General features: G+C 40.1%; 5 protein-coding genes and 1 long non-coding RNA gene across 8 annotated transcripts; 3 read left to right on the forward strand and 3 right to left on the reverse strand.

Moving 5' to 3' along the window:
• Positions 1–2,539: 2,539 nt before the first annotated feature.
• On the reverse strand, positions 2,540–13,293 carry SOCS2 (suppressor of cytokine signaling 2). 2 transcript variants are annotated; one of them, XM_071423287.1, is made up of 3 exons: positions 13,158–13,293; positions 11,359–11,635; positions 2,540–10,440 (listed from the first exon to the last, which is right to left on the reverse strand). In XM_071423287.1, the coding sequence occupies exons 2-3, from the start codon at positions 11,501–11,503 to the stop codon at positions 9,992–9,994; spliced, it is 594 nt and encodes a 197-aa protein (XP_071279388.1). In that variant the 5' UTR covers positions 11,504–11,635; positions 13,158–13,293; the 3' UTR covers positions 2,540–9,991. The 2 variants fall into 2 exon arrangements, with proteins under 2 accessions (XP_071279388.1, XP_071279389.1); XM_071423288.1 differs by lacking the exon at positions 13,158–13,293 and adding an exon at positions 12,116–12,234.
• LOC139587641 (collagen alpha-1(I) chain-like) lies at positions 12,331–25,473 on the forward strand. Its single transcript, XM_071422036.1, has 4 exons — positions 12,331–12,591; positions 12,713–13,636; positions 16,697–16,812; positions 20,984–25,473. Exons 1-3 carry the CDS (start codon positions 12,331–12,333, stop codon positions 16,766–16,768), a joined length of 1,257 nt encoding a protein of 418 aa, XP_071278137.1. The 3' UTR covers positions 16,769–16,812; positions 20,984–25,473.
• A 1,704-nt stretch (positions 25,474–27,177) lies between these two features.
• Positions 27,178–35,910, reverse strand: MRPL42 (mitochondrial ribosomal protein L42). The gene is made up of 6 exons (XM_071423289.1): positions 35,761–35,910; positions 34,563–34,714; positions 32,714–32,777; positions 31,721–31,805; positions 30,794–30,957; positions 27,178–29,556 (listed from the first exon to the last, which is right to left on the reverse strand). Exons 2-6 carry the CDS (start codon positions 34,642–34,644, stop codon positions 29,511–29,513), a joined length of 441 nt encoding a protein of 146 aa, XP_071279390.1. The 5' UTR covers positions 34,645–34,714; positions 35,761–35,910; the 3' UTR covers positions 27,178–29,510.
• A 7,970-nt stretch (positions 35,911–43,880) lies between these two features.
• On the forward strand, positions 43,881–63,316 carry UBE2N (ubiquitin conjugating enzyme E2 N). Its single transcript, XM_071423290.1, has 4 exons — positions 43,881–44,027; positions 61,383–61,629; positions 61,812–61,952; positions 62,632–63,316. Exons 1-4 carry the CDS (start codon positions 43,998–44,000, stop codon positions 62,670–62,672), a joined length of 459 nt encoding a protein of 152 aa, XP_071279391.1. The 5' UTR covers positions 43,881–43,997; the 3' UTR covers positions 62,673–63,316.
• Positions 63,317–68,392: 5,076 nt separating this feature from the next.
• NUDT4 (nudix hydrolase 4) lies at positions 68,393–95,498 on the reverse strand. Of its 2 annotated transcripts, none has more exons than XM_071423294.1 (5): positions 95,060–95,498; positions 81,377–81,487; positions 75,610–75,654; positions 73,074–73,161; positions 68,393–72,041 (listed from the first exon to the last, which is right to left on the reverse strand). In XM_071423294.1, exons 1-5 carry the CDS (start codon positions 95,156–95,158, stop codon positions 71,839–71,841), a joined length of 546 nt encoding a protein of 181 aa, XP_071279395.1. In that variant the 5' UTR covers positions 95,159–95,498; the 3' UTR covers positions 68,393–71,838. The 2 variants fall into 2 exon arrangements, with proteins under 2 accessions (XP_071279395.1, XP_071279396.1); XM_071423295.1 differs by having other exon boundaries at positions 73,074–73,158; positions 95,060–95,491.
• A 21-nt stretch (positions 95,499–95,519) lies between these two features.
• Positions 95,520–105,335, forward strand: LOC139588210 (uncharacterized). Its single transcript, XR_011678576.1, has 3 exons — positions 95,520–95,793; positions 98,118–98,766; positions 102,302–105,335. It is a non-coding gene; the product is annotated as an uncharacterized lncRNA (long non-coding RNA).
• The last annotated feature ends 38,414 nt before the right edge of the window (positions 105,336–143,749 follow it).

Consider the following 143,749-nt stretch of genomic DNA (forward strand, 5'->3'; position numbering starts at 1 on the left):
TTACAATACGTCTGATAAACCAAGGTAAATATTTTTTTTGTCTCAGGCACATGTTAGTCTTCTAGGAATGCAGACATAAAAATATCAAATGCTCCTCTGGGTTGTTTCAGAGCAGTGCTTTAACATATTTGACAACACTGGAAGCCACACAAGTAACTCATCATCGGTGACTCCAAGACAAGAAGTATGCTGCTGTTGTAGCCAAAGTGCAGATGAGGTGGTTTTAAATTTTCTAGCCATGACGTTTGTAATAGTAGTTGTGAGGAGATGCATTTGTGAACAGTCCAGAGCAGCTCTGGGGAGCAGAGACACCACAAATGTCTACACGATCATTCCTCAGCACAGCACTACACAGCTACTGAGAGCTTCTTGTCCCTTCTTGTACTTCTGATTGTCACTGCTGTTTTTTTTTTTTATTTCTTTCAGTCATGATCTAAGGAACTGTATTATATCTGGAACTGGAGTGACCAAACTTGGAGACTTCAGAGAATCTCATCATTGCAATCCTGACAGCTGCTTTTAATTGCAGATAATGTGGCTGCATTTTAAAATAGAAAATTAGAACAAGCAGTTACATCACTTCATTTAATGTATCTTTTTGCCAGATGAGGCAATTTGGTTTTTTAATTTTATACTATCCAAGAATGTCTTAGAAAGTTAGCAAAACATATGGATATGCACAGAGCAACTCCAGATTCCACCCAAGGAAATTACAGCAGTTACACAGTCAGCATTTAGTCATGTATTTGCTTGCAGCCTGAACAGAGATAGAAAGAAGGAAAGCAGTGAAAGGAAACAGATAAGCCTAGGAAGGAAGAGGACAGCACCAGAGGTCCAAATCTCATTAAGGGAAAATCTGACATTTCCTTTTCCTTCCACTAGTTAATAACTAGTGCTGCAAATTTATTTAGTGGAAACTAAATGTGCTACTGGTGTTTTGAGTTCATCTTTAGCAACAAAGCCAGGTTTTGATTATATAGTACAGGTACAGGATAAAGACCCACAGACCTAATACTTTAAACCCAAGGAGAGAAGTCCTTAAATTCTTTGTTTTGGTCCCATTTGGGTTCAGCCCTCACTAAAGGTCTTCCACTTCCGTTCTGATCCAAGTTCAGTAAAACTTCTGAGACATGGTTTGGTTCTATTTCAGTTTTAAGGACAAATACATACACGTATTTTATATCTATTTGAGCCAGTTTGGTGTCAACTCAGTGCCCCACTAACTGCTCAAATCTCAAAGTTTACCATGTAGATTAAAAAAACATTTCTGAGATTGCAGATCAATGGACCATAATAGTCAATCCTGCACATCAGTATCCTCAGACTTCTCATCTTAAAAGCTTGTTCTGTCTGGTTCTGCAGATTGAGGGGCCATCAGTGGTCATCAGGCCACACTCTTATGGACTGCTGAGTTCAAGGTCTCAAGTCCAAATCTCTGGGAACCAAGCTAAGCAGCATCTCTTCTGACAATGCTGTTCACTTTGTAGGTTATTCTGAGTCATAATCCCAGATTTTTACATTTATTATGCACTTTTAAAAGCTCACTTAAAAGTCACAAACCTTTTAGAAACTGTACCAGAATAATGAGTTTTTTAAAAAATGCTTTTGAGAGGATCCTTTATGCTAATTAGAGTCAAGCTGTATCCAAGCATGTCTGTAATTTGTTTTCTACAGACTAGTTTGTTTTCTGCTGATAACAAGAGGCCAAATGTGTTCTTAAAACTGGCACAAACAGATTTAATGTATTAGGATTGGGCTGTTTTCAATTGTCTGCAGGACAGCATTCCAGCTTTAGGGACAAAAGAAAAAATAGGAGCCTCTAGATTTGTTTATTAAAAGCACATCTAATTGGTTAAATCTCTCACAAAACCTCAGAAATTAAGAAGGGAAAAGAGAAACATATCTTGTCTGCTTGCCTGTCAATTCTAGAAAGAAGAGCGCAGAAAACATTTCTGTAAGTGATATGTCTCAAAAAGAGTGGTAAAATGTAAGTCAGGGTGAGCCACACTGGGTGGCCTGGAGGCCAGATGAGGGTTTTGCAAACCATTGCTGTCCACTGCTGTCCCAGGCAGTAACCCCTTCCCTTCCTGCCTCTTCTCCTCCTCCTCACCCTGGCCCCCAATGCCCTCCCCTTTGCAGCTTTGCCCTCTGTAATGCTAACATCCAAGTCTCCTGTGCCACTCACTGGAAACCTGGCTGGTGCCAAGGAAGGGAAGGGTTTGAGATAGAAAATTTCCCCAAACTGTAGACCAAATCTTAGCATGCTGTGCTGGATGCTGGCAGGGCTTGAGGGCACTAGGTGATCAGTTGGGAAAGAGTCTTGCTCTTCAGGTGGCTTTTGCTACTAGAAAAATTATTCCTTATCCCTCCTAAAAAAGATGACAGGCAGGACTGAAGCACATCACTGAAAGGGATCAGCCCTTGGGCTGCTGTGTAATTGTTCTGATACTTTGTGACTTCCATTCATTTAAATAATAAAGACTTTAAATTCAATGCAGATCAAAGAGAGGAATTAATATAAAATATAGGTGACACATCATGAACTTCTTCAAAAGTAGTATTTTATTAAAGGCACGTCCAGCACGTAGATAAAATATAACACACCAAGTTCTAAAGCATCTTAAAACATAGGGTTTGAAGCGACTCTGTAGTGTCTATACATTTACATTTGTTTCCATAATAAAAATAAGAGTTTATTAGCAGTACTGCAATGAATCTTAGTGCTTTTTACCATGATACAAATAATCTCTAGCAAAAAGTTGAATGAGAAATAGTTATAAAAAGGAAGCAGACATCCACTGCAAAACTTTAGTATACATTTCATTTTTAAAATCTAGTGAATTGTAAAAAAAAGTGTAATTAATATTTGCAAAGCATGACTCAGGATTTCTCAGAATTTGTAGTCCTTTAAATATGAGTTAATGTAGTTCTCTATTTTTTAAGTTTAATTTAAAGATTCTTTGAAGAGACAGATGAAATACTGCTAGCTTCTTGTTATTTATAATTTATTCCAGACTTATTAAATTCTTTTTTAAATGTAAAGCACCATTTTATTAATATGAGAACAAAGAAAAATCACAAATTAACCTGAAAATCAAACATTGGCAAATAACTAAAACTAAATAAAGATTGAAGTCCGAAATCTTTTCACAAAACCAACTTACTTTACTTGCAAATTACAGCATATGAAATGGTTTTCTAATGTTTTAGATAAAAGACTGGAAGGTTGCTTATGTTTAGGGGGAGAATAGCTATTGCTTTTTGCAATCTTCTATTGCTTTCCCTGGATTTGAACTGGACAAACTCATATACTATATTTTGAAAGGTTCTTACTGTAAGGTTAGACTTCAGGAGCTAGCAATGATTCATGGAATGTTTTTACAGATAGCCTCACAAGATATTTGCCACTGCTTACACCTTTCCCATGCATCCTGTTTTCAAACAAAAAAATACTCTTCTATTAAAAATTCACTTCATCTATTTTGTTCCATTTCAAAATGAAACCTGCCTGCCTGCAGGCTTGTGAAGCATCCTGCAGTAGGCACTGCATCCTCTGTCAGGGGAGTTAAAAGAAACAGATAAATTTCCAGAAAGCTTCTCACAAGCAGCTTCCCTCACAGAAAAACCACGTCTGAAGCATTCCAGCTCAGGAAGGAGCTGTGCCATATCCACTGCAATCTAGTTCGACGAGGATCTCGCTTTCCTAACTTACTTCTCTCTTTTTAGCAGTGCAGCCAGTCAAAGGTATTGCCCTCCTTGCAGCTTAAGTTCCTATCAATGTTATTTGTAGTGTAAGCCACTTTTCACCCCATGCTGAGAAATTACAGAATGTTGAGTCTACCGCTTTACAGATGGATAAATTGCAGCTCAGTCTTTAATAGTGCTCTTCCTACGGAAAATCAACCAGCTCAAAATCCCTTGAACAGTAAGAGTTGATCCACAACTTACTCTGCCCTCCAGATGTGCCAAACAGCGTAAGAAAAAAACAAATGTGTTTAAAAAGGTGTCCAGAGCAATCTCTCAAATTTGGAGATTCCCCCTGAGGCAGAGTGTGGGTACAGTGAGTCAGCCCGACAGATCCTATTTCAGGGCTGCAATCTAAAGACAGTTAAATTGTTACAAAGCATTTTGAAAGGGGATTTTTGCCCTTTCAGCTACCACATTTACAACTATTCTTCATAAAATCCGTTATCAAGCCTGACCCAAATAGAAGAAGAATTTGCACTGGGCTTTGAATCTTGCCCTGTGTCTAACATGCCTCTGCATTTACTATTTGTTAGCTAACAGTGCACCAAGTTGCAAACCTCAGCTATGAAACATCAGTTACAGAACAGTTTGACTGGAATCAAAAGGATTTACTTACATAAAGCCTGCCCTCCAGTGAAAGAGAAATCAAGACAGAAGCACTGAATTTGTTTGTTTGGGGGTTTTTTTAGTGTATTTTGTTCTTTGCACCACTCACCACTAAACTTTTTCTGGATATTACCTGTTTGAAGTTTTTCCTACTAAATGCCAGCTCATTCCTTATGCTAATATAAATGGCTTTTGCTCCAGCATTATATTCCTCCTTAATACCATAAAAAGGAGTGGTATTATTTTGGTATTTCAGTTCCTGGAAAAAGAATGGCTCCAATTCTGGAAGAAAACAAAATGAAACACAGGTGCAATCCCTTTTAAAAAATAGATTCTAAGTAGAATGAGATGCACAACTTATCAGGCAGCTTAATCAGCATAATTATGGTGATATATTTTTGTATTTCTATAGACTTTCTCAGAGGCACTGGCTAATTTAAAGCCCTGCAGATAACCTGATCAATCAACACAGTTAATCCCTCTCCTGCTTGGTAACCCTGGCACCAGGACATACTGAGTTTGCCATAAGCTAATTTTTTTTTTCTCAAAATTGAGCAATCTAGCCAGACTTTGTCTATGTGTGGATTCAAGCTGTACTGATACTAGTTATTCCCCAGGACCTTTAATCTCTACTAGTACACCTTTCAGCATTGTACTCATCCAGGTGGTTAGTTATTTGATACACCTTGTGAGAAGTACCACCTCTCACAGGAGCTGCTGGCTTTTCCATGTCCTTTCCCTTCAGTCCCTTCTCAGACATGAAAGCCAGACAAAGTAATCCTCAGAAAGCAGAATATTTTCTCATCTTGTTCCTGGCAGCTGTGTTTCACCTAGCTTGTGCTCTCTAAGACAGGAGATAAGGACCAGTGATGGTCAGCACCTGAACCAAGCGTGCCTCTCCCTTCCTTTGACTGATATTCAGCCTGTTGTAGAAATGACCCAATTTTAGCAATACTGTGGCAAATGGCCATGTTGTTGTAAACAGACCAGTTTTGTGTCAGTGGAATGTTCTTTCCAGGCATTTTCAGTCATGCTAATGGCTTAGCAAAATACTGAGACCTGCTGAATCTAATGCTAATAGAGAAGTGCTTTTCAGGAGCTAGGCTGAGATACCAAAGCAGCTTGTCATCCCCACTTCCTTTGTGTATACAGAACTAACCAGCTCAGACCTTTCAACTAACTTCTGTTATTCTATTTAGAAATCCTTTGGTTTAGATAGTAAAAGTTTCATTAATTTCTATATTTTTAAAATAAAATTTCTCCTTTCAACAAAGTTTTTTTACTGTTATTGAGAATTAGCAATACAGTTTTTAGAACCCCTCAAGCCATTGTTTCCTCTAACAGTAAATATGATACTTAAAATTATTTTAATGACTGCAAAGTTGGCAGAAATTTTATTTTACTTTATTTTAAATGACTCTTAGACATGATACCAATGTCTAAAGATATCTCTTCCTATTTCCATTATGTGTTTTGGCTTAAGGAGAGCAAAGCCCTGATATCATTTGACTTACTTTCCACTAGAGCCTAAGATTATAGCTGAAGGAAAAATCAATAGGATCGTTATCAGGAATACAAGAAAAAGCTATTGAAAAGAGCATATAAATAAATAAAGTTTTTTAAACAATCTTTAACGAGGTAATTTACCTGCAGGGACATTTTGCTAAAACATGAGAGTTGGCTAAGGTACAAAATCCACACAACTACAGAACTCTGTCCTCCCTGTCAGAAGTAGATTCTATTTTCTCAAGGTGATGAGAATTAGTCTCATTATAGGAGTAAATTCCTCATTGTGTAAGATATAAAAAAACCCCTTTGCCCTCCATATTCTGGTGAACAATTTTTCCTTCTTGCTAATAATTTTATACTGTTTATCTAGAATGTGGTTACATAAAATATAATTAGGACAAGAATGACAAGATCAGAATAAAATAAGATTACTTCTAATGCAATGAGCACAGCTGCTTGGTTACATTCCCATTCTACCCATTCATCTTGTACTCAAACCATTTTCTATCTCAAGTGATACTACCAGCAGGAAGATACCCACACAACTAAAATACTGCCCTAGTTTACACTTCTGCTAGGTTTAGTGCTAAACTAAATACTATCACCAATTCAATTTTCATCATTCATATTGCAATTTTGTTTATTTTGGTTGGTTTTTTTAAGCATCACCTTTTAGGATTGTAGGATTCTCAGATTTCCTTTAAGTAAAGTGAAGAGGTTTTCTAACATTCCAGGTATAAACTGGAAAATCTGAAACTCCAAGACTCAAAAAAAAAAAAAAAAAACCAAATCAATACATGGGGTGAAAAAAGGGTTAGGATTAAAGTCCTTATCATGATTTGACTCATGGGCATTGAACCTGTGAAACTGGCTTTGCTGCACACTCTGTACTAGCAATTCAAGATGATATATATCAGTTAAAAGTAATTTTTATAATCTGAAAGGCCCACAATTTAAAAGCTAGTGCTGCAAACAAGCTACAACATCCATAGGGTAATGAAAAAAAAAAGGCACTGAAAAATTTTTTAAATGTTTGAACATGTCTGAAAATTTTATGTCTGAAAACTCACAAAGTCTTCATGCAAGATCTTTGTACTGCTTAAATCTAATCATGTTCTATCATCAGATTTTTTGTACCAGAACAAGTAATTCCTCTGTGCTGCATTAGAAAGAAGCCAAGCTTTGTGCAAGCTAAACTGTGGTTTAGTTTTACTAGTGCAATGCATCAACCCTAGGACTGGCATCCTAATGAGGACAAGAACTGTGCTTTCATACAAAGAGGACTAGTTCCCCCTCCAGTCTGTTTAAAATATTGTTCACAGCTCTGAGCACACACTGTAGTTACAGAGCCTACTTTTCCTCACAGGAACTGATGCAAATGATACAGTCCAGGTCAGTATGCTCAATGTTTGGTGACTTGATTCCACATCACAGAACCTTGATTAGTCACAAGAATTGCCACCTTTCACTTTGCCAGCACTCCTTGTTCTCAGCCTGCCATTTGCCCTTGTGCTTTGGAGAACTGTTATTAAAAAACCCAGCAAGCTTCCCTGCACCTGCCCCTTCTTGTTCCTCAGAGCTTGGCTCTGCTGTGGGCTACACTTGGCCTGTGACTGCTCACACAGTCTGCCACCAGCAAACCACAAATCATTTCTTATATTTGCAACATAGCAGCCTCATTACATCCCAAAGCTCTTATCTTCTCAGTCTGCTTGCTCCAGCACTGGTATTCATGATGTGAAACCCCCAGGGATTTATTTTAAAGGTCCTCAGTAGAATGTGTTTACCATTGAGACCCCAAGTGTATCCCCCTGGCTGAAAAGGCAGAGTAGTAGAATCTTAACACAGCAGCAGATTAGAGGGTTTGTCACTGTGATGGAAGTTATTCCCTATAGCAGTTCTCTCACCACAGGGTAAAGCTAGGCAAGAACTGTAAGAAAAGATTCATCAGAATGAAAAGTGTTCCCAGGAACACAGTTTTTTGACAGGCTCTGCTCACAGGAAAAGCTCCTCAGCCTGAGGGTGGCAGATCTTAGCAAGACTGATGACAAGAACCATGTAGTTATGACACATACCCAGATACAAGAGCTCTTTGGGCATAGCAACCAAAAGGTGGCTACCATATAATGTGAAAAACTTCCAAATACATCTTGGCAAGACATGGGGAAAATTTTACGTAACAAAATATTTTGATTTGTTTTTCAGAAAAAAATTCCTCCCATTTCTATACTAAAGCTTGAGTTTAAAATGGGGACAGAAAATTTGAGCCATGGAGGAGGAGAAACCCACCTTTTCCACAGAAAGAACAAGAACATATCAAGTATATGTCATATCAAGGAACCATCCACTCTGCCTCATGTTCTTGGTGCCTTCTATTTCTCAATGGCTCTGCTACTCATTTCTGCCAGCATGTTACAGACAGACAGAACTGAGTGTGTAACACTGGGAGTTTAGATGCAACAAATAAGCTGGTCAGGGCCCCAGAGTTTATGAGAAGGGACAGAACATCTTGAAAGTGCAACAGAGCAGTTAAGTCACAAGGAAAACAAGATTATTTTATGTTGTTTCTATTTCAGCCTGGGCAAAGCTAGATTACAGCAAGTCTTGACAACCCTCCTTGTTCAAGCACAGGTCTTGGCTTTGATCAACAAATAAGCTTGGGAAAGAATTAAAACTTTTAATTTGTTGACTAAGGGTGAGGCTATATCCTTGTTTTTCTCTTACTGCTTTCCTATTTTTCTCATCCTGTGTGTTTCTTCTATTAAATACTTTACCTTTGGGCAGAAGAATGGGTACTGAGGGTCTTAGTCCCCTCTTCTTGTTTGGAAGACTACTGAAACAGAAAAAGCAATGTCCTGTGCTAATACCCAACTACAGGAATTCAGCAGGCAGCCTCTAAGCCACTAATCTGAATGTAATTCAGCTATACTTTTGAGCAGCACCACAAAGGCAAAGCAGGGTTATTCATCCTCACTGGTACATGTGCATCTATCTGAGTATTAGCTGGGAACTTATATAAGTTCCTATATAAGAGCACTCTTTCCTGAATGGTAGCAAATCCATACATAAAAAGATTGGGAGATTGTTGTGCACTTTGATTTACTTTATTGAGTAATCATCTGATAGCTACAATGGTGAATTGGAAGTTAAAAAATAAAATAAAATAAAATAAAATAAAATAAAATAAAGAAACAAAAAGAAAATTTTAAAAAAGAAGAAAAAGGAAAACCAACCTCTTTATAAAAAAAAAATCCACATCGTATTTCCCCATATTTTGGGAAACAGGCTGAAGAAAACATTCTACACTGTAGAAGACACATGTAACTGCTGATACCCATGTTTTGACATTGGAACTGCAAGTCTGAAGCATATAGTTCTAAAGCCTCAAGCAAAAGAGGCTTAATAATAATAGCATGGATACATCACCACTGTGAAGATGTTAACACATTAAGGATTCTGGGATACCAGTCTGGTATAATCAGCAATATACTGGGTTCCTGTGAAAGATGTGGCATTTCTTCTTAAGGTCAGCTTTCAGAGATCTTTGAAAAACAATGTTCTAGACTGATTACTTACAGTACTCCTTTGCTTGCAGAAAAGCAGGAGAGTAGTTCAATAAAAACTGAATACATGATCATTTTTCTGACTGGACTTGATTAGTTGCATAACTTAAGCAAGATTATCACAGTGTGTGATCTAGTTAAGCTTTTAGGATTATATGAACACCAGCACCAAATTAATCTTAGAATCAGACAACTGAGATACTTGTAAACTCTCATATGTCTCTGACCACTTATGAAGTCTCTCCCGGTCCCACTGCTTCAGTAAGCATTTGATAGTTAGTGCAGCATTTTATTGACAAAGCAACACAATCTGGACAGATTCCTCGCTTCTATCTCCTTGCAAGAATAGCATGCCACCTTGTTGAACCCCCAAGGATGCAAACTGGGATTATTTTACATAAAGTCTCCCTTTGTAGCATCTGAAATAAAAACCTTTCCCCCAGAACTGCCACTGTTTTGATAGTGAATTCCATGCTGAGTTGTACAACTGGTTACTCAGTTCTTTGGCCAATTTTAAGAATTGCGTTCAAAAGTTACTCTGTGTTAGAGGCATTTAGAAAATATATTTATACCTGGTATTGATACTCTTTCAAGTACTCTTTTAGCCTTGTTGGTAATGGCAGCTCCCAGATCTGATTTGTGCTCTTGTTTATAGCTATTCTGCAGCGGTGTTGCAGAGATGGAGCAGATGTATAGAGGGGTTTGCTCAAGTAAAGGTGAACTGTTCCATTTGAAGGTGTTTCAGTTCTATCCTTGCACATGAGAACATAGTACTCAATCAAATGCACAACGCTGTTGAACTGTTTAAGTCTAGATCTGACACAAGTGATAGAGTCCAGTCTAAACTTGCCATCTTGATATTCTATACGTAGATTGGTCGGTCCCGCTGACGTTTTTACTGATATAGTCAGTAGATACTCTGAGTGCGAACTATCCCTAACCAAAAAGGTCCCTTCAGGGGCATCCTGTAACCTTTCCTTGGCTTCAGCAACAGTCATGTTGCCCCAGTACCATCCTGTTAAAAGATGAGAAAAAGAAGGGATTTGTTTATTCCTGTTTGCTTTAAAAGCTGCTCTCTAGCTGATATACTTCTAGTCACCCATTTCTTTTGTTGTTTGAAAGCTAAAGTCCTGCAGGCACAGTAAATTTTTATTTGCTATTTAAATTCATTTGTTTTACAACGCATCCCGTTTTGACAGAGCTTTCCAGGTCACTTTTTATTTACCTATGTATGCATACACATGCACAAACTTTCCCGCAGCGTCCTGCGGGGCCGACACCGGAGCCGCCGACCCGGCGGGCCGCCCCTGAAGCAGCAGGGACGCGTCCCGCGGCTCCCCGCTGCTCTGCCGCCGGGGCCCGCGCCGCGCCCGCAAGGCACAGGCTGGCAGCCCGCAGAACGCCCGCTTTGGGGAACTCTGAGCGGGCTGCTGCTGAAATGAGCTTTCGCAAGCGATCGAAAGCTAAGGGATAAGAAAACAACTTCGGCGAGGTAGCAGCGGTCCTGGCGCGGCTGCGATGAAGACAAAAAGCTCTTCCCTCCTCCCGCAAGCGAGCCCCGCGTCCTGCGGGGCCGGGCGAGCCGCCGCCACGCCGGCGAGGGGAGCGCAGGTACGCGGGGCCGAGGGGATGCGGCCGCCCCGGCCGGCGGCAGCGCCCGGCCCTCGCCCGGCCGCAGATCCCGGGCTGCCGCCGGGGCGCGGCGCTGCCGGCGCTTTCGCTTCGGCCGCCGCAGTCCGCGTAAGGTCGGAGTCGTCGCCGCCCCTCTCCGCCGCGGGAACGCGACCTCGCAGCGCCGGGCGGCGATGGCCAGGCGTCGCACCGCCGCCCGGTTCCCCTCGCCCCGGGGGGGATCCCCGCCGCGCCGCTCTGCCTCCCCCTGGACAGCGCCACCGCCCCGGGCGCTTTCCCCTTCCCGGCCGCCCGGGCTTACCTGCCCGCCGCAGCTCCTCCATAGCCGCGGCCAGCTGCTCCGCCTCACGGCACTCCTCGGCAACGGGCGCCGCCGCCCCGGGGTACCCCCAGCGCTCCCCGGAGCTCTCCGCGCTCTCCAGGGACTCGGCGGAGCGCAGGGTCATGGGCGGCGGCGGCGGGCGCGGCCCCGCTCGCCCGCAGGTCGGGGGCTGCCGGCAGGAGAGAGCTCCGCTTCGCCGCCGCGGGGCTCAGCGCCGCGCTGGGTGCATGGTCCCGGCCCCCGGCCCGGGCGCCGCCTGCGAGCGGAGAGAGAGCGCGGTTAGCGGCGAGCCCCGCGAGAGGAGCTCCCGACGCAGAGCGTGTTTCTGGCGATCCCGCTTCGGAACTTCCCAGCATCCAGAGGAGGGACCCGAGGCGAGAGATCACCTCCCGGCGGAGCGGGGGAGGGACATCTCCTCCCCCCCGCCGCCCAGCCTGTCCTCGGCTCTTCTCCGCCGGGGACTCGGCGGAGGCGGTGTCCCGAGACGGTGGTCTCGCTTTGTCGCAAAGGCGAACCCGCTGATGCCCCGCTCCCTCGGCTGGGGCAGGCGAGCCCGGCCGGCAGCTCTGGGACTTTTGGGGAGGGAGGAGGTCGTGGGGGAGAGCCGGGCACGTAAAGGTATGGGAGAGGAGGGGTAACCAGTGGGGCAGTGGTCCCAGGGGTCCCCGGCGCTGCCCGGGTTCCACGCTGCGGTGCGTACGGACGCCTTCCAGTAAGGTCATCCGCGAAGTCGTACCTGTAGGAACGGGAACGGAAGCCCGGCGTGGGCCATGCTCCCGGGATGGGAGACCTGCTCTCGGGCAGCGGAGTACCCGAGAAGCTTCGGAGCGAGTGCGCCGGCAGCGCCGGCTCCGGGGGCTCGCCGGCCGCTTGGGAGCGGAAGGGGCAGCGCGGTGGAGGACGCGCTATAATTAGCGCGGGGCAGGAAATATGCTTTTCCCGCTCCATTAAATGCTGATATTAGGGAGGAAAAAAGAATCTTTCCTCTTGGCCGAAGCTAACGAGAGGGACAAAAAGAGCCTCTTCTCTCCTGGGTGCGGCGACCGCCACATCAGGAGCGACACAAAGCCGGGCAGTACCAGAGAGGGGGAGCCTATCTGGTTTGGCTGGAGTGGAGGGACGGGGCTCACGGGAAGACCGGGAGCCCCCCGCCGGTGCTTGCGAACCGGGCAGTCTCTGCCTGCGGGTGCGCAGCAGCCGCCAGGTGAGGGGGTTATGCTGAGGTGGTTCCTCCCCTAACAAGTTCCGCGGCGGAGCTCAGAAACTTTTCCAAATTAAACCGTAGTGCCAACTGGTAGGGTGTTCTGATGGGTTTCTACCCCAGCATATGTAGGCAGACGCGCGGGAACCCCTAGACAAAGCCCATCCCCTCCTTCCCCAGAGCAGAAGCTCCCGCCGCCGGCCGGGTGGCCGGGCGCAGGTGCGCCTGTCACCGGGAGAGGCTGCGGGCGCGGGGCTGACGGGTGCAGGTGGGAGCAGCCCTGCCAGCGGTGTCCGGGCGCGACCCCTTGTGAAAAGGAGGCTCCGGGAGCGCCTGGCCGCGAAGCGCCGCCGCCACGGGAGTCCGGTGGGGACGGAAGGCTGGCGAGGCGGTGGCGGCTGGCTGCAGCCGGGCGTCCCCCGGCAGAGGCGAGGAGAGCCGGAGCAGCCTGCCGCCGGCTGCGGGGAGCTTCCATCCCGGCGGTCGGCAGCGCCGTACCGGGAGCGGGGCGGCGGGCCGCCGGCTCTCGAAGCGACGCACGGCATCGGGCGGAGGGGGCGACGACAAGGGGACTCACCCGGGCTCGGCGGGACGGGGCTGGTGCCTCCGCTGCCGCCTGGAGGTGGGGCGGTCAGGTTGTTCTGGCTCCCGGCGGCGTCGGGGGGCCAAAGGGACACGGAGAGGCGTCGAGGCTGTGCCGGGGCGGACAGAGGCTGCCGGAGGAAGATGGTGCTCCTGGGGAAACAACACCCTCCTCTCCCCCGCCTCTCCCCGGCGCGGGCGGTCTGCTCGCCTTTGATTGCGAGGCGAGGGCATCCTGCCCCCGCCGCTCCCCCCTCCCGGGATGGTTACATACAAAGGCTGCTTTCCAGGAACTTTCCAGGAACCGCATCATGTGACAGGACCCGCTCCGGCGCCTCCGCCGCGATCGCGGCCAGCCGGGGCCGACGCACCGAGCCGCCGCCCCTGTCACGCCGGGGCAGCGGCCGCCGAACGCTGCCCCGCGGCCCCCCCGCCTCCTCCTCCTGCGCCCGCGGGGCCGCGGGCGACGCGCAGGTCAGTGCCCGGGGCTGCGGGGGGACCGGGCCTGCGGGGCCGTGCGGGCCGCCCCGCGGGGCGCGGCGGGACCCCGGGGGGAGCGGGGCGAGCGCGGCCGCCCGTCCCGGGGCCGCAGGGGCGAGGGGCGCCCGGCCTGCCCGGCGCCGGCAGCCGCGGGCACCTGAGCGCGGCGGCGGGGCCCGCCCGCGGGGCCGGGAGCGCGTCAGGGGCCGGTGCCAGGAGCTCCCTGCCAGGGACTTGCGGCGGCCGAAGCTCCTGGGACACCCCACCCTGGTCTCCACCCCCCTTCACCCTCCGGCGCTCAATACCTCGTTGCTACAAACAGCCATTGCCCGCCGATGCGCGCGCCGATTTCCTCCCCCTCCCCCCCTTTTTTTTTAATTATTATTCTTTTTTTTTAATAACCACGAAGCTGTTTTCCAGCGTAAAGATGGTTGATTGCGCCCTGGGTGCTGCTCGGTAACCAGCCACCTTCCGCCGCTGCCCCGGCGGCCCCGAGCCGACTTTAGAAAGAGACACACACAGGGGAAAAAAAAAAAAAAGGAAAGAAAAGAGGGAAAACAAAGCAAAAGTAGCCGTAATAGTCTCACCCCAGCCCTTGGCTGCAGGTTAGGGCTCCCTGCAAATTGTACGGGGGTATCTGGGAGGGAGAATTGATGGCAGAAGGATTAAGGGGTGTCTTTTTAAAGATTTCAGGAAAGAAGCCCAAACCTATAGCATAATAAAAGATAGTATCTTTAAAAATCGGGGCGGGAGGGGCGAGAGAGCCTTTGTTATCAGAGGGGTAAATGAATATGTATTAGGCTGCCCTGTCTGGCTGAGGGAGCGGAGCAGCTCCCCTGCGCAGAGAAACAGAGAAAGCTCCCAGGCTGAGACGCTGCCTTGGGACGCTGCCTTGGGTCGCACTCCCCAGGAACGTCTGAAATGCAACGTTTCTTAAAAAAAAAAAAAAAAAAAAAAAATAAGGACTGAGGAAGGATTACAAATCCTGAAGGATTTTGTAACAGTTATTGCTTATAATTCTTAAGCATCAGAGGATAAGAGAATTAATAGTTATCTTAAATTTAAGTTCTGTATTTAGTGATTAAGTAAATTCATCTGAGGAAAAAAAAAATCTACTTTGTTAAGTGAAATATTGGCCGGCATGATTTCATCTGTTTGTAATGCCTGGGTGCTTTTGAATTTAATTTATTCAGTTTATGAAAAAAAGGTGGTTTTAATCACTGGCAGCAGCACAGATTTAAAATGAGGTCTGAGAAACAAACACGGGCTTTCTTAAGCATTCTCAGAAATGGTTTAAAACAATTTAGGTCTTGAAGGTCATTCTTGTTCCTGTTTTTGTCTGTGAAGTTCAGATAGCCTCAGATCCAGGCTCCAGTGACAGTTGTGGAATTCCCACTAAGTTTTTTCGTTGGATTGATGTGAAGAGGGGAGAGAATGGGTTTGTGCCCCTAGAAATTTAGTTGACAGTTCAGCTACCTATGACATGAGATCTTGCAAAAAATCTCCATTACTTTTCAGAATGGCACTGACTTCACTATGTTCAGGAGAACAATAAAAAATTAATATAGATCTATTTTTATTACTAAAATAATTCTGTATATGTGGGCACACAGCTTTTGCTCAAAAACTATTTTGTTCTGATATCATAGTGTTCAAATTAAGGTTATTTCCTTGAAGTTCATTAATGCATCTTGGAGAAAAGGAATACATCTTGTCTAGATGCAAAGCTGCTTTTTTACAGCTTTGCTGTAGTTCTCTTTCCCTATGTTATTTTATTAATGGGATTTTTATGTGGATAGTATCTCAAGACTTCCTTTGCTTCTGCTGTTTATTTGTCGCTTGAAATCATAATAATTTGTTTCTAAAACCACAGCTGGCTGCTATAAAGGCAGAGGGAGGAAGACCACGATTTATGTGGTGAATGAGAAACAAGAACAGAAGAATGTAATAAATGTTTGTTACTTAAAACTTCAGATATTGTTATGAAAAAGGTAGCATAAATATTAAATAGGCAGTATATCAGCAGGATCTTTCCTAAACAGAGTTCTGTTAAATTTTTTTTTCATGAGAACCTAATGTCTCTTAAAAATAGCACTAAATATCTGATAAACTTACAAGAGTAATGAAATTCAAGCTTAAAAACTGCAAATGGATCTTTAAATGACAATCCTGGCACCTCATAGGAGTGCTCTGGTCTACAGTTACCTTTACTCTCTGGCTTGAGACATCTGAAAGTGCTATAGGCTCAGTGGGCTATGTTTGTATTTTACTGTTTCTTTCAACAATGTTACTTGTTCTTTTTCTCCTCTGTCTGCCTAAGTCTTCCATACAGTCACAAGAGAGAAAAGAAACAACTGTAAGGGTAAAAAAAGGTGACTAAATGAAATTACTTTTGGGACTATGGGCTGTACGTAGTGCATGAAACTACTTAAAGCTACTTTTTAGTTTTTTGGCACTGGGATATTTAATACAGGTTTGGTCTGCCTGAAGAGTTTTACTTTATAAAAGTCAGAATGGAGTAGGAGAAAGATGTGAAATGGAGAAAGAGAAAAGAAGGAGCAGACTCAGAAAACTTAGTTTTCCAAAGTAGGGTTTTTTAATCTGCCATGTAACAAGCAGGAATTCTTCTAAACAGTCACTACTACAAAAACTATATACAAGTGAGGATTTAAAAATTTTATGTGCAATTCAAACCAAATGCTTTATTTATTTTTAATCTGTTGTTTTGGGGTAGCAATTCTAGGAGAAATATTGCTGTACATATATAAATATGAATGCTTCTGAGCCAGTTTTAGAGGCATATCATCTAACTGGAGATGAAAGGCGTCAACTTAAGCAATCCCTATTTTTTTCCTGATACTACTATTCATGAATGTTGGTTCTGACTGTATATTATTAATATAGTAGATATTTTTAATCTAGTTTTGTATTAGTAGTGAAAAAATGAACATTAAGGGTTCTTGAAAATCACAAACAGAATATATTGTTTGAGCTCAAATGCATATGCTCAAGACAGGGAACGATGAGTAAATTTATTTTTTATTTTTCCTTTAGGCAAAAATCCCTTTCATGACCAAGGAAGGAGGCAACAACATTTTTACAGTCCTGAGAAGTGGCTGTTACTAGAAATGATTTTCACTTTGTTCCTGAAAAGCATGCCAAGTTTACTGGTGAGCTCGTATGCTGATTTATTTATACAACATGATGTGAGCGGGGTGGGGGGGGTGGGATTTTGACTCAGCTGATTTTGCTAAATTTGCTCTGATTCACTGAAAAGATTTACTGATTCATTAAGATAGATTTACCTACCTACCTGGAAGAATACAGGGGGCCTTTCCCTGTTCTCTTCATGCTTAACTTCCCAAAGATGCAGCACACAATATCTGCTATCCATGGCATTCCATTTGGTCAGTTAAAATCCCCTTCAGTTAAAAGGACAGCTATTGCTTATCACATAGCTCTACTTACTGAACGTATTTTGACAACTGTTTACCTGAACTAGTCTAAACAACAATGTACAGCTGCCATGGTTTCCCTGTCCTGGGACTGCAGTCTGGTTCTTGAGCAGAGAAATGTGCATATTGAGCCTTTGGCTCCAGCAAATTGGAATGTGTTAATTGTAACTCCACAGCACGAGAAAGGTCTGCAATGTGAACTCTTTGAGGATTTCTCACTTAGCAGTTAGGAGAAAGGTTTGCTTATTTCACAAAGAGTTCCTAAAACATAATAAATAAAACATAGAGAAAACAAATATTTCAGTGTGTCGGATCATCCTGCCCTTTCCAGCTGCCTGAGGAACAGAATGTTTTGATGAAATAGATTAAGATTTATACCAAACAGTTTTACTCTTTACCAGCTGCCACCTTATTTCCTGCTATTTTTATCAATTCACATGTGAATGCTTTGCTTTTCTTATTATACATTTGGTAAAGGAGAATAATGAAAGAATTCAGTGAATAATTTCTATAAATCAGGGGTGCTCTAAAAGGAAACCAGCACTTGTGATTTAAAAGCAAACATCAAAAGATGGCATCAAGAGAGTAATACTTTGAAATAACATCTGGATTCTTTTCTTTCAGAGACAGTTGATAAAAAGAAGGATCATTCCCTTTGGTTCAGTGGATAGGTAGACAGATAATCACCGTCAAGCACAAAACTGACCATAAAAAGGTGGCATTTAAGTCCATCTCTCATCTCATCCTGTGCTATCTACTGTCTAAAAGTAAAGGCCTAACCTGCATTGAGTAAAAGGTTACCTAGCCACTTGGGATCTTCAATGAAAAAAATTAAATGTAGTGCTTGCTTAGTTTCTCCAATTTACTATTTACAATTTAAGGTAAAACCAAATTAACATAAAAATACTTTCAATAGTATACTTTCCTTTCAATAAAGGAAAAGTAGAATGTGGTGACACAGGGTACTAAGTATAAAAAAACAAGGAGAATTTACACAGCAGTTTTTACTTTATGCTATGCTAGGCTTCCTTATAAATAGCAGAATTCTGGTCTATCACTGTGTTATTTTGTGAATTATCGAGTTTCACTCTGACTAAAAGTAGCCAAATATTGCTGAAAGTTATTGGAGAATAAGTTGTAAATATACATGCTTTGGTAGCATTTTCTTCCCATTCATGCTTCCTTCTCACGAACAAGGTAGAAAAAAGGACTGCTGGAAAGGACCAATTTTGGTACAGTCTTCAAACAACTACAAGGAGAATATTTTATATGGATTTTAATATTCAGATTATAGCATAAAATGCTGTGACTGTAATATTTATTTACCTTGTTTTTTTGGCTGAGAAAGAGCATGTAGGTATATATGTGCACTACACCTATGCACACACATGTTCAGAACCATGCTCCTTGAAGTTTTGGGTTTTTAGAGAAACATACACTCTTGGGTTTGGCTTTTTTTTTTTAGAAAAATCCTAGAGATAGCACAGCTGAAAGCACTGTGAAATCTTGCATTCTTGTCCTAGATGCTGCCAGAAAAAACAAGCCTTTTATGCTTGAGGAGGCTTGAGATGTTTTTCTGCCAGTTGCAAGTCCTACGCCTCAAAGTAAAAGAAAGCAAGTAATGTCTGTGAAAAAAGTTTTCCTGACAGACAGCATGAAAGCAGCTCTCCTATGCTTTGCCAATCCATAAGTAATAAAGTTCCTTTGTTGGCAGAAAGTCAATTTTGAAACTAATGAGGAAAACTAAAACAGGTGATGCAGTGCCTATCTCTAAAGGGGAGATTTTTGAGTGAAAAGTGAAGTAGAAACTGGGTTATGTGTCTCTGAATAAATGGCCTCCCATCAGAAAAAGATTAATTTTAAATCACTGCTCTAGTTCTTATATTAAGGATAGTTTAATTCACCCAGAGCTATTTGGCCTTGAGGATGAATTCCTACAATTAAGTGTTTATGATTGAAAGTGCTGCCATGGAGAGCAGACAGATGAATATCATTTTAGGAGTACTGTGAATCATTAAATGAGTTGTAGAACCTTTTTTTGGGCATGAGCCACTTTTAAATTTCAGGCTAAGGCTATAATAGACTTCAGCATAAGGCCTGACGTGTTGCTGTCCTTAGGAGTTTGAATAACAGGATAATCAACGTTTACTAATGTATTTATATAACCTTAAACTTCTTCCAGTTAATTGAAAATAGGTTGCCCGTTGTATGTGAATATGCTGCTGGGTTCAAATACATTTTTCAGATTAGTGCATGAAGTGTTAGTGTCAGGTAATGAACTTAACCTGCCTCTGACGTGTTGGCTTCTTTTGGCTCAAGATAGGTATGGCTGCTTTCCCTGCTTCAGTATAGAGGCTGCATGTGGAATGTCATACAAACCTGGACAGATGACAAGAAAACAGTGCTAGCTGCCAACTACCTTCTCTGTGTTTGTCAGGATTAGTGCTTGCTTTTTGTCAGGATGGCTCCACGCCTCGTCCTGTATCTGACTGGCGTACGGGGAGGACGCAGCCTGATGAAACACTGGCCAGACAGGCTGTCAGTTTTAAGGCTCAGGACAGGAAACAGACATAGGGCTACTCTTTCTGGTTCAGGAAAGAGCATTGGTCCACAGCTCGCCTTTTCTTGGCACAGCCTGTCCATTCCCAGAATTTCTTGCTCCTCCTGTAAGCAGTTTTTCCAGGTATGTGGAAATTAAAGCTCAAACAGTAGTAGATAAAATTGGACAGTCTCCTTGAAGCAGTATCTCCCACTGTACTGTACCCAAAACCATCCTGTGGCTCTGACAGAGCTCTGCCTGCAGCAGGGAAGAGAAATTAACTCGTGCATCTCCTCCTTAACAACTTCAGCTTTCAGACTGGTGTTTTAAGAACAGCTCCAGTTTCAGTGTGGCTTCAAAACTGCCATCCATCAGGAGCAGCCTTGTGAGCTGTTTGGTCTTGAGGTGGCAATTCTGTCCTGAGATGGGGTGAATGGCTTGGGGGGAGAGTAATAACTCCTTCAGCCATCTGATTTTAATCCCTTACCATATGTGACTTGAAGTCCTTAGATGCCCTCTACTGCCATATACCAGAATTAACAAATGGCTCTGTGTAACCAAATTCAGATTTGCTTAAGTTTGTTATTCTCTCTGTCCTTATAAATGAACAGAGAAGGGGAAATAATACCCATAATTATTACAAAATATGCAAAGCATTTTATAAAGTGTGAGTTTGGGCTAGACATATTTTCTGACTTTCGGTGCCATTGCCCTACATTTCAAAATTTAACACTAATTTTAGTAGTCTCTTCAGAGCTCATTTCTCTGATAAATTATCCCTCTGTGAATAAATGTGATCTGGAAAGATGCCTGAGGCACAGCAGAATTTTTCCCCAGCATTTCAAGCCACATGATGCCAGACAGGAGGAAGCTGCACAACCTGCTGCTGTAGATCAGCCTTTGTTCTGGGGAGGAAGGAAAGGATGCATTTGGCCATTGGACATGTCTTTTGCATAACACAGAACAGCAGGTAAGAGTGTACCTAAAATGGAACAAGAATGAAATTTCTGTCCTACCTTTGCCTGTGTTATGAGAGGTTTTGTGTGCTGGCAGGCACAAAGCAATCCTAAGTCAAACAGAACTAATCTTAGAGGAGATCACTCCCCAGGCTCTTAAGAATCAAGTGGCTCTGTTGTGCTTGGGCTTTAGCTGTGTTGGGTATGTCAACTCCTTTTCCTTCTACAAGGAAAAGCCAGCAAAACAATTCCACCTTTAATTCCCTGTCCCAGCTTCCTATCACTGATTTGAAATGAGTGGGTTTGGGCCAAATCAAGCAGCCATATTTTGTGCACATTTTTAAACAAGCCTTACCTTTCCTGAGGAGAGTTTTATTTCTTTCTACTCTAGGTATTTGCTGGTGATGTTACAAATAGAAGCAGGCCTGGCAGGAGGGAGCATGAGCTTTCCAGTGGAACCTGTGACAGCAGGGACTTGCTCCAGGTAAATGGAGGACATGCAGGAGAGCCTCTGCCAGGCCAGTAAAAAGCCTGATTTCATGAAGGGTGAAAATTTCACCCTGTGCTTTCTTTGCCCTCCAGCACAGTCCTCTACTTTCAGGCACACTGGTCTAGAATATGCTGCTCACATTTTTCAGGAGCTTTTATAATTTTTTCAGAACATAATCTCAAACTAACGTAAGTCCACAGCAAAATCTTATTGAGAATGGGGGCTTTGTTCTGGGAGACTATTTTTGAAAATGCCAGGTTATCAGCTAGCCATTGTGTAAAAGCCTGAAAAAGGAATTTGTTCATATGCCTTTGTTTCAACATATTCATTCCTTCAACCCCTCCCCCCAAGAAGGTATTCTCTTGTATTTCTTCTCCAAGAAAGAAATGGTGGCAAACCTGGAAAGCTTTACCAATTCATACCACCCGACAATGTGGTTCATTACATGTATTTTTATTAGATCCCCATTTTCCCAATTTCTTTAAGGGCATTTCAATCTTTCAGTGGCTTTTTTTCTTCCCCTATCCATCAGGGAGTGAAATCATGTGTCCACAGAATGTAAATAACAGCTGTTTCTGTTCAATTTGCATTTATATGCTTAGCACTTAAAAATAGCTTATTTCTAGAGGCTTTCATAATCTATTCAAAATTTCTTCTTAGTCAGAAGTACTAGCGAGATGTTAATGAAATCCCTTTGGACTGGCTGATCAAAAAGGCACAGCAACAACAATGAAATTCTTCAAATGACTGATCAGTTATGCTTCTGAGTTACACTTCAGCAATTGACTGAATCTTTTAATCTCCTTGGGCATTTTAAGATCACTTCCTTGGGCTGCTCTAACAGGGCAAAATATGCCAGGTAAGGAGATTAATGGTTAAAAAAATCTGTGCTGAAATGGTAGTGTATTTCTAGAAAAATTAATTTATCATACAAGTACAGCTAAACAGGGAAAAGAAACAAAAACAACACCTGGCAAGGTATTTAAAGGGACCAGCTCATTTGCTAGTGTCACAGATCTTTGGATAAACAAACCCCTTATGCCCTGAGAATAATTGAAAAACAGCTCTTTGATTTTTATACAATTTTCTTTTGTTGACATGCCTAAATTAAGATTCTAAGAATTATGTCCAATTACTGTGGGTTTTTTCCTCCAGAAAACTTCTGAGTTTTCACCTCATTATTTTGCCAAGTGTCTCAACTTGAACCATTTCTTCAGATTTCTTTGATCCTCTGAAGACTGAAAATTACAGAACAATGACATTTAGTGACCTTTGGTATGGTTCATTTACTCCAAGGTTGAATGTGTAAGAAGATGCTTACTCCTAAATGCAGATTTTGTTTGGTATTGCAGAAATGCACTTTCTTCTCTCCATAATTGTTTATTCAGAAGAAAAATCCTTTTATTTTTACAGGAGTCTCAACTGGGGCATCTCTGAATGGGAGACTCTGGACTGGTGACTGAAATTGTTTAGAAAATACTAATTACATGTGTGAATTGCTATATGTATAAGCCTGTGCCAGACTTATTCAGACTTGGTACTCTGAACAAAGGTAATCTCAGATCAGGTAGTCTCTAAAAATGCTGTGGGTTCACACTACCTGATTTCAGAGAGCAAGCTTGTCTTTCTAAATTTAAAAAAAATGTCCCTGATGTCAAGAAGGGCTTATACTGAGAGGTAAGAGGAATATAGATGGCTTATATTCACACTAGCTGTGCTAGTCCCCTCTAGAGCGGACTCCTGTATTCACATCCCACAGTGCTCCTTGGACTCCTTCTTGTGATTTTTCTGTGTTGCCTTTCAGTTTGAAGTTTGTGCAATGGTGTGAAACTGTCCCTCAGCCCGTGAGAAGGGTGCTCTCCTGGCAGCAGAGGGAGGGTACGTGCTGCACCTTCTGGGATGCAGTAAGCTTTGAGGGCACAGCCAGCCTGGGTGGCTTAGAAGAGCACATCCTGTGAAGTCAAACAGGATGAGACCTTGGGAGCAGTGCTTGGTGCTGTCCCTGCAGCAGTGGGAAGCCATTGCTTTCAGGAGGGCTTCTGGAGCTGTGGGAGCAGCAGCAGCAGCAGGGGCCTGAGCTTTGCTCCCCGACTGCCACATAACAACGTGCCCAGAGGGATCCTGAAGGTGTCCCTGCTGCTGGCACCACCTCGGTGTGGTAAAGCCCAGGGCCCTGGTTTCACCTGCCAGAATTACACAGGTACTTTCACTGCAGAATAAATGCAGCACTGCTAAAGAAACACACAGCTTTTCCTGCATCATTTCCACAAAGCCGTGAGTTAGAATCTTGGTCGTACTGAAACAGAACACTCACCCAGTTCTAACAATTCAAGCTTTTGTCCCTGGACTGGACAAGGCCTGGCTAGGCACTGTGAAGGTACTACCCACTGCTGCTCTCCTCTTCACAGCCCATGGTGTCACCTTTCAGCCTTACCAGTCTTACTTCAAATCTTTCTCAAACAAGTAAGGCCATATAAAGCCAGTGAGTTATAACCCCATGCAGCCAAAACTAGATCGTGTTTCCTTCAGTATTAAAATACAAATATATACTCTAGAAAGGCAATTTCTCTGTCATTTTTCTGACCTCTTCTTATGAGGAATTTTCCCTGAATTTTATTTCCTCTGTGCTTCTACTCTGGATAGCAAATCCTTTTTTTCTTAATCTAGTTCTAAATTTTGTGGAACTCGCCATCACTCTGTTACTCCATCACTAGTGCCAGGGTTTTAACTGTAGGAAAAATGGCATGGGGGAAAGGGAATTCTGTAAACACATATTCTTGGAAAATAACAAATGAACCTATACTGAAGCCAGTCAGTATTAAAAATTACAAAATAAATTTTTAAAAGGATATGAAGCCTTATGTTACTTATAACATCCAAACAAATGTTAACTAATTAAGGGTCAAGGAAATTTTTTTTTCCTAGCATTTTTTTTATTATTCAATAAAAGTCATCACTTTGTCTTAACTAAAGCAAATGTGAAGACCACTCCTGCAGCACAGCTCTGATGCAGTGTAACTCCTACAGACGCTGGCTTCAGAAAAGCAGTACTTAGCATATTATTTGTTTAAACAAATCAAACACATTTGAATGAGAAACTAGCAGTGTTTAAGACAAGAAACCTCAGCAGTGTTTAAAAAACCTGGTGCTAATGACTAGGATTGTTTAAGAAACACTAATCTTTGGATGAAACTATTAAGCTCTGTTTTGTTACCATTAGTGAGTAGGAAATACATGTTTATACAGGAGGGTCATGCTTCAATAGTTTAATCTTTTACTTAGGTTAATTTTTATTCAACATGGTAAGGCTTAGTGCAATTACTTTTCACTGTTCTTTGAATTTTTCTCTGTAACTCTCATGGCCAACATTTTATTAGTTTTAGCAGAAGAGATGCTAAAAAACAGTTCTTGCAGAATTTTTTTAATCATCTCACATTTTGCTGGTAGGGGGATCCTTTTGCTGAGTAATCAAACTTCGGTAGCAGTCAAAACTGGTCTTATTTAAAAGGTAAACTGCCTCTGACCTGACACTGTTTTTCATCTTGACAAGCAGTAAAGCTGAATATAAGCACAACCTTTTTCGGTATTTATGTTTGATAAAGACCAGTTGGCAAAGCTTCTTAGTTCTATTGGCTGTGCCAACATCTTGTGTTGTCTCCATGCAATGAAAAACTGTGTGATACGTACACCTAGATCATGACCTTTAATAAAGTGGCATGCCAGGCCATAAACTTCTACTCCTCCAGAAGCCCGGAGATGCAAAATTGCTGACCAAACATGCTGATTAGTTCATGCAGCTTCCACACACCTCCCACTGTCTGATCTGCAGTGTTCCAACAGCTGTAGCTATACACAGTGGAACTAACATTCTGTATCAATTGTATTTAAAGTTTCAGGTTAATTCCGTGCAAATTGCCCAGTAAATCATAATTTATCATGTTTGCTTTTGTAGAAGTACCAAAAGATAACAGTTGAAATAATAGGCTTATTTCATAAGAGGTACCAGAAAGATATATAAAAAAGCAACTATGTTATTTCTCCAAACAGCTTATTACTTTTAGCATTACAGGGTTGATTAAATACAAAGTGAGATTAAAATCTCATACACAGTGTACATTTAAAAATTAAATGTGTGTGAATTACTCTATATAGAAAACTGAGAGCTCCTATATACAGACTATATACTACTGAAGGCTAGCAGAAACATCAAAAATGGTTTTATCTGAATTTTAAGAGTATTTTGCATAGTTGTGCTCCTACATTAAAAAAAAAAAAAGACCCCAATATAGATAAAAAAATATCATCTTCATCTTCCCTTCACAGAAAAGGAAAATGCATCTTCAGAGGATAATTGTGTGACATATTCTAGACAATAAAATGTTAAAATAAGATCAACTGACTGTTGCATGTACTTTTTCTGTGCTGACTGACCATAAGGGGAGCCTTTGAAGATTAACTCAGGTTTAGATGTCTAATTAGTATCTGTGTCAATCTTGGAGATAATCCCAAATTTTATGTATCATAGGTACACAATTTGTTCCTTTATACTGGTGACTAGTGGGTTTGCTCTAGGTCAATTTTGTTATATTGTAGCATTAAAATAAAATATACATCATCTATTACAGATGAGGAATGCAGCCTACATCTATTTTATCTCTCCATTTTATAACTTCATATTGGCTTTGAGGACGGAATGAGCATGTGAGAAATTACATGCTGCTAAAATTCATAGACTGGAGAAACTGAGAAATGCAGCTCTGGCTTTGACAAGCAGTCGGTACTGTGACTTATAATGACCTGCCACAAGGATTTATTGTGGTACAGCAGAATTTGGACATGACAGATGAAGTTCAGACCTATTATAACAGCAGAAAGAGAGAAGTTTCCTAGAACTTAATAGCTGGATGGGGGGGAGGGATGGCAGGATGGGTGGGCAGATGGGCAGGAGGGTAACTGCTGCCTTCACTGCAATCTTGGGGAAGTGAAACAAAGTCATGACATTTGTCACATGGGTCACGTTACTGCTCCACTATCGACTCATTTTTTCCCCAGACTGGGATGGTGGAGCTTTTTTTTGTCTCTGAGACACCCTACAAAAGTTAAACAGGCAAAAAACCTTTAACCCTTCAACTGCAAGTCCTTTGGGCGGTGCTAGGGAGCCGCTTCTGATGCCGTACTCCCGAGTGTCACGAAGGGAGCAGCCCACGGCCGCCTCTCGGGGCTCTAGCTGCCCGCAGAGCCGGTCCTGATCCCGGCCCCGCTCCAGCCCTGGGCGGTGCTGCCTCCCGGTGGTGCCGCACGCAGCCTGCACAGCAGCTCCCGCGGCACACACCGAAGGGAAAAAGCCTCTTAAAAGCATCAGTTCTGTTTTAATCTGGGGATAATTAGAGGAGAGGAAAGAATTCTTTTTGCTAAGGCACCGAGATTAATTGAACTGTGATTTAAATGGTCCGAATTTCTGTTTGGGAGCACAGGAACAGGCTGCTCAAGGAGGTTGTGGAGTTTTCTCCTCTGCAGACATTCCAAATGCACCTGGATGTGTTCCTGTCACCCGCTGCAGGTGACCTTGCCTTAGCAGAAATGTTGGACTATATGATCTCCAGAAGTCCCTTCCAAACCTAACAATTCTGTGATTCTGTGAATTAAGGGCAAAATTCTTGATACATGACTGAAACAGAGTTTTCTAATGGCATACAGGCCAAGCAAGGCCTGAGGAGACTTTTAGTGAGACATTTGGAAACCAAAAATCCCTCAAGTAAGATGTACCCAGCTGTCTACTATCCACAGCAAGGAGCCTAAGATGCTGTGGAACTCAATAGCTACTAGATACAAAACAAATGGCTAAGTGCCCAAACCGGGATACAAAGTGCCAGAACAGACTTAACGTTGCGAATTTTACGCAACTTAAGTTTTCAATTACAAAGAACAAGGGCAACAGAAAACAGAAATCCCAAACTAACTTTCAAATTTTTTTTTTTTTTTTGCATAGAAGTGGAACAATAATCAAGTGGATGAATTCTGAATTCTAAGTTTTAAAGTGAAGAGAAACAAAGCCAGTTATTTGAGACCTAGAAAACCAAGAAGAGAGCTTCAGATTACTGTGAGAGTAGTATTTTAATTGTGTCATGCCTCGGGTAACCCAGGAAAAAGATTTAGTAGAAGAAAACAGTAAGACTGAAAGCAGCATCACAATGCAGGGAAAGATTTTAAACCACCAATGTTACGAATTAGTAACAAAAGGGCACGCGGTACATGTAGTGAACATGTGTTATAGACAGTTTCCAGCCACTGGCCAGAAGAGGAAGTACTTTAAAGATAGCAGCCAAGCACATCATAGATTTGTAGCTCTCAAAATGCCTGAAAAGCATCCAAAAGTGTTTGGGAAACAATGTAAAAGCCAGTATTTCTAGAGTGATTGTGGATGTTTGATCACAAACAGGGTTTGACAGGCAAGAACAGACAAATGTCATAGCAGAAGGTTATGACTGTAAAGGTTTCTCTGTAGAGCAAAGTTTCTTAGCAGCATTAGGCAGCAGTAAGCAAAAATATGGGAAAAAGAATGGGGGAAAATAATTTTAAGTTTAAATTAGTCCAAGGATATCTCTTCTTACACTGAAGTCAAACGGTGACAAATTAGGTCTCAGCTTTCCAAAAATAAAAGGAACTCAATTTTATGCACTGGAACATAAAACACTGCATGAGATGCAAGTAAGCTCACTTATACACCAGAGTCCTCACCAGGCACCACAAACTGATGAAAATACCAAAATGTGTTGCATTACAAATTGCTACAATCTATTCAAAAAGTTATATTCCAGGCAGAAAAAGCCACTATTTATGTTCATGCAATTGAACTTAAAGAGTTAAACAGCCATCCTTCACAGAGACCCCACAGACATTACTTCACAATAGCAGACTTATTATGTGAGCAACAAACCATTAATAAGAAGCCAAAATCACTTGGCTAATGTTGGCTTGAGCACAGACTCTGATACCTTATAAGCACAACAGAGTGAAGGAGCAAAAGGATTTCATGCTCTGCCATGATAAACCATTATCAGCTGCCCAGCTTTGGAGTTAAAAATGCACTGGCGCTAGTTTTCTGTATAAATTCCCACAGGTGTTTAAAGGCAGCCTTTTTACACACATCCTACATTGCTTTTTCCACACATAAAGGATGTTCAAGGGAAAAAAGGTTATTCAGTAGTATCTTTAGAAACTAACTAACAGTTGAGATGTAGTTTCTCTACATCTCAACTGAGAAGATGAGTGAGTGGTACTCGACTTCTAGCAAAATCTATAGAAAATGCATGCTGGCAAAATGACACTAGACTAACAGAAGAAACAAACCCCTTCCTTGGTTATCCAAATTGCTTTGGAAGGGAAATGCAATAAAAATATATGATGTACATGAGATAATTATTTTCTCATTATTTAGAAGGATCTACTAAGAAGGCTTTATGAAGTCACTGGGATCACTGCAGCAGCATAGATCTATTAGATCTATCTTTCTATTAGAGGGCTGATGCCTAAAACTGTAGACTGGAACAAAGGTTTTTTCCCTTTTCCTGAAGGAGAAAAATGCTACATGACATAGAATATTACAAGAGGAAGAACATTTAAGCACTACAAAATGATAAAGCAATGAAGTAGAATCAGACCAAACTCCTACTGTGATACAGCTATTTCAGCTTATGTATGAACACAGCATCCTCACTGAGTGGTAGCTGGGGTGGAATTAAACAGGCAAAAACCCCCCCATGAACCACAAATGCACATTGAAGTTCTTAGATATCTGAGAATACTGGATTATTTAGAAGAGCAAGTTACTGTGACTTGGATGCTAAAACTTAACCAAGTTGGCCAGTTTTCCATACACAACAACAGGCTTAACTACAATCACTTCGCTGATGTAGAATTGAACATGGAGCCAGGTATCTCACAAGTGTAACAGAAGAAGAAAAACTATTTGTTTTCACAAATACCTCATATAATATTTTTAATAGAAACTATATCATTAACACTTCAATAGTCAAGCTCACCTTACTGGATTCCTAAAAGAAAAAAAAAATACTTATCCCACTCAAAACCACCAAACCCTAACACATCCATTTCTAGACTTCCCATTTTGACAAAAGACTTGTATGGCTTCACTTGACCAATGACAAGCCTCTGACCTCTTGAATTTAATCAGAGCACTACATCCCTGTTACATCCTGATCTAAGACTAGTCTATTTGCTGACCAGGAATGCACAACTGCCTTCACTGACTCCCTGTTTTGTCAGTGCCATTTTGCTGCTTTCAGTAGAAAATAACAGTCAAATCAAGTTAAGCATGTTCTGTTACAGCCAAACATGTCACCTTCTGTAACTTTTATTTCCAATCAAAATTAACAGCAAAGTCCTGATGAACAAGAAGTTATCTCGGTTATCGGTCTTTGGGAGGATTAGGATTCTTGCGTCTTCTATGATACCTAAAAGAAAAAAAGCATTGCAGTGAGTGCAAGCTGTGGACAGCCTTTATTTTTGTGGTATTTCTGCCCCCAGTGAGTGATCTGAGGTTACACAAGGAAGTGAAATACAAGATACATGAGCACAATCCATCACCACTCATTAGATGTCATCTCTGTTGTTTGTGGAGTTACATAATGCCACTCATTTCTATTGCTACATCTGCTACAAGCACGCAATAATCCAATCAGTTCTACAGCTGAATAGGCACAAAGGCTGCTGTTTATTCTTAATCCTTTGTGTGAAGTTAATTTTATTACATGGTCAGCCTTGCCTTTGGCTAAAATGATTGCTATAGAACAAAGATGTTCAAAGGAGCTGTGCCAGACTGTATGTTAAATAGTGTAATATTTTGCAGAAAAACTAAAAAACAAATTATTCTGAACAAATAATGAGCCACACTTTCCTCATAATTATGCATGCTGAACAAGGCAGATCCTGTCTGATCTTCATCGAAGTGACAGCTACCCTTTGGTCATAAAAGTGCTATCTTTCCATTCATTATATCTACTCCCAAAGCACATTAATTAAAAAGTTTTCTGTGGATAGAAAAAAAAAATTGCCTGTATTATGTCTTCATAGCTACAAAATTAGCAGCTATTGAAAGATGGCGTACCATGGAGTGGAAGGGTGTAACACACACCAGAATGCTACTTGTTGACATTAGTAATGCCCAGAGTTCCTCTTTAAGCTGAGTCATGTATATGTATACCTCTCCTCCTCCTCCTCCATTTCTGAATACAAGGCACACCAAATAGCACTTTTCACCATTCCAAATGAAAAACCTCTACTACTCTTAAGTCTGAGAATCATCCAATTGAGGTTGATAACGAATAGGCAATGCATGTTTCCAATCTGTATTTGGTTATGTCCACTGAGGGTATTTTACAAACTAGATTCTGTTATGGAACTTAGTAAATGACTCAAAGCAGTAGCTAACAGGATGTATGAGAAATTTCTACACTGTCACATATTTTACAGAAAAAAGTGGCAAAGTCTATCAAAGGACCAGTATTTTAAAAAACCCTTATTAAATACAGTCTTCCATTTACCCAACACTGCATTGAAAATTTTATGTAGCAGCCCAAATGCTAGAGGTATCTTGTCTGACATTACTCATCCTAGGTTGAATCTGGTCATTAAATTATTCCTGTATTTCCCTTTACTTCCAAAAGGAACAGACAAACTGAAAATACTTACTGTCCCACAGGATACCAGCGATGTTTTGTTGTGTAAAACATTTTGCTGAGCTCTTCAATTGTAGGACCTCTACTGTTCTTTAGCTCTTTTTCATTCAATCTGGATTTTAAAACTTGATCAAGGTTTTCTTCTTTATTATTCACTGGATCTGGCCGTGGTATGGGCTAGCAAAACAGTAATGTATATGTATGTCCTGTTTCTCCTTGTTTTATTTAATTGAGAAAGTAGAAAAGCCAAGCTCCTAAGAGTAATCTGTAATGCTATCTAACAGCTGAAACCAAAAAAAACCAGAAAAATACCTGCAATTGCACTGGCTGTTTATTGTCCCCACCTTCCTACTGCCAGCTGCAGTATTGTACTAGCACATGAGAACTGGAAACTCAAAAAAAGGTGTACACTAGAAAAATTTATCTAGGTTTTAAATCACAACACTAGATTTATTCTCATCAATGTAAAGATCACATTGAAAGTACTCCTGATAGATAAAAATCAATATTTAAAGTTTTTTGTGGTTTTTATGAACTCAATGCTGAAGGGAACTTAAAGTTTGAGTTGAAAACAGTAGCAGCAGTATTTCTTTGTTTTTTCTTGTGCAGGAGGACAAGTGAGCCATAACCTGCATTCCAATCATCCTCTCTGAGTAGTACCCACATAGACAGACACTATTTTCTCTGTAATGCACAAGTGTTTTAGTGCCTTTAATTCAACTAGAGCTTATGTATGCTGTGATACCTGAGCTTTTCTCACTCTGCAACCTTCCCTGAATTCAACTAAGAGTAAACTCCTCCTTGTGGCAGCAGCTATATTCATCAGTCATTTACTTCACAGATGTGCTGAAGTAATTTCAAATTAAAAAAGATGCTCTAAAGACTCAAACCTATGAACCACTAAATGCCTTTAAAGAGTAAGAAATATACTTGGACATACTTTTGTATGCTCGTATGGAATCTCAAGCGAAGGGTGGTAGCAGACAATTGTCTTCGAATCGGATGTCACTGCAAGTTCCACTTTGCTATAAAAATAAAAAAAACTCATAACTTCCAGAAGTACTGAACAACTGAGCAGCCCATGTCCCAAAGAAAACTGGATTTCACCCTGCATTTATCAATCTTTCATAATTTCTATAAAATAAGGGTCATAAACATTTGATCCAAACCTCCAAGTTTTTGTTTCCTCAGTCGTCTTCCTTTTTCTTTTTTGATGGAGAGGAAAAAAAGGGCTAAAATAAATTATTATAATAGCTGGAAATATGAATTGGAAAAAAAAATCTTAAACACTTAAATAGTTGCATATAAAACTCTAAACAGATTGGGATAATGATCTCTAGGACAGCATGTCTTTATAAGATGTATGGCATCTGTAATGAAATAACAGGAAACAAACTCTGTTTGGGGTTCTAACTTTTCTATTATGTAAAAAATGTTGAACAAGAAGTCCTACTTAGACTGTCATTGTGAGAATATAACTTTTCTCACCTTCCTTCCCCTTCCCATGAGACATTTAGCTTCCTAAAACTGTGGTGACATGAACTCAGTGTTTCTCACTGTATTTGTACCATCTTTTCCCATTTCTACACAGATTCCCCATGCAGCAGCACAAAAATACCTGGACCTTGTCTTAACAACAAACATCAATGGAAATTACTACTCTAAGCTAATTTTGCTCTTCCACAAACAAAACTGCAGGGGTACTGGGAGTCATCAACATGTTTAGAATGAGTCCTGCATGACTTTTCATTACATCGAAACATTAACTTCACAATCATTACTATCAGAGACAGTACTTTAGCTGAAATTATTACATATATCCAATATTGGCAATAGATGTGTTTGATACTATTATATGATGACTTTAGGACAGAAAGTAGCCCTGGAATAAACATTACATGAAAAGGCCACAGAGCAAAGCACGTTTACATACCAATTATAGTCTTCAGGGAGAACTGAGTATGTAGATTTATGGCAAGCATGATACACAGCTCCATCTGCAATAAAAATAAAGAACTCTGATGCAGAAACAAGCAGAGCTGTACCCAATAAAGAAAGTTTATATTTTCAATTTTCATTATTTCAAGTCTTAATCAGGGATTATAATCATAATTCAGTTTTAGATTAACATAACCCAAACACTGTCTAAATAGAAGTTCATTTTAGTACACAGCTTTCTAGCAGTGCAATCAAAAAAAAAAAGCAGTATGCAGGCAGCTATGACCTATACTTACCTTCCTAGTTGTATTGTTTTCCTGAGTAAAATCACTATATGAACAAAATACCTATAGAATTCACCATTAGGAAATATCCTTTATATATGTAAAGAACCTTAGGACTTAGAGGGAAGGTCATAATTTCATTCATAACAATATTTATTACAAAAATCAGAAGGAGGGCCTCTGACTGGATATGTAGAGAAATGTTTTCTTCATGAGGACAGCAAGTCAAGGGGATGGGACTCAGGCAGGTTTGTGAGTTCTCTGTCCTTGGAGATTTCAAAGACCCAGCAAGCCCTGAGCAACCCAATATGACTGCAGAGCTGACCCTGCTTTGAGCAGGAGCTTGGATCACAGACCACTCAAAGTCCCTTCCCCATGGTTTGATTCTCATTTTTTAATAGAATCATAGAATAATTTAGGTTGGAAAAGACTTTAAAGATCACAGAGTCCAAACACAACTAACCTAAGGTGTTCAATAGCCCCTCACACAGGAATCATCCTGTAGGCATTGTCTTCTACAACAAAGCAGATATCCAGGCCTAAGGTGGGCCTGGGAAGTGCTTGGAGTTGAATTCCACTGAGAACCCCTTTCCTAATTGCCAGAACCTGAGACAAATCCACATGGAAGTTTCTGTGTCCTGTAAAGCTTTATTCAACAACTACGCTTTTAGAACACAATTATGATCACAAGAAACAAGTCTTCACATGTTCTGAGCTTTCTGTTAAGTCATAAAAAGGTTTCAACTTTATCTGACATTATTTTATTTAGACCATCTTTTAATACAAATAGGATTCTTCATGGCTGCTCCTAGCACACGGAGAGAGCATTCATTGTGTCAAGACTGCAAAGGCTGAAAAAGCCAAGAAGAAACTTTTGTGTAGCTACTGTCCTCTCAGAAGTATTTTAGATGCAAACTCCTAAATTCAGAATTACTGTTAGCACTTCCACTCTTCAGTTCTTCTAATTAAACTATTCTTAGCTATTAAGGAGTTGAGATCTGGTAAACTGCAACAAGTTTGTACGTCTTCCTAAAATTTCTTTCCCTTCCTTGCCCACTTCCCTCTAAAAGGTAACATGTCTATTCTATTTTCTCCATTACTGTCTTTTCTATCACCTTTACTGTCGTCCCTATTTCTTTCTCTTGACATCTAAAACATGGACAAAAATCTAAGAAACAGTACTGCCTGTTTCTACTTGTTCTCTGTTTAATGTTAAGTAGTGAGATTTTACTATAGCCTTTTCTCACCACTTTTCTAAGTCTGAAAAAATCAACTTAAATCTTCAATGATAATCAGTGGTAAGAGGGTAGTATTTACAAGTTAATCATTAATTTGGGGTGCATCCTACTTAGACCATGAAGGTTTTAAAAGCACAAAAAAAGAAAAAAACAAATGAAGATATCCTTTAGATTACTATTAGAATAGAGCACAGACTAACAGACTTGATTCTGTTCAAATAGAAAAATCACTTCCACGTTTTATTACTTTAAACCCTACAGGAAAGCGGTTCTCAAGGAACAAACTTTAATATAGGACTTCCACAATTTCATCACTACTTACTCTGCAGAGGGACCTGCTTACAGGCTGCTGCTGAACGCATCCAAAGGAGGCTGGGCCATGCAGTTCTAAGTGACATTGCCATGGTGACAGCAGAGAGGAAACCAGTCCTGGACGGATGGAACTCGAAGAACTTTTTCTCTGCAGAACACCCTCTGAAAGAAACCAGTTTTGTAACTATTTAGGATACAAAAGACTAAGAGTTAAATTTCTTGAATATCTTAAGGAAAAAAATTGTGCAACATAATTCTTCATCGTCAATTGTTTAGAAATCCTTATCACTCAGGATAATGGTACCTGTCTCCTTAACAGTCAAAAATAGCACAAGACTTTATTTACTGAGAGGGAGTCTTTGAAGGTTCAACTTTGAAAAAAAGCTTCCATGCCTGTGCCTTCTCACAGGCTTTTCTATTGGTACTCACTCACATCCTTCCTTCTGCACACTCCCTAAAATTACTCATGAAATATGCTTGTTAACAATGTAAATATCATCAGCCGGTACAAAAATAGAAATACTTATAAACTACACTTGCTGTAGTTAAAAAACTCTCTAAACGCAGTTAGTCAGTTTCATCCATCTCAGCAATACACCTGAAAACTCACAAACACCATTTAGAATACCTTAAATGTTACCCAAAATTTCACAGAAGCAGAAGGACACCTTATGTTTTCACTGTCTACTGAAAAAAAAATGCTTTAAATAGGAACTTATAATGAAATCTATAAAAATGTAACTGGAAACAGTTTAAACACATACACATTAAAAAAGAAACAGGAACCTTTTAAAAGTACTTCATATTTTGGGCTTCAGAACATCACTAGAAACGTGCATTTTCCAATTTTGACATATAATTATTCAGCACTCTTTTTATCTGTGCCAATGCTGCTGAAGTTAGGGGAGCAGCAACACCTACAGAGGTGCTCATAACTTGCCCTCAGAGGCTCATTAACAAAGAGGGTGCGAGGAATGCGGCGGATCTCGGACCAAGGACAGGGTCAGGCACCTGACAGGGGTCAGCCCGTTCCTGGCCCCACTGCGAGGACCGCTCCGGTTTGAATGGGAACAGTCCCATCCCCGAGACAGCGCACAGGAAACTCCAGCAACACGCGGGAGCACGAAACCCGCGGCTTAGAACTAAAGAAGATATTTAGCACTACAAACAAACCAAGTCACTAATCCGTAAAAGCAAGAAAAAAGTACCCGCTATGAAAGTCCTGAGCGTGCCGCACAGGGTTCAGCCCCTCCGAACGCAGGCAGAGCCTCTCCGGCCTTACCCGGCGCCCCCCCGCACCAGCCCCGCCGGCGGAAGCGGCGCCGCGCGCCCGTTCCGGCTCCGGCGGCGGCTCGGCCCGCAGCACGCCGGGACTCGTAGTGCGGGCGGCGAGGGGGCACCGGCACCGCCCGCCTCCCCTCTGCCCTCAGCGCTCGTCCAGCACCGGCGACGAGCCCTCAGCCACTTCATAATAATATGGATACGGGAAGGGCTAGGCTGGGCCGTGCCCGGCCGGGCCGGGGAGCAAGCAGACACACAAACACATATTCACGGAACCAGTTAGGTTGGAAAAGATCTCTGAGATGATCCAGTCCAATCTTTGACCCATCTTTGTACACCTTGACACCTAGGCCATGGCAATAAGTGCCATGTGCGGTTGTTTCTGGAACACCTCCGGCGATGGCCGCTCCACCATCTCTCTGGGGAACCTGTTCCAGTGTTTAACAGTCCTTCCTGTGGAGGAATTCCTCATGATGTCCAACCTGAACCTCCCCTGGCCTGAGGCCGCTTCCTCTTGTGCTGCTGTCCCCAAGAACCCAGATTCATTACCTGGTGTGCAATAAGCCAATAATTAACCGCTGTGGACAACACCGTCACGGGTTGTCCAACCCCCACCTTATTACAACCTCTTTTCAGGTAGTCGTAGAGAATGAAGAGGCCCCCCTGAGTCTGCCCCAGGCTAAACACCCCCAGCTCCCTCAGCCGCTCCTCATGGGACCCTTGGTCAAACACTGACTGCTCACTCTGGTGGTCCCTGTGCTGGCAGAGTCTCAAACCCACAGTGGAGGCACGGAGGCAACCTTGGCATTGGCAGCAGCTGTTTGGCTGAGGGAGGGGGCATAACGCCCCAGCAACAGGCAGCAGTGCACCTGCCGGTCCTGGCCATGTGCCAGCATGCCATAGTCTTATATTAGCTGCAAAATAACCCCCTCTAATCCCATAATTCGAAGGGACATCTCTAACATTATTGGTTATTTCACAAGCTGGCAAGCATAGCCTGCTTGCTTTTCAGGATAAATTACACAGTGGCTGCAGCAGCTTCCTCTGTTCAGCCAGCCAGATCTTCACGGTACCTGTAACAACCTTCCACAGTGAAGACCTGTGGATTTTATGTAGATGAAATTGCATGTTTTCAATATTCAAGGCATACAGAAAACTCACCTGAATGTCTCAGGCACACTGCTGTTCTGAGGCTACCTTCTGTACTTCTTTCATAGACTGAGTCACAAAGCATTTCAAAGACAAGGTTATATTTACACAACATTGATAAAAGACAAGAAGAAAAGACAAAAATCAATTGTCTGACCTGCTGCTCTAGTATCTGGAATGGCTCCAGCACTTTAGGCATTTACACATCCACAAAGCCTCTAAGTCACATCAGCAGACTGTGTCTCCATTCCTGTCACAGCATTACCCTTTTGGAGACTCTTGGTTATTGTCTCCTGAAAGGCAGCAACCTCTTCCAGAAAGCTTCCAAGGATTGTGTCTTTTCTGGTCATTGACCGTGGTACTGCAATTTCATGTTGTCATCAGTGAAAGCCTCACAATTTCAGCAATGTTTAACTTTGCTCTGTAGTTGCAGAGTTGTAGTTACACTGATAACTTCCAGCAGTATAGCAGAAGTATAGCCAGAAATCAGTAGCCAAGAGTTGATCACTCCCAGTAGTGCTGACAAAGGTTTCTTCTTGAGTATTTTTCTATATGAAGGAAGATGGAAGACATCCATTTTGGGTCTCCCTGCAATATTAGATTCATTACACCATAGAAAAAGGGAGCACAGATGGGCCAAAATGTTTTGCATACTACTTAGAGAGATGCAAACAAGGTGAGAAATCACAGCTCTCCTACAAAGCTCCTCCAGATTTGTGGAGATAAACTCATTTTGTAATTCCAGCAAGTTTCTGTGTGCAGATACAGAGGCATCTGATCTGGGCTCATGCACCAAACAGAAGCAACAGAGTTCTATCTATTTTCTGCTGTGTACTAGCTTATGATTCCCACAAGGAAATCCTTGTGCTGTATAGGATGAGTGCAGCATCCTATACAATGAAGCAAACATCCAATACAAGCAAGACAGTGGTTCTACTGATGGAAATAATAAATAAAACACTTTGAGGATTTTAAACTCAAGGCCAGTGCTGAAAAAATAAAATGGCAATAAACTGTATGAAACAAATGCACTCTGGAAATTAAAATAAAGGAATGAATTTTCATTCAAAGAGCGAGCTTCAGGAATATTTTGTCCATAGGCATAGTGGGGGTAAACAGAGTTATTTCAGTATTTTCAGGAGCAGTTTGTGACAATGTGGGAACTGCTCAGGATTCTCCACTTTCTTCTGGTCAGCCGCAGTGTGACACACCTGTATGCAAATGCAATGTGTGCTACTTGTGAGTGTTTGTGTGTGAACCTCTGACAAGTACATTAGGCCTTCATTTCCTTCCTAGGAAATACTAAGTAAAATTAAGGCTTCTCTGACTTTTCTTGAAGATGCTTATGATTTAATTGTCATAGGTTCTTTAAAAGATTGCTTAAACTCAGGGATGATGATGACTGTGGTTGACAACTCTGATTCTTAGCTGTTTTCTCAAAAGGACATTGTTCACCCATGCAGGGGACCAAAATTCTTTGCTGTGCATTGGAAAACTTGAAATTAACTCCCTTCACAACTGAAGACCACTGTAAATTTCACCTGTTTCTTTCTCCAGTGCAAGACACTTTTAAAAAATCTTTTCTATATGGAGCTGTAACTTCTTAAAAAATTTAAAAACCTCCCTAGCCCCTTAGAAATTGTTTCCCAATACAAAATACTAAAACTTGATATGCTTGAGTATACCAGTCATGATTACAATATAAGACTTCTGTGGTGCTCCTACATTACTGTTTCCTACATCAATTTATTTGCTTAAATAAAGACAATTTTTTACTCTTCAGTGCCATTTGTACTTCCTGAGGACTGCATACAGACACACACTTGCAGATACGTGTGCTTTCCTCAGACACACGTTTGAAAAAGTAGAGTTTCCAATGTTCCTGATGAATGTGACCAACAAGTCTCCTAATGGTGGGATATTATAGGCTGGTGGCATTGAGTTGTTAATGGCTAAGAAGCTAATTCCTTAACGAGATTGTAAAGATCAACAAAAGCTTTAATTTGAAGCTTCAGTCTGTACTGCTTGTTTTGAATGACATACTTTTTTCTGTAAGGTTTTTATTCTGGCTATGTGCGCTTTTAGAACATCCCTGTTGTGACAAATCTTGTAACTTAAATCCTAGTTCTGAAAAGTTGAAAGTGAAGGTACCACAGAACTTTTATTTTTATTTTTTAAAAGCTGAACCACATACCCTGTTAGGCTTCCAGGCTATTTTTAGGTAGTTTCTATAAAAAGACTTTTAGGAGATAGTAGATGAGGTCTACCCCCTCCCTGACGCATAATGTTCTGCAAGTGTATTCTTAGCAGCATGTTCTGACAGATTACAGCTTTCCAAAGGGAGATGGGAATTGCTTAAGGACAGCTCAGAAGCGTGACTGCACACTTCTCCAGCATGTCTGGAGATGGAGTTATTAATAACTGCCAAGGGCCTGCCTGCCTCAGCAGCTTGTAGACAGCAAAGGGGAGAGTCGCTCAGTCTGTATTTGCTCAGCAGGAAGATTGTTCTTTCTGTTTCCTCTGGAGATACTATGGAGGCACTACTGCTGAGTTCCAGACCTCTGGGACTTCCTGTCTCTGGAAACCTGGGAAGTATTGTTTCTAGGTTGCTCTCTCACTGAAGATAAACCATCAACCTGCTCTTACTCCAACAGTCAATTACAAACTTCTCCAGGAAACCTCCGACTGATCAGATGGCTGAGCTATAGTTAGGCCGCAGATGCTATGTAGTGATGAGGGCAGCACTATGTTGGTTGGCTCTGTTTTAGATGAACAAGTTATAAATCAGAGATATCATCTGCACGGGCGTGGGTTTTGTGTGAGCAGTTGCACACACACATACACACACACAGCCCTTCTGAGAAATGGAAAATTAGGACCTGGCTGTTCCAGCTCTTTTGCTGCAGTGACATATTTAGGAAATTGCTTCTTAGGAAAATCATTCAGGCAAACTGAATATAATACACATTTATTGCTTTCATAGAAACCACGATGTTTCAAAATATTCCTAGGAATAAGCATTTGGCTTCCTTTATTTCCTTTTAAACTGGCAAGGTACTACACAATCATACCTAGAAGTGGACCTGAATTTGTGAATGGATGGATGTGTTTCATTGCAAAGGTTGTGTCTTAACAATGGGGACGGAAGGGTCTCCACTCCTGAAATGCTGTCTCTTAATTTCTATGAGGATATCCTATAAATGTAGAAATCAAATTTCTAATGAGACACTGTAGTTTAGTTATGGTCTTAATTCTCAATTTTTCTCAAGTTATGTTGTAGACAGACAGATTTCTGTTTTAAGCCAGTCTGTAAACACACAGAGTAAACATCAAGGCTTATGTCAGTAGGCCCTCCTTATTCTTTAGCATATCTCACACCATCTTATCACTGCTCCATCCTGTTACTGATAAGGAGGAAGCTGCAACTGTAAATAACAGATGACAAAACTACAGTGCCTCAGCAGTCATATGCAGCCTAAATAATTTGTGTTGATTACCATAGTTCAAGGAAACAACACTGTCTCTACTCAAGCAGCCACTTAACGAAAATCAAAAATTATTTGCTACTATGAAGGCTCCTACTCATAGCATCCCATTTTGATGTTCTAAGTTGGCAAAACGTATAACTGGTGGGTTTTTTTCCTCTCTCTCAGTACAGTTTCACCCAGTCCTGCCAGTTCAGATAATTCTGAAATTGTCCAATGACACTTTAAATTACTGCTAAATGAAAAACACTGCACTTCTGTGCCTTAGTTTCCCCTTTGTACATAGGCATCATAGCACCTCTTGTGACATTACTCTGGGATTTACTGAGCATTTTTAATATAAAATTTGGATATTACTGTGAATATTCATTCTGCATGTGTACATACATCCATCTGATTTTTGCTGCAGAACAGATTTTCTACAATACTTGGTAAAAATATAGAAATACTTTTATGCAAAAATAAAGAATCTGGGGTTTGAAAGAGAGTTGTAATTACAGTAAAACTTCTCTAAGATTGCAAAGAGGACTAGGAGGAGGAAATAAGATTAGTCAGCCACAGGCTCAGCTGGCCTGGATGCACCCACTCAGTGAGTAATTCGCTGGTAATTCGATGACAGCAGAAGCTGTCACAGGAAGATGGTCAGCAGCTGTATTGAATTGTTCTGGGTGTATTAATTGCCTAATTGCAATTACTTCTTACCTTCCCTGCCTATAGTAGCATTATAGAACCGTGTTGGTGAATGAGGTGGTTGCCTAGCTTTGTTCTTGGAACCACTGTAATCCCAGCAATGGTGTGATAATCACAGATTTGTGGGATGAGTACTGTGCTCTCCATCCTGGCCTGTGCAGTGGGACAAGATCAGCCAACAGAACAGGTCACTGCTGCAGGAGGGGATAGTCCTACACCTGCACCATCTTACCCTGCTTCCTGCTGCTTCTCTTGTGCCAGCTCTGATGCCTCAGTGAGCTGGTCAGAAGGGTAACTTAGCCCAAAACAACCCCCAACAACAACCCCCTATGCCTCAGTAGATACATACCAATGACAAGAGTGGATCAGGAATACAGGGCAGGGAAAGGGAGCAGGACCTCACTGCTGCCTGCAGCTTCTCCAAAAGGCTGAGGGGCATCCAAAGCTGAGTTAATTACTCAGGGATACTACAGGTACAATTTCACTCCCACTACCTTTTGTTGTCTGGGGCTTGCCAGACCCCACTGTAAGACAAACCAATTCATCAGTCCAGCCTAGACTTAATGACTGTTTTTCTGCCAAGTTAGTGTACTGCATCAGCTCAGCAGAATGAACAGTGGGGAAAATGCCATGTGTAAGGAAGGAAGGTAGGAGTGAGATGGGAAGGGAAGAAAGAAACCCTCTTCTTAAGAGATTGACTCAGCTGTTTGGTTTAACATAACCTCAAGTATGTGGTTTCACACTACCCCTAATGCAGGGAACTACAGAGTGTCCCTTTCTCACACCCTCAGGCATGAGTTCTTGTCCTTTTTTATGCCTCACCTGTACAGCTGTGTGGCTGCCTGTGGTTCACACAGCTGAGGAACCATTTGTGCTTTTGATCAGCTCATCTTAGGTGAGATCATGGTGTGAGCTGAGGGAACAGCAGTGTGTGGCATAGGAGGAGGGCAGCAGTCCTTTTTAGCAGCAATGCAAATAAAAAGTGGTGTGCCCTTGACATGAAACTACACACTCAATAACCACTGTGGAGGCAGGCCTTGCTGCTATAGTTGGGCTATAGGAATGAATGCCCATTTGAATGGGGACTACAGGTGACAGTCTACAGTTGGTATTCTGGAGTAGCCAGTTTGGATGGCTTTTTCAGCCCAATATGGGTACTCAGGGATCTCTGCAGCAGTCCTTCTGGGAGCTAAAATGGCTTAGGGGAACAATCTAAATCTTTGTAGATATAACAAAAGAAATCAATGTTTTTGTTTACTGCCATCTCCTGATCAAGTGGACTTCAAAAGCCCTTTCATAAAAGAAGCCAGAAGGAAAGGTATAATGAAAACTCCCAGGATGTGACAGACCACTTGTTGTGCAACAAAAGATGTCAAAACATAATAAGCCAGATTGACTTGCTGCAGCTTCTGACTGATGCAAGGTTCCTGGTCTACAACTCTTGAAAGAGACCACTGAATTCAACACTGATGAGCATTTATTTGAGCCAACTGTGCTTCACTCTGTTGTTGCATCTCACAGACTTTCAAGAAACTTTTGGCCTGTGTTTTCTTCCGTGTATGCCAGTCCTTGAATGGACAATCTTCTGTGAGAAGTGTAAAAGAGAAAAAAAAATGGGGGTGAAGGCAGAAACAAAGAAAGAGAAGCAATTTAGCATGCACTGTAAGAAAATACAAAATTTTCCAATTACTTTTGTCTTGAGGGTATGGCCCAGTGAAGATACTTTGATATCTAAATAAGGATTGGAGTCATGGAGTCTTACTCCTAGATTTGCCATTGCCAGAGAACTTTACTTTCTACCAGAATACAAAGAAATTATGTCCTGTTTTAATCTGGAAGAAAACACTTGACAGGGAATCATATGCACATAGGGTTCTATTCCTGGCTGTGCTGCTGGCCTGCTTAGTAACCTATGGGAAATTAGTTCAATTTTCTGTGCTTTTATTTCCCCTAAATAATGATGCACATTCTTAGATGTTACTATTACTATGAAGCTGTAGTAATGTCCTAGTACGCTCATGCAGTAGTTATACTCCAATGTTTACGACATTCCTCTTTCTACTGAAAAAGAAGGAGGTTCACTAACCAGGTGTTATTGAGACAAAGATCACAGAATTGTTAGGGCTGGAAGATCCTATTTCCAACTCTCCTTGCCAAGGCAGGGACACCAGGAGCAGGTGACACAGGAACATGTCCAGGTGGATTTTCAATGTCTCCAGAGAGGAGACTCCACAACCTCCCCGGGCAGCCTGTTCCAGTGCTCTGCCACCCTCTACCTCAAGAAGTTGTTCCTCATGTTGAGATGGAACTTGTTGTGTTTTATTTTATGGCCATTGCTCTTTGTCCAGTTGCTGGGCACCACTGAAAAGTCTGGGCTCTATTCTCTTGAAATCCACCCTTGAAATATTTTTATGTATTGATGAGATCCCTTCTCAGCCTTTTCCTCGCTAGACTGAACAGGCCCAGCTCCCTCAGTCTTTCCTTCTTAGATGTGCCAGACCCCTCATCGCCTTTGTGGCCCTTTGCTAGACTTTATCAGGAGCTCCTTATCTTTTAGGTGCTGATGTTCTAAGCTATCTTTGAGGCAAGTTTAGGGACTCTCACGGAAGCTAACAGTCAGGGCCGGGCAGACTGTTTGGCGCTGACAGCGCACACACAGCGCCCTGACGCTAGCTCCATTGTGCCGTGCGGGGCGCTGACCCCGCGCGCCGATCCCTTTATCCTACATTTCCCGGCGTCACGCGCGCAGGGCGGTGCCGCAGGAAGCGCGGCGCGGGTCTTTCCGGCCGTGCGCGCGCCCCGAGCGGAGGCGCGCCCCGAGCCTGCACCGACGAGACAAGATGGCCGGGCTGCCCCGCAGGATCATCAAGGTACGGCCGCGCGCCCGGCCCGCCGCGTGCTGCTCCGCCATGCCCCGCTGGGAGCGCCGGGCGCGCCGGGCCGGGCTCCCGCGCCCGAGGCAGCGCTGCGCCGCGCCGGCCGCCGCTTCCGGTGCCCGGGAGCAGGGCCGCGCTAGGGCAGGGCCGCCTCCCCGGCCTCCTCCCGCCCCTGCCGGGCGAGGGGCGCCTCGCTGCCGTCCCGCCCGCGCCCCCGCCGCTTCCCGCTGCCGCCGCCGCGGGGGCCCCCGCCCGCTGTGTCGGCGTGCGCGGGCGGCGGGAGCGGCCGGGCCCTCCTGGCGGGCGCGGGCCCGCGCCCTTTGCGGGGATTGCCCGGGCGGCGGCGGCGCCCCTCGGCCCCCGGTGCTGCGAGCGCTGGTATCTGCGCACCCTCCGGGGTCCGGAGCTCGAAAGACACCGGGCATACTTCCCTCCATTCTGCCCGCCCTGCGGCTCCTCACCGGGAGCTTCCGCCAGGCCCCGGCTTCCCGGCGCAGCTCTCGGCGTGCTTGGGCCGGGGGAGGGCGGCGGTGGCGCCCTGCGCGGCTTCCTAGTGTGCGGTGAGGGACAAGCCACGGCCAGCAGTAAGCCTGGGCCACAGGGACATCGGCACCGGTGGTACACGCTGGGACAGCCTGGTTACTGCTCCGCTTGCTCGGAGCTGTCGGCCCTTACCCATTAACGTGCCGTGCTGGCCGGTCGGTATAATGTTTCGACTTTGATTTGCCCAGCTTTGCAAGGGTTCTTAACTTTGGGGTACTTTCTGCAGATCCTCCGAGTTCAGTTCCAGCCTAAGACATAAGTAAGTTGGGGTCACTTACTGGAGATAGAGGTAGCTGTCTTGCAAGCTATGAAAACATAGCTCGGTCCTGTAGCTCACGTGGGTGCTCCTGCTGTGCTGCTGTCTCCTACTCAATTTGTAATGGTGCAAAATGAAGCCCTCGAATGGGTGACCATTCTCTTTACAAAAGTTATTAAATGATTCCACTAAGGTTCGTTAGCCCTCACAGGAAATGACAGCATCCTCATAACTTGTTACAGTGAATGGATGTTAGTTTTTAACACTGAAGCTCTCTCGGTTGGTAACCACTGTAAATAAATGAATTTATAAAGTGTTAAATAGTGGACCAAAAAAAATACAATTATTTCGTCTAAGAAGTCAAGTTATCAAGTAGATGATAGAGATGACGAGGTAAAATAAGGCAGAAGTAGCATTTATCTTCTGTGAAACAGAGCTAAACTACAATTAGTGCTCAGAATTGTAAGTAGTAAAATTAAAGAAGGCCAGTCTTACAGATTTTGACACCTAGCCAGCTGCCTGAGTGCACAGCCTGCTAATCTGAATGTATTTCAGGTGTGATAGGGAGCAGTGATTCATAATACAGTGGAACTGGTGTTTATCACAGGGTTGCAGTAAGAGCTCAGTCATGAGGCTGGTGTCTGCATTAAATTTTCATTGCTCTTGACACCTTCCCAGAATACAATCAAGAAGTGCACCTACTTAGGCTGGTGCGTAAATTTTGTTCTTGGTACTTTTGTTTTCTTCATGCTTTCTAGAAAAAAACGCTGGCACAATTTACAGAACTCACTTCAAAGATGTGTGGTGGTGTGGGACTGTTTCTTTTCCTCTTGGAAAAGAAAGATGGAGAGCTAAAAAGAGCCCTAGAAACTCCAGATTTTCTATGAAGGATCCCCCTTAGACATATGATGGGTTGGGTATTTCCATGTGTGCATTGGAAGTTGTCTGCAGCCAGCCTAGAGTTATTAAATCTTGGCTTGGTTGTGTTAGATGATCAGCTCTTCAGCTTCTGTGCTGTGCATGCCTTAGGTTGCCACATGTGCCTATGATCTAGGGCTTGAGTCTGACTAGTTACTACAGCCTCAGAAATGTGCAAAGTCATATCTTGAAATATCACAGCTGCAGAGGTGCAGTCCCAGAAATATGCCTGCTCAAGACTTCAGGAGTCTTCAGTGAGAATTGTCATGCCAATTTTGACTTTAGTGTTAAATTTCCTATTCTGGATGCCTTAGAGGGAGGGGAGGGAGTGAACTCAGTTGCTAGTGAGAATTTGAAAGATCAGGAAAAGAAATGGAAGAGAGAGATGAGAAATAGCTGAGTAACGGTAAAATCACTTCAGTAAAGAAAATTAAATCTTCATGCTATGTGCAGTAGTAAATTTAATGATAATGAAATGGCGCAGATACTTTTAGGAAAAGATCTTTCTCCCTTTTTGCCACATGCCCCCTTTGTGTTGTCATCCAGGAGAGACCATGGATGGCTGCTTGGGGCTAGGAGAGTGTATTTGGACTGTAATGAAGTCCTGAGCCTGGTTGGCCGCTCCAAATGCAGTTGGCATTCCCTGTCTTGAGCGACTGCTGGCAGATGGCCGGGCTCAGGTTGACTTGCAGCCCTGTGCTCCTCAGCCTGTGCCTTTGCTATGCGCAGGCTGTCATCCAGCCCAGGAGCAGAGCAGGAGCTTTCCTTGCAGTGGCAAGAGCTCTGTTTATGTTTCCAATACTTTCTTCAAAGTCAATGAAAAGGTGACAGTAAGGGTGTTGTAAAGCAGTTGTTGCAGAAGATACAGAATTATTTCCAATTTGCTGTCCTCAGATTACTTAGAAATGGACTTTAACAAAGTGTCTGTGGGAATGGTCTGTAAGTTTAAAAGATGACTTGCTTTAGAATTATGACTGTTAGCATGTTACAAATGGTGAGTAGAGCACATTGATGTAGTTTTGAATCTTTAAAGATGTAATCAGAATTGGAAAACCTTGTGTCTTGTGAATAGAGAAGAGGTATTTTTGTTTTCTTCAGTAGTTCAACACCAAGGGTCCTATGAGAATCATCTTGACCAAAAAAAACCTATTAATGTAAGATAAAATTAAAATGTGTTATTGGCACGTGTCACAGATGCGTGGTTTTTGTGCTGTAAACTTCTTTCCATAAAGTGACTATTTTCCAGTATTAAAAGGTGAGCCTTTGCGACAGACAATAAATAAGCCCAGTGACTTTTACTTTCAAGCACTTATTACATTGATTCTTTCCCATGTTGCAAAGTCACGTACCTCCAGTCGAGTAAGGAATTGAATTGCATCTGAATTTTTTTCTTGGCTGACATTCAATCCACCTCATTGCTGTGTCAAGTGCAGTCAGAGTATGTGAATGGAATGGATAATATTGTCCCATATCATCTTTTAAAGGGCTTTTTTCTCTGCTGTTTTTATTGCTGCAGTGATCTCATCATTCATGATTTGATGCACAGGTCTCTAAGTTGACTGTAGCCAGTTGTTATTAGCGCTTCTGTTACAATCACTGCAGCTGCTCCTATCATGAAGTAACCCTCTGAAGCAGTAGCTGAGGCTACTTCAGATTTTTTTTTTTTTCTAATGAATTTATCAGTGTTGAATTACAGAGGCTTTGATTTCCTCCCCTGCACGATACTGTGGTATTGTCTGAGATATGCATTCCTTGCTATTTACTGTGTGAAGCTATTTCCATTATCTGCAGTGAACTCCTGCTTGCTGTATTTTTTGAAACTCTGAGAACATTTGGATTGCTAGCTACAAAATGCTGCTTCAAAATGTAAAATTTCTGGGAGCTTTTATGGAGATTCTCTTGGTGTGTGTGATGCTAGGCTCTTAGAGCATTCTATAGTAGAGGCCAGTATAATCAGCCTTATATATTTGAGGTTTTTCTCCTGTATAAATCAGGCATTTAGTCTGCAACTGGAACTTTCTAGAAGTTCTTTAAAAGTGTTACTGGCAGCCAACTTGAAGTTTCTTACTTTTTCTTGAAAGCTTTGGATTTTTGAGGCATGGACTTGTGTCTCCACATGAAAATTTAAGTCACTGCTACCTTTTGGTTTCTGTGACGTCTGACCACTTTTTTATTTCCTGAATTAAAAAAAAACAAAAAACAAAGACTTGAGGTAAACCTAATACCTTTTTGTGGTGTTTTGTATTTCTTTGGATGGTGGTTAGGTTCAGAAAACATTACTTCTGAAGAATGCTGTTCCTTGACATTTATCAGAGAATGTAATGTCTCTTTGCATCTTGTATGCCATTTGAATCTTGTGGATAACTTAAAATTTGATAGAAAGGTGAAAATTTTGGGAATTTTCAGAGGTGTTTTTGTACTCTTCTTAAAACCATGTTCTCCCTGCTCCTGTTTCCCCCTCCCCCCCAGGTGCAGAAAGATAGTACATGTGCTGTTTTGCAGCCCTCACTGAGTCTTCTTGCCAGGTGATATGGTCTGGGCTGGCTGGGATAGTGGTAGGAGCATACAGGCAGGTATTGGGAGCCTGAAGCTTGGCAGAACAAAAGCTTTCTGCAGGTAGGGCAGGGAAGCTGAGAAGAAGGCTCAGGCCCAGAGGATAAGAAAACCTTCCTGTTAGGTCTAGTCTAAGAAGAAAATGTGGTGTCTTAATAACAGATCTTTCAAAGGACACTGGTAACTTTTCACAACCTCTTCCTTAAAGAAGCTTTCAGTAGACCCTGTAGAAATAAAAACTGAGGAAAACCCCAACAAATAACCCAGATAGAGGCAATAATCCTGTTTGGACCATCTTGTATAATACTTGAGCAACTTTCAGACACAAACCTTTAGTAAACCAATGGATTTTTATTGCTTTGCATGCAGTTGTTTATACTGTATATGTCTGTTATGTTTAGATGGCTTTCAGAGTATCATCAAAATTTGCTTTGTGTAATAGTACAAAACAAAATCACATTTTTTTAGTTGCTTATGACTGGTGAATTAATAGTGAGAAGCAAGTTGCAAATTTTGCATAGATGGTGTGGTGGATTGACCCTGGCTGGACACCGCTCTATCCCTCCCCTCATCTGAGCAGGGGAGAGAAAGTACAACCAAAGGTTCCTGGGTCAGGAGAAGCACAGGGAGGGATCATTCACCCACTGCAGTCATGGGCAGAACAGACTTGAGTTGGGGAAATTAATATCATTTATTACCTATCAAAACCTATTAGGTTAATGAGAAATGAAACCTAAATCTTAAAACAGCTTCCCCTGCACCTCACCCTTCTTCCTGGGCTCAACTTCATTCCTGATTTTCCTCTCTCCTACCCCTCAGCAGTGCAGGGGAGTGGGAAGTGGGGGTTGTGTTGAGTGCATCACACGTTTTCACTGTTACTCCAGCCTCCTTAGGGGCAGAACTCTCTGTACTCTGCCTGCTCCAGCATGGAGTCCCTCCATGAACTTCTCCAACATGTGTCCTTCCCACAGGCTATAGTCTTTGTGAACTCCTCCACTGTGGGTCCTGTCCACAGGGTGCAGTCCTTCAGGAACAGAATGCTTCAGTGTGGGTCACAAGTTCACGTGGGTTCCACATTGTGCCAGCGAACCTACTCCAGCATGGGCTTCTCTCTCAGCATGCCAGATGCTTACTCTGCTGTAGGCTTCCCACGGGGTCACAGTCTCCTATGGGCACATCCACGTGCTCCAGCACAGGGTCATCCATGGGCTGCAGGGGAGTCTCTGCCCCCATACCTGGAGCACCTCCTCCCTCTCTGCACTGACCTTGGTGTCTGCAGAGTAGTTGTTCTCACATAATCTCTTTTCTTTGTCCTGCTGCCCAGGTTGTGGGTTTTTTTCCCTTTCTTAAATATATTACCTCAGAGGTGCTACCACCATTGCTGATGGGCTCAGCCTTGGCCAGGGGGAGGTCTGTCTTGAAGCTGGCTCTGTTGGGCATGGGGGAGGAAGCTTCTGGCAGCTTCTCACAGAAGCTCCTCAGTGGGCCTGCCCCACTACCAGGCCCTTGCCATGCGCACCCAGTATAGACAGCATTTGGGCAGAAGCTCAGTGTGAGTTACTGTGTGCATTAACCACACTTTGATTGTTGACTCTGCACCGTGTATGAGTGCAGGCCTCCAGTGCAAATGTGCTCCATCAGGATAACTGCAGGAGTGGTTTACACTCTTAGCTTAGTGAATTCAGTTATGCCTTACTTTACAATAGCTGGAGATGCACCATGAAAAGCTCTATCTGTGTTATCACATAGATAATCCTTTAGGAATTTGCATAGGATCTCAGATTCGCAGTTCCAAAATCCTGTAATCTGCTGTGGAAAACTCGAGAATGAGGTCATTCTCGGGGGAGGTGCTGCTGACCTTAAAATGCCCCTCTTCATGTTACTGCTTGGCTACAAGGTCTTCTTCCAAGAGTGGATACATTTTGGGTTTTTTTTCCTCTTTTTCTTCTGGGAAGGCACTGTTACTTGGAATACATTTGCGTTCATCTCATCGTAAGTGGTTTTGCAGTGGTTAAAATTGTGTGGTGATGGGATTTAGAGAGCCAGAAGTGTGTGAGAGGATTGTGAGCAATCCAGAGTTCATTCACAGTGCTTGCTTAGCAGAGCTGTAGTGTCAATTTTTTGGACAACTGTCTGTATGTCGAATACTAGATAATGTTTTCTGAATCTGCTGTACCACTGTTTTATTCTTTTTTTTTATAGCTGATGCCTTTGACATGTTGACACTTTGAACATGTTTCCTTGCCTTTTTTTTGGGAGGTGGTGTTGGATACAGTTGGAGCTAGTGATGGAGCCTGGGAATCTACAGGGTGGTAGAAGCATTAATGTACAAGAGACAGTAGTCAGTAATGAGCCCAGGAAGTGGGGGCATGTGGAATGCTGACTCTTGGGGATTATATGGCAGGGAAGAGAATTCATGTGGAGGCTGGCTTTTGTGAACCAAAGTGTAGCCTTCTATTTATGATGTTTGTCCCTTGCTTTACGGTTTAATGGGTTTTGCTGCTAATTCTTTTTTTCCTTGTCCTAAAAGGTAATGTTATTTTCAGAAGATTTTCTTCAATGAAATTGTTTTACAGTTATATAATTTTAATGTAAACATTCTTAAATCTCTCTGACAATATGACATCTGCTTAGGTAACCAATTTGTTTTCAGTAATGCTGGTTACAGCCAGTTCTTTGCATAGTTGTAGCTAATGAATTGATAGACCCTGGAAGAATTTGTGCCAAAATGTGATGTAATGCAATACTAAGTTTTGAATTAAATCTTTGTAGTTTTCTGAGGCAGCTTTACCCCTATATGTAAAAGACAGTTTTGACTGATAAGTTTCACTTTTTCTTATTGCCTCCCCCTCAAAAATCAAAGCAAAAATATGCATGCTTTTTTACCTTCTTGTGTGCAATTTATCACTCCTCAGTGAAGGAGATCAGTGTGATCTTCCCCTTTATCACAGTCAAACAGGAAGGAATTGTCATTTGGCAAGTAATTATAACTTGTCACTGTGCCAACATTAGTGCTTTAACTAAAGCCTTAAGTCTCTATTTCATACCCCAAAATGAATCTGGACTATTGGATGTAGTTGGAAGGTAATGACACTGGTAACTGGCAAGGGTTACCTGTGGTCAGAATGAAAGTATGAAAGAAATGTGTTCTCTTATAATAACTCTACTCTGAGTGTGTAGTCTCAGTTGAAATGCTGCAGTTGGTTATTGTACTTCTGTTTTTTGCAGAGAGCTGCCCAGAGTGAAGAAGTTACCACTTAGTGAAGTTGCTTAATCAGAAGTTTATGAAGTGATCAATCTGGCTCATTCTTGTAGCAGCCTCCCAGTACCCAAAGCAGGCCTACAAGAGAGCTGGAGAAGGACTTTCACAAGGGCATATAGGGATAGAACAAGGGGAGTGGATTCAAACTGAAAGAGGGCAGCTTTAGATTAGATGTAAGGAAGAAATTCTTTACTGTGAGGGTGGTGAGGCTCTGGAACAAGTTGGTCAGTGAAGCTGTGGATGTTCCATCCCTGGAAGTGTTTAAGGCCAGGTTGGATGGGGCTCTGGGCAACCTGACCTAGTGGGAGGTGTCCCTGCACCCACGGCAAGAGAATTGGACTAGGTGGTCTTTAAGGTCCTTTCCAACCCAGGCTCTTCTGTGATTCTGATTCAGGTTGAACAGCCTTACTGTATGAACAGATTCAGCTTGGATTGTGCTGGCACAAAAATTTTTGTGCCACTGAGGTGAACTTAGGCTGAGGAACTGATTTGGCTCAGAACTCTGCAGTAAAGGTTATTTCTTAAACCAAATCAGTTCTGTGGTCTCATCTGTTATTTGACTTTGCAAACATTTGGGCTGATGAGGGGAGTATGTGGAAGGATGACTGTTCAAATTAGCACTGCTGTTGAGAAGTTAAAGCTTCCCATTTGGGCAGACTTGCATTTTGTGAGGAAAGGAAATGGTGGAGGTAGTTACAGACGTGAGTGAAGTTAATCAAGAAGGACTGAGAACCATGCTGGAATGGTGGGTAGAAAAGCAATTTGACTTAATTGTAAACTCAACTGCCAGTGAAGAATGAAACAAAGGACTTCCACTCTCAATGACTAAAAATTAGTGGAACTTAGGTGTAATTAAAAAAAACAAACAACTCCTTTGATTTTTGCTATTGGTAGTGTCTTTTCATCTGTTTTAGAAATCTTCCTGGAGGATTTGGCAGCAAATGTCTGATCTCCCTTAGGAAGCAAATACTGAAATAACTGATGAGCAATCAGTTAAACTGAAAGATCTCTCTTTTTCCTCATCACATTTTCTCCCACATAAATTGTTATGTGTGATATCCTGCAAGTAATAAGTGTTATTATTTCAACTGTAGCAGGAAATGGAGCTAGTGGTTTTAATTTTAAGTCTGTCATCTCTTTCTCAAAAATTCTTAATTTTCGCTATCATCTGTGGAGTCTGAAACTGTCTACTTCATTCTCTCTAAAAGTGGTTCTGGATGCAACATCTCAAACACAGATTAAAAAGTACTGTGTGGTTTATGGTGAGGTGGGCTAACCTTGGCCAGGTGCTCACCCAGTACTCTCCCAGTACTTGGCCAGGTACTCTCTCCCCACCTCCACCAGGCAGGAGGAAAAAATAAGAAGGAAAAGCTCATGTGTCAAGACAAAAAGAGATCATTTACTGATAATCATCATGGCAAAACAGGTTCCACTTGGCAGACATTAATTAATTAATTTGCTTCCAGGTAAGATAGAATTGGATGGTGAGAAACAAAGACAAAATTAAAACAGCAGCTTTGCCACCCTTTTCCAGTACTCAACTTCAGTCCTTCACTTCTTGCTCCCCAACTTGCCTGTCCCTGATGGATGCAAGGGAGTGGAGAATGGGGGTTTATGGTTAGTCCACAGCAGCTCCTCTCTGCTGTTCCTTCCTCTCCACACTTTTCCTGTGCTCTGGAGTGGGGAGTGGTCCAGTCCATGGGATACAATGTGGGTGTGTGCTCCACTGTGATCCTTCATGGGCTACAGGGATCTTTGCATCTGTGCCTGGAGCTTGTCCTTACTGTCCTTCTCTGACCTTCTTGTTCACATTAGTTTTGTGCACAATTTTTTTTTTTTTTTTTACCCCTTGCTGTTCCCTCTGTGTGGTGCTGTTTTCTGTCCTTTCTTAAGTACGTTTTCCCAGGTGTGTACCAGCTTGGCTGATGGATTCACCCATGTCCTTTGGCATGTTTTTGGAGCTGGCTGTGTCTGGTGAGGTACAGCTCCTGGCCTCTCCTCACAGAGGTCACCCTTGGAGCCCCTCTCCTGCCAGCAACTTGACACATACAGCCTGTACAGGTCCTCAGTTGGTAATGCAGTTGAATTAGATCATACCAAATAAAAAAAAATGTTGTAAGCTGATGTGGATTTCTTTCAGTTGGGGTGCCTTTTTAATTTTACAAGTAATGCTTCTTTTTTGCCCTTTTGGGACTATTCCTACAGCGTTGCATTGCATCCTATTGTTCCTTTTGTAAATGGCCAGGGTTACCAAAAAGTTTGGTAACTGGCTGTTTGGAGACCTTCTCCTGTAGCACCTGTGGAAGAAACTTGTCAAGGGATGTGCAGATTTTTTTAATTTGGTACTGGTGGGAGATGCTTTTATCCACAGCCAGTGCCAGCTGTTCCATGGTTTCTATTGGAAGTTCCTGTCCTCTGCTGGATGGCAGCAGAGTGTTTATGTTGTCAATCAGCATTTTTCAGATTAAAGATCTACTTAAGAAGACCTAGCTCACTTTTCCTGAGTTGCATTGAGAATGCTGTCAGGCTGTGCTTTCTCAGTAGATTTGCAGAATGGTAATTTCTGGCAAGGTGGCAGCAATAAACACTCATACTTAAGCTGTAATTCCTGTTGTAGATTAAGTTCACATCCATCATCTGTATTCCCTGATCTGTTCAGAATAAAGGTAGATTTAGTTGAACCTACAAGTAAGGGTAGATTCTGCCTACACTTTCTTAGTGTCTGACATAGATTAGAGAGGACTTGTACCTTGCCTTGGCCTGACAAAGTTGTAGGAGTGTGATACGGAAGGAAAATTGCTTGACTACTGCTTAGAGAATTGAGCTAGTAAATGTGTTACTGAAAATATGGGGAAAGAATCATTCCCCTGAGATTTTTTATAATGGTGTGGTATTGTGCTGTTTCAGATATTTAATAGCTTTAAGACCTGCAGTGTTTTCTCTTTATATAAGAGACCTTTAGTAATGTTTTGTGTTTTGAAGTTTCAGAATAATTTTATCACAGATATGTCAGCCTCTGAATGATATTATTTCTTTTTAAGCTACTAGCATAAAGTTGCTAGCCATAAAGATGCTTTTCTGTAGTCTTAGTGTTATTAAAGGTTCTTAGATAACTGTTATAGATATGCAGAGTCTTTGGTGTTAAGACTTTTATAGATGGATGAAGACTTTTAATTTAGTAGTTTACCATCAGTTACTGAGATTAGCCTAGTTGGTAGTTAAGCTTCTTCCTTTGGAATGAGGAGGGAAGGCTCTGCATTTCCTTTTTAGGTTGTTACAGAATAGTAATCTGTTACACTGGTATCCTGCTGTGGTTACACTGCAGTCCCAGCTCTTTAAACCAGCCCTTTCAGCAAAAGGAATCTTCTCCCATCCTTCTGAGAGCATGTGTTTGCCCCCTGCTTTTTATTGGCACAGATGTTTGTGTGGAACATCTGGTGCACTGCATCAGGGACTCTTCTCTCTTGAATGACTTTTCCCCTTTTCTTTTCTTTCAGATTGGGCCCTTGCTATGTTAGACCATGAAGTCAAGAGATAGCTATACAGCCAAAAGTAAAAGTGCATAATAGGCTGAACTGGAAAAGCGTCACAAATTTGGTTTTTTCTTTCCTTTCTGCAGTGGCTGATCATTTATCACCTTAAAATATTCAGACCCTGTAAGGTGGTATGATTTCTCTAAGCTACCTTTGTTCTAATGGATTTTACAAAGCTCACTAGGTGATTTCACAGCTGGTATTAAAGGATAATGTGGACCAGAAGACCATTCTGTAAAATAGTGTGTTCCTTCAATTGTAACACTCACTGAGACCACAGTATTAGTGGACTGATAAGCAGCATGTTTTATTTATTAAAGTAATCTGCATAGCAGTAATATTGAGTGTGAAATAAGAAAACTGGAGTATCAGGGAAATGAAATGCAGGTAGCTGAATTACTAAGCAAAGCACATTTGTCTAGAGATATGGAGCTTGGATTTCTTCTCTGAGCTAATTTGTGCTGACTTCCCAGGCAAGCTTCTCTTAAATTCTAGTGGCATTCACACAGTAGCTTTAAAGGTCACATATTTTATGGGTGCTCAATATTGATTTGTTCCTAACTGTTTTAGCCACGTTGCTTGGCAGGCAATGTAAAATTTGTGGCGGTTAACTATTGCCATAGCACAGGGAACAGAATTGCACTATTTTTCCAAACAAAAAATAGTTCTCCTTTCTAAAAAGCAATGAAGAAGCTTGTAAAATTGTCTAATTCCATGCCAGAATCTCTTCCTTCAGTACTGTGGTGGTCTCTGTCAGACAGAGAAGCTTTGCAGTTCAGCTGCAGTGACTCTGGTAGGTAAGAAATAACCTTTGGGGTTTTTTTTGCAAGTACTTGCATAGGTGAGTCTTCTGATTCTGGTATATGCTGCTTTTGTATTTTGGCACTATCTATTTGTAGTTATTTGTTTGGTCCTGCCTTAGTCTGTTGATAGCAAGCAAGACTTCTGAAGTAGCTTTTTGTTTTTCAAAAGGGCAGCACACAGAAATCTTTTTAGTTGTTTTGACTAAGGCCTTGACAGCTTGAGGCTTTTGTAAACAATTCTGCAAGGCTGAAAGTGATTGAAATAATATAATTGTAATGGATTCCTCCTTTGTATGCTTGCTTATACCTCCATGTTCATTAGCAGTTGATTTTCCTGTATGTCTGTATGGAAGCATCTTCTAGGCTGTTGCCTTTACTTCCTTAAAGAAGTGCTCTGTTTTACTCTGTATGTATGAACAAGGAGAATCCTGGTGGTTATGTCTGCTTTTCAGTAACATTTTTCTCTGTTTGACTGAAAGCAGAATAACCAAGCAATAGCTCAAAGAATGAATGAAACCTACTCTCCTGCAGATCCATCTCTCCTCATTGTGTGGCTTCTCTTAGTCTTGGCAACCTCACCCCTGCCTCCTGCTCTGCTGGTCTCTTCTAAAGATCAAATGCTCTCTCTTCCTGAGGCTTCCTATCCTCACATGTTACTGTAAAAACAGGTTGAGGGTTTCTTCCCCCTCAGGTATAATTAGTTTTCAATTTAATGTCTTCATAGAAGAATGTCTGTGCAGAATGTCAGCTACACCATCTGTCCCATCAGTATCATCTGTCACTCTGCTTCAGGCCACCTGTGTTAATAAGGAAAGCTTTGCTTTTGCTTGTCAAAACACCTTCAACACTTCTGTGTTTTCTAACCACTTAATTAAAAATAAAAAAGGGAAGGCATAAAAAGGGGGGAGGTATAACCAGTTGTGGTTGTCAGATGTGTTTTTTTTTCAAGTATGGACTGACATGTATCTTTTCGGGTTTATTAATTTATTTTAGTCAATAGAAACTGTTTCATTGCTTGGAATTGGAAAAAGTGGAGTAAATACAGGAAATCTCAATCTAAAAACATTGCAGAGTATGACAGATAATTGCCTATGACAGCATGGGAAACTTCACTGAAGGCTCTAGAGCTTTCAAAATATGTGCTGAAATATCTTCTGTGAAACTTCAGTATGCCAGAGAAGAGCTAATAAAAACCACTACATAATACAATTCTGGAACTTGATGGGAGTTTGTATTCTTGTTGGAGACAAAATTAACTGTTCTGTTGTAAAAACAGTTATTGTGAGCAGCAGAACTGCAAAACCCAGTTTTCTCTGAATTTATTATTTGTCCTTTGTAGCATGTTTATACTTGTGTGTTTCAGCTCTTTTATCCTTATTGTCAGAGATTTTTGCTGGGCAAAGGTTATACTTGGTTGGAATAAATTAGCCAAACAGCAGTGGTAGTGCTGGAGCTGTTCATGTCTTCCTCTCCAGTAGCACTGAGCTTGGTTATCCTTAGCCATTGACAGCTTACAAAACATACAGAACAGTTGAACTTGGACGAAGGGTCTAAAGGCAGTTTTGGGGGAAAAAGAGGAAGTAACAGAGTGCATAAAACTCATTTCCTCAGTTAAAAAAGTGTAAGAAAAGTAAGTCTGCCTAAAAAACCACAGGAAGTCAAGTATTGCATGTGTTCAATCATCCTGATGAGTTAATAAAGGAGGTAAATTAAAAGTTTAATTAAAAGAAATGAAACATTTATTTATTTATTTAAATGTGTTTGGGAGACTTATTTTCATTGGGTAGCCATCCTCTGGGAATTAGAGAATAAGATCAATGTGTAGTTCAACATTTCCTTGTTTTGTCCACATCTCATCATTTTCTCGAGGGTGATGTACAGGGTGGTAGGTGGTTATTTTTTGCAGTGGCTTTTTTTGTGTTTCTTTTTGTTTTGTTTCTTTTTGTTTGTTTGTTTTGGGTTTTTAATTGGTAATGTACACTTAAAAGAATTAAAATCTATAAACAGGTCAGCTTCCTGACCTGTTTATATACTGTGACCAGGTGTATAACATTGCCTGTATACTCACAATTTTTTCTGAAATATGACTTATTTTTGCAAGTTTCATGGCAAATCAAATTTATTTTAGTATCAGCCTGTCTGCAACTGTCCATCTTATCCTAAAATGTGGAAATCAAGTCCCCATAACCACTTTAGAATTGGGCCTAGTTGTATATTTAAGCATTTTATGTGCTTAGACCTTACACTGTAACTTTTTGATTAATTTCCCCCTTTCTGTTCCTTCTCCATGGTGTCCCCCCAAATATATTTAAGATATTATTCTTAATGTCTCCATAATTGAAGGACAAATTATTTATTGTCAGAATTTAGGAGGTACTGATGTATTTAAGTACAAACATTGCACATTCTCTCAATAAACAGCATTTTTGCTGTGTTCATTGCAGTCTAACAAGCTTATCTGTGTTATACAGCTCTAAAAAGCTGTTTTCTGAAGCTTTTGCACAAAGGCAGTGATGTGTGTTCATGGGATCGTGGCCTTTCATTTTGAGTGTTTTGGAGAAGTTTAGCCTGGTGCTTGCTCTCTGCTGCAGTGGAGCCTGGCAGATATGAAAGATGAGTGTCAGCCAGTTCCCTCACAGGTGTTCATCCTCATTTCTGTTTGGAAACAGCTTCAATGGCACAGATAGTGATGGAGCTCTGTGTGCAGTGCAGGAAGCAAGGTGTGCCTCTTTGGAGTTTTCATCTAAGATTAATGTTCCCCAAGGGGCCCTGTGGGCTCAGAGTAGGCTCAGTACTCGAGTGGCTGTATGCAGCACAAACACTCTTTGGCAACCCCTTTTTCTGGGGTGTTTATAGCAAGGTGACCACAGTCACAGAATGTGGGGGCATGAAGGGCTTTCTGAGCAGGGTGACATGCTCACAGTGGTACAACCCCTTAGGTATTATGGGGTGCCTGCATTGAAAGAATTGTTTTTCTCATCTGTGGGCTCTCCTGTTGTTTACTGACAAATGGTTTTCAGCGGCAGAAGGTGCAGCTTGCAGCCAGGCACTGCTCCCTCAGATCTGCTGGCAGGTAGAAGTGCTGATGCTGCTGCCAGAGAGCTGCTGATTCTGGGCTATTTTAAGCCAGGATTGGCTCCCCAGTGTAGTTACAGTCAGCATCCTGGCATAACTAGGGATGGGGGATCTGGGGACTGGGGTGACTGAGGGGGAGCTAGGGACTGCTGAGATCAGCCCAGCTATTAAAATGTGTTATCCTTAATATTAAAAAATGGTCTTTGAGTGTGCCCATCAGAACCGAAGCCACGGTTTCCTTACAAGCACATCTCCGGCAGAGTCCAGCTGTGAAAAAGTTTAAAAATTGGTCTTTCCCATAAGTTCCTCATTTTTAAGTTTTCAGTTGGCTCACATTAGTTTATATTTAGCATAAGACACTTTCCTCTGCCAGAGCTGTCCAACAGTATATGGTCTTTCATAGGCAGAAACCCAAACTGTCCCATTTACCTGAGGCAGCACTCATACTGACAGCTTGCTGAAACAAACTGAGAATGGTTTATGCATTTCAGGGGTTATCTGTAGTTTCTTACTGACTTTTCATACCATTGAATGTAAACTATCAGAATTTGTTATGACTGCTTTTCTACACAATTAGTGTACAAGTAAATAGCCAGCAGAATACAAATGAGTAAGTTATAAAGTTATGTTTATAATATAAATATACTCACAGAAGTAAATGTAGACAGCTCTAAGAGGCTTGGATGGCCTTCCAGTGAGGTAAGTGGTGTCTAATGTCTATGCAGATAAGTAGACAATATGTAGTTGCAACAAGGAAGCACACCAGTTATATTTAGTTTTAGGTTTGCAAATATACATAGTAATAAATTTTATATTATAATTTGTAGGACCATGACAATTCAGAGATGAGTAATTGGATTTTGGAATTAATTACTATGACTTTACTTCTTTATGTATTGATCAGTTTTTGTAAAATGTTATTTACCTGCATCAGGACAGCTGTATCACTTAAATGCTATGTACACTTATTTCTGCAAGAGTAATGCAGCAGTGCAGCTAGGTTTGAAGAATTATTTAGCTAGGTAGAGGTAATCTGTGTGCTTTGTGCTTGTATAGAGACTTACTGTATTGGAGAGAGGCTGACTATGAGGGTGTGCATACTGACAGGACAAGAGAAATGACTCCAAACTGAGAGTGGGTTTAGATATGATGTTAAGAAGAAATTCTTTACTGTGGGGATGGTGAGGTAGTGGAACAGGTTGTGCAGAGAAATTGTGCATGCCCCATGCTTTGAAGTGCTGTTGTAGACATGTGGAATAAATATGCTATAAAATTGAAATAGTAAAATAATGTTACACCTACAAGTTGTCATCTTCTGTCAGTAGAAGCAGGATGATTTTTCTTTGTGAAAGCCAACACAGAAAGGTGGTGAAAAAATTAAGTGTACACAGTAAAAGCACTCTTAGAAGGAAAGAGGAAATGGGACTAAAATTGCGTGAGGAAATGAGGCTTTAGCAGGAGTTTTTTGTCCCTGCCTAGTGTCCTTTTGCTCATTTTGGCCTTGGTGTCTTTTTTTTATAAGAGCTAGAATGGTGCCCATAAGACTTGTGAAGACAGGCAGCAGAGGAAAGGAAGATGTACCTGCCTTGGTCTGTCTGCTCAGCGCATTAGCAGGGTGGGCAGCTCTTAGCTGTGGTCACAGCTTGGTGCCTGAGGTAGGATTGGCAGAAGAATGGAGCAACAAAGAAACCAGGTCCCTGTAGGAGACTGGCCTTCCCTTATTTTGCTGTTTACAGAACATCTTGACTGTCTTCTACTGTCTGTTAGGGTGACTTGAAACATGGTTATATGTAGGCTGAACGTGCTCACACCAAAGCTATTTGTGCATCTATATGTCTAAATATATAAAACATCCTTAAAATACACCTTTAGTGTTGCAGAAGTGTAGCACTTGAAATTCTTCAAAGTTGGATCTGATTCCGGTACAAATGTTCAGCTTAATAAACCAGTCCACTCTTGTTAAGAGTAAGCCTTGAACACTTTCTGTGGGTGATTAATCCCTTTGGCTTTTCACTTATGGGAGTTTTTATTTAAGGTAGAACGGGAAATGCTTTTGGTGTTTTAATTGTGGTATTCTTTAAAGTGCTTTTAAGTATATTGAGAAAAACACAGCAGCTTGGCAATAGTTCAATCAAAAGTTAAGAAAATGGAGGCAGCTGAGTTATCTATTACTGTGTGTTACAGAAACACACAGCAGGTGAGGATCTGAGAGGAGATGGGTACTAGTTTACCCCTGCCTCACCTCCTTTCTGCAGATGTTCTTTGACTTTGAGGAATGTAACACAGTTTCTGTGAATATAAGCTAAATGAGTGCTTGTTGCTTTTGAAATGGTTTGTACAGGTCTTATGGTTTCTATGTTTATTTTAAATGGGTTTTATTTGTTTCATTGTCTCCTTTTCTTGTAGGAAACCCAGCGCTTGCTGGCAGAGCCAGTCCCTGGGATAAAAGCAGAGCCAGATGAAAGCAACGCACGCTATTTTCATGTGGTCATTGCAGGTCCACAGGATTCCCCCTTTGAGGGTGGGACATTTAAACTTGAACTATTCCTTCCAGAAGAATATCCAATGGCAGCTCCTAAAGTACGTTTCATGACCAAAATTTACCATCCTAATGTAGACAAGCTGGGAAGAATATGTTTAGATATTTTGAAAGGTAAGTGGTACTATGTTTTCTTTCTTCTTACCATATTAAATACAGATGTTTGTAAGTTGACCCTAAAAAGAGTTTTCTTGTGTTTAAAGGATATCTTGCTTCTTGTTTAATCTGGAAAAACTTGCTATTTCTGTAGACTGTGGTGAATATGGTGTTTCATAGTGCTATAAATGTTTCTTCAGATAAATGGTCCCCAGCTTTGCAGATTCGTACAGTTCTGCTATCAATCCAGGCTTTGTTAAGTGCTCCCAATCCAGATGATCCACTAGCAAATGATGTAGCTGAGCAATGGAAGACCAATGAAGCCCAAGCCATAGAAACAGGTGACGTATCGTCTAACTTTTTTTTTTTCTCTAGGTTTAGGAATGGCTTACTCTCTAGATTTTTTTTCTCTAGGTTTAGGAATGGTGTGTAAAGCCTGACCTCTAGTTTTATGTCTGCAACTTACAGACATAAAGAAGAAACAAAACATTACTGCATACAGTCATAGTCCAGGTGCCCTGAATGTGCCTGCAGTGGTCTATTTTTAAGTCTGCGAGGCCTGATAGAAGAAGAAGCTCTCTTGATCTGTTTGATCTTGGATTTTGATGGTCCTAATGTGCTATTCTGTCTAATGGTCCTAATTTGGTAGTCTGTCTAATTTGGAGTTCTGGTAAAATGAAGGCGCATTCTACTGCTTGTCCTCTATGGCTTAAGGAATGGATTAACAGGTTCTGGAAAGTACATCTCTGATATTGCATCTCTGCAGGCTATAGTGGAATGCAAGAGTTGCTATGTTATGCCTCTTCACTTTTGAATCCGCTACTGTCAGACTGCTTCTATAATATATAAAAGTTGACAGCTGCTGGAATTCAAAATTGCACTTAAAAATCTCAGAACTGATACATTTTGTGTGCTTGCAGCAGTGTTGTAAAAGAGATCTTTAAGAATATGAATTTAAAATTACTTTAATCAAGCCTGAAAATTGGATCTTTTCTTAAATGTGTTTCTTTTTCTTTACAGCCAGAGCATGGACTAGGCTATATGCCATGAATAATATTTAAATGCGCTTTGAACATCAAGTGTGCATCACTTCTCCTGTTCTGCCAAGACCTCTTCCTTTTTTTGTTTGCATTTAATGGACACAGTCTTAGAAACATTACAGAATAAAAGCCCAGACATCTTCAGTCCTTTGGTGATTAAATGCACATTAGCAAATCTGTGTCTTGTCCTAATTCACTATTGTACCGCATGAGCAGAGGCTAGAAGTATCATCTGGATTGTTGTGAAATTGTTTGAAAGCAGCAGCACATCTCTGCTTTTAATCATTTTTCCCGTCATGGTTTAAGTATAAGCACTGTGAATGAAGGTAGGCAGGGTTAGCTGCAGGGCTTTTTGTTTTAATTTTGTGGGCTCCTCCTCCCTTTTTATGGTGATGCTAATTGCATTGGTAAAAGCAGCTAACCAGTTATATTTTAGAATATACCCTCTAGCCCAGTCTAACTTAGACGCTGTAGATGGACAAGCTTCATTGTTTGAACAAAAAACGGGAACATTAAACATCCATCACCTTCACTAATACTATAGTGATTCTGCTGTCAAGTGTAGAAAAATCCCTCCAAGAAAAAGCTTGTGACCATTTTGTATGGCTTGTCTGGAAAATCTCCTGTAAATCTTATGTTTTAGTAAAATATTTTTTGTTATTCTACTTTGCCTTTGTATAGTTTATTTTGCTGTGTTTTCATTTCTCTGTGACAATCGTATTTAAAAAATTGAGTCCAGAATTGACAATTTTTCTTCACCAATCTGACAGATTTAACAGTAAAGAAGGGAAATTCACAAGGGTTTTTTTGTGGGTTTTTATTTGTTTTTCTTCATCTATTTCCTGACTTTTTTATTAGTTTGTGTTATGTGGGTGACCTTACATGGCCAATTTAATATGAAATTGCATTTGGAGTGACTTTTAGAAACAAGTCTCTGATGGAACAGTTGTAACCTTAATTTTAGCAAGGCGTCGATATGTGTTTTCATGGATATAACCAGAATGAAGTAGGAGGTGGAGAGCAAACAGCAGCACTAATTACGAGTATCTGCATAGCAGCACGGTTTTCTAACTTCTTTAATTCCTGCCCTCTATTAACTTGAAATTCCAGTGTGTAGAACCACTGTTAGAGCCAGCTTATGCATTGACTGATGTCTGCTTAGCCCCTTACAGCTAGCAACTCATACCACTGGTTTTTCTCTACAAGCCTTATTAAGCTACTTGCTTGAGCAACTTGGTCAGCTTAAAGAGCAACAAAGCTTCTTTATTGGAGGGGAGGAAAGTGATGAAAAAATTCCTTCTCGTCCTTGTTTTTTGTGTATGCATCCTGTCTAGAAGTCCAGTATCTCTTCTGGGAACCCATCTAATTGCTTCCCTTCATTTCTTGTATCTCTGTTCTCTTCCTTTCCCCAAGCCCTCTCCCTCACAAAACCAACCAACCAAGCAACAAAAAAGCTTAAAAGCTCTTGGCAAGGCCAACCTGAAATGCATAAATGACAGCTTGTAGTGGTTGCAGTAAGGGAGTATTTTGTCATGCAATCCAGGGGCATGGTTGTGTAGTCTGTTGGTATTCTCCCTCTTTCACCTCTTCTTCCTCTAGTATCATCTGAAATTTCTATAGAATGTGGTGTATTTATTGTGCTCTTATGTAAGATGAAGAATATCTATTAAAACTATGTTTTCCAACAGACAGTGCTTTCAGTGGTTAGTAACTGCTATTGTCCCTCGAAGTTCTCTCCAACATAGTTGAAGAATGGTTCAGAATTCAACTTTTTCACCAAACTGAGTCATAAAAAACTGTTTTAAAAGTACTTTCTGTGTTGAATGTAAGCCAAAGTTGGTCCAGGGCTTGTAGCATGTTCTTCAGAGTGGGTAAGCACCATTAACCCTCTCTTCTTACAAATGTCTGTTTGGGGCTGGCTGGGCTATGTCCTGGATCTGCTACTAGCATAGGTAACTTCTGTAGCAGGCAGCTGAGAATAAGTGAGCTGTGCTGTAGAGTCTGGATTCACTTCACCTACCTCTTAATGCTTTATATTACACTACATACGCAGCTTTCCTCAGCTCTGTCTCTAGTCCAAGGGCTTGGTGGCACCCCCAGAGGACAGTCAGACCCACCTAAGCATCCTCTTTGACAGTGGCTTTCCCTCCCTTCAGTAGAGAAACAAGACCTGAGCTGGCACTTAAACAGTTTTATCTTCATAGGCAGAATGAATCCAGACCCAGATAATGTATATTAAATAATACTCATTTTACTTCTAAACCTCTTTTAAGAGCCCTGTATAAAGTCAAGCTGGGAATTTCATTCCAGCTTGTGCCAAGGAATGTGTGACAGGCTAAGTTCTTTGAAGCTAGTAAGATAAAAGCTTTTCCTCAGTGTATACAGGTGTATATTCCCAGTTGCTATGTGAAACTCAGTTATTTCTCTTCCACCTACCATTGCAGCTGATAAGCAAATGCAGCTGTCTTTTAGGGAATGTTAGTTTTATCTCCATTTTTAGTATGTGTCTATTGAATCAATTTACAGTAACTTTAAAATAAATGGGTTTCCTCTACCATTACTGGTGCTATGTGTCAAATGTCCTAAAATCCTGAGCAAGAGTGATGACATTGCATTTTATGTGTCAGTGTTTGGGTAGTAACTGTGCAGCTGTTGAGCCTGGGTTATCATGTGGGCTCTATAACCACACATGCAAAATACTTTTGCAGTAGTTTCCTGTAGATCAAGAGGAAGACTTTTGGTTTTGCATAAATATTCAGTGGTGGTCTCTTCACATGTAGCCATGTTCTGTCATGGGTATGAAGTGTATGATTACTGGGAACTGATGGAACAGGTGTTTTGTATCTTAGCTGACTTTAGTCTAAACCAAGTGAAACATTGCTTTGATAGCTTTCAAGTAATTGTATTTCTAACACATTGAGACTATTGTGGAACATCTTAATGGACTAGTGACATCAAAAATTGTGACATCTCTATTTATATACATTTCTTCTTGGGTTGGGTTTTTTGTTTTTTGTTTTTTTGGTTTTTTTTTGAGGGTTAAAGTAAAATGTCTGGTAGGTTTTGTCAATAACATGTCTTGACTGTAATGTGATATGACACTGAAATAAAAGGAAGAGTGATTATTCATTACTTAGGCACTGAGCTTCATTTAACTGCAGTGGGCTGCCATCAGTGTTCAACAAGTTTCCTAAGAGTTCTTAACATCTGGTAAAATAAGAAAGATAACCTTTAACTTCTCTTACAACTTTTCAATTGCTTGTGGCTTCCCCTCACATTGTAGAGAGAAGAGCAGCACTTCTGTCCTAGAAATCCTCAGAGGAGACTGCTCTGGTACACAGCCCAGAGGATGTGTTGAGTCCCTCCTCTGCTTCCCCCTCTTTTTTGTTTGTTTGATTTTGTTTTGTTTAGGAGTGTGTGGGGTCCTTTGTTGTTTTTTTGGGTTTTGCCTGCTTGTTCAAATCTGTCTGGTTTAGTACAAGGCTTTCCTACTTACTTGCAAGTTTGGACAGTTTCTAGTGCAATGAATTGATAAATGTATTGAGCTTTGCTGAACTGTGTTGCATTATGAGCATGGCTATGTTGCATTATTAACAAGGTTAATAATCACATGCCTGCTGGGGTGGAGTTTGTAGTTTGTTGCAGCCTTTTCTGTGGAAGTGTGCAGGATACTTTTAAAGCAAATATTTAATTATGTTGCACTGAAGTGCATTAGAAAAGAGGCATCAAGCAGCATGACTGCCTTATCTGTGGTGTTTGCTTTCATGAACTCCCCCCAGCTCTTAGATAAGGGGTTAGGTGAGCAAGTAGAGTATGTCTGGGGAAAGGCTGCTCCAGTGAAGCACTCAGGGGAACACTACCCACTGGCTGCCCTGGGTTAGGGAAGGGAATTGTGCTCTAAGAGGACACACCTGCGTAGCTCAGTTAGTTGCTACAGAGCTGTCACTCTTGGTCTGCTCATCACTGAGAGCGAGTGCTCTACCTGGAGGAGAACCACAGGTACTTCCACACTGCATGGTAAGAGATGGATGCAAGTGTGACATGTAACAGAAGCATTTTTATTAGTTCATTTTGTAGGAAGGTAAATACAAATTATTTCACATAAAATCATCTCTGACTGGAGTACTTGTGCAAGGTTGTTCCAGATACTTGTGTAAGCTGGGTCCTTGCCTTCAGAGCTAGAGTGAAGGAGTATTTTTGGTTCAGGCCTAATCTGAACCTTCCTACCTAAGCTGCCTACTAAGGTTTGCAAGGTCATTTATAAATCTGAAACATTTCATGTGTGATGTTCAGTTGTTGCTTGCTGTAGTGGGTGTGCTTGTCTCAGCCTGAATACCTGCTGTCATTTTCCCATCAGCTATTCATGAGTAATACAGTGTTCTGGTAAATTTGTGGAAGAATGTCTGTGGTCCCATGCTCAATTATCAAGGGTAGATTAATCTCACAAGACACAATAAGGTGATTCTAATGGTGTTTTTTCTTCCTTCAGTTGCTGTGGATGTTTGTCTACCTTATTCAAAGACAGGTTGCATTAGTGTCACAGCCAGAAAGCAGGAAAGGAAATATTTAGGAGAGTGAAGCAGTTGAATGACAGCAAAAAGGCCCTTAGGACAAGAACCTTGTTACAAAATTTGTCTGGATGTAATGGGCACTAGGCCACAGGTAAGCCAACAGCAGGGTAAGTGCACAAGCTGATAGTCTTTGGCCAGCATCATACATTGCTGTAATGCTTCCTCATCCATCAGAACTGGTGGCAAAATGAGGGAAAGCTGCTGGGAACCAGTGCTACCACTGAGCTGCTGAAAGCAGTGTGGGCTGTGAGGCAAGCAGCAGCTGATCACACAGCAGACACATTCAGTGGCCCCTTGCCTTCCTAAAATGGCTATTTGAACAGTATTTCCTGCTTATTTAAGGGAAGAAAATTGTCTGAGAGCATTGTTTGGGGTGTTGGTGCATAGCCCATAGCAATCAGATTGTCACAAGCAGAAAATGCCTGTGATTGCTGAGTCTGCAGGTTAAGAGGTGGTACCATTCCTTATGTGGAGCATTGTCCTAATGGGGATGTGGGGCTGTTCATCACTTGAGCCAAGGAGGCAGTGCCTTGCCTAATGCCACAGCAGTACTGAGACCCTAAGAGTATTGAAAGAGGCTAAGTTTAAAAAAACCCTTAACTTTTTTCAGTTCAAGATGGAAGATTCTTACAATGTCTCCAAGTCTTGGGAAAGTCAATCACTCTTGCCTTAGTTGCCATGTGTGTGCTTTGTCACACTTCTGCCTTGAGTCTTACATGTCACTGGATGCCTTGGAGATCCAGTGATAGGGGCCAGACAGGAAAACTCTCCTGTCTGAAGAGGGAGCTGTGGTAATTGCTTGTCACAAGTCATCCTGACAGGGGGAAACACAGGAGCTGCTCACCAGCCCACCAGCGTGGAAGATTGCAGGTTCAAAGAACAAGGTAAGGGGAGGGAGGGCTCCAGCAGCAGGCTGAGCACTGCCACCAGTTTTCAGTTTTCAAGTTGGGACAGGCACTGGATATGTGTGCTAAGGGGAGAGGGGAGTGTCATGTCAAGTTAAGGAGAAGAAATGATTCTTTGGAACAAGGAGCTTGGTAAAGCTTGAGTGCAGGGACAAGGCAAGAAGTAGGAAACATTAGATGAAACTTAAATGTAGTTTAGATGGGGCTGAAGCCTTTCACACAAACACTTCTAGTGCAGTATTTGCAATGGAATGACTACATCATCCACAGGACTAATTTAGATTTTATTCTGGTATTTCTCAAATATAAAAAGTCAAAATTCTTACATCAATCTTTAAAGAAAATCCATGCAAGCAGGTCAAAATGTGTACAACTTAATTCCCTTCCCCCCCTCCCCCCTTCCTTTCAGTTTTCACTTCACAAACCATGCTGGTAAGTAAACCAAGTGTCTGCCCCTCATGTTTCTTTTCACAGCACATTGTTAACAGAACAATGCTAGGCTAATAGCCAGGGGTGCAGTAAGCACCAAAATAAGATTTTTCACTTGAACAGCCTCTCTGCAATACCTCAGGATTTCTTGTGTTTAAAAGCACATCCATTTTGCTTAATTCTGTCTCCATGAGATTTTCAACTTTAAGGCTCTTTTTCTTTGATACCACCATAATGTAACGGATGAGAATCTCCAAACCCATCAGCCAGGAAAAGCAGCAGTACAAAGCAGACTCTAACAATTGCAGATGACAACCTGTCTCTTCCCTTTTTCCTTTGGAGAACCAAATTGGATACATTGCACAAATTTTTTTGGCATAGAGAAATCCCAAATTTGCTTTGTTTGAAATAGGTTTGGCCCATCAAACTAGTGATTCACGTAAAAACAAAATGCTTCTAACATTTAAATTGATTGGTAGTAGAAAAATTGTAGCCTTCCTCTTCCCATTTTTACAACTCTTTCTGTTGGAGTTTAGTGTCAGATTTCATTAGTACTGAAGCCATACTGCTGTCCCTTTACTGCAGTTGTTCCCTGTAGCAAAACTGAAATGTCTTCAGTTTACATCTGCAATTCACAAAACATTTCTCTTTGAAAGGGAGTAGAAGTCAAAGCAATAGAACTTCATTCTGAAGGTTGCATAGAGACTGAAGAGATTTGTACAACAAATGCTGTTTAAAAAAAATCTGTCTGGCACTACTGAACAGCTCAAATGTGTGTGACCAAAAATATTTATAGGCAATCAACTCTGAGTTTGTTAGCAACAGCAATACTGTACATTTTACATTATTATCAAATACATAATTCAAGAGTTACAAAATAAGATCATGCATTACCACTAAATCTCATACAAGCTTGGATTGATTTCATTCCAAGAATCTGAAATGGAGACAGAGCGTTTTTCTTAAATGAATAAAAACTCAAACTCTGGATTCTGTTTGAGCTTTCATGGATTTGATATAATCTTGTTACAAGAAAACCTATACAAGTTTGCTCAATTTAAAGTGTTAAAATAACTACTGAACAAAAAAAGTGAGCATTTAAGTGATCAAAAAAGGGAGCTAAATGATTCATTCTTTTAAAGGCAGCTTTGGAGCCAGAGGTACCCTTCCACACCATGAGTATGATTTTAATAAAGATTAGACATTCATTATGCTCAACCCCTCCTTCTCCTGTTTCACCTGGCAGAACAGTTTAAAGCAGTGAGCTGAGCAAATGGTGTGCCAGTCTGGAAGAGGTTCAGTGTAAAATAGGGATTCCCCTGTAGTGTGCACTACTGAAACAGCAATGCTCCTTCCCTGGCCTCCCACCTCATGGCTGAAAGGATGGACAAGCTGTTGGCAATGCTTCCACCTTCAGGTGCACCTGAACACTTGTGTGTTCTTTCCAGTTCTGGAAGTGACCTGGACTAGGAGCTAAGAGGGATAGAAAGCAGTGTCCTTATCCACTGTTTCAGAAGTCTTCAGCTTTGTGGCTCATGCCTCTTGTCAGTAGTATTTATGCCTCTTCAAAGAGAGCAGCATTAAGAGATCAGATCATCTATCTCCCTTGTTTCACTGCATTTATATATGGCACAAGATTGTTTTTCTAGGAGTAACTTGTGGCAACAACATTTTTTTTCCTAAAAAAGTGTAACAGCACAAAAAAATTCATAGCAGCATTTTACACAATTTGTGTTAAAAAAGTAGAAGTTAACCATTTGTGTATTGAGTAACAAAAGGTTTAAATTACATTTATTTTCCATTTTACACTCACTATTTACTAGTTGGACTATTTACAAAGGTTCAAATGTTGTAGAAGAGAATGAGCTTTACCCAGAATAAACTTCACGTGTGAGGTAGTGGTCTACCTCGACCTGTTTTGGCTGGATATAAAGGAGGTACAGTTGGGTTTAAATCCTAGAAAAAATTCAGAAGTAGGATGTTCATGTGAATTAGATTGTGTTCTTGTAGAAGAAACCATGCACACACACACATACAGAGAGAGTAATCCTATGGTAAAAACATTAAGACCAACAGTGGATTTAGTTTTCATCTTCTTGGATGGAAAGCAGGAGAAATAATTAGAACAGGGAGGTTGTCAGCCATACCTCATTTATTCCAACTATATTTTTACCAAGAGGCCAGCTTTTATTTGAGGAATCTAAAGAAATTGATGTTCAAACAGTAGACCTGTAGGATTTAAGAATTAACTTAAAACTGGGGATTTCAGCACTCCTCCTAATAGGATAAAGGAGTATTTTTTCTCTCCTGGTGTCGTATCTGTCAACACTCCTGTCCCAAGCACTGCAGGCAGCACTCCTGGCTCCTGCAGGGCAAGGCACCTCAACACATGCTTGCTAAGAGACACCTCTGCAACCTCAGGGTGCCCCTGGTTAAGTCTTACTTTCCTCCAAACATGTTTAAATTGCAACAGACTGCAGGAACACTACACGAGATGTTTCTAATTGAAGAAAGAAGTTTTTGGAACCTGCAGTGTAATCACACCATGAACCAAACACGGATCAAGGTTAAAAGGAAAAAAAATGGGGAAGAAAGACCTACAATGCTTTTCACACAAATCTTCTGACAGTTCACCAGCTGACCAAGTGATGAAACTACAGTCTAGTGGATAGTTTTGGTAGCTGCAAGACAAAGTTCTTGTTCTTGCCCTAGTTTTATGTTACATGAAGATTGCATAGGACAAGGCAACCTTTTGGATAATTGAAGCAAGCAGTGCTTAGTGTTGGTATCCTTTGCTCTTGACAGGCTGAATGTGGTTTAGTGCTTTATTGCAGTCACCCTTGTGCACCTCTGCCTTCAACACATTCATTTACCCAAATACTGCCAGCTCAAGGTCTTAGCACTTCATGTGTGGATACAAAATAAGAGTTTAGTATTAGACTATCTGCTCAAGCTTTAACTACTGACTAAAACTCACAAATTTTAAATAAGCTGAACACCACTGAGATGCATATTTTATTTTAGCAGATACGCAAATTTATAAATTTATATAGTCAAGTTTTTTTTTTTTAATGGCCTATTAAGGCATCTTAAAAAATCCCTATATGGCTTTGGTTTGCTGAAATACTACTTTACACTGTTAAAAGAAAAACATGTTCAAATAAATTTGACATTATGACACATTCACATATTTCACTTAGAACTGACAGTTATACAGATGCCTACATGTGATCACAGATGTCTCCTGTTGTGATGACACGAATAAAAAGGTAATCCGAATGTTTATCTCACAGTAGAGGGCAACCCAGAAGTCTGTGCAGAAGTGACATATAAGGAGTTATTATCTGGAAGAGGGGGAACCACAGAGTTTCCATTAGTGGGTGAACAGCTCAGTTTCAGTTTTTCCAAGTATTCTGCATGAACAGGCTTGTGACACTGAAGGACCTTGATTGCATCTTCTACTTTAAACCATTCTCTTTTCCTTCCTGAATCCACAAGAAAGAACAGAGTTATAAAAAGTTAACAGCACTATTGGTTATTATCTAGTTATTCACTTTTTCTCAGTTTTTTGCAAGTTGAAGTTGTCAGGCAAAAGAGTGAACAAAAAGACCTTGAAAGAACTGATTAACGCAAGAGATTCACTCAGGCTTACTGAAATGCAATTCATAATAAGGACTTTCAGGTAACTCTCTTGAAGCAGACAGTGGACAGAGACTCGTATGACTCTTTATATGCTCCAAAAGCCCCAGCTGGTCATTAGAGGAAAGTGTGATGTTGTTTAAATTACTAGATACTGCCATCCTACACTGTTATGCCTAGCAGAAAACCAATCTTGAGACTGAACATGCATGCATGAGAATGGCTTGGTCTGATTTCAAAAGCCATGGTCCATACTCAAAGTCTCCATATGCATCCATCTATGGAGTTACTCAGGTTAGGTGTGAGTTTTAAAAAATAATATACCTTGTATCAGACATGTTTATGTAAGTTTCAAGACTTTACTAAGATCACTTAAGACCATCTTACTTTTACAAGCTGGTCCTTTAAAATTCAAAGTCTCTGAAAATACATATAGCAAGGTCAATGATGGTCTTGTTAAAATGGAAGGAATTCTATTTTTTATTTGGTTTTACAGCATTGTATGTACTGTGCTTGAATATACATAAGCCACTTATTTAAGATCAAGGACACTTTCAAAAACACCCTAGAGTATCAGACAATAAAACATTCTACTTTTTATGGAAAAAACAATTTGGCAGTATAGTATTTGGCCTTTAAAAAATTACAATGTTTATTTTGTCATAATGTTATAACAATTAGAGTATTCTAAGAATAAGAGTAACACTATGTTGGAAGCAACCCTAGTTATGTATTAAAATGTACAAGAACCGCATGCCTTGAATTTTTCAAGAACAGAATTAGTATTCCCCCTGAATTACACAAACTGCTTAAGAAAAATGAAGAGTTTGCTTACAACATTTTTAAGTGTAGCACATAAGGACAGAGAATTAGTTTACCTATATTAACTGAATCCTCCCAGTCTTCCAGTATTTCTGTCACAGTAAGAACATAAACGTACGTCCTATGTTTCCGATCCTGGTTCTGCTTGAATATGAGAAGTACAAGTTTAAATTCTCATCTAAGTAACTTACAGACTTACCACAACTACAAGATAGAAATTACTTACCTCTAAAGGATAGTTGCCAGCAAGCCTGACTTTCATTTTCACTAAATAAACATCTGTACTGATGAGACCCAAAATAATGGGAAACCAAAGTTTTATTTGAAACAGCTATTTTCTTTTAGACTAAAAAAAATGAACCAAACCAAAGACAATACAAACAATTTTGAAGATTATGAAGTTCTGACCAAAGTGTCATCCAGCTAAATATTAGCATTATCCACTAGTACTGCCCTGGATAATTACTAGTACTTATCTTTTACATATGTTGTAAATTACCACAGTACTCCACATTTGCAAAAACTGTTTTCACAATGCATTTCATGGATGAAAGAAAACCCAAGCACTTTTTTCAAGATGGAACCACTGCATCAGGTGGCTATGTCATCTACACAATGCTGGCTGTAAAGTTTCACTCTGAGTGAGGCAAATTAAATAGCCTGTGCTTGCAGTCATGCCAAATGCAAAAATCATTGCCATCTGCTCATTCAGCAGGTTTGCCACGATGGCAGCACTCACGTGTTTCAAAGGCAAGTGTTTTGCACAAGGCAGGTTAAACACAGTCTGACAGAGCTGTCTGCTCAGGGCAAGGCCCCTATTGCTGCAGCCAGCCCATGGGAGCATTACTCTCTGCTACTCCAAAGCAGGCCAGTGGCAGTGTTTGAGGTGCTACCCAACCAGTTAGACCATCCTTCCCCTTGGAGAAGAGTTGTGCTCCTAATAAAACCAGGGTCCTCTACAATTACAACTGTATTAAGAACCAAGAGATGCTATGGCCTAGCTGCCCTAACAGAAGGGCAGTATTCTTGTGCAAATAACCAAAATAACTTAACTTTATTTTTCACTACAAGCTTAAAATAGTTTTGAACTGTTGTGCTTTACTAGGAAATAAAAATTCTCCAGGAGTTCTTTGTCAGTATCACCACTAAATGAGATACATATATTTATAACACATATCCTTTCTGACTGTAGTTCTAGAATAAGAGGACTCAGCAGCAGCATTTCTTTCCATTTCATCTTAGTTCCATCCCCAGGTCACAAGGTGTGGCCCCCTCAATGGTACTAACAACAGTTTGTGGGAGCCTGTTGAGAAATTAAAGTAGGGCCTTGATTTAAGTTAGAAGTAACCTAGTAAAGTGACACAATCAATTTTAAATGGCTTCAGAAGAACATATATACCATATATCTAAACATATGTATACCTGAACTACCAAGGAATCAGCATGCTTTGCAGCCCCTGTCTTAAGCCAACAAGGTTATCCTGGGTTTTTTGGTCTGAGCTGGGAAATGGAGAATACTTTTGTAGACTGACCAGCAGAGTTAAAACACAGCCAAGTTTTTAATGTGTGGGACCATCCAGTTCAACTCAAACCCAAAATATATAAGAAAATGTGAGCAGTACTAACTACAAAGCTTCAGGAGCTTCTCTAATTGTGTTATGGCTTCCATACGTCACACACTGGGACACATGACTAAGTAATGCCTCACACAGGAAATCCCTGTCAGGAATACACTGCCTAGAAAAGCTGGGTGAAGATTTGTACCTCACTGAGACTAAGGGACTTCCACTTAATATACCACACAACATAGTAACAACTGGATGTATTAGGAGCTGAAGACTATTAAAACTACAGTCTGTTCCTGTCTATAACCTGAGCAGGACTAAAACAGAGTTCTAGCTAGCATGTGTACTTGCACTGTTGGTAGTTCAGAGTCTGATGTTTATACCATCAAATAGATGTTTTGAACTACATAGTTAGCTAAAGGTTTAATATATTTGTTGTCCAAAGCCTTGGCCTTTTTTTAGCAAATTAAAGCCATAAAGAGAATTCATATCCAGACTTATCAATTTACATGTGTGAAAGTTGACAAATTACTTCAGCAAAATCTAACCAGGGAGGAAAAGTCAAAAGAGTGCCTCAAAAGAGGCTGGTGTAATGGTTCAGAAATCCTAACTTTATGAATGGTTTGGTTTTTAGGGATTTTTTTTTCTCCATAAGTACTAATTTAATCTTTCCAGTAGAGGTCCAAAATGACCTGAGATTAGCTCAGCTGGTGAGAGCTTGGTGCTGGATAACCCACAGTGATGGGTCTGATCCCTGTACAAGACATTCACTAAAAAGCTGGACTCTGTGATCTTTGGGGTTCCCTTCCAACTGAGAATATTCTGTGAAACTGGGATAAGTACCTTGAACTCTTCCTATTCAAATCTTCACAAATCATGTAACACCTAAAGTCCTGTCTAATGCAGCAGGTCAAGCAACATTGCAAAATTACAGGTAGGTAATACTTATGAACTTAAGTGTGATGTTGCAGCTTATCAGTTTTCACAAAGCAACCACTGCTTTTAGAACTCAAAGGAAACTGCTCACCTCAAATATTCCAAGTAGTCTGCCTAGCTTTCCCTTTACTCCAGCCTAAAAAACAAACAAGAAAAAGTGTTAGCATTTGGTATTAATTTAAAAAAATATAAAGCATCTGTACCATCATCCTACATTAGCATACTCCTCCTTATTAGGGTTATTTAAGTAAGAGTTTTAACTTAAGTTTTAATTAGATAGTGCTGCACTAATTTTGGAGATTCTAGTTTTAGACTCTTGATGAGTATTAGAGGACAAAAGCTTGTCTTAATGAGTGGATCAAAGAACCCATAAATCCTTCAAGGTTTCCATCCAGACCAAAATACTGTATTACGTACCACATTTTTAATGTACTGTATTTTATTAAATAGATAAATCATACCCACTACTGAAATAATCTAGGAAAGGAGAAAGGACAAGAGAATTTCAAATAGTATTAGAATTAATCTGAAAGAAGCAATCATCAAAACTCCAGTGCTATTTTACACAGAAATTTAAACGCAAGTTTTAAAAATACAATAATAAATTAAACTGTAGGTTGTTGCATGGATTTTGCAGCATAAGGACTTCATGTGTGCTAGTTTTCATATCCCAAGTAGCTTTTGTCATGTAATATAAGCCCCAAATTTACATCCCCAATTCTCTGCAGTTTTGAACTCTTTCTAGCTAGTATGATTACAAAATGCTTTCGATTCAGACTTTTATTCCAATATTTTAAAATAATCCCTGGATCAGCCTATGCTTTGTGATTTTTATCAATTCAGATAAGGTGGTCATTACTTTCTACTAAGACTCTAAGGTTTGCTTTTCCAAAAGTAATATATCATGCCTCTTCTAAGGGACATGGCTTATGATTATCCACTAATTCTAAACAAAACTCAGTCCATATGCCTGACACATAAAGGCATATGTTGCCTACTGACAGACAATATTTAGATTGTTTTTGTCTTGTTATACAACCAATATTTAAAATAGGGCTTCTTAGTGCTAAGATGACATTTTCTAGTTTTCAGTCTTTGCTTCCAGCCTTAGCTAAAGACACTTATTGATGTCTTATGTCTTTATATACAGGACCATATGGATCTTCATTACATTTGAATGAGTAACTCTGACAGGCTTTAGCAATAAGTCTAATCAAAGTCTTACAAGTGAATGTTTTCTGTGACTGCCTTTTTAAAGAAAGCAGATGGCTGGTGTTATTTATTAAGCCATTTGGATGAAGGAAGCCCGAACACAGCCTCTGCAAAATTATCAAGGCATTTTGCTTATCTAGAGCAAGAGCTAGAGCAAAAGTTAATGCAAAACTACATGCAACATTCTGTTTGTCTGCTGTGATGGCCAAGATACCTGTTAGAGCTCATAAAGCCAAAATACACAACTGGACCTGATAGATAAGTGATTAAGCAGCACATTAATTAGGAAAGTGACAGGCCCTTGTTTTGGGCTGAAAGAGTAAGGTATGCCACAACAGGCACTAGAGATTGCTTGTGCTTTATACTGGGTAATGAAAAAGCACTTATTCGTGAAAAGCAGCATGCTGAAGAAATGCTTTTTACTGATCAGTCCTAATTTCCTCAGCATTACAGTATCACTTCAAGTGAGAGTCTGACAACTAATATTTAACACATGGCAACATTACCATGACCAGCTAGGTTTACTGATACTGAATAGCTTTCATAGAGGACTTTTGTCACCTTACTGGTATCCCATAGTCACAGTGTGAATTTATCAATGTTACTCTAAGTGGAATTTACTTAACACTTTCTCTTTTCTCCCTCCAAGCAAATCAATGGTTTAAACAAATACACTTAGCTGAGTAATTCTGAATGAAACTATTAGAAGCACTCCATTAGATCATGTGTAAAAACTCCCCAAAGCTTGAAGTGAAGCTTTGGTTGCAACCAGATGTTGTAAATGTGATTACTATGTCTAGTTACTCTCTAATCAAATAGACATGTTTCCAAAATGTAGCATCATGCCTGCAGACAGCAGTGTATTTTGAAAATATCTACACTCAGATGTGCAAAAAGGTAGTAACTCAAAGGCTTGTGATTTTTACTAACAAGAATATTTCCTTCAAGTTCTTTTCGTAATGTGCTTCAAAATGTGTCAAATTTAAGTGCTAGAGGACCAAGAAATACTTCAGCTTTATCCCCAAAATATCAAAAGCAGTTCCCTCTTTCCCAATGGTAAGCTTCTAATCCAATACAGTGGTTAAATTCTAGACGTTGAACCATTTTGCCTCTCATAAAAACACACTTCTTCCTTTGGCTTTTATGTACCCATGGCTCTTAAAATATGGCTCTTCATGTAAACAGAATTCTATAGGCCTCTGTAAGTGTGTAAGGCCATCTAAAGTTTTGGAAAAAAGCCTGAAAAACCCCGGTTTTCTTCTGACAGACAAGCTGTTGAATTAAGTGCTATACTTGCCCAGAACAATACTCTAAGGAAGTCTGAGTACTCTGCAAATAGAACCTCAGATCTGAATCTCATGCATATATTCTAGCATTAGTCTAAATCAGCCACAAGAGAGAGAATTCAGCCCTTCACGCCATGATCAGTGTGCCCGGAGGTCACTCCTGTTGAGCTGCGGAGGTACCGCAGCCTCGGAGGAGCGCCAGACTCGCCTGTGCCCTGCAGATGGAGCCAGAGTCACGCTGCAGCTCCACTGCCAAGCTAACAGCTACCGGGGCACAAAGTTGCTCAAGATCTGAAAGATTTGGGTTATTTTTAACTCTGGCATTTGTAGGATAGTATTGTAGCCATTTATTGGCTACAGTCCTGAAGAGATGGAGGCAAGACTACTCCTGGCCCATTTTTGCATACTTTTACAAAACGCTTGACTACATCTGCCCTAATCTTTCAGCGGAGAGTGTGCTTTATTTATTTCTGCAGTCTAAGTCTAGTCTGTAGCACCTGGTCATTTTTCAAATATTAGATGCTCATTGGAGCCAATTCCTCTATTTCCTGTGAAAAGTCTTAGATGATACTACTGTCATTTTCACAGCTACAGCAAATAATCTTCAGGATCATCCTCTTCTTCTCAGAAACTATATCCACACAGGGCTGAAGGAAACTGCATATTTTCTCATAGGCCTTTCAATACACTATTAAAACAAACAAAGCAAGAGTCTCTTTTTTGTGAGATGGAGCCAGAAAAGGGAGTGGTTCACAGAACATCTCCATTTACAAGGCTGGGCATCGTTGGCTTGCCGCTCATTTGTGTCATTTTTCTTTGAACAGTGCATTTGCAGACAACTTATTTTAATCTTTCATGCTATGCAATTAAAGACAAAGCTCCAAATTCATTAATGGAGTAGCTCTTCATTTTGATGAGGTTCATTTGTAACTTCATTTTGGTATTCTACTTGCAGGTTTGTAAAAGTTGATTTCATCTAAATAATTAAGGTAACTATCAATTTCCAGTAACCTGTGAAATGTCAGACAACCTTAAATGAAACACTAAATATTCAGTAGAGGCAAAAATCATTATCACTAACACAAATAAGAATTGAGGAGTTAAAAAACCCCTGGAGTCATGTACACAGGCAGACTATGAAACAACTGCCATGCATGTACATTTGATTACAGGGATCTTTGAGTGGCAAAACATTCTCAATACACTACTATTGGTGTTGAAGTGAGGATATTTAAAGCCAGTGGGCTATCAACACTTCTACAATTAAGGAATGTCATCATAACTCCCACTATGAATTTATCCATTTTAATAAATTAATAGAAATACTGAGTCATGTGTATGACCCAATACTGAAGAAACACATTTCAAACCAGCACCACTGTGCTTTCTTTGAAGTTTATTCATTCACAAAACTCTTAACAGTTCACTGTACTGTAACCAGCCTGCCAGGTGACATTGACCTTAGTATAAAAATAGAAAGGACATCCACCTTTAGAAAGGTCAGTAAGAATTTCCATGGCTCAAACCCCTAAGTACCATTCTTTTTTCTTTAAAAATGGCATTTGGCAATCTCATGGAAGCATATAAGACTCAGCTGGTAGCTGAAGAATATTTTACTTTATGGTATGAGCTTCTAAGTCTGATCAGCTATACAAGCTATCATACCCCAGGAATTCTAAGGGAGTAGAACAAGTGTAACCAAATTATTTTTGCTTATTAAAGCACCTAGTCCATGAAAACTCTTCATGCATTTGCAAGCACAGCTCAAAGCAGAACATGGCTGGAAATTTATATTGTACTCCAAAACACCATAAAAAGCACAGTCCCTTCAAGATCATCCATTCTTTACTACCAACAAAAAACCCCAAACATATGACTACAGTTTAATCGGCTCTAGTTTAACATGGAGATGAGACTTTACTATCCTTATCTTGGACTATACCCTAAGTCAGATCAGCAATTAAAATTACCAGCATTCCTAAGAACACTGAGCAGAGGACTGGGCTTTTTAATCCTACCCATGAACTTGTGACAGTGGGAAGACAAGACTCTCCCTAGAGGTGTTACTACTGCTTGGAAGCCTAAATCTTTGCTGACTCATTGCTAGAACCCAAACTCTTTGCTCCTTTCAAATGGACTGTACCCTGTGGCTGAGTATGTCTTGTGTGGGTCAAAATGAACTCCTCCAGTCTGGAACAAACACCTTTGGTTCAGTGAGGTTTATTCATGCTTGAACCTTGCTGCAGGAAGGCTGCTGAGAGCAGCCAGTAATGAACCAGTCTGTTCCCCAAGGAAAATGGGAGAAGGGTCACTGAGTCACAGCTCACAGAAGATCTCACTTTGTCACTCAACAGCAGGCACTGTTTGGTGCAAGTCACATCTACACATCAGGTTCCTAAGCCTCAACATCACAACAGAACCAGTCTTAAGGGTAAGCAAGATAAACCATCAAATAGCATAGCTAATAGAAAAAATCATTACAAATACTAATCAGCAACAATATTAGTGTGTTTTGGGAATAGCAAAATGGGATGAGAAAACCAGTTAAGTCTAGTAGAAATCTTGCAGTTCACTCACCAGAATGCATCCAATTTATGAAAAATCTTATACCTTCAATTCAAGTCTTATATTTTGATTTTTCTTGCAGTTTTATTTGGTTTAGACATGGCTGTTAGATATTAAAGAAACACTTAATATTTTTCACAATTTTCCTAGGAAAAACAGCAAATGAAACCCCAGAATTCTGAATTTGAAATTTAAGTGTTGTAGTATAGGGAAACTGCATGAATTCATCATGATTTAAGCTCTGTTTTGCCTGGTCATAGGGGTAGGGATAGAAAGGCAGACAATAACCATAGTGCTTTCTTTATAGATAAGCAGACGTAAACATATGAATTCTCAGCTGCTCAGATAGATCAGTTTCTAATCTGTTTAATTTGAAATGTCCTCTAAGGTCTGCTGATTTTTGTTCTTATGCAGCTAGATGTTAATGGTTAGTTTACCTTCACTCTGTTCTAAAAGAGCTGCAAGTCAAACATTTTCTTCACAAACACAGAAATGTTACAACACTGTAACATGCCATTTGGCATAAAGTCACAGTTTTACTTCCAGTACTTGTTTATAAAGGCAGACAGAAATTTAGCTATGAAATGAAAGAAGAAGCTAAATTGATTAGTTCACCTCACCACACTATACCCCAATTCTAACACACAGAACTGCAGTTCTTTGAAATTCATAACCACAAAGGTCTCAGTCAAGTACTGGATAAAGGAGGCAGTTCCCTCTTCCTTCTTGGTTTCTATCTGAAGACAACAGCAGCACAGATCAGCTGGATTTTTTGCTTTGTTTTATTTTTGTTACCTCTTCATAGACCTCTCTCACGGCTGCTCCCCCCGGCTCTTCCTCTGGTTCCATTCCTCCACCTGGTACAATCCACTGATCTGGGTATCGGCTACTGCTTACCAACAGCACCTAGAAATAATTGCAAATGACTGTTAAATACAGCTCACAGCTCAGGAATCTCACTACTACCTGCTTTTCCAGCAATGCACTTATTCACCTAGCCAGATGGATTACAGGCCTCAGAAAGAAAACATAACAGGCAAGCAGGAGTTGGAAAAAGAGGAAAACAGTTAACATCCAATCTGTTTCATAAAACTAAGTCAAGACAATGCCATTGTAATCTCTTTGTACAAATGCCTTCATTGGATGCTTAGACACAATGTGGAAAATACAGAATAATGTGCATAGGAGTGAAGGCATACAATAAAAATCTAATAACAATATTTTCCAGAACTAAGTCTTCAAATCATATAGATGGCAAAGTATGAAAATTAAGACATTTTCATCACAGAGAAGTTAAACTAATTCTTCTGGAATGGCATCTTCTGGCTAAAAATAGACCTTTGAAAATATTTCTAATTTTTAGACAGAAACAAGCTTCTTTTTAGTTACTGAAGTGTTATGTTAGCATGACATGCTTACACTATTGCATAACTAAAATACAGCAAGAGTATACTGGCCCTTGTCCAATTTGGTTTCTTTTAAACATTTATGTAAGAGGAAAAAGCACAACACATTGAATTTAATTTCTAAATTTAACATTTTTTTCCCCCAAGATGCTTTAATTTCACTTAATTTGACTCTAACCTGGTTCTGTCACTGATACACACCAATTTAAAACTCCTCATCTATAGGACCTGCACTTCATAATATTCAGAGCAGAAAGATGTTAGCTACCTGTCCAACAAACTATGATACCTTGTATTTGGAGTAATTTTTGCAGTAGAAGTTTATGAAGGTAAAACCTTGATTCAGAACCACTTGGAAATAAGCAGTTTAACTTATGTTTGAGACACATCCCAGTTACCAAGAGATACTCAGTCATCTGTGTAGTAAAAGACTTCCTATTCTAAGCATTGCTTACATGAACCCTATCCTGAAGTCAAAGGACAACTGTGGGGAGTAAAAGGGCAGGGTCAGTGCTCGAATCCTGAAAAGCAATTAAAAGACTAGAACAAGAACCTCAAGTCTAAAGGTCAGAGTTTTAACTGGTGCCAGACAACTGAAGTGACCATCCCAGCCCTCACCTTCCTGGACTTCAAACTTACCCCCTGTTGGCTTAAATAGGAAAATGACTCTGATGACAGTAACAGGGAAATGATTACTACTTACACTATGTCCCTTTGGAACTCAGGGAAATAGGCTGTAGGCTCACCTACAGGAACTGGGAGTGTAATTCAGATGACTGCATACTTTGTGAATGCAATGATATGTGTGCATACTGAGGTGCACCTGGAAGAGCCTTATCTGACAGATACTGTCTCCCAATATTTATCTTATGTGCAGTCAAGATTAGTACAGTGGAGAATCCTTTAGGGTAGCACTAATTTCCCCAAAATTTTTTCCTATGCTAAGGAATACAGCAAAGACATCATTTAGTACAGAAGCATTCTTAGCATCTGATCTGAAAGTTCATGTTTTCAGTCAACTCAAGTATTTTACTCAGCTACCTAAAAAGCTAAGAATATTCAGCAAAAGCAATAAGGTTAGACTCAAATGCATCTCAACTTGATTTTTACAGCCAAAGGTTTTGGTTTCCTTGGATCCTTTGACATTAACAAAAGATTCACAGAGTGTACACAGCTCTACTGAAAGTAATTTTAGAAAATGTTTTCGAACACTTAGGTGGAGCACCTGTATCACTACAAAGAACCACTTTAAGCAGTGCTTAAAAAGCAGTTGTAAAAATCAAGTTATGAATTCACTTCTGAGTTCCAGATAGAAGCAGTAAAGATAATTTTCTGCTGATGAAACTAGCACTCAATCCAGTCATGTGAAAGCTAGCAACAATAATAAACAAAAGGATGATTATCATTAAATCATTCCCAACATGGTAGAACAATTTAAAATCAGCATTCATTGCTTAGTTAAGGCTAAACATAAAACTCTTAATTACTACTATGGGATAAATCAGGTTGCTCTTTCTGGCAGTGTAGTGTAAAGCCAGGATTTTTTACGCCTTTATATTTAGTAGTTGACTACTGCTAATCAGATCAATAGACTATTAAGCTGGACTTGTACATATATTAGCTTTAAATTACCCTCTTAAAAAGCAGAAACAAATACATCTAGCAAGTAATCAACATTAAAATACATCAACTCTTGTATATAGGCTTTACAGCTACATATACAATAAACTCTCAAGTGTTACAGCCTGGGAATTAATTTTAGCAACCATCCAAACCTCTAAGCCTGGAACTGAAGCATTTTCTCAAACATCTTTCCCTCTATGCTTTATTCTCCTGTGATCCCACTGCTTTTACAGTCTGAATCCAAGAGCTCACACTAAGATATATATGCCTGAGATCCTCAGATGCACAATTTTTTTACCATTAACACATGAAGCCACTAGGGCATGAGGCATCCATCCTGGGCTAATGCTATCAAAAACATACTTGGTGCTAATCAGATTCCACAAACAACAAGACCTGATAGCTAGCAGCTGCAGGATTGTGTGGTAAGGCTGAAAAGCATTCCACAGACTTTTCCAGTATAGCATCATGCAGTCTTCCATATTTTTGGGGTTTTTTTGGTATGCTGTTTTTCATTCCATATAGTTTTGAGGTATTTCCATCTGTAAGTGGCCAGAAGATACATCCCCCAGTACTTAATGATGAGGGTGTAAATAAAAACCTGATTTAACTATGAAGACACCAAAAAGCTGTGGTTGGTTGACACTGCACTCACATGCCAAGAGAAGTGCAAAAATCAGCAGCAAAAATGCAGCAATTCACCTTCCCTTAACAGAAGACAATCAAACTAGGAGAAATACGATCTAGGTTGCCTGGACAATCCAGTCTTTTCTGAGGAGGCTCATAGTCAAGCAGATTACAATAGTCTACTGGAAAAGAAAAGACTGCAGAACTTCACACACCTGTATTTTTTCCTGGTTTATGCACACCAAATTTTACACCAAAACCCCATTAGGCTCAGAAGAAAAAAAAGCAGAAGTACTTCCTATGCAAAGAAGTCTGTGTCCTGTATCCCCAGATGCAGAAAAAGGGCTAAGATTTGAGTTGCATTACTTACTAGTGGTCACTGCCTTTCCCATGTCTCTGACTAAGACTTACTGTCGATAACTCTTGTTCAAAAAAGGTACAGAGTATTGCAGTGCAATCTGCTTGTTTAGTTATACAGCTGAGCTTATCTTACTCCAAAGACTAAGGTAAAGATGCTGTAATGCTGCCAAGTGAAGAAGTAAGCTGCAAAGTTCAGCTAAGAGGAAACAAAGGAAAAATTCTTCCATTAAGTGTTACCAGCCAAGTTTCACCTCACTTCCAAGTCCAGGAATAGAAATGACCTTTGAGTGTAGTGAGGAGGAGAAACTGCTAGCCAGCCTGCTTGTAATAAGCACCAATCAATACACATAACCATAATATGGTTAACCAAAATGGTTATTACAGGGCAGGTGGCATCATGGGACTTGGTCACTATAAATGCTAAGCTTGCAGACAAACAACTAAAAATTTCTAAAGATGCTGAAGTTTTGGCCTTTTTAGTGTTCTCAAGTCAAAACCACTCATGAAACAGTTAGTAGCCCTGTATTACAGAAGGCCAAAATGGTAACAGCTCAGAGTAATATAAATTATAACCACAAGATATTAATCTTGATAATTTTTTTCATATTAAGCTCTAGAGAGGTAGAAACTGGTTTAAGTTTATATCATTCCTTTCTACCTTTCTTAACTGAAGGACATTATACTTTACCAAAATAATTGTATTAAAAACCAATTTACATTAAAAAAGCAAGAATAAAGTTTAAATTAGCTAGAGCAGACCCCCTCACAGCTGGATTCTTTAGACTTCAAAACAAAGTGATCCCCAACTTGAAGGTGAAAATATACCATTCCAATTTTACAACAATTATTTGTCATCAGATGTCTTAAAGTTCTCTATTCCCAGCCTAATCCCATCTATTCCTGTCTTTCCCACTGCACATCCCATTTTCATGGCTCCCACTACTCCAGTAGCTGTCCAGGTTAATGTTTGAACTACCTGATGGAGTCAAGTCTGCCCCTCTTTATAGCAAAGCTGGCAGTTAGAAGGAGCAATGCCCAAGAGAAAAGGAATCAAACCCTCACTCCCAAAAGACTGCTGAGCATTTGTGACTCAGCTGCAAAGAACATCACACTGCCCAGGTGTACTGCTCAGAAGACAGGTGTGTGGAAGACAAAGGATTCAGCTCCCAAACTCTACAAAGGTGAGTACACACAAATAATTTCAGAAGATTTAAACTGGTCAGAGTATAGAAAAGATCAGTAAGGCATTAAAAGGTACCTTACCTCTCAGGTACAAAACAGTGTCAAATGCTGTTAGATGTATTGCATATTTTCATAGGCATCAGAAATATTAAGAGGATAAAACATCCAAGCCTACTTTGAGAAAAAAGACAGGACCCACTCTGATGGAGGTTAATATAATTTAACACACTCAGTATGGAAACTCAGCCTACATGGTTGGTCTGCTAAAGTTACAAGCACCTGAAAGAGTCAGAAAGATGATTCAATCCTAATACAGCCAAAAGGGTCAGTCAAGCCCTAAGATTTGTTTAAAACCAGCCATAAAGCAGATGCTCAGGGAAGAATACAAACAGTAAGTGCTTTATTATTCCCTAAAATTTTTAACTTCCAGTTGTTTTCACCTCAGGAGCTTCCTTAAAAGCACTAGGGAACAACTTTGACTGCTGCAACACAGGAAGACTATTGAGAAGCAAGGAAAAGCATCTCACAAACACTGGATCATATTTGCAGATTTAACTGTAAAAATTTTTAGGCAGAAGCACACATCTCAGCATATGTCAACCTGCTACTGTAGTTAAAGAAAGAGACTTCCTTTATCTAACACTTTTTTCCTCTATTTCAAGAATCACTGCCTCATTTTAGTAGTTCTGAAACAGTTTTGCAGTTCCCCTATAGGTTAATGTGCTATCCTTGTCCTAGAATGCCATTGCCTTTTGGCAATGAGGTTGGAAAATGCAGCTTTAAACCTTGCCATAGCAATGCTACACAGGCAGCATTTAGTAAGGAACATTTGCCTTCCTGAAAAGATTCTCAGGACAGTGACTGCTTTTAGTCCTCATTTGTTACTGCCAGAATTTTCAAAATTAGTTTATTTTTTACTCATGGAGAAATAACATGCAACAAGTTATTGTAAAGTAATAACAAAACCATAGGATCAGACTGGACAGCATTTTAAGAGCTAATTAAAGTCAAGACTGCAACACCTTTACTTTCCCCCTAACACTGGGATAATGAGTTTATTAGGAAGCTGATCTGGATGAAAAGTAGATTCCCCATGAAAGCTTTGTCCAGCCTGCACACACAACACCCATCAGGACACAGCTGTTCAAGGGGCAGTGCTGCACCAAGTGGGGCAGAAAGGCACCACTGCAGCCTCCCAATTCCAAATGAGCCTGTACTAATTCAAGAGCCTCTACTAAAGTACTTTAAAGGCCATAGACTGAAAAGCAGTCCCCAGCTATGACAGAGGTTATAAAAGATGATTTAGCTTCACTGAACAGGAGCTAGCACAACAGCAGAGGAATGGCTAACTAGCAGTACATTAATCCTAATGCTCATTAATTTGAGCACAAATCTTGAATGCATCTCAGAAAACTGGGTTTTGTCTACACAATATATTAAAGTCTGAAATATCCTCCCAACTTTACTTGCATATCCCTTTTCAAAGCAGCAACACAGCACCTGGATATCAGTCAGTGCTACTTTCCCCCCATTCTGAAGATGAATGGTAAAGAAATATGGGTATAATTATATAATACTCCAGAATTAGATCTGGAAACTATTTTTCCTTTGAGACCTTTTAACTTTAAGGCTATATAGCAATAAGGAGAGACATGTCAGCTTTTTTTCAGAAGAAGTTTTGCTTTGACTTGCAATTACAGGTGTAATATTTCATAAATTTTATTTCATATTAAATGCAAATATTTGGCTAACATGTTATAGTGACACAGAATTTTAGTGTCTTCCTCTGGCTATTTAACATACTTCATTTTGTTCTTTGGCTGAAGTGTTCATATCAGGAATAGAACAGCACTGTACTACTATGGCATGCCAGTCAGAACACATTTCCTCACATAAAATGACTCAAGTCACCTGTAGCATTCCATCTCCCCCTAAGCTTTAGCATGCTTTGGAAAAACAGATGTGACAGGTCTCACAGTGTGATGAAGGGTGCAGATCTTGCACCCAGACATATGACAAAAGGAAATAATGAAAAAAAAAAACCAAACCAAACCTGCACACAAATAAGAAACTTCCCACAAGTACATATATAAAAGTTTTACTTTTTACTGAGCATGAGTTTTACTTCTCACACTGGGCCAGTTCCCCAGTCCTCTATACACAACAACCTTCCTCCCTCATGCTTGCTAATGCAGACCAAGGGAGAAACCACAATTCCAGGTAGCAGGGGAAGAGCTAAATTAATATTGCAGCCCATTTCTTTTTAACTTGAAACCACGTCCTGATCTCGAGCAGGAGAACTGGGCTTTGCTGGTTACTCAGCAACAATCTGTTTGATTGAGGGATCAGCTTCCAAGCACTTGTCAGAAACAGGAGCTCCAAGCCTTTGAGAGCTGCTCAGCTGCAGGTAAAGATTTGACAAGGTTATTTCTTGACAAGTACTAGTTACCTTTTAGCCTTTTCTATCTTTGAGATACATCTTTGAAGACTAAAATTTGTTTTAAAGTATTTACATTTGTAGAACTGGTTTCACCAAAGTGTTTAAGCACTAAGTCAAAAAGCCAACGAATTAAAGTAAGCTCTTCAAGAGTTCTACAAACAAGACTGGGAAAAAAATACATCAACCTATGGTCTGTGAACTCACATATCTACAAAAGATGTTTAAAAAAACGTGTACAAACTCTAGCTAGAGATAAGAATGCATATATGTGAATGTAAATAGGCATATATATATATCTAGCCATGATATTAATGCATTTCTGAAGAAGTCTGCCACTGCTATTTCACAGTAACTTGGAAGTTTTGAGCCCCACTGAGTTAACTGAACAACTCAAATAGAAACTTCGCCACCAGTTTAAATCCTAAGTAAACTTAGGATAGAGCAAGTAAGCTACAAGGATATTTTTTCTAGTATCTTGACATAAATATAACTGGCTCAAAAAGACATCATCTTCAAAACAGGGTAAAAAGTGCTTTGTTACAGGATATCTTAGCCTGATGTTATACAAGTACAGCCATATTTCCTTCTCCCCTCAGCCCAGCCCTCTTCAAGCAGCTATCAACCCCATTAAACATATCCATATGGCATAGAAAAGTAATACTACAGGTATAGGAAAAAAATAATTGAGATTTCAAAATAAAAAACCCCCTCATTGTTGACTGATGTCAGTATCTGAAGACTTATGAGTGAAGACTGAAGATTTTTGCCATGGTGGACAGTTGAATTCCCACAGCCTCACTAAATCTGCAGGCTTCCACTGCTGGCAAGTAGTTGGAATTTGTGGAAAAATATTCCAGCATGAAAACATAGTGTATATGCCATGCCTGCAGAGAGCTGCTTTGCTGTGGACATAATAAACACCAGTGTCTTGTATCCAGAGTTGGTTACCTGACATAAATCTTACCACAGCAACCTAACATTCAATTTTTCTTAACATTAACACAAGCTTTAGCCCCATATGAGCCTGCAGGGATACACTATAAGCTAATACTGCCTCTGTAGACACATCATAAAGAGCCATTTTGGAAGCTGTTTATAGGTCTTGATTTTTCAAGCTATACCCTTTCCTACAGCATGCAGATTCATAGAATGGTTTGGACTGAAAGGGACCTTTAAAGATGATGTGGTAGTTCCAGTCCCCCTGACACAGGCAGGAACACCTTCCACTAGAACAGGTTGTTCATCCAACCTGGCTGATAATATCCAAGTGTCAAGAAAATGCTGAGGAAAAGCTAAGGCAGCAATCACCCTATGTTAATTACTCTTCCTGTCCATTAGCAGGGCAGGGACATGAAACAGAGAAAATAAAAGCCACAGTGTGCTTGAAGTCCATAGTGAAATGTGTCTTCTCTGTCATTTAAAATATGTCTATATTCTATCAGACCATCATAATGCAAGGTAGGTAACCCATACCACTATGGAGACCATGCCAGCCTTAAATAAGGTGCCATGGTCATACCCCAGGTTATTTGAAAGCACACAATATTTGTGTGTTGACACCTGAGAGCTCTACACTGAAGGATAAAGAAACCAAATGAAAAATTCCATGTCAAGTATGGAACATCTTTCATGACTCTGCAAGTTTATTTACAATAATTCCTCGAACACTCCATTTTGCCAGGGGAGCCAGGTGATACTTCTGCTACTTCTGGTTTTCTGGATCAGGTTGCATAACAAAAGGTCCTTCTGGCTTTCAGACCATTTAAACCAATGCACATAAAAATAACACTTTGCTTTTTCCTTTAATAAAACCATTGCTAATATAAAGCAACATCTGTACAAAACTAAAGAACGCTATTTTTTAAAATGATTAAACTATGATCATCATAACAAGATCTAAGAAACCCATGCTTATCTATCTTGACATTCTACAAGCAAATAAATAGTTATTAAATCAGACCAAAAAGGAGCTATAACACTAGGAGCTTATAATTTTTAACTCAAGGACAAGATAAATAGTTGACATGCAAGTGAATGCCCTGCTACAGAGGGGGAAAAAAATTCTACATTTCTAAGTGTGTAACAATACATTTTTCCTCACTGTCTCAATATTAAAAAAAACACCTTCCCATCTGTTTTCATCTCATGTACAAGGCTGAACAACAAATGCAAAATTAAAAATTGAAAAGCTTGAAGACTTTTTTTGCATATGAAACTATTTTAGGTCTGCCACTAGCAACTGCTGACTGAACACTAAACTAGGGCTTTCAGTACCATATTTGATTACATAAAGCACTCTTACACATCTTACAGATGCCAAAGTAATTAGAATGCACTCAAAGTTTATATTCAAGATACTTAAAAATAACTACTCATTTATTTGTATAAAATGTAGTTGATGGAAAAAAATTAAATTAGGTTTTAAAATTATTTCAGTTACTCAAATTGCTACAAAATTACGTTTATTACTATTCGCTCCTGCTGCTTTAAAGGCATGCCTTGTTCTCTGCATTGAAAAGTAAGAATCCCCTTGCATACCTTCTGTGCAGACCCTAAGACAGGAGGGTTTTTATGTGAAACCACTGTTTGCAGTACACTGAATGTCTAAACAATTCCAGCCTGTGGAAGCCCTTCAAGAGGGCTCTCCTGCAGGCTTATTCTAGAGCTGCCATCCACTCCTAGTTGCTTAAGAGAAACTTGCATTTCCTCCCAGCCCAATCTGCGAGCCCATCCCTGCCTGCTGAATGCCATCAGCTTTTTGCACACACCTACCAGCTTGTTTGTTCCAAGCAGAAAGGCTGCACCCCCCACACACTGCATGCCCACACAGCCTGGTTTCTTGTTTTTGGGATTTCTCCTGCTTCATTTCCAGGATGTTTTTTCTTCCAAAAGGCAGACAGTTCCTGCAATTACTCGTTTATTTCCTACAGAACAAAAGGAATCAGCACTTCAGCTCCTATCCAGCCATCTTGCTCTCTCTTCGGCCCAAATGACAGCGGTAAGACCAAAACAGGCAACACTTTAATGGCAGTAGTCCAGGAGACCACCTCCTTTAACACCCAAAAAACCCAAAGCTATGGGCACTTTACTTGGCTATTTGGGTTTTCTCCTTTTTAAAGGATTTTTCTTTTTAAATCATACACTATGACAGCATGAAGGAAACAAAATCTAAACCAAAATGGGCTGTATAGCACTAAATCATTCTGTGTGGAGGCACTTCCAGATGAAGAAATACGACTTCCACAGTGGTGCAGCTGTAAACCATCAGTCATCTCGGGTCCAGGTTTTCAGCTTCAACATCAGCTCTCAAAGCAGCAGCTTTTGACAGGGTGCAGGACTGCAGGGAAGCCCAGTTTGCAGCCTGTAACACTCAGGAGAACTGACTCAACAATTTTAAGCCTGACAGCAAGGAGTGGCAAGTCCAGCAGTAAGTCTAACTGGACAGGGGGCTGGAGCTGGGAAATAGGAGCTTGGAGGAACCACCAGGCTGAATTTTGCCTCAGCAGTATTCTACAGCACACCTATGTTCCAAACTGAGAAATAAAGAAGCAAACTGAACTGCAATGTAAACAGTTGTGTAATATAATAGTAATAAAATAAACAGAGGTATAATGAAGTGTAAGGGATGGGTTTGGCCAGTCTTTTTCCATTGACATGTTACTTCACCGTGCATAAAACTCAGCTGTAACATCAACATCAAGGAGGCTGCACGGGCAGCAAAAGAAGTGCAGTATGAATAAGAAATCGACCAGGAAGCCATAACAAGCAGATTTTGCTAGATGAACAGTAGAGATATTAACTGTTTTAGTGACTTGGCCAGTTTTTGTCAATGGGCACAAAAAGCTGTTACTGAACATGCCTGAGTCTTTAGTCAAGAGGCAGCATCCAGAAGTCGTGATATCAACAGGGGACATCACATGAAGTTGCAGAAGAAGGATCACCTCAGGTGAGAACATTGCTGTGGATTTCTGGTACAAGTTTAGAGTTCATGAGGTGGCAACAAGTAAGAGACTTAGATATCACCAGAAAACACAAGATGACTGCACAACAGCTTTACAGTCATGTAGAGATGGGTCCTATTACAACATTGTTTCTGGTATAGCTAGAGAAGTGTTAGCAACCTTTTACACAGCACAGCATGATCCCATCTAAAGCAACCATAAGTGTCACCCACATTAAAAAATACATTTTCCAAATGGAAGGAGATGCAAGAGCTACCATGATGACCAAAAGAGAAAATTGTTTTTAAGAAAAGATGATTTAAGTCTTAAAGTTCATAAAAAATGCTAAGAAAGGAATGACTGCTCTCTAGAGATATGTCAGAAAACTAAGTGCAAGAAAGGAGAAAAAAAAAGCTTAAGCTCAGCTATAACTGGCTAGGGACAAGCCTTTTGGACAGTCAGAATGGAAGTAGAAAGAAAGTTTAATCCTAGATTTGTATCACAAGATTGCTATAGATACTCATTCCTCCAGAGAGAACCTAATCAGATGAAAAATAGACCAAATTTAGTCTTGCAGACAGTATCTCCAGAAAAAAAAAAGTTGAGATTTGGATTTCTTGCTTTTAAGACTCCTAAAAAGAAATGTATTGCTAAAAATTGTTTTCAGTTGCTGGTTCTATTTTCTCAACTCCATTGTCAAGCAACTCTTTGCTTATCCTGTAAGTCAAAATAACTATGAAAACTGTTCTATCCTGTAGTTCCCCTCCACCTCCCAATAACTTCTGCAGGAGTCTCCTGCTCCCTTCTTCTCCAGCCACTGAGATACCACGCTTGTGTTCCTTTCCTGCAGAAATTACCCTACACTTAAACACCCTGGAGGTGTAGCTTGGCTGAAAACTGATAGTGCAACCTCTAAAGAGTTAGAAAAGAAACAGTGAAGACATTTACATGGAATAGACCAACACAGAAATCACCTGGACAAGTGTTCAAGAAAACAGAAAGCAAGCTTTAAACACCCAGTTTGGGGAACATGGCTAATGACTGAAGCTAATCCCAAACAGCAGTCAGGCATCAAACTTGTAAGGAATAGATTCTGTACTGACACAGAGGAAGCTGGCACTTGGGAAACAGCTGCTAAGCAAGTTCAAGCTGTTGGCACTGCTTTCCTGGAAATAACTTGTCAGGAAGCAATTTTAACTGTTTCCACACACATAATCTATGTCCTAAATCTGATCGGATGCTCTCCCATTCACTTCATCCTCAAGTATGTCTACCTGCATGATGCCAAGGCCCAGCCTCATGCTAGCAATGCCAGTACTCCATCCAGAATACACAAGGAACTGCAGTGCAATAATGGTCAGCACCCACTCTTCTTACACAGCCCAGCCAAGCTGCTACTACCATCCTCAGCCTCAGAGGATGTTATTATACACAAACAGTATTCTGAAGCAGCCAGTGATCTCACTGGATGCAAGATTGAAAGAGAATGACAAGAAGGTGTATCAGGAAATGAAGAATGAACGCAAATCACTGACAAAGGTGACCCTAACCATGAATTTCCAACTACAATTGGTGCAAAAAGCTGTAACAGTGGCTCAAGTGTTCAAACTCCAAATAAGTCTGGAGTAGCATCGAAAAATTCATATTAAAGTCACATAAATGGTGAAGTATATTGGAGTGTCAGAGACCAAAGAAAAGCTGTAACCCATAACAAGACCTTGCAAGACTCCTGCTGGGTGCCTTTCTCCCTCACACTAGTAAAAACTCCTCAGCACGGTCCCAAGGTTATATTTATAACACAAAGGAAATAATTTTTCTTAGCTTAAACCCAAGTGCCTGTATTTTTTGATCAGGCCTCTTCCCACTGCATTACTTTTACTTATTAGATTTGTAAGGAAGACATTCGCTGTACTGACAGCTTGGGAAGGGCACCAGCATCTTCCAGCATAGATAAAGGCAGGAAAAACCTCCAAACACTAACCTTTATAGTTATTTCATGGCTACTAAACAAGAAAATGAAAACAGAAGTCGCAAAAGGGTACGGGTCCAGCCCGAGACCATCTAAAAAGCATTGTGCAATGAAAGCATCAGCCAAGATCCCAGATAACGGGCAGTGCCATTGACCTTGGCTCGGAACACGGGACAACTTTGTTGCCATCTCCCGACTCTGCTGCAACATAAAATTCCGGGGGAGCGCCACCCGCTACAACCAGAGCCGCAGCAACAACTCTCCCGAGCTCGTTCACAAAATATTTCTAAGCCCCATTTGACTCTCTCCGTGGGAAAACCAGGTGTTCCAAGCGCAGGGTTTTTTTATCGCACCCAAGCAGGAGGGGCAGGAGGCTCGCCTTAGGATGACACACCGGCCCTGCCCTCCACGCGCCATTATACATTAACCGGTTTTCCGCGTGTCACGGGCGCACAGAAGATAACCCCGGAGTTCCAGCCGGTGTCCGCCCGGCCCGGAGAGCTCAGTGTCCCCCTCCTTCCTTCCTTCCTTCCTTCCTTCCCTCCCTCCCTCCCTCCCTGCTCTCCTCTCCCCGCCGAGGGGGCCGGGGCCGCGCACAAAGGCGGCGCCGCGCACGTGGGCGCGCACCCCCGCCGCCCCAAGATGGTGGGCGAGAGGCGCGCCCGCCCCGCCCCCGGCCCCGCTCGGACCGGCATGGCCCGGGGGCCGCCCGCCACCGGCCCCGGCCGGCCGCAACCCTGCCGTGCCGCCCCTGCCGGCTCACGGGGGGGCGGGAGCCCCGGCACGACCGTGCACGCTGGGGGCGTCCCCCGGGAGGCGCCCGCGCCCCGCGGCCAGACAAAGGGATGCGGCGGCGGCGGGGCCGGCGGGACGGGAACCTCGACCGGGCCGGGCCCGGCGCCCCCCGTCCCACGTGCTCGGCGGGCTCACCTCGTCCTCCCGCTCGCTGCGGAAGCACAGGCACGCCGCCCGCTTCTTGTAGCCCTCCCGGTCGTACGTCCGCGTCTGGTTCGGCTTGAATTTCATCATAGAGGCGGTGACACGCGGGCTGCCCCCGGCCGCCGCTGCCGCCGCCACGGCTCCTCTCTGTGAGCGCCGCCGCCGCGCCCCTGGGACACCGGCGCGGGGCCCCCGCTCGGGAGCGGGGCTGGAGGAAGGCCAGTCCCAGCCGCTGTCACAACAGCGCCGCGCTGCCTCTGCCGCTGGTGCCGCCGCCCCGGGAGCTGCGCCGCGCCATGGAGACCGTCCCGGCGCCCCGAGCCGCCGCCGCCCGCCCGCGGCGGCCGCCCCTGCGCCCCCACTATTTAACCGTAACGCGCATTCCTGCGCCCGCCGCGCCGCTCCGCGCAGGCGCCGGGCGGGGCGGGGCCGCGGGGGGCGGGAGGCGAAGCGCCGGTCACGGCGGGCGCGATTGGCGCCGCGGGGCGGGCGCTGTGCGGGCCCTGGGCAGCGGGAGGGCCCCGCGGGGCCGGGGCAGGCGCCGCTCCAGGGCCGCTGGGGCGGTGCCCGGTGCGGCTGCGGGGCGCGGGAGGGCTGCGGTCTGTGCCGGCAGCTGCCGTGGCATCGAGCCCGCCGTAGGTGTGCGAGGCGGGGCGGCGTTCCCTGAGCGTACATGGGGTATGCACATGGCTCGGGTGCCGTAACAAGAGCGTAACTTTGGCACTGTAAGTTAAACCCCTTTTGGAAATAACTTGATTTTGGAAAACATGCTCTATGCAGGCTGGGGTGCGGGCAGCTCAGGCTGGTTTGGTTTCGTTTGTATTATATTACTTGCGAGCTCAGGATGGACAAAAGCCCTCCCCAATGGTGCCAGTAGGCTAGGACGAAGTCTACTAGCTCCATACTTTTATTATCATCAGACTGTGGTCATAAAAATACCCCAAACAACTCACAAAACCCATCCAAAATCAAAACAAGAAAATGCTGCTCCTTTCAATGTCCCGGATTGCTGTCAACTGCAAGAAGTCATCAATGCTTTCAGTGGTTGCACATGAAAGATTACTCAGCCGTGTTGGCAGACAGAAGGTTGTGTGTCCTTATTTTAGTTGTGTGATTGTAAAAATTTCCCATCTCGAGTGTTCCATAAACTTTTTCCTTCATCTGAACCTTTTTGCTGTTCAGCAGGCTCTCTTGTGCTTCTAGGGTGGACCAATGTGCTTTAAACTACTATTCTGCTTGTTTCTTGGTGTTCCAGAACACCTTTTTTTTTCATCCTAGTATTATTTTTTTTAACAGTTTTGTTGATCTGTAACAAGTCAGACTTTTTATATGCTGTTTATGGCATGTATTGAAGGGAGATTGGATTGTCATCACTGGTTGCTCTGGTCCTTAGTGAAATTTGGACCTTCTCTTCTTCAGAATATGAAGTAAGTGCAATGAATCAGTGCAATGTCACACTTCAGAACCATGAAAGCTGAAGGAAAGAAAGCACAATTGTAATGAGTTATATTATTTTGCCAAAGTTATAATAAGCTGTAAAGTCAAACACCAAGAGATTAACATACTCCATATTTAATTTGCTTTTCCACATTAGTTACTTGTATAAACATATAGGTTTAAGAAGGCCTCTGCCAATTTGCCACTTTTGCTGCTTAGCAAATGGACTGGCAGATAAGATTTCTTCCTTTTCTGCTCATTGAGTGCAGATTCAGGTCTCATTTATTGCTGCTTGTTACCAGTCAGGCCTCAGGCTGCATATGATTTTAGCAATTTAATGGATCTCCAGTCAGGATAAATTCTTTATAAGTTCTTTTTATTTTTTTTTTAATAATGAGGGAAGGACCAATACCTAATTAATACCTGAAATTTTTAGTTCAAAGGTTACCCAAGTTAATATTGGAAGGCTTTGAGAATACTGAGGAATGCTTTTGATGCTTGTATTCATAAATTTGTCCATGATACAGGGCAGGGAGTGTGGTGTAGTCTGCTGAATTCTCATGTAGTTTAAAAGACGCATCTTACATCTCTATAAACCAGGTAGATGTCATTCATCAAATGCATAAAGCAAAAAAAACCCTTGTCATTCTTTTGCTTTTTAAAACAGACCAGGGTAGAACTCATTTTTGTTTGGGTGGTTCCTTGAGCTAGTGTTTCAGGGTTTACCTTTCAATACAAACCCATTTTTAGTCTTCCACATGGATCTTTCCGAATTAACTTTTTGTTGTTGTTTTTTGTTTTGTTTGCCTGGGAGACTTCACCTCTCATGGATTTGGAGGAGGCTCAGAAATAGGCTTTATACTTAATGAGAGCACTGTCCAAAGATCAGATGACCTTAGGCCAGGTTTTCCACTTCTGTACAGCTCACCCCTCCCACCCCCCAAAAACAAACAAAACATTTGGCTGCCAAATCAGAACACAACACACAAATCTATCTCTTGTGAAACTCATGGTTTCCTTGTCACGTATTGCAGAGGTAAGGGCTGGAAGTCAGAGCTCTGTGAGACGGGCCAGTCAGTGGCTGGCTGTAGTTACAGCTTCTAATCTTTTTGTTTGTTTGTTTTATTTTGTTTTTGTTTTGAGAGACAGAAGCTGAAATTCATTGTGCTGTGCATTCATCTTAAGTGCCTGAAATGACTATTTTTTTTTTTTGTTTGGAAATGAGATCCTTAAACAGTCCTTGGTTTTTAGTCATCAGGAGGCTTGAATCTTCAAAGTTTTTGTATTTTTTTCAATTGTTTATTTTTTCTTGTAAATCTAAGTAATATGGTCCTTGTATACACTGAAATCAGCATCAACTGTGTGAAAAAGTCATATAATCAGTGAATAATTGATATTTACAATGTTCCTAGATACTTATATTCATAATAGATTTGTAACAATGCATTGCTTTGTATTTTCTTAGTGCAGTGTATGAATAGTGGGTATCAAATGGCATATATTGCTGAAAGGAACTGCTGCAATGTGGTACCAAAGATGTATTTTAATCAGAGATGGGGTTTTTTTTTGTCTGCTTTTTTTCTGATGAGTGTCTCTGGATTTTGTGGTTTAGCTCTAGTAATTGTGAAGTAAGTGGTGATACCTTGAGGACAAGTGTGAACCAGACCTGAGTATACAACCCAAGGTGCAAAGAAGGAGGTTCAAAAACCTCTACATTCAGGCAAAAATTATTTATCTCCTAGCTGTAGTTACTTACTTAAGCGAAGTCTGCTTAAATGCAAAGGAACAATTTTCTTTTCCTTGAGAAGAAAGAAACAGGTTTAAAAATTTACAGAGTAATTAGATTTTCCAGTTCCCTTGACCTACATTTATTGCTGAGATTAGAAACTGCAATGTTCAATAACTATGTTCTGGCAAGTTTTATGTGACTTTCTTTGCCACTCTTAGTTTATTATGGTTAATAAAAAAGAAATATTTGCTTTGGAGGTACTTTTAGTGCTCTGCTTAATATTTGCTCTGGAGAGGAACAGATACCTCAGATTTTTTGCACCTCTTCAAATAGCACATCCAATTAATGACTTCATGTTAGGGAAACCAGTGTCTTTAGTTATTATTCTAGCTGATCATTTGCTCTGCCACATTTATAACATTTTTTTTTGTTATTCAACAGCTAAGCCAGCACAAAACCCCCAAAGTTCAGGAGCAAACAGTATCTTAAGAATGCATCCCTCTAGTGCTGCATAGCCTGGGCATTTGGAACGGTAGGTCCTCATCCAGCTGCTCTGAGGCCAGGTGAAAGGCTGCCTGGAGCTGCAGCCTTGTCATCATTTCAGCAGAAGCTGCAGTAACTGCAGTGCTGAGGCTGGAAAGGTTAACTGACTGCCAGACTGGTGAGCAGCTTTCCCCAAACTAGAAAAAAAGTCTTGAACATGTTTGAATATAAGAACATCTGGTTTACGGAAAATGTAAGGATTCATTGGGTTAGTTCTTATTTAAGTCGATTTATTCCACCAAGATACAATAGGAGGGAGTAGTGATTCTTCTGAGATTTTATATATTTGGCAGGAAAAAATTACTTTAGGTAAGCAAGCAAGTGAGAACTGTGCCAAGCTAACTTCCCTGCAGACTTAAAATATTATCTTTTTAATGATTTAGCAGTTATGAAAATGCCAGCATTAGTCTTAAAATAATTCTAAGTGCCAAAAAATATGCAAAAGGCTTGCCAATTCATACATGCACTCTCTTCTGGTAAACACTGAACAGGAAGAACTTTGAAAAATGGAGCACTTACATATTTCTAAATCATGCTGCTGCATAAAGAAGCTTTTATGAAGTAAGTCCCACATTATCTTTGCCCTTAGAGCCAGATTGTCACCTGGCTGTTGTCAGCTGCACTTTGAAGAGAGTACACATACATGCTCATTATAACAGGAGTTGCATTCTCCATCCACGGGGCTCCCTAATTTTCAGGTGAATCTGGACCACTGCTACAGATGCCAGCAATTTTTTTTTCTTCGGTTTATTGTTGTTGAACAACAGGTATGAACTGTATGCAATTACACTGTTACTGTCTGCCAGTCTAGCTTTATAATCTTGACTTTTATCAAAAAGTATAGTTTGCACTGCTTTGATGTCTGGTAAAAGTGACCCTGCCAGTAAAGATAGGGATTGATATCAAATGCTTATGAATGGGGATGAATAATAGTCACCATTTAATGAAAGGGGGAATCAATTAAATGCAATTATGTTCATTTGAATGTAGACATCTGAGCACGATTCTTTTTTATATATTTAGAGAACTGCCTATTTTTTGTGCTTTTTTTTTGTGCCCAGTGAATTCTGATTGATTTGGATTTGCTTAAAATTGAACTTTTAGTAAAATAGAAAAAGTACTACTTTACATAACTGTTTAGCATATATTATTGGGCTTCTGTGATAAAGTTGTTTTGACAATACTCAACTTCATTCAAAGTACCTGAAAATTTTTTTGAACTAATACAAAATTATTTTATTTCCTCATAGAGACAATACAAAATCTAAAGGATTTCTCCAAATTCCATGAAATAAGTTAGTAGAAATTAAGATCACTGTTAGGTATTTCAGATTTTCTGTAAGATTATGTAATTTTAGATCTGAGGTTAAGCTCCTAAGGCCATAAATCTTTGTTAATTGTATCTCCTGTTGTTTAGTTTTAAAGTCATAAATGTTTCTCCCATGAAAAGTGCATTTCACAATAGGGTCCTTATTATTTTCTCCTCCTTAGTTATGAACTCATTGCCATAACACTTTTTAAATTCAAGTTTTGATTTAATTCTGGTAGTAGACTACTTATAGTGCAAGTGGGTGTAGTTTGGAGAGACTATATGGCTTACTTACAGGCTTGTTCAGTGATAAAGTTATGCCTTCTAAGTGATTGCAACGAAATCCTGATTTAAGTGCAAAGAAAATCAGAAGTGTGGCTCCATGAAGATTGTGATAGTATGGGGTTCTTTGTTGATCCTCATTCAGTTTCCTGGATAAAAAAGGTAAAATTTGTCTAGGTTTTGAGGAGTTTGGCTTATTGGAAAGATAGAACTTCACTTATTCAAAACTATGAAAATACCCAGATAGTTTTGGAGGTCTACCTGTGGTTAAGATGTTATCACTCCCAGGGCAGCAGCAAGCCTGTAATAAATACCAGCTGCTCCAGTGTCCTGGTATAATGTACAGAGGAAATGGGACCATGAACTGAGTTGCCAAGAGATGGACACATGTTCTGTTTGGCTAAATCTGTGCAGTGTGTTTTCCAGCCATGGGCTGAGGGAAAGAGTTTATAGTGGCCTTACATCAAAACCATGCAGCTCTTTCTGGCAGAAGCTACTCACTAGAAGCCAGGTTAATAATAAAAGGGTTGCTGTATTATTATCAGTGCATCAAAAATGGAAGAATAGAATGTCATTTACGCAATCTTCTTTCCTAATCTAACAAAAGTCTTCTTGGCTAGACTTGGCACTCAAGTCTCATAGAACAGGTTATTTGTTTATTATGTTTATTTTGTTATGTTTGTGTAGCCAGGTTACAGACTATTTGACCCTGTCTGTTTCTGATATGACTTTACATAAATCTAGCAGAAGAGTTTGAATGACAATGCACATCTTTTTTGACTGTAGAAAAATGTAATTTGTGGCAGAAACACTGGGGGCTTGACCAAGGTTTTATGAGGAAATGTGCTAAATAGCAGTGGAAGTTATTTTGTGTACCTGTGATTTGAAGAAATACTTGAGATAATTACTAAAGGTAATTCCACATGAGCAGTAAGCACTTATTAAATTTTGCTCTTATATCTGGTAGAATTTCAAAGGTAAATGGAAAAAGTGATTACTGCAAAGGTGTGGTGGCAGAGAGGGCAGTAAAAAATCCTGAGTGTTCCTCTCCATGTTTTCATCTGAAGATTTAATTCCAAAAGTGTTTAGACTTAATTCTAAAGGTTCTTGACCCTTATACATTTAGTCAGGCTTAACGTTTCTTGTTGGAAGCTCCCTTTAAAAAAGAGTAGATAATCAAATCATAGAATCTTTTAGGTTAATAAATACTCCAAAATGCTGATTGATAAATACAACAGTATGGGTGGAGCAGATTTATAATAGGTAACCCACAAATTTTAATCATAGTTAGTCATTATCATCTTTATGACCCATTACAAGACTCCTAAGATTGATTATGGGCTTCTTGAAAACATCCAGACATGCAAGCTGCTCATTGCTCTGTTTCTACGGGAATTTTTGATGACTGAATGTGTTACTGGCTTTGGAACCAAATTGCAGTGGGGCCTGGTATTATCACTTATATTTCAGTGCTTTTGTTTCAGACTGTGGTTTGGCTACTGTTGCTAAATATATGCAGCAGAGCTGTTTGCAATTTAAGAGTTGAACCTCCTGGTGTTAAGAGGCCAGCAGAAGGTAGCATTTAAGCTGTGCCTGAGGGCTCTGCTGAGGTCAAAGGCACAGATGTGTGCCTGGTTTGTTTTTGTGCACAGAAAATCATGCAAGGACAGTCTGTGGGCAAATGGAAGATTTGCATATAAATGTACATGTTGGTAGCAGTAAGAAATCACTCTGGTGGCTCTTGATTTTAGCCTAGTGATTTCCATATGCTTTGGGTTCTGTTGCTCAACTGCTGAGCAGGTGGAACATGTTTTCTGTGTATGGCCACAATAAAATGGTATTGGTATGGGGGATGGACTCAAACATGAATATGTTATTAGAGCTAGCCAGCTTCAACTTCAGTTTTACTGAAGAATTGTATTTATCTTGACAGATTGTATCCAGAAAACTTTCCAGTACCTGTGAGATGGAATCTGTGCTCGAGAAATATCATCAGAATGGTCAGATGGTTGGAGCACTAAGACCCAGTAAGCTCCAAATTAGGAAAAGCCAAGTAGGGAATTTCTAGTTGCTACTCTGACAAGTGCACTGAGTGCTTTCCTTTATTGCACAATCCACATGAATTATTTAAATGTTTATATTTATTTAAATTTAAATTATTTAAATAGCATATTTTGATAACTATCTATTGAAACTTGTTCCTTTTTGTAAATATTTTTCCTCTCATACAAGTAGTATGAAAGTGGTCCACTACTTGTGTGTCAGTAGTCTTGAGATGCATTCACCAATTATAGAATTTTTCTTAATAGTAATTTCAATTTCCCAAATTTTAGGAAGATAGAAGAAAAAAAATGCACTTATGCACAGAATAAAATCAAGTTTTCCTCCTGGAGTTTCTCCAAAGTTAGCATATCAGGTTTTAGTTACTACTTTATAATAATTACTTTTTGCTTCCAGTAGAAGCTGAGTAAATGGTTACTGAACATTGTCCTGAGAAACAACAAATGTGGACAATTTCAAATCAAAGACTGCGGGTGTTTGATTCTGTAATTCAACTTGTCATTGAGCTGTCTGTTAACAGCTTCACATCTTGCAGTGCAATGAGGCTCAGATTTTACTATTGTCTAGGTAACAACTGTTAAAATATTGATGGCAGTGGTATTTACTGTAAGTATGCTGTAAATTAAAACCTGTTCTATTGTTACTTCTTGTAAAGCTGAGCTACAGTGGGAGTTGATCTGTCCATTGTTTTAATAAAGTTTCCTATTTCCTTGGTTTGGGATGAAATCCAGCTGTTTTGGATTCTTTCATAGAAAAAAAATGTTTTCTATTCTGGTAATAAGTGTTTCTCAGGAGGAAAAGTTTTGTTATTGTTTTAGGATTTATCTGGTCTGCCTGTTGTTCATATTGATAGACAATGCCTCTTCAGATTATAGCCTTGTCTGAAGTCTGCTTTTTAAAAAATATTCTTCCTTTGCTGTATTACTTCATTTGTTGTCCTATTAAATTAAATAACCGATGCAACAAATTCTATCCTTCCATCATGCTTGTGCAAGCTTTGTAAGTTTACTTCACTGTCTGTATTACACAGAACTGTTCATGTAATCTTCGTTGACTTAGATTATGACATTGTAGCTCTATCTTTATCAAGATTTCCTAAAATATTGTTTTCAGCTTTATCTCAATGCTCCCTTTCTTATGTGACTGTGCATGTGAGTTTTCAGGGATGCTGCTGAGTTCATCTCATGCTCAACAGGTCAAGTGGAATGTAGAGGGCTTACAACGTTTTAGCAGTGTTATGCATATTTAAATTAAAATTTGGCTTTATAAAGCTTCATTTTCCATTTAACATAAATTTTAATATTACTTTTTCTTGGGTAAAGTAGTAATAAATTATTAAAATTTCTGATTAAATTAAAAATGATTCTTCTGAATGACTACTTAATATTTTCACTGTGGAAAAAGGGTAGGTGAAAAAAAAAGTAAAATTTCTTAAAAGACAGTGTATCTCCTTAAATTACAGGTATATAAACGAAAACTCTGGGATAAGCGTTTAGGGTACACCTTTATTCTAGTTTTAGTGGCCAGTTTTAACATTTCTCACAGGGTGGAAAAGGGTGAATTTTCTTATGATTTTTTGTATTATTTCCTGAACCTTACTGTTACTATTTTTAACAGTTTAGATAAGGCATCTTTATATAGGAAAGAAATTTCTGGCAATAGCAATGCATTACTGGAAGCATAAAAGATGTCACAAACAACCCTTTTTTTTTTTTTTTCCTAATGACAGTTATAGACCTGATTTATGTGGTTTGGTGTTTGTCACTCTTTCCTTCTGCCTGCATAATAAACATTAATCCTAGAGAAAGACCAAGGATCCCATGGATTGCTAGTATTAGCAGGAGGCTTGTAAGAATGATCCACCAAGGACAGTGCTTTACTACAGATCTTGTCAATTGGAGTTTTAAAGGAAATGAAGATATTGTGGTTTAAATTAAGTTGGAAATAGGATTTAGAATTTGACTGAGGACAAGTCTAGTTTAGATTGGTTTGAAGGCATAGACTTCACAAGTCATATCCTGATTATGGAAATGCTAAAAGATCAGTTGTATTTGCAACTGCAAATTTGTTGCTATTCAAAGTGGTGACATGTCTTTTGAAATCATCTATTAGACTCAAGATACTTGCCTTGAAATGTGGCTGAAACCAGATTTTGCAATTGAATACTTGGAGTTTTTGCAAATGTTTTTCCCCTGATAGTAGGACCAAAAGTGCAGATAATTTCTAGAGATGCATTGTAAGTGGCACCAAACAAAGTCCACTAAAATAAATAAAAACTGACCACATGAATTAAAATTCTGTAATATAAATGGTGAGCATGTGCTTTTTAGATTTTATCTCTCTTTCCTTTTCTGATTTTTTCTGATTATCTCAAAGATTTTTCCTTTTATCTTTTGTTTTACCTTGGGAAGTGTTAAACCTCTTTGTATCAGTTTTATGTAGTATTTATATCGAAGCTGCTGCCAGATGGACTTTGTCAAAGGTCTGTAAAGACTTTTGGGCCTTTCATGTATGTGAAAGGGACCTGAATAGATCCAGTTGTGGAATTGGTATTATGCTGGGTAAGACTGCTGTGAGTTTAATGTGTAGTGTTGCCCTAGTATTAAAGATCATAAAACCAGTTCATGCTAAACCTTGGAAAATGAGTAATAATTAGATATGAATTGTTTAGTGTTGACTCCAGTGGCATGCTTTCCTTGTTCAATGACACTGGTGCAGTCCCTTTTAACTATGAAGTAATGTCTGCCACTCAATTTGTCCCCAGTTGAACTCAATGTACAGGCTCTTACATAATAAAGTGCAAATAACAAAGAATGAATATGTAGTACAATTACTTTATTATAAAAATTTAAAATTGATGCTGACATTACCCATTCTCAACAGTTTTTAAATACTGTGTTGTGTGCATTATACAGAGATGGTAGTTTATTTTAAGGTAAGATTGGTTCTTTCGCTGTTTTTCCTGTTACAATGATTTTGATTCATTCAGAGAAACGGCTTCAGTAGATTAATTTCTAAAGGTACTGTAAAATTCGTTCTTGTGTTAAGGATTGTAAACTTCTACAGATGTGACCATAATTTTTCTGCCTTGGCAGATATTTTAAGACATCTTTCATGTCTATAGCTATTGAGCATTTTCCACATCATGAGCTTCAACTGGATGTACAGTGTATTACCTCATTGCCATTCTTAGTGAATAAACTTTAAATACTAAACCCAATTTTAAATGTAAAATGATATAAAGAAACTATACTTTCATATATTTTCTTTTTGAGTAATATTTTATGAATCCAGCTACTTAAAAATGTTATTTCATCATAAGAACTCTGGAGCACCTGTTCAATGTGGTATAATAGAAACTCAAACTGGATGTTCTTTCATGTTTGACTTTTCATCTGAACCATTAGCTGGCTCTACTTCATTGGCTGCTAACTAGTGCATACTCCACATTTTCTTTCTGCAACCACAAGAAGAAACTTCTTAACACACTGACCTTCCTCATTCAGACTTGGTAACATCCTCATCTAACATAACTTGAAACTCAGATTTGTGAGTAATATATTTGTGCTGTAAAAGCTGAAGAGTACTAGAGGAGGAAGAGGGTGTGTTTGAGTGAGCACGGGGAAAAGAATGTGCTCAGAAACATGTAAGGCAATGTGTGGAGCCAACCTGACAGTAGGTATACAGGGTTGTCCAGGGAATGGGTGACTCTTCCTGGGTGTGCTGAAGGGGCAATGAATTTTTATTAAGGGCAGAGAGATACACAGCTGAATGCTTGCTTTTAAAGAATTCTCTGTTTCCCAGTTCCCTTTCTGCTCTTCCTTTCTTCCCTTTATGCCTATTTCTACAGTGATAAGGTTATCTTGGCAGCAAGGAAGTTATGTGAGCCATTACCATTCCTAATAGAAGGGCAGTTATGACTCTTCTGCTATGTGGAAGGGCTGGTCTGCTCAAAGATTGCTTCACCTTTTCTTGTAGTTGACTGTAATCCAACAGACAGCAATAATAACAATAACAACAAAACCACAAAAACAAAAAACCCAAACCAAAAGCCAGGAAGATGCTAATTGATTTAGATATCTAGTATTTCATTTGCATTTTGTTTACATTTCACTTATTTTGAGGCTTCCATTGCTCTTCAATTTCAAACAGCTTTACTGAATAGCCTGAATGAGCTTGTAAAAGATGGACAAGTGTTTTTCCTTCACACAGGTTCTAAGTCTTGAAACATATTCAGTGACTCTCTTGAAATATAGTATTATGTCTGAGTTATTCCACTGTAGAAAAACATACAGGATGAGATAGGATAATCTATGGAAATGCCTTTCCTGGGATGGGTGATCAGAGTTAATGGTCTCCATTGCCCTTTAGGAGATCTTCCAAGATATTTAGTGGGTGCTGTAAAGTTGCATTGCAGAGCATGGGAGGCTGAATTCTGACAGAAAAAGGCAGAAGTGATCAAATGGTTATTTTCTTTCTCCTGTGCCTCATTTTGGTGAGCTGTATGCCTTAGTATAAATCTGTTGTGTTAATTCTTCCCACTAAGAATTTTAGCCAAGCTGATTATTGATTGTGTGCACAGTACAGAGATGGGAAGTAGGATCTACTCTCTGCCCTCATCTCCTATTGTATCTCTTGGTGACTTTCTATAATTTGGTGACAATGCTGTACTTACTCTTTACTGGTGTTGGATAAAATATTTATTTGATAGTATGTGCTAATTATATTTGTGGTAGTATGTGGAGTAGTATTTTCAGTATGCATTTTTAAGAGAGTAGAAGACTCCTAAGAGAGATTAAATGGATGTAGGTAGTAAATACTGTGGGTTTTGTGTCTTGTCACACATAAAAGCCTTCAATATTTGGTAATTCTTTTCCCCTCCTCATCTCCTACTAAAAAATAAATCAGTCCTGTATTTTTCTGTATTTTTCATTTTCATAATTGAAAACCTACAGGATTTGGCCCATGGCGGTTTTCCCACATGTTGCACTCTTTTATACTACTCAAATGATCTCTAGATCTGTATTTCTGAACAATTTTTACTTAGTAAGGTAAATGTGGATGTCTTATAAAAGTTCAAGCAAAATTAAATTTTACATTCTCAACATTCTCACATCTGTCTCTGATACTATGTTTTGCTATATGGAAGTAGAAACTTGGGACAACCGAAATAAAGTATGAGCATTTGATGTAAAAATAATGAATTTCTTGTATTAAAAAAAATTCCCACATGGGCAGACAGTTCTAGAATTTGTCACATTAGGGTTTCTTATAACATCCTTTGAAGGATTTTCTTTTTTACAAGTGCTTCTGGAAACAACTGCATCACTGGCTTATCTAGCAGCATTATTTCTATGACTTTAATGGTAATCTTGTGCAGAAATGGGCATCAAAATGACTTAAGTAGGTAATTTAAGTAGTAACTTATATGACTCATCAAGAGTCACGTAAGTAGACTCAGATTAGCTGCGATACTGATTTTATGAACAAGGAATATTTTCAAACAGTAATCCAGGCCAGACTGGCCTCTATAAATACTAGAGAACTATTTTGCAAGAGTGAAGTAAAGCTAGTAATTCTTATTTTGTTTTGAAATAGTATACAAAAATTTTAAACTTTGCTTTAAAAAATCTCCCTCTTCCTGCAGTGTAAACATTTCAAATTGCCCTCTTTGTGAAACTGAAATAGTTGCAAATTAGCTTGTGGGGTTTTGTTTTGTTTGTTTTGTTTTCTTGCTTTTGCTCCTCAGCTCTTTTCAAGAACACAATGGTTGTTGTTTGAGAACATGTAAGCAGTGAGTTCTGGACTGAACTGAAACTGAAGTGGAATGATAGAATTTCTGAAAACTAAAACAAAAATGAGCATCAAAAAAAAGAATGGAAATGAAAGTGAAAGGCAGGTATGAAAAAAGGGTAAGGCAGATATAAATGGCAAAAATAAAAAAAGATAACAAATATGATTTTATGGTGCATACTAGCTGCAATTAATAAAAATGGTACTTAATTTGCCCATGTGGATTAAGATTTTTGGTTTTGCATCAGTGAAAGCACTTTGCTGCAGCTACCAGCTACCATTTTGGGAACCTCATTGCATACGGTATTTCTGATATTTCCTCTTTAACCAAGAGCCAACATTTTGTTCCCAAAATGTGATGACTAAACAGGAGAACAACTCTGAAAATGTGCTTAGCTTTAATTTTTTTTACAGTCTGAGACTTTTATTACATAGAAGTAATTGGTAAGATTGCAGTTAGGAAATATAAATATCTCCAGAAGGGAAATAAGTTTATTCAAGGCATCTTATGAAAACAGGCTTAAAATCACATTGTCTTCAGGAGGAGCACAAAACATTCAGGTACTTAGATGACACTTCTATCAGCTGATAGTTTATACATTAATTCTTATTATTCACTGGTGAGAAAGGACTACTTGCTCACCTGCAAGCCAGTCATATCAGTATGTTGGCACAAAATTTCTTACAAATGAAGAAAATGAATGTGGTAATTCTCTATTATTTTTTTAGACAATTGCTGGTTACTGTTCTGATGTGCTAACAGTGTAGCAAATTGTTGTAAGCCAATGGCAAGGACTGCTGATCTAGGCATTCCTGTGTTCAGGAATTTTCAAACTTAAAGCATCACTTTCAAGGCACAACTCTCAGCTTACAACAGCCTGCCAGAAATCAGAACATGTAATTAAAGTGCAACTCCTAGAGTATCAGTCTCCATATTTTTTTCCATAACTTTGTAAAAGCCTCTTCTAGGATGGGGAGGTTTGATTTCACTTGTATCTTCTCGTAATCAGATATAGGCTATTCTAGATATGGAGTCAAAAAATGTCAGAATACTGTTTAAACCCTAGCAGTCCTGCTTTGGAGTAGAGCAGTGGACCAGATGACATTTTAAGTCCTACTTTTTCAAGTCCTTGTTCTAGAAAGAAATATTTTTTTTCCTGATTTTTTTTCCCCATTGGAAGCAGGACAGTCTGACCAGTAGCAATGTCTCATTTATGCAAAAGGAGATAAACTGTCAGTCAGCTGTCACTGCTGACAGCCTGTGATGACACATGGCATGCACAAATAAGTGATGTCTGTGGTGGTGTGTCCATGAACCGTTTAAGACTTTAAGCATTAAAAGTAATATAAATAATGACTATCATTTTGTGCATTTATCTCTTTTTCCATAGCAAGAAGGATTTCTACCCCTAGTCAGGGTTTCTTAGGATAAAACCTGGTTTTGGAATGCATTTCTGTTAATACGCTGGAGAATAAGACTCAGCATGTGCTAGCATTCTCAATTTTCTTTGACATTCATGATTTCCAGCACAGCTGCTTTTTTTTTTTTTAATGAATGTCAGATCTTTGTAATGCCAACAATGTCTCATTGCCAGAAAAAAAAAAAAAACAACCAAAAAATCAAAACCCAGGAGGCAATAAATGGAATTGATTTTTTAAAAGCTCTTTTTACTCTTAAAGTAACTGAGGAGCATGCAGGTTTTCAGAACAAGATGTGTTTACTTTGGCAATAGCTGCCGTATGTTATTTTTCTTTTTTTCTTCAGTCATCTCTCATAAGGGGGATAGAACACTAACAGAACATAACTCTAAAGAGAGTCACCCCTTAAATACACATTTCCTTGTGGTACTATAAACTGGTGTAATGAAACTGCTTGACAGCCAGGAAAACTATGCCCAACATTTTACATGTAAAATAGCTGTTAAATATAACACAATTGCCCAGTCTTAAATCTAATTTTCGAAGATGTGTGAAAGTAAGAGGCGATTAGGAATTTCCTTAGGATTTGACTATGCTGTCAGAGTTTCTGAAAAATGTATGCTGATATAGTGGTAGCCAGCCACTGCTGTCACTTACTGTTAAAAGCCATACATAACGATATGCTTCTTGATGTCTCTTTTTGTGCTGGCTGGGTGGTTATCTCCCTGCAAAACTGACATGAATCATGCCTTAGACATGCATGTATTTTTCTTCCTTTTCCCTGGAAAGGCATTGAAGCAGCAACAGGGTAGTATAAAAGCTTCTCACTGCTGTTGGAGGGCAACACCAGTAAAGCTGAGACTGACAAAGGCATTTAGGAGCCTGATTCCCATTGAAATCAATAGGAATTGGGTGATTAAAGGCAATGCATATGTGGGTTTGGCTTCTGGCTAGGCTGCAGAACAATGTTACTGGGAGGAACCATGGATGGGATGGAATCAAACAGCACGTTTTGGGTTCCATTTCCTTTCTCATGTTGGTCCCACCCATTGTTTGAGCAGTGCTAGTCAGCCCTCTGGCCATGAGCAGTGATGAGTTTGCTGACAGCTTCTTCTTTGTGACAGTCAAGTTGAGCTTTCCATTGACAGTAACCCACAGCAAAGACTCCTTAGTTTCTGTGTGCCATCTATCTTTTTTTTTTTAAATTCTGTATCAGCCACAGATGTGTTAGTGTATGATATATATTGTTTCTCACTTTTAAACTTAAGAAGATAGTCCTTTCTGCAACCAGCAGCATGCATTTTGCAATCATATTTTAGAAAGTTGCTTGTTTCTTGGTTTATTTTATGTTTGTGTGCAATTAAATCTAAATGTGCCCCTCTACCCTATTAAAAAAAATAAAAATTAATCCAGAATTTTTGTGGTGGCATGTTTCATAGCTACCATAGTTGTAAAGGTGAGGTAACAGCAGTGACTCTGGATTTTCCTCTGTGGAATTTCTGTCCTGTCTTCTGGATGCCTATAGTTCATCTGCTCTGAAATGAAATGCAAAACATGCTCAGTGTTTGTATCTACTGTCACTACATTATGCAAACACAGCCATCAATGTCTTCTGAGCTGCAGTCTGCCTTGAAGACTTTCTTGTGGAGCTGCCCACACAAGAAGTTCTGCAGATGGAAGTTGTAGCAGAAGCTCCCAGCATTCAATCCTGAGCTGGAAACTGAAGATGGAATTTACTTGTTGCCCGACAAAAAACAAAGCCCTCAAGAAGAATTGGAATATATTTAAAACAAATTCGTATTATACCAGATTTGAACATATGAAAGGTGATATGGAGGCAGTAACATTCCCAGTGGTGCTCAGGGTTAATTGACAGGCAGGTGGCTGTGCTGTTTCATAACTTCATCCCTCTCTATCTGCAACATGGCCTCTTGATTATTGCTTATAAAAGCATTGGTAGAGGATAAAAATACCAGAAATTTGGAGGCATTTTTAAATTTTAGCATTTTGTTAATCTTGATTCTTTCCTGGATGCTTGGATCGCCAGAGGTTTTTTTTTTCAAAACAGTTTCTCAGTAGGACTGCAAGCCTGGGAAATAAAGTTGACCTTTAATATATACCTATACTGCAAAGTAGAGTTTCATGTTGCTATACTGTATTATATTGCTTTTGAACAAAGTATAAAGGGAAAATGATTAGTCTTAGTAGACTAGTAGGAGTTCCTCATGGCTTAACTTCCTCCCCTTAAATTTTAGTATAATCTGAGTTCATAAGAGCATTAAGTTAGGCAATTGAAATGTGGAATAGTGAATGTCCAGCTTCATTTTGAAATAGCAGACTACAGGATGTTTTGGAAGTTTGGCACAGTTTGCACTGAGATGGATGTAATTCCTTGGGTGCTTCTCAGCTTTTTCATGGCACCTTACTGCATTTTAATGCCCTTCCAGTTGTGATCCATAGCTTCTAATAAAACCTAGCCTACTAAGAGAAATTTAGTGTCTCAAGTATTTCTGAAGTCAAATTGCCAATTCTGTTGTCTATATGAGTTCAGAGCTCTAATGATAACTCCTTGTATCTACATTGCAGTTAGAGGTGGGATGGCAATGCTCGTGTATTGATCTAGCTAACCTGGACAACAGCACTGAAAATACAGAAGTGTTGCATTTGCCTCCAGCTGTACAAATCTGGGCTGTATGCTGGTACTATGTGGTAGCTGAAGCCTTTGCAGTGCTTCTTTGGTTATAGCTATTGAATTTTGGTGTAAGTCAGTTTCAGTTCTACCTTTGACTGATGCTTACCAGCAGCCTGAAACTCAATCTGAAGAAAGAAGAGGTTCTAATACTAATGAAAAGCTTTAATTTGAAGAAACAGAACAGCCAAAACTAAAGAGGTGATGCTACATATTATGACTGCTTGTTTGAACTCACAGCTGCCTTCTTGACAGGGAAGCACTACTGTTGCAGCATTAGCAGCCAGACCGTGTCTGTCTGGCTTTTGGGCCCAGCTCGACTCAGAAACTGTATTTATGTGCAGTTCATATAGACCATTCAACTACTTTGCCTTTTTCTTCTGACTGAATCAGTTTCAGCATGCTTTGCCACATCGTATTATTGTCATTCTGGCACTTATTACTGTCATTAATGCCATATATATGAATCCAGGAGCTCAGGCGATCTAGAAAAAATTCACATGCACGTGACATTTGTTTCCTTCTCAAAGGCTTTGACTCACTGGAGGTTCACATTTTTAAACTTTTCTTTAGAAGCATGACCTACATTATAAATCTCCTTTAAAAGAACAGGAGCAAGGTAAGAATCTGTGTTTGAATCCCCTTGGCTGAGTAGCCGCTTGCTTCCTCCCTCAGTGTGCCATGCTCTGGCAGCACAGGCCGAGGCCATGGCCTGGGATCAGCAGGCCTGAGATAGGAAGGGCTCAGCTAAGCCAAGCCCTCGGCGTGCAGTGAGCTGGAACGCCTGGCACGTGGCTAACAGCACTGGTAAGAGCTAAAGCATCAATGACTTTCAGGTGCCAGAGCTTTGAAAGCAGATTTATAAATATAAATGCAGTGTTACTCGGGGCAGAGCCAGCCGAGGTGACGCGTTCCTGGGCCTCAGCAGGCCCCTGTGCTCTCCTCAGCCTGTGGCAGACGCAGTAACTGAGGGAGCATGTTCCCTGGTGGGGAGCTGGGCTGATGGGAATTGCTTTGCAGGTTTTTTGTTGACTTCCACAGCCAATTACTCTAGGTCAGCTGAGGTATGATACTTGATTAGGGTCCAGCAATTCATTTGAACCTTTAAGCCTTTAGACACCTAAAAATCTCTGTGGATGTGGCACTAATGATGTCGAAGCAAGTTATCTGAAAGTGCTTTTATCTAGCAGTTGACCAGGGAAGACTGTTAAGCCTGCATTGGAATGAGAGGGGAGCAGCTGGCAGGGCATTTTTCCACACTGCTTTGGAACTTGCACTTTCCCCAATACCAAAATAGTTCTGGGACATGCTGCAGTGGCCCACTTGTTTTTCTTAGCAGTAAGGGGTTGGGAGGATTCTGGGGGAAGATTGTAAATATATCTTTTCAGCTGTTGGGCTGTGTTTATTATCCAGTAAAAGGGAGCTACAGCTTTAGTATATCTTTATAACTGACACTCTAAAAATATAGCCTCAACCAAAGGGTAAGCATCTCTTTCTTTAGTGTAACTGTATTCAGATGGAGTACAATCATAGAATCATAATGAGAAAGGAGGCAAGTCCATTTTGCTGAGAGTTAGAAAAACATGTAGCAGTGTATGTATATGAGGATACTGAGGATAATGTTTGCTAATGAATTGAGGGTAAGTTCTCAGTGAACTGATATTTATTCTCTAATTTTAACTACAGTAAGTTTACCTAATATTGGATTGCCATTTGCTTCCTTTCTATGAACATGCACAATTACTCTAAGTAGAAGGTAGAATTGTAGTTACAAGAGACAGAAAATGGGAATTATTTTTTCAGCCTATTTTAGTTCTGTAGACTTTATTATATTCAAAGAAAAAAATATCACCTTCCACCATTCTTCACATCATATATTTGCTCCAAGAAATGGAAGATAGGAGGAATGGTAGTTGAAATGGGATTTGAAAAAAGCCTTTCACATGGTAATGACTGTAGTGACATGATAAATGTCAGGACAGAAACAAAGTCTTCTTGAAAACAACATAACTTCGAAGAGGACTAAAGAGCACCCAACAGCAGATTGCTCAGTATAAAAGGGTAATTTCTCACACTTTGTGTTATAACTCTTATCTCACTTCCCTTCAAAATTTTAGGGAGTGTGGGCAAAATAAAGTAGTATTACAATGCTGTCCTAACTCTATATAGAACATCAGGAGCTGGTATCTCATGGACAAATATAACCCAAGCTTCGAGATGCCATGGGATCATATTTCATTTACATCATAAGTTATAAGTGGTCTCTACATTAGATTTTCCTCTCTTTCCATCACCTTCTACCTTCCAAAGTACTTCTAAATAGATTACATCTCTTTGGAGTTATATTTGCTTTGCTAATGGCTATTTTTGGGCTATCAACTGGCCAGCTCTACTGCTGAAGCTCTGCTTCAGTGTCTTCTCTAATTTAGAAACTTACTTGAACGTAAATTTCAAAGCCCTGAAGTCCCATTTTCATAAGTGACAGATGACCCTGTAATTCTGCTACTCTTGAAAAGTTTAACCCACACCTCACTTTTTTTAAAATTATTTTTTTATTTTTAGAGAGAGGATGAGACACCGAGAACAAGTGTAAAACATTTTTTCATAGGCATGATTTAGAATGCAGGTTTCCTCTGTTTAAAAGAAGCCAAACTTACCTACTCTCTGGTGGTTTGGTATGTGCTGGCCTAACTTGAATTAGATCCTCTCAGGGCTGAGATAATTTTGCTTCTCAGGTCATCTTACAGGGGCTGCTGAAGATTTTCTGAGAAAAGCAGTCTGCTGCCTCAGACAATGTGCATGAGTGGAAATACAACTGTAATAAACAGACTGAAATTTATTAATAGCTGGAAGGAAGATTTAATGAAATGGCTGCAGTGAGCATGAACCCAGCATTGTGATTGTGATGAGGAGGCAAAAAGGAGCCTTCCATCTGTAGTCCCACTAGACGGGACTGTAAGCACCTGAGTCTTCTATTGTATTAATTTCTCCAAGTTAGTTTGGTGAGATTAAATGAAGGATATGTTATGTGCAGTTATGCACAAAGAGTGAGGAAATTGTTTATGACAGAACAGAGAGGAAGGCATTAGTGTAATTTTTGAGGAATAATGTGTGCTATTCTACTGTTCCCTGTTCATAAAGGATGAATTAACACTCGAGCACATGCCAGGAAAGGCTCTGAGGCTGAATGGACAGCATCTTGTAAGAGTCCATAAAAGCTAAATAAGCCTGCACTCTGTAAACCTGTGGGAGGAGAAAATATAGTTAGACTGAAAAACAGTGTGGGGATAAGAACATGTGACTAAAGTAATTTACGGTAAGGTTTTTATAGTCACCCAACCTTCAATTATGGGGCGTGAGAGTGGAAGTCTTCCCTCAGGACTGGTGGGTTTAAGAAAACAACATTTTGACATTGAGATGATAACAACCTGGAGGTTTAATTGGTCCTTTTCAGTCCTGTTTCCATGTGGGATATATGAAAATATGGTAGCAAAAATGTTAGCAATATCTCTGGTTTAGAATTCACAGAATAGTTGAGGTTGGAAGGAAGCTCTGGGGATTATCTAGTTCAATCCTTGCTCAAGCAGGGTCAGCTAGGGCAGGTTACTTAGTGCTGCATCCAGCTGTTTTTGAATATGTCAAAGGATTCAGTCTTCAGACCACCTCTTGGCAACAAGATCCATGGTCTGATCACTCACACAGAGTAAAAAGAATGGTTTTTTGTCCACATTTGTTTTTCATGTGTCCACATGAATTTTATGTGTTTTCATGTGCAGCCATTGCCTCTTATCCTGATGCTGGGCACTACCAATCTGGTTCCCTCTTTTTTGTTTATTCCTATTCAGTATTTATACACATGGACAGGACACCTGAGCCTCTTCTTCTCTGGGCTGAATGGCCAGCAGATCCTCCTCAGCAGAACTGCTTTCCAGTCAGCCTCTAGCCTGTACTGGAGCCTGGGATTATTAAAGGCCAGGTGCAGGAATTTGCACTTCCCTGTGTTGAACCAGATGAGGTTTTTCTCATTTCTCCTTCCTGTCAAGGTTTCTCTGGAAAGCAGTGTGCCCATGTGGTGTATTAGCCACTCTATCCAGTTTTGTGTTATTGTGAACTTGCAGTGGATGTGCTCTTGTCCCTTCACATGTCATTAATGAGAGTATTAGAAAGTACTGGCCCCAGTACTGATCCCTGGGTTGCACCACCAGTGTCTTGCCTCCAGCTGGACTTCATGCCACCCTTCCAGTGTGGCCATTCTTGTTTTCAATCCACCTCACTGTCCACTGATATAACCCATACATTGTCAGCTTCTCTGTGAGGATATTAAACAGAGGCAGTGTTAAGGGCCTTTAAAGTTGGAATTGCAAGGAGTTTCAAGAAGTTGTCAGAAAATGGCTCTTAATAGAACTGAGAAAAAGTAGAATAACATATTGAAATTATTTAGGGTAGGAGAGATGTGGCAACCAGAATAAAACTCTGTTAAGGATGGAAGTAAAGGTGCTTATGTTTCTCAGAGCAAGAACTGATTCTACAAATGATCTAGTATACTTTGTACAACAGCTTGTATACCAACAGCTGTTGCCTTCTAAGTTTTTGAGATAGAAAGGTACCCAATAGAATTAATGAATAAAATTATGTTTTGTAGTTACAAGAAATTACTTTTAGTGCACACCACTGTTACTGGTTGGTATTAGGCTGTTTTCAACAGTTGGGTGTAGTGAAAAATAAAAATCAGTGCACTTTTCCCAGATATTTTTTTGTATGCTGTCAATGCAGCCACCACAAAAGAATGCTCTGTGTGCCCAGTGGATAAAGCTGACTTTTGGAAACAGGATTCCTAGATATTTAAATTACAGGGAGATGAACCATGGAACAATCATAGTGAGGTCAAAGGAACTGAACTGATACTGCAGAGTTTTACTGCAGGCAGTTCTAAAAGAGCCTTAGGTTCTGAGTGTCCTGTCCTCCTGTACATTAACTGTGATCTACCAATAGCAGTAAAATCAGATTTCAAAGTTTTAGTGTTTAAGCATATATTTATGCCTGTATGAAAAAGCAATAGTGATAGTAATCTAAGACAACACCAAGCAAATCACACCTTGATTAAAGAGAATGTAATTATACTACAATAAGAATATTTCATCCTTTACTGTGAAATTTATGTGGATCACAGTTAGTAGATGATCCAAACTTTTTAAGTTTTACCAAAGTGTTTTATTCAAAAAGCAAAATAAACCTTGGCTTTTTAGAGAGCTGAGTGCTGCCAGTTTCAAATGCCATGCTACGAGGCATGAACAGCTGCTAACAATACTGTTCACCTTTCCATAGCAAACTGAAGAAGCACAGCTGTATTTAGAATGTAATTTTAAAAAGGCTTTCTGTATGGTTTGAATAATATTTCAAGCTCACTTGTATTTTGAGAAGATCAGCTTCTCAAATGTCTTTATAGATTTTTTTATTTAACATATGCAATTTCAGCAAATTTTACATAGATACTTATTTTAACACTAGAAAAAGTTTACAGTAGTTCTGAGACATAGAAACTATGCTTTACTAGAAACAGGTTCTTCCAGCTGAAATACTTCATGCTGGAAGAAAAGGCAGGTTTTTTTCAGACACTCCTTCTGAAAAAAAAGCAATTCTCACAAATCCAGTTCAGGCTGTTCAGATGGTCAAATTATATCATCCTGAGTTTGATGTCTTGGGGCCTAAACAGGCCTTTAGTTGACAGCAGTTCAGATACTTATTATGGCATTCTGTTCCCTGAAAAACTTAAAATAGGAGGGTAAGTCTGTGGAGACTAAGCAAGCTTGAAGTCTGCACTCACACAATAGCACATCAAACATTAATTAAGCCAGTGTTAACCCTTAGCCTGGCTCAGTCACCAGAAGACTAAGTGAGAAGTGATAATGCCAATGCTAGCCTCTAATAAAGAATAAAAGCATTTAAAGAGGTAATTACCCAAAAGATAAGCTTAGTTGTGATTATCAACATCCATAGATCAAGAACTGTCTACTCAAGACAATGCTCAGGGACTTAGAGATTCTGAATGTACTATTCAACAAGGAAACATCCACCAAGATTTTCCCAAGCCATGGCAATGCTCTCACCCTCAGGCCAGAAAACGTGATGAAGGAATATTACATTAGTTGCTGAAGGAATACCATTTAATCTCATCTTAACCTGCACCTACTTGATTTGGGCTCTAGTATTTCACAAGAAGTGGAGCTTTAAAGTAACATTAACCCCAAGAATTCTCCAAAATGTGCTTCCCCCACCCAGCCTATATTTCCTATTTGGACTTTATTAAGGCTGTAATGGGAAAACTGCTTCCTGTAACCAAAATAAAAGTTATAGGTTACTATACCACCTGTTTTAAAGTAATAAGCTCAGTAAACAAAAATAAGTTCTATAAATGAAAATAGCTGAATTTTTAGCTGAATCCATGTGTTACCCAGCTAGCCTCTAGCTAGACCTGACTGATGCATGATCTTAGCACTTATTCTGAAAGCTGAGCACCTGCCATAGAAGTAGTGGCTAGAGTGGAGATTTTCAGAACTGACCTGTTGGGGGGCATAGGTAGAACTATAAAGAGCAGGTATTACAAAATGATCTGTCTATAACAGCTATGTGAATATGTCTTTCAGAGTAGTGGGATTTAAAAAAGCTGCAGACCAGATTCTTTCTGGTGTAGGTGGATGTCAGAAATACTTCCTCACAACAGTGTTAAAGTGGGAAGAATAAGTAGGTGGGATGAATATCCATCTCTAGTGATCTGAACAACACAGTACTTGAATAGTGACATTTTTTCAACAAGAACTACACCAAAGTACAAAGATTGGAAGAGTCAGAGCTGGTCTACATTGTAATTACTTTGGTAGTATTTTTATCTGCTCCACATGACTATGTGGTAACTGCTTTTTAAAGGAAAATTATTTCAATGATGATGCAAGTGTTACTGTGTGTGCTTCTCTAACAGATCTTTAATAGATGGATGTCTCAACTCATGTCAGGACTGGCCAATCCTATAACTATGGGAGTCAAAAGCAAAATTCTCTCTAACTTGTAAAATGAGGTGGTTAAAGAGAGTTTCTGAAAGGCTTTAGATAATAAGCATGATTCAATTCCTGAGGCATCTTGCTGCCTTAGAGGTGTCAGACTGCAGTTTTTAAGTCAGCAGTTGTTTTCACATATCTTTTTTCCCCTTAATGGTTTTTGATCAGCTTGATTTAGTTACTGTTGGGATCTAAATCAGAGCAAATTTGGGAAGGTGAGAGCCTTCCTGGGTTTAGAATCCTGACCAGAGAAATTTTAGTGAAGTTCATTGCAGCAGGAGTCATTAACTGTAACTCATTTGGACGGAATAATTTTTCTACTGAATATGTCTGCCTGGTATCAATTATACAGGACATCAGTAGCTCTTATTAATCTGTATTAGTGCTAATTGTAAATGCTGTATAGTGTTCGTGACAGAGACCATCTGATTAATTTTGCTCATGGGATTTGCAAGGTCAGCTTTTCTATGACATTTTTGCAATATCTCTAGTGGACATAATTTTTTTAGGTTTTTGCTTGCCTTCTTGTATAGGCATAAGAAATGGGCTTTATAATTATGCAGCTTCTTCTTTTTTCCTGTGTACTAGTTCCATTGCTACATTAGGCATTGGCTGTTCTGTTATTTCAACAGATCCCATATTTTAGTCTATATATACCATCACAGTATTTGAGTGTTGTTATTGATGGTTTTGGGTAATCTGTTTACTCATCAGTCCTTCATCTATACTGGACCTCTCTCATGCTCTGCTGAGGGAGTGGGGATGATCTGTTAGAATGTTGCCTTTGACTGAAAGTTTGCTTTGTTAGTTTCTTTTTCAGTAAATGTCTCACTATGAAAATGTATAGAAGATGTGGCCAAAATTATTACATGTTGTTCTTCAATGTACTATAATTTCTACAGGAAGGATTCCAAGGCTAACTGTAGCTTCCTTTTGCTAACTAGTTAGTTTGACAGCATTTATGTCTTCTCTCCCAGATCTTCTTATTAATGAAGTCCCTCTTAATCAACTTAAAAAAAATCTAAACTACTTTCAATTGTTTTTGTTTTCTCTTGAAGATAAAAGAAGCTCAAGATATTTCTCATAGGTTAAATGTTGAACATTAAATGTTTTGGGAAAATGGCAAATCACATGCCTGAATCTTTTTCATGGTTCATGACCAGATTATGCTTAGATTATTCTATTTCTTTTTCTTTGGATAGACTTTCAAACCCTTGTAAGAAGTTGAATCAGGTTAAGTATGTCCCCACAAAGTTCCTTATTCATTGGATTAGTAAACAGGAATAAAAACTTTTTTTTCAGAGAACTTTCAAATACCCTGCATCACCACCTTGTTATCTGGCAAAGTAGTTTTATTATTGGGACGGCATAGTTCAAATCCTAATGTGAACCATAAACAACAACTTACCATTTTTGTTAGTATGAGACATTTGTCCTTTTGATTTGTACTAGTGCACAGCATGCAAAGATACTTCAGGATCTTGTCTGCTGTGTCTGAATGTACAAGGTGGAGTAGTAAGCCTGTGGCAGTATATGAAACCTCACAGAGTTCTTAAGTGATTCCACATCTATGGTGTATCTACTTAGGCAGCTGCAGATATTTGCAGCCTTGTGTTTGCAAGGTTCAGTACAGATGATGGTGCAAATTGACATGTTGACTAGTGTGGACTAGTATTTACTAGCGACTAAAAACAGTCATGAAGATAACTAGTGTCACCTTGTTGGTTGCAAAATGTTAATCCACCCATTTAGTACTGGAATCTGACAGAGAGTCTGAAAGACAGTGGCAATCCATGGCCTTTTCTGCATGAGGAGGTCTAGCTGGCAAACAGTCTGTTGGCATAGTGCAGCTAGCAACTTCTTCTGGCAGAATGCATTTACATTTGGTTGCTTCTGTTGGCAATATATTTCTGCATGGCTTCAGATTGTATTGGCAAAATACACACAGCATGTAAGAGGATCTCGGTAACTGTGTCTGTAGTGCTGTGCAGCATTCATCTTGAAGCCAAATGTGTTAACTGTTCATTCTGCACTTGTTAGGGCCTTGTTATTCCTGAATCTGGGGGCACATGAAAACAGCTGATTCTCTTGCAGGAAGAACATTAGTTAGCGCTGAAATTTTAAAGGCCATTCAAGAGCAGCCTCACTGCTATGTGGATAGGCTGTGTGCCCAGCTAATTCAGTTGTCTGCAGATAAGACAGTTCCTTGTCCTTAGGACAGCTGTATTGTCACTTGCTGTAAAGGGGATGAGATTTGTGGGCAGTCTGAGTGTCTGTGTGTAGACCCAGCTATATTAACATGTCATTATTTGGCAGGCAACAAGGTGAGACTGCTTCTGAGTATTGAATATTGATTGAGCACCCTTCAAGAACTGATGGAAGTGTGCATTAAAGCCATAGAAACTGCTTCCTCATGGCTGTATTTAGTCTTCTCCTCACTTTCTCATTCATTTCACAGAAACATATAATTACATAGCTTGGAAAGGGCCTCTGAAAGGTCACCTAGTGCAACTGCTTGCACAGAGCAGGTTCAAAAGGATCAGGTTGCTCAGGTCTCTATCCAATTAGGTCTCCCCTAACTCCTCTCTTGTAAAGACTGGACAAACACAATTCTTCCATCTATGTACATCATGTGCTTCATCTCCCAGTCAGCTTGGTAGCCTTCCCCTGAATTCACTCCAACACATCAATGTCTTTCTTGTGATAAGGAGCTGCAAAGTGAACATGGTACTCAAAACCCTTCTATAAAATAGTGAAGCTGTACTGATACTTGATAACAGTGGTTTTGTCTGTTGTAGGATGGACAAGACTTTGTTCTATAACAAAATCTAATAAGAAGTCTGGTTTTCTGCTGGTGAAATGGTTCTGATGGTGAACGCCACTTGTATGCTACCTAATTTCTGGAACTATTATGTCCTTTGGGGACCTATTCAGGTGGAAAAATAAGGTGGTTGTAGTAATTGTTGGAGTCAGAGGTATGCCAGTTCCACCTGCTCTGGGTACCAGTTGTTTCAGGGAGCATAAAAGAGCATTGTGATGGCATGCCCTATCTAAAGAGTGACTGATTTTTTATCACATGTGCAGATTTTTAAAAATAAAATAAATAAAGCTGGATTTCCAGATATTAGACTGTTATCAAGCTTAGCTTACAATATGAGCAATACTCACCTTGGCATTATAGCAGCTTCTGAGTAGGAGGATTAATAGCAAATCTCTTCCATCAATGTTCAATATTGCTATAAAAATTGAGTTAGGAAGACGTAGGTCTTCAATCAAAGATTATTTCCCATGCTGTGTTGTAGATTCTGGGTTGCTAGTATTATTCTTTTCTGATCAAGAATGCAATTTAGTAATTTTTTTTAAAATTTTTTAGCATGTCTTGCAGATTTCAATCTTTCAGGTTTTGTCCTAAGTCTCTGCAATGGGAGGGAGGGAGTTTATGTAGCCAATGTAGAAAAAAAAGAGTTTCTCTGATCTATTTCTTTCCTGTTTATCATGTAGAGTATTTACATGGTAAGTTGTACCCCTCAGATCCATACAGTCCATGTAGTAGAATCTGAGGGGTTAGAAATCCTGGAAGAGCTTTGAATATCTGTGATTCCACTGCACATCTAGAGATCATCATGAAGGCACAGTTGTTGCCTGATAGTCTGGAAATGATAGAAACTGTAACAGCTATTAAAAAAGGCCTCTGGGAGAAGTTTCTGTATGCCACAGGCTTACTGGGTGGGATTCATTTTACTAAACACAGACAATTCCTCATCTGGACTTCATTTATTGTGTGTAGAGGGAAATAGGGAAATTTATAGGGCTTGTTGTTTTCATTTTGCAGCACAATTTTTCTCATCCCAATGCCACTGCCTAAAATAAAACAGATAAATGACTTGTTAAATACCTGTTTTCTTAATTGATTTTAAAAGGAGCTGGAGATGACTCTTTCAGCTCTGAAAATCTGTGCCATAGCTGACTAAAGTTGGTTGTAATAGGTTTGCTTTTATTGTAATAACAGCAGGCCAAAAGAGAACTTAGGTTGCTTAGGGGAACAGTTTTAACTTCTCCAGTTTTTTTCCCATGTTCTCAGGAGAATTGGAAGCAGAGCAGGAATGCACACAGACTTCTGCTGGCTGTTATTTTTCCTGGTTAAGAGTTCTTTGTTGTCCAATGATTGTTCTGGAATAAAGTGTCAAACTCATCCATGCCTAAAGTTTTCAGTGTTTCAACCTTCCTTCCTGCATTAAGTTTTTTGAGCTTATTAGGAAAGTAGTCTTCACACTGTTAGATACACAGTGGATATTTTTGGAGAAGATGCAACTGGCTGATCATCTCTGTTTCCAGGATTTGAACAGTCACACTGTGCCCTGGTTAGTTTCTGAAGCACTGAATTTCAATTCTTGAACACATCTTTTGTGGTTTTTCTATTTCCTTTCAGTGATCACATTCAGAGTTGCGGTCAACTGCTCAATGTCCAAGTTGACACCAGCGATGTTCCTCGGGGATCATTACTGGGACTGGTGCTGTTTAACACCTTTCTCAGAGACATGGACAGTGGGATCAAGTGCAAGCTTGCTGGTGACACTAAGCTTTGTGGTACAGCTGAAATGCTTGAGGGAAGGGATACCATCCAGAGGGATCTGGACAGGCCTGAGAAGTGGGTCCATGTGAACCTTATAGACTTCAGCAAGGACAAGGTCCTACACCTGGGTCATGGTAATCACAATTATAGGCTGGGTGGAGCATAGATTGAGAACAGTTTTGGGATTTTGGGGTAAATTAATTGTTTTGGAATGTTATTCTTAGAGTATCATTACCTTCTGTCCTGCTTCTATTCCTTTCTACTACCAATGAGATCTTCAAATGATAAAATAACTTGAAAGCACCCTATATTTATTTTGAGATTATGTGACTTGATCATCTGGTGTTCGAAAACTTCAGCAGTTCAGAGAGGGAATTAAACACTTCTGCTTAATTTGTGACTGAGCCTTAATACAGCTGATTTTTAGGGTCTTTGAATCCAGTTCCAAGCAAATGTCAGTGAGATTTAGGGCTGTGGCAGTAGGAGCCAGTTTGAAAACTTAATGGCCCCATAAGGCCTTTTCTTCCCTGGCCCCTTACTGAGTTACTGTGGTGGTACAGAGGAGTCTACAGCAGATTGCATAACAGACCACGAAGAGCTTTGCTGTGTGCATCTGGGTATAAGCTCCTAGATTTGAGTTCCTGTGTATGGACAGTTAGCATCCAGTTTCTAGACTTAAACATTAGAACTGTATGTTTAGACATTAACTACCATGTTTTCACTGTATAGGACTTGTCCAAGAGTTTGTCCTACCTTTGAGAACCAAGTCACCAGCACAAGTAGCCAACCTACAGTTAAATTAGAAAATTGTATTACATGAATTTTGGACATTTTTCTGTCCTCTTTTATTTGCTTTTCCTTCCAAGGTGCTTGTGACCTTGCTGTTGAAAAAGTTCCTTTCAGTCTGTCCTTTAAAATTGATTTCAGTTTTACTTTTCAATGGTTTGTTTTTCAAGTTTGAGAAATAAACTATTCCAGTTGTAGAGTTGGTTATCATTTTTTAAGTCAGCTAAAAGACTTGACAAAAAAGCAAGAAGCAAAGGAGCTTCAGAAGTTACTTTTTAAATTTGTTGTGTATTTATGATTTTGTCATCTTTGTTTTCTTTTTCAGTTCCCAGCTTCAGCTAAAAAACTGACCATTGTATACTGACGTTAAATGTATCAGAAGATTGTTTGGAAACAGGAAATTCAGAGGACTGTATAACAGCGTCAGTGTAGAAGACCTCCTGACGGTATTTCAACTTATTAGTCAGTGGCTGCTTAATGCCATCACTGCCTAATGCTGAAGGTTTGATGTCATGTTCCAAGTGACTCATGCAGTCAGCAGTGCAGGTATGTTAAGAGAGCTGCAATTGGCAGTGGACAGAAAATATTAGTAAGTTGATCTTTTAGAGAAATAACTCTTCTAAGTGGCTTTCATAGCCCTTAAAGTGAGTTGAAAAGACAATAAATATCCATCATTAGCGCTATTGTCACCCTTGCTTTTGCTAACTTTTGAGTTGCTATTATTTTTCTTTTTCAGACGGAGGAAATAGGAGGGTGAATTTGGGAAGTGAAGTTGACAAGAAGTTGACAGGAAGCTGACACTGTGCTGATAAAGGAAAGCAAGGTATGTTGGGCTGTCTTAAACCACAGATGTTTCTTCTGAAATATGTAGAGACTAAATTTGGAAATTATGTGTTTCTGTAGCCATTCCTTGTAGTTCATGCCAGGCGGTTTGTGTCTGTAGATGGATACCATTTTCAGCAGGAAATTAAAGAAGCCACCTGTTTTCTCATGACATTACCCTTCTTTAATTCTGGCAACCACAAGAAAGTGCCATATCTTACTATGGAGATAATTATATAGCAATCACATTATGACTCCATCTTACATAGAAATACTTAAATTAGCTTTAAATTAATTAACATCAGTCAAATACTCTTATCAGTATAGACTCAGCAGCAAAGTATTCAGTGCAGATTAACTTTCTGAATTTGCTTTTCAGGCAGGCTTTGCAGTCTGTGCCAGGTTCTGTAGCTTCACTGCTGAACTGCCTGCAGTCCACCTATGTAGAGTATACCTTGATACAATACAGTCATGCCTTGCTGCAGATGTAAGCATGCCCTGTTGTCTGGATAGCACCAAGCAGAATGGGCTTCTCTTGTGGTCACAGTCTTTTACTATAACCTTGAGATACCTAATAAAGCTGGCATGTTTTGCTATTTTTCTGGCTGAAATTTTATGGAGGGATGTCCAAGTTCTAGTGGGATAAAATTAGAAGAAAATTGAAATAATGTATCGGCAAAGTCATATCACTAACATTAGTGACAAGAAACAACCTGTTGGAAAAAAAAATAGTGATTAGAAACAACAGGTTGGAATGAAGTTTTGAGATTATGTATATGGAACTGGTGGCTGCTGCAAAATAAGTAAGCTATTAACTCTAAGTCTGTGGCACTCATTGAATTTCTTGCAATTAGCAATGTACTATCTAAAGAGATCTGGATTTGTTGCCTTGGAATAGTAAAAATACTTGTGTTCAGGAAGGAAGCACTAAATGAACAGTATTGAAAATCTAACAACTGAAAGTTTATTAGCTTCAGAAGGCACATGACTAATAATCTAACTAGCTGGCTAGGAGTGCCTTACGAATTTGGAGTCTCTTGAGACCTTCAGCTCTTTCATGCTGAACACATAGATACAATAAACTAGAAATCCAGGTGTCATGGTAAAGCATAAGATGCAAAAGCTATCAGGTACCATGAGTTTACGAGCTGAAACCCTTATAAGTTTCTGTTGCAAAGGAAAGTAGTTGCAGCTTAAGAGTTTTAGAACTTTTTTTTTCAGATGTGGTAATGATGCACTCATTTTCATGTTCTTATTTGGATCCATGAATTACTTGAATCCAAAAGTTAATGAGATCAATCACAACAACATTTACTTTAAAAATATTTTTTAAAAGAAAGGCTGAGTTTCCCTCAAAAGATCTCATTTCTTTTAGAAGTGTATTTTATGATAGGAGGAATTACCCCATTTAAATCAGAGAACTTCTCCTCCTGTTACTGAGTCCCTACGCAGCTGGTGAGAATGGACACCCAGCTTCCACCTGGTGAGACAGATTCATAAGGACAGAGAGATCCTACCCATGGTAGTTAAAGATGTACATTTTTACAGAAAGAAATTCTAAGTAGTAGCCACTGTCAACATTTCAGCATCCTCTTGAAAAAGGGAGAGACCTTATTTCTTAGGGCAAGATTTTTCAATGCATTCAAATATAGGAATAGATCTACAGAAAACAAATAGTGGGAAATGTAAGCCTTTACAGTAGGCATAATGTGGGCAATATAGATGGGGAGGGTCTAGTTTTCCATTCCCTCTGATTTTCATCCAGTTTAAAGGCTGCTCTGTATTCTGTCAGTTAAAACATTTCCTGAGGGACCTTTCCAAAGGGAATTTTATTAGAAAAATTTATACCTTGACTTCTACCCACTTCTGGTCCCAATCTAATGGTATACTCCCATATAGCCCCACCACTGAAGGGCTTCCATATGAATGGGAGAAACAATGACCACCATATCCTCTATTTGTTTCTCTGAGCAACACAAAAGCAAACATATAAAGTTAAGTTTTGGTCTTTCTGAATTAATAGCAAAACTACCATGGATTTTAGTAGTATTAAGATTTTACCACTGGTATGGCCTCTCTGAACTTTCTTTTCTCCGCACTTCTACTCTGCTGTGCTGTCAGGTTTTTTTGAGAACAAGAGGAAGTGGTTACTCTTTTGTTTAAGCCAATAAATCTGGTTGGGGTTTTGTTGAGACTAGAATTGAAGCACTTCCTGAGGTTGCTGCTGTAATATGTATTAAAACAGTCCAAGAAAGTACTAGCCTATGGTTATTTACTGTACCGTGTTTCACACAGGTAACAGGAGTCTAGAGGCAACAGTCAGTTGTTCTGACAGGTGACTTGACAATAAAACATTAAAATGGTCATTCTGGCCTTACCAGACCATAGGACTAATGGAGCAGTAACTGCTTGCTTTGCCATGAATTCACTAAAACTGTCAACACTATTGGAAACTCTGCTGACATTTGTGGGACTATTGTCAACTTTAATCATACTTCTGTCAGAATATTTTATTTTCCACAGTAAGTGATTGGTGATGTCTTTGCTGGAGAAGTTAAAAGAGCTGTAAATTGTACTCCCCTTCCCTGCCATTAGCAGCAGCCATTGTGGTGTGCACTCCTCATGGCACGGTGGGACACTGTCACGTGGCTGTGTGAAGCACATCAATACATGAAACACATTTTCCCAAGGCTGGTTATGATTCTAAGCTATCATGACTAATTGAAATTTTGGTGTTGGTGCGTGTGGGCAAAGTGGGGGGAAAAAAAGAAAATAAACCCCAGTTGTTAAATTGTTTAGGCTTTTCATAGTGTTTCCATTATTGTTGTGGTGTGTTTAATATGAGCAGGAAAAGGTAAAGAATAAATTACACAAAAATGAAGCCAAAGGTTTGGAAGCTGTGCTCTGCAGGCAGAGTTCTGTTGACTTAATCAGATGAAATTCCTGCAGAAAGCCTTCTCCTTTGCTGGTGAAGTAAGTCTAATAGCCTTTCAGGCTAAAACAAACTTTTAGGGATTTGTAACAACAATGCTATGGTTCTACAGAGACAACAACATGTCCATAAATTGAAACTAGTCATCTGACAGTCTCCATTTGTCTGACCTACTTTCTACTTACACTCTGTAAACAGCCACAAGAAGAAAATTTGGGGATGGCAGAAGGGGCAGTTACAGGGACAGACAGGAGAGGCAGAATGTTACATAGCTTACACATGCTTTATATCTCATAATTTATAACCAGAAGAAAATGAGGGAAGGGGAATCATCACAGAATACTAGTGGCTGATGAATCATAAGCCCAGAAGAGTGGTTCCTTCCTCTTGGCTATCACCAGTGACTGCTGTGGGGTGGCTATCTCAAGATTCACCGTAAGGATCTCACTGCTTTTTATCTTCCTAGAATGGATGAAGAAAATAGTCCATGTTCTGAGAAAAAACTCTTTCTCAGGTGTTCGTGTTCTCCTTTCCAGAAGTTGCTATCCCCAAAACCAGGATGGCAGAATGTGTGTCTGATGTCAGTCATCCCAGCAGACAGTCTGGTTCAAGGCTGGTTTTATTTATGTACCAGATGGTGAGGTGGAGCAGCTGAAGATACTTTGCCACATTGCTCTATGCACCTAAATATTGTCTCATTGATTATGTAGCTGAAGCTGGAATCCATGTAGTGGGAACTACTCAGTCAGATTCTACAGCTAGGATCCATAACAAAATCTTACTTGGTGTTGGTTTGGAATATTTGGGATCTAAAATGTGCTGATCAGTAGGTTCTGGAAATCGCTGTTCTTCCTAACAAAGGTGGGATATCTGTTTTACTCAGAAGTGTAAATCTAAAAGAAAGCACTGGAGTCTTTCTATTGAATTGAAAACTCAAGCTACTGTTTTCTTAATAGTTGCACCTTTTTTTCCTATGCTTTGCATTACTTATGGCAAATATCCATGGCTAGTTGTTAACCTGCTGAAAAACCTATTAAAAGTTTTACTGAGGCTAGGAAATTTACTGTTAATACTAAAACAGCCCAGTTTGCAGCACTGCCAACACAATGCACATCCTGATCTGCCCTGGATTTTGACATTCAGGGAGATTATTAACTTGTAAACTTGTATGGTTTTCCTCATGAATGAGTTCTGCAAGAGATACATGTGTAAGTACAGCTTCAATGCGTAGAAAAGGCAAATACGCAATCGTTCCAAAGCACCATTATGTTCTCCAAAATATTGACAGGTCAAGTAAATAAAGTCATGAAAAACGTTGATTCCAGCAGACCTATGTGTAAAGGGAGCCCTAGAAGTCAGTGAGAGGCGTGTGCTTGGAGCTGGTGCAGTACTTAGCACTCAGTTATGAAATAACTGGGCAATAAGACACAGTGACCACGTGGACACAGTAATTATAACACTTGGCAGTGCTTATGTGATGACTGACCTCTTGCCAGTGCGAAAAGCAAGAGCTGTGCCATTCAGCTAAGGAGCACAAGTTCTAGAGCGGGAAGTAGGAGTAGCTCATGTTCTGTCTGGATTTCCAAAGGAAAAAGAGTGTTTGCACACACTGGGGACTAGAGTGCTATTCAGCTTCTCTATCTTCCTGCACTCCTCTATCTTCATCATCCTTTCCTGTTCCTTCCTCACCCACTCAATGGACACGTAACTTTGCTGGTGAGCATGGAGGCACTCCAGCTCTCAGCAGTCCTTTCTGTAATAATATAAAGCCTGGCTTACTGTAATCAAATTTTAATGGGCAATATTTTTCTTTAAAACATTCTCTTGCTTTGCTATTTGCACTGCTATTGCATCTTAACTATGTGAGGAGTGATAATAATAACAGCTTTGCTGGCTTTTGCAGCTTTGCCAGGGAAGTAGGTGATAATATGGCAGCTTTCACAAGCAACTTGCATGAAATCTTTAAAAATGTGAACATGAGTCTAGGCTTTAGAAAGCCTAAAGAGTGAAAAAAGGGCTATAGGGCATAGCAGAGAGGAAGACTTCCACCTTCTAGAACATGTAAAAACTGAGATAATCTGAGAGCAGTAGCATATAATATTTTTATAGGGCTTTTCTACAGTTAGTTATTGCTTTTATTCTAGCCTCCAGCTGACATACTGTAACCGGGATTGGTGGGATAATTACCAGTGTCAAAGAGACCAACTACTCAGAGTTTGTCAGAAACAGCCTGGAAAAGAAAGATGGAGAAAAGGAAGTCCCCTCCCATTCTAAAAGCATAGGGTCAGTCACAGACAACCTGTGGTGGTAATAGAAAGGTTTTATAAGCAGGAGTGGAAAAAGCAGAAGCCAGGCTATGAAATTTCAGGGTATTGGTCTTTCCAATAATTGTTCATGTGGGAGAAATCCCTGGCAAAATCCCAACAGGAGAGCTTATAGCCTCTTTTCACTTGTCCTTTTGTCTCCTTTCTTGTGTAGGATCAAATGAAGAAGATCTGATCTCTGATTCTGCCCTGCTTTTCCCTTGATGAGAGGAAAGTAGTCAAAACCACCTAACCAGAGGAACAGTGTTTTGTTATCTGTTTTAATCTGGGCTTGTGGATTACTCTAACTCAATCCACAAAAGAGAGCAAAGGTATAGTGCCTGATATAAAATGACCAACAGTGACTCCTATACATGTCATACCAATGTGATTATTTCTCTGTGTTTGCTGATTCATGCAATGCTACTCAACAGCACAGAGATTTCATACAGTACCCCAGCTGTGTTAGCCAAGTTTGCAGCAGTTTGCCAGCTCAACCTACTGAATTCCCATGCTAATAAACAGGGTTTGGCTGCAAATGTGTTGTTTGCACTGTTCCTTAGCAAAGGTACTGAAGATCATAATTTTGTGCAAACCTCAGTGTTGGCAGACAGTCAAAATAATACTAAGAGCTGGTTTGTCAAATTTAGTTGGGCTTCCAAAAATACCTTTTTATAAGGTGCATCTAATGTGCATGGGCTGTATGTCACCAGTGGGATATGCAGGATGAGCATTTTGATAAGGGCCTTAAAGAAAATGGTCTTCAATAGACTCTTTTTTCTAAAGTGTATCTTTGGGTTCACAGGGAACCCAGCTGTTTATACTGGTGTCCAGAAACTGCTGCCAAGGTTTTGTTTGTCTAATCTAAGAAAAAAAGGAGCATTAGGTCAAATGCTTGTGTTACAGCACTGTAGAAAAAATATTTATGAAGGCTTTATGAAGGAGGTTTAATCCACAGTTTCTTTTTAAAAAAAATGAAATGGAAGATAGTTCAAAACTTTTCTATAAACATTCTTAAAAAACATTATAAACATATAATAACATATATTTTTAAGATAAATTACTTCTTCCTCTCTTTTATCCCATGTCCTACAGTGGTTTAACTTTAGAATCTTGTACTTTATGATGATCTTGATTCAGAAGCTGTTTTTCAGACATAGGGAACTCCTCCTGACTGTGGTACATCCTAATGACATAGACTATCTCTTCAAAGTTGACTCCTGTAGCAGCAGAGGCAGTCTTGTGCATCTTGACAGTGAGTGAGTGAGTGGCTGAATCTGTATCAGTTGAAATTATTTGCTGTATAAATTCTTTTATACTTAAACATGCTTTCACCATATAAATTCCATGCTGGCTTTTACATCAATAGATTAAGTCATATGATGATTTAGCCACGTGTTCTGTTAGTAGATTGTAAAGCAGGCTTAGAGCAGAGATATTTCAGCACTTCCCAATCTGCAATGTTGTGATTAAACTGTCTGCCTGCAGTGTTGGTGACTGGAGAAAAAGCAACAAAGGAAGCCTGTCAGTAAACAAACTTTATTGCAGAAATCTTATCGCAAATGTCAACATATAAAAGAAAATGTGACATAAAAATGCATTTGTTAATTCCAGCTCCAAGTGACACTCGTGGAATAGACTGGTTGGGCAGAGGATTAATGTGATATATAACAGACCTGCTGCAGTTTTCCTTCTTTGATTCTGAGTTGGTCATGTAGTCACTGAGCCTTCACTGCCTGCTGTCAGTGTGAATTGTGCCGCTGACTGACACAGAGCAGGAAGTCTCCCCTTTTTGTGCTTATGCTATGCCCGAGTGAACTGCACTACTGACTGATCACTCAGTTTCCATGAAGCCATGTTACCTTTTGATAAGTGTGTGTGGGTTTCCTAGGCTGTGTAAAACGGCTATCATTGCTTTTGCAATATATGGCTTAAGTCTATTAAGAAGTGCTTAGCAGCTATCTTGCAACAAGGGCAGATAAATGTTGATGTCCAGCTAAGTGCAGCATGGTCATCCTGCCTATATGTGTACACTTGCACCTATGTTAAGGGAAATGTAGGTCTGAGTCTCCTTTCCTCAGTCTTCCCTATATCCATGTGTATGACTGAATTTGAAAGTTAAACCAAAACACAATTTTGAGGTCAATTTATTGTCTGTACTTCATTTCCCCAGCTCCAAAACTGGATGAAATAGAACATTGCTGCTATTTCACTCCCAATAATGGTATTACTGCAAATTAAAATGAAAGGCTGGAGTCCTTGAGTACTGCTGTGACTGGGATCATGAAAGCATCATACACGATTGTATTGTAGGTTTGCTTCTTGTTCCTATAGCAACATACAGGCAAGGATCTCAAGGCTCTTTACAAGTATTCATGAATTAAGCCTATGAGGTCAGGGATGGTGATTATTCCTGTTTACTAATAAGGAAATACAGAGGTTAAACTGCTTGATCAAGGTCACACAACAAATCTGTATCCAAGCCAAAAATAAAAGCTGACTCTGGTCTGTGCTTCAGTCACCAGCTGATACTCTCTGTTTGAAGAGCTGTGCAGGGCTGAGGGAAAAGCCTTGTAAAAAGTCTACAGATTTGTACATTCAGAATGTATATTCCAGCTCAGATTGCCTCACTTAAGTGACCTTATATTTTTATCTCTTTGTCTATTTAAACTTTGCCCTTGTGAAAACATCATTATATCCAGTCAAACCAGGAGTAACATGATTTTGACAAGAGTTTTGCAAATCTCTGACAAAACAAAACTGAATCCTATGCAAAAAAATTGTAACAGCCTCTCCATGTGTGATTACTACTTATTCAGTGGCAAATAGATGAAAAGGTCCAGAATATACCTGGTTAATTTCAGTGACTACATAGACCAAAAAAGCCCATATGTATTTTTACTAAGAACAACTATGAATTTTCTCTGGAGTTACCACAGAGATATTGTACTGTATGATGAAAAAATAGGGTTTGTTAATAGGCAGCAACAAATAAAAGTGCACTTTCCTGAGTTTCTTTTTAAATCACAGGAAGGGAAAAACTGTAAACTCTGAATTTTTTTTGGTATCCAGCCTCTGCTCCTCCTTCTGCACATAGTGCTCACCAGTGCCAGAATATTGCGAGCTGAGATAGTAGAGGAGAACAACAGCCACACTTTTTTAACTCCATCATCCCACTAGATACTGTTAGTAGAATCAAAGAGTGGAAAATAGCAAGTGTACTCTTAGGAATGTCCTTTTCTAGTCTGGGCTGAATAGTATAAAATGCTTTCTTGCTCCACCATCTCTTAGGCATATAGATATCTGACCCAAGTCACGCTTTTTCTAGATACCATTCATTGCAGTTATTAGGTGGATGTTGGGCTGCTTGTTAGCTATATCCTTGTGGTCATGCTGGTTTTTTTTTTGTTTGGGTGGCTGTGACTGGGAATTTTACACTGCCTAGAGGAATGGTTTGCTACTTTTTCCTCATGATCATTGGCTACTATGGCTGTGTTGGAATTCTGCTGAAGAACATGTCAGCTGGGTGAATGTCAGTAATTTAGTGAGGAAAAGTCCTGTGAGAGTCGAGGATCATGTTTAGCAACATTTGCAAGTCTAACTAAAATGTTCACACAGGCACTAAGCAGTAAGGAGGCTTACTGGACTGGCTTTATTGCTTAAAAGGAGCTAAAGCAGAGGTGGGTTAAGGACAGGAGAGGGGAGGATCAGCACTTCCACCTGAAAGATAAAGCAGACCTGGAAGTGAAATAGCCATATCAATAGCTATGTTTATATCTAAATTTAGATATGTATAGATTTAGATGATGTAGATATACATTAGACATAGATATATAGATATAGATCTCCCAGTTGGAATGAATATCTGATAATATTCTCAGCTTCTCAGAAATCCTGCATCCATGAGTATTAAAATCTGTGAAACCCTGAAAGGATAAAGTGTAAGGGTCACATAGGGTCTGCTATCAATCTGCATTTTGATCACTTTGTTGAGTGACAGCTGCACCTCAGCTGTTGCTGTGCCCTCTGAGCTGGGCGGTCAGGGATCCAGAGGACTCAGTCTCAGTATAAGACTCTGCTTCTTCTTCTTTTTTTTTTTTGTTCAGTTTACTCTTCAAATGTTTCACTAACCTTTTTCTAAAACTTTTGTACCAATCAGACTTGCTTGAGAATTTGTATGTAGCCAAGTGACTCAATATTACCAATCCCTACCTTGCTTTAGAAAGAATCACTTTGCACAGTGCATTTGGGTACTCAGCCTGAATTTTCAGGTGATATTGAACTGATTGTAGGCCCAGGTATGCTTAGGTTTTACAGGTCAGAGAAAGTGAAATGGGAAAAATGTAGCTATAGAGCTTAGATTAAACTGTGACTCTCTGCTTGACAATCTCAGGTACAGGCCATTAGTTCTTCTTTTCAAAAACAATATTCACGTTAATCTCACAGAGATCTTTACACTCATGGTGATAAATGTTTAAGTGAGGATACTTTGAAGAAATGAAATTACAGGCTTTTGCATTAAGAAGATCTACTGATCTTTCTGTGCATTGGAGTATTTGAGAGCAGATGGCTTCTTCTGTATATTTATAGTTTTGCTCTGCTTTCAACAGGTTGGAGATGAAACAAAACACTGTAATTGTATCTGTAGGGAAGTCCACCTTTATTTTCATTTTCTTGCTCTCCTGCTGCCTTTGAAAGGTGGAAATTCTACTTGCCACTGGCAGCATGTTGCAACTTGATGGGAGATGGGTAGTTTAGAAGTGCTGAGTAAAGATTTGATTCTGCTGAATACACTGGGTCCATGATCTATGGTTCAGGGTTTCACCTTGTGGGAATGCAAATGCCTAGTGTTTTCCAGAATAACCTGAAATTTCTCCCAACACTGAGCAAGGGACATCCTTGAGGTAATAAGCACCAAAGAAACCCTTTGGTGTATTTGGAAACAGATTAACGAATGTCACAGACAACACTCTACCATGCCAGTGTGAAGTTATGAACCTCTTTGCCTAGCCACCACACAAAGCTGATAAATCTAATGGAGAGAAAATTTTGCAGAATGTACAGCTGGAGTCCTGATGGCTGGTCTTGGAGGCATTTTCCTAAATGTCAGTTGAGTTGCCACCCAAACTCAGCTGCACTTTGTCTGAAGCATCCTGTTCTGAAGTCAGGTAAATTTACCCTGTTATTCTGCAGCTTTGATGATCAACCAAAGTACAGTATCAAACTTACCTTGCTACTGTAAAATGCAACCTATCACTATATATGATTTTCTGATAGCTGGAAGTGCTTTTCTGAAATGCATTCCTGGGGCTAAGTAGCCCTTAAACAAGTAAAGGAGCCAGCTTATTGGTAATTTATCTCTTGCTGATCAGATTTACCTCATTCTAAAAAATTCACGAGATAAACTCTGAATTTTAGCAGCTTCAGTGCAAATTCTTTATATCTTAGTGAGTAGTTATGAAGCTTTATTAGGGATAATGAGGGTTGCAAGCTTATCTCTAGTTTCTGTGGAGACTAACCCTGGTAAGTAAGATGAATGTGAGAACAAAGGTGTTTGTGGAATATAACACAGCTGCCCACCATACTTGATATTATTTTTCCTGTTGTGGTAGAGCAGAGTGGACTAGAAGAACCTTTATAAAAGCTGAATGCACCAGATTCTCATCTTTCATGCCTGGTAACCCCTCCACGCATGGTCTGATTTAAACAAACCTAATAAACATGTCTGAAGCAAAGCACTGCTCAGACATCATGTGCCCTTTGGAGAGAAACTGATGGAAGAAATTCTACACTCAGGCTGTCACTCACTCAGTTGTTGACACAACTGTTTGGGGGACTGTGAACTGGATCAGGCAACCAGATAAGGTTAAAAATAATGCAAATGAAAAGGCATCAGGAGAAGGTACCATCTTCTATGGAAGGGGAAAGGTTTTGGACTTTTTCCCTAAGCTGAGCTGTGCTTTGCACTGGCTCTCTCCCCCACCTGGATAACAGTTTCAATATTTGTCAAACCCTTCCTGAGCAGATGTAGTTCACTAGGTAGAGCAGAAGAAAACTATCCAACCTTGTTTTTTACTCTGCCATTTTAGCACACTGAATTATCTCTAAGGAGGGTCTGGTGAGTACCAGACCTAGTAGGAGATAAAGTGCAGAAGCATGACCTCCTGCTCATAGTTTCAGGGACCTATTAGTTTAGCTCTGGAAACCCTGTGCAAATAATTGTGTCATTGCATGTGGGGTAGGAAAGAGCACCGGTTCTAAGCAAAACAAATGACTGACAGAGAGGGCAGAGAAGAATTACACAGCCAAAATCCCATGATTAATGAAACTGAGGTGTCAGCATGAGACAGAAGGACAGCCCTTGTCTTTCTGTATCAGCATGTAAAAATCAGGAGATTTAGAAGTCTGGAGAAGTCTTGCTACTGAGAACCTAAAGTGCTGGATCTATAACTAGCTGTAGGGCTTTGAAAGAAATGTAGTGTTGAGTGTAAAATAACAAATGGAGATTATTACTTAAATGGGGGATTTTCCCCTTTAAATACAAACATAATTAGTGGAAAGGCTAAATTTAGATTTGCTTATAGAATGATTCTCTATCTTGTCATTGCATAGGAAATAATTAATTTCTTATTTCAATTCCAATGTCCAGTTAATAACACAGACTGGTGGACAGACAGCAGTGTGGATTACACACATTCTGCATGTTGATCTTATCCTAGCTCTGATGATGTCTCTTTGCCCCCTAGGGACCATCATCAATGGACCAGTTCTACTAAATTCATAGTACACATAGCAAATGTAATTTTTTTCCCATTTCAAGCAAACTAAGCATGGTATGCTGAACTGAATTAGAAGTGTATGGATGTAACTAGGATCTTTTCACTCCTGGAGACTCAGCCAATTGTCAGTAAAATGGAAGCATTAAATTGAGGTTAACTAACACCAGTTTAAATTAATAACTAAAATGCAGTGCCTAGCCTTTGTCTGCTAAATGCTGCACAAAGTGAACATGTAACTTTAAACTGGTTCTTAGGTACAGAGGCTAAATAAGCTCACTGCCACTTATGAAATTACCACAGCCCTTTTATGAACAGTATTTGTATTGGTGATTTCACAAGGGAAATAAAGACTGGACATGTCTACAGGAGACATTAAACTTGTTCTGTGGATGGAGGATGTCATTCCTCAGTTAGCTATTTTTACCATAATATTGATTCCAATTTATTTATGATGCACATTAAAGACAAATGGTGAAATGTGACCTTTGCATTGAAGTCCATTGATATACAGAAACGAGAGCATGATTTGATGAGACAGGGATGTTGATGAAAACACAGCTTTATGGGAGTGCTCTGCCTTTGTGGTGGTGCTAAAAACTCTATGCTACTCCTGATGCAGATCAGCTCTTTGATCTGTTGCTCAGTGTAACCCCCCCAAATAATTTCATTGACATGATAGAAGGAGGTGCAGAGGGGAACAACTGTGTTGTTTGAGTGAGCATCTTTTGTCATTAGCCTACAGCCAGAGCACTAGAAATATCTTTATCCATCTTCAGCTCTCGTCTAAGAGGTGAACCAGTTGTTTCTGTACTTGTGCTGCTGTTCACTCTTTTCTTTCAGCTGCACTGTGGTAATCCATGTGAGGCTGACCATAAATTGTTCAGTGAAGTTATTCAGGTTGAAAACCATTCCCATTCCATATTTGAAGTTCTGACTGTTCAGATGATATGGTATTAAACAACAGTTCTATACAGGTAGTTGTACAGCACAAATAAGAACAAAAAACAGTTGGCCAAGGATAAGGACTCTGGAAAACTTTACTGTTGGTTTGCTTGTGGGTAAAAATGTGAATAGAACTACCCTTTAAGTGTAAGGTGCAGTTTAAAATTAACTTAGTTTATTAAAAGGGTATGGTCTTGTAGTAAGGGTAATCTTGCATTTTCCATCTTTGTCTGTGAGGCAGGTTTCAATTGCTCACTGATATTTATGGAGAGATTTGTACCAGTCTGGCTATGAGGGTTTGAAACTGGTGCTCTAATCATACAGATTGTTCAAATTCTTTTCTCCTTGCTTAGTTAAAAGCATTGCTCATTTTTCTCCTAATTGCCCTTTTATAACACTGAAAAAAATTCTGCTTTATGATCATCCTGTTGATCAAGATCTCTTTTATTTTGAATTGATATAGTGCTCTGATAGGGTGCGCAGTGTTCATTAACCTGATACAGGAATAAGCAGCTGTGTGATTAAATAAAGTGTGATTTAAATAGTTACCTAACATCTACATCCAAGGCAAACTCAGGGTGACACATCCTTGGAAAGGTTCCTAGTGAAAACTGTCCTGGAGAGAGCATATCCAGCAAACAAAATTACCCAGGGCAAGGTTTGTCAGTTACTGCAATCTGAGAAGAGGCAGCTTGGAAAAACAAACTGGACATTGCTGTAGGAAGGAAATCATGCCAGTGGGTTCTGTGAGAGACTGGGCACATGATGAAGGTGAGGACACCCTCAGAGATGTTCTCCTCAGTGATACTTGGATGGGTCACTGAGGTCAGAAGAATTAAAATAGTCATGGTTGTACTCAGTGTGTGTGACATGTCTTGCAGCACTAGAACATTCAAATCCATTGCAGTGCTCTTATTTTAAAAATTATGTCCCTTCAATCATAAAATTGGGTAGATCAGAGAGTCCATATCTCCTTGCAATTTCAAGCTATCTTCTTTATGTCAGTTTAATTTTCTGATCTAGTCTAATTTAAAAACTTCTCATTAACATGACAGTTGGTACCAACAACATGCCAGTTACTGAACTTCCTGTAGTGTGAGAGGAACAAAGCACACCATTTTTTTGAGAGGATTTAAAACCTCTGTCTGGTAAGTACGGGTGGATGTGGCCTCCATATTTTTTGTTAAATAATTACTCCAATCTTGTATTTTCATATAATGATATAAATACAAATCTGTGGTGCAGCTGAAGAAGGCTGAAGGCTATTTAGTCTAGATAAATACTTTCTCACAAAGCAGGTAAAAGTTCCTTCTCAAATTGAAAGCTATGGTATTTTTTTAAAACTCACCCTTGTTTATTAGGCACTGAAGGGGCTTTTCTCCTAAATGATAATATATTGGGTTAACTTTAGCAAGGAACAAGAGGGAGACTTAAGTAATACTGGTACCACTTTCCCAGAGCTTGAGCATTGGGGCTGCATTTTTGTAAAAGATATCAGCAGTGAACCAAAACCCCCAGTATTGTACACATTGTGTTGCAAAGCAATCCAAACTCCTTCACAACAAAGCTGGAGGATATTCCCATAAATGTCTTTCTCACAAAGAACAAAAATAATTTCAAGCTTATGGGTTCTCCTACACTATCCCTTGCTATAATTTGTTTGCTATGCTTGTATTATATTTTTATTGTACTAAAACGATGTAAATCCTGTTTAGAAAAACTTTGCCAAAGATTTCACTGCACAATCTCTTAACTCATTATTGGTTTTTAATAAAGCATGATGCATAACATTTCCTAATAGTATATTCATTCTTTATAAGCACTTCTTTTGGGATAGGTGTGAAGAAATAATACAAACACGCTATTTCCCCCCCTGTTATATCAGATATTATTATATCTGATTTAAAAGTTTTGTGACTGTTCTCTTATTTCTGGGTGCTGAAGTAGACTGTGGCAATCCTGTGTATGGGATGTTAACTTATAGGCTGTGGTCATTTTTGTGAATACCAAAACTGCCCAAAAATGTGGGAGGCATTCTAGGAGGAATAAAGGTAATAATTTTTAGGTCCCATGCTCAAAGATTTTCCCATTTAAAAAGGAAAATAATGGCAATTTAGCATATTTAATTTTGTAACTTAGAAAGTTTAAAAATTGGGTTTTGAAAAGGCATTGTGATTTGGAAATTTTCCTCTATTTATGATTTTAACTGAAAGTGAATTTTCTAGACATGGAACAAAATACTGTTTTTTTAGCATGAGTAAAATGTTCTGGGTGAACTAGAAAGGAATATCCACACGTTGGCCAATTCTATAAACACAAAGTATACAAATATGAAGCTGCTCATGGGTGCCTAAAATTTTAAATTCCTTTTAGTGTGATATTGTAAACTGAGGTTTTCTAGGCATTTAAACAGACTCTGTGTGTGTGTGTGTGTGTGTATATCTGTCGCAGACATCTTTCATGAAAAATCCTTTCTTAGGATTTTTCCTTGTGAAAAGCTGCAGTTTCAGCAACCAAAAGCAAACAATGGTTATCTGCTGCTGTAGAATGCAACAGGTAGACCTGTGATTGGTCTCCTGTGGGTGTTTGGATTTCCTGACCACTCATGGCAGAGCTGGCTCTTGCTCTCTGTCTGAGACACAGATCTTTGTTATTCATTCTTGTCTATTCTTAGCTTAGCTAGCTTCTGAAGAAACCTTTTCCTTTCTATTTCTTTTTAGTATAGTCTTAATGTAACATATATCATAAAATAATAAATCAAGCCTTCTGATCATGGAGTCAACATTCTCGTCTCTTCTTCATCCTGAAAACCCTTGTGACCACGGTCACATATATCTGTATTATATACATACACCAAGCCACGTATTGCACTCACAGCCATTTTGAGCAGTAAAACAGTTGCAGAAGCAGCCAGAAATCGGTCTTCTTTTGTTTGAACAGGAATTGAAAAATTAACTTGTGATCTAAACAATATGTGTCATATGGTAGAGGTATATGTGTTCTTTGTGTTCCTTAGACTAGGACTTTGGGGAATTTATACCCTGTAGGACTTTTTGAACAGGACAGTGACAAAACTGAGGGTAGTTATTAATTGATTAATTGATTCAAGCAGTGTCAGTTATTCTGGTATATCTATTGAATTTCTTCAATATTCCCCTAGTTTCATCTCTATGGCTCCCATGTAAGATGAGTAGCTGGTTTGACCTTTCTGGTTCCATTGCCTTCATCCCCTTCTTAGGATTGTGCTTTTTTTTCAATGATATGAACATCAGTTCATGCTGTAACAATACCTTTTCTAACTGAATTCACAGAATTGTGTCTATTGAGATGAGTCTCTTTGATAGGGGTTTTCTGTGCAATCAGTATAGACAACAATGAAAGGGACTCCCTGGAGATTGCTTTTATACCCCTCAAGTCACCGAGAGAATTGAAACCTAGGCAGATTTTGACTTTCTTGAAGTCACCCAGAACTGAACCTTCTTCCCATTAGCATTTGCTACACCTTTGCACCAAAAAGACTCAGAAAAGTTTGGCACAAGAATCAGCCATAGAAATGTGCTTATATGGAATAGAATGCGGTCTGAAGAAAAGTGGAAAAATGTTTTTTGCTTGTAGCATTTAAAAATGCTGGTTTACAAAAATACTGGTTTATAAACATTTGTATTTGATTAACTTCACCCTCAATACTAGCTCTGACTAAGCTTGCAATCCATAATTTTGAGACCACAAAGAACTAAAAAATACAGAATGTCAGGGTTGACATTCTGGAAATGTGTAAAGGAAAGGATAAACAAATAAAACCAGCCCCCACATTTTGGAGAGGAATGTTCTGTGCACTGAACTGCAGTCATGGGACTCACTTGAAATGGTGAGGAAGAGTAAGCAGTATGAATTACTGAATGTTGTATAATCTTTGTGCATGAAAAAAAGAATGAAGAGGATGTCTCTTGGCAGAAAAGCAAACGTCACATTAGGAGGAAAAAGTTACTACAGATCATAAATCGAACATTAGGATGTGATACAATCTAATCCAGTCTGAGGACTGCTAGAGCTCTGCAAACTTGAATGTAGTCTCTCAAGGCTCACTGCAAGCACAGTTAATTTCACAAACAATATCTTCTTCTGAAATGGGGTTAAATATGGGTAACTTAAGGAGCTGCTGTAAATTGCTCCCAGAGGAGTTATTATTTAGCAACCAGATAGCTGAACATTTCTGCCAGGTAGTATGAAGAATATGTCTGTACCTCTTTCACCTTTAAAAAGAAGAAATGGTGCTTCTGGTGAAGCTTTTGGAGAACTAAGAACACACTTCTGAATGACAGGTGTTGCTGTTATTAAAATTGCTTATATGCCAGGTTAGCTATATATGGGGTTAAGGGTCTATGCTAGACTGCAAAAAAGTGATCAGATTCATTCTCAAAAAGATTGAGAAAATGTTTTAGGCTTAAATCCTACTTCCAAAACTGAGTTGAAAGGGTGATTTATCTCATCAAGTGTTGGTTGATATCTGGAAATGAGCTACCTCTGAATTCAGGGGCGAGAAGTAACATTTTAGAGTATGCACAATGACCTAGATGTGCACTTCATCCTGAAGGTGACATCAAAAATAGGTCAACAGTATCTTTGCTGACCAGCTCAGGACTTTTCTTCACACATCTAATCCAATATGATTACACATGGCCATCTAGGGATTTATTCAGGAAATTCTACCTACAGCCATCAATCAGTTATATTTCTTTTGGCACCTTCCAAGGCCCAGATTTGTTCAGAAGTAATTTTTCTGCCAAGGAATTGGGGAATGTATAACTAGTTTGGTCTGTAGTCTAAGGTCCAAGTCTTGAAGGTCCAAAGGAATAGGGTCCTAAGTCACTCTGGCACTTCCAGTATATTTATTTTCCGTGCTTTTGGAAAAGACACTGCTTTACGTAACAAAATAGTAATTCTGTTTTGTGAAATACAAGTCTTCATTACATTCACAGTACCCATTGCTGAGCTTTTGTCACATAATTCTGAACTATATTTTCACATCTGCTGATGAACCCTTTAGAAAAAAAAATAATGCACAAGTAGAAAATAATTGAATTCCATCTGCAGGATTCACATCCTAACAAAAACATCAGATAGAAAAGGTCAGTGAACTAAAAGTCTCTTTTTGGCAGTGGAGATAGGAGGTCCAGAAGAGTTTCTGCAAATAGAAAATATAAACAAATAATAAATGTAATTCAAAAGA

This window comes from Agelaius tricolor, unplaced genomic scaffold (genome assembly GCF_023055355.1).
Source record: "Agelaius tricolor isolate 1412-34295 unplaced genomic scaffold, bAgeTri1.0.p SCAF_3, whole genome shotgun sequence".
Classification (NCBI taxonomy): Eukaryota; Metazoa; Chordata; class Aves; order Passeriformes; family Icteridae; genus Agelaius; species Agelaius tricolor.

Bases quoted from the DNA above. Each gene is read 5' to 3' on its own strand.
- SOCS2 (XM_071423287.1), bottom strand. From the start codon at position 11,503: ATGACCCTGCGCTCCGCCGAGTCCCTGGAGAGCGCGGAGAGCTCCGGG. The intron at 10,441-11,358 runs GTAAGCCCGGGC...ATCTTTTAACAG, and splicing joins GGAGGAGCTGCGGCGGGCAG to GATGGTACTGGGGCAACATG.
- LOC139587641 (XM_071422036.1), top strand. From the start codon at position 12,331: ATGCTGATATTAGGGAGGAAAAAAGAATCTTTCCTCTTGGCCGAAGCT. The intron at 12,592-12,712 runs GTTATGCTGAGG...CAGCATATGTAG, and splicing joins AGCAGCCGCCAGGTGAGGGG to GCAGACGCGCGGGAACCCCT. The intron at 13,637-16,696 runs GTCAGTGCCCGG...TTTTTCCTTTAG, and splicing joins GGGCCGCGGGCGACGCGCAG to GCAAAAATCCCTTTCATGAC.
- MRPL42 (XM_071423289.1), bottom strand. From the start codon at position 34,644: ATGGCAATGTCACTTAGAACTGCATGGCCCAGCCTCCTTTGGATGCGT. The intron at 32,778-34,562 runs GTAAGTAGTGAT...TTTTTATTGCAG, and splicing joins TAAGCAGGTCCCTCTGCAGA to ATGGAGCTGTGTATCATGCT. The intron at 31,806-32,713 runs GTATGTAAACGT...TTATTTTTATAG, and splicing joins CTCCCTGAAGACTATAATTG to CAAAGTGGAACTTGCAGTGA.
- UBE2N (XM_071423290.1), top strand. From the start codon at position 43,998: ATGGCCGGGCTGCCCCGCAGGATCATCAAG. The intron at 61,630-61,811 runs GTAAGTGGTACT...ATGTTTCTTCAG, and splicing joins ATGTTTAGATATTTTGAAAG to ATAAATGGTCCCCAGCTTTG. The intron at 61,953-62,631 runs GTGACGTATCGT...TTTTCTTTACAG, and splicing joins AGCCCAAGCCATAGAAACAG to CCAGAGCATGGACTAGGCTA.
- NUDT4 (XM_071423294.1), bottom strand. From the start codon at position 95,158: ATGATGAAATTCAAGCCGAACCAGACGCGGACGTACGACCGGGAGGGC. The intron at 81,488-95,059 runs GTGAGCCCGCCG...AATTATTTCTAG, and splicing joins GCAGCGAGCGGGAGGACGAG to GTGCTGTTGGTAAGCAGTAG. The intron at 73,162-75,609 runs GTGAGCAGTTTC...CTCATATTCAAG, and splicing joins GACTACTTGGAATATTTGAG to CAGAACCAGGATCGGAAACA.